At 37.7% G+C, this 114444-nt stretch overlaps 7 protein-coding genes across 10 annotated transcripts; 6 read left to right on the top strand and 1 right to left on the bottom strand.

Moving 5' to 3' along the window:
* The first annotated feature begins 901 nt into the window (after positions 1–901).
* sp2 (sp2 transcription factor) lies at positions 902–11294 on the top strand. 3 transcript variants are annotated; one of them, XM_026220992.1, is made up of 8 exons: positions 902–956; positions 2100–2176; positions 2366–3118; positions 7276–7494; positions 7614–7899; positions 8039–8225; positions 9163–9356; positions 9450–11294. In XM_026220992.1, exons 1-8 carry the CDS (start codon positions 950–952, stop codon positions 9548–9550), a joined length of 1824 nt encoding a protein of 607 aa, XP_026076777.1. In that variant the 5' UTR covers positions 902–949; the 3' UTR covers positions 9551–11294. The 3 variants fall into 3 exon arrangements, with proteins under 3 accessions (XP_026076777.1, XP_026076778.1, XP_026076779.1); XM_026220993.1 differs by having other exon boundaries at positions 944–974; XM_026220994.1 differs by lacking the exon at positions 902–956 and adding an exon at positions 983–1300.
* Positions 11295–12645: 1351 nt separating this feature from the next.
* On the top strand, positions 12646–26148 carry abcc10 (ATP-binding cassette, sub-family C (CFTR/MRP), member 10). The gene is made up of 21 exons (XM_026220991.1): positions 12646–12730; positions 12994–13197; positions 14132–15503; positions 15847–16074; positions 16220–16376; positions 17271–17434; positions 17615–17694; positions 18348–18519; positions 18610–18708; positions 18807–19071; positions 19158–19337; positions 19441–19570; positions 19817–20009; positions 20159–20502; positions 22032–22201; positions 22398–22558; positions 23895–24148; positions 25076–25221; positions 25351–25448; positions 25540–25652; positions 25848–26148. Exons 2-21 carry the CDS (start codon positions 13010–13012, stop codon positions 25987–25989), a joined length of 4656 nt encoding a protein of 1551 aa, XP_026076776.1. The 5' UTR covers positions 12646–12730; positions 12994–13009; the 3' UTR covers positions 25990–26148.
* Positions 26149–26902: 754 nt separating this feature from the next.
* LOC113055626 (neuroblast differentiation-associated protein AHNAK-like) lies at positions 26903–37852 on the top strand. The gene is made up of 6 exons (XM_026222043.1): positions 26903–27311; positions 29441–29655; positions 30635–30684; positions 30865–30961; positions 31147–31316; positions 31409–37852. Exons 3-6 carry the CDS (start codon positions 30682–30684, stop codon positions 37850–37852), a joined length of 6714 nt encoding a protein of 2237 aa, XP_026077828.1. The 5' UTR covers positions 26903–27311; positions 29441–29655; positions 30635–30681.
* A 4359-nt stretch (positions 37853–42211) lies between these two features.
* LOC113055046 (WAS/WASL-interacting protein family member 2-like) lies at positions 42212–53334 on the top strand. Of its 2 annotated transcripts, XM_026220990.1 has the most exons (9): positions 42212–42431; positions 42514–42599; positions 44143–44273; positions 44917–45049; positions 45140–45238; positions 46654–47244; positions 50351–50557; positions 52034–52135; positions 52244–53334. In XM_026220990.1, the coding sequence occupies exons 3-9, from the start codon at positions 44214–44216 to the stop codon at positions 52288–52290; spliced, it is 1239 nt and encodes a 412-aa protein (XP_026076775.1). In that variant the 5' UTR covers positions 42212–42431; positions 42514–42599; positions 44143–44213; the 3' UTR covers positions 52291–53334. The 2 variants fall into 2 exon arrangements, with proteins under 2 accessions (XP_026076775.1, XP_026076774.1); XM_026220989.1 differs by having other exon boundaries at positions 42212–42599.
* Positions 53335–55712: 2378 nt separating this feature from the next.
* cdc6 (cell division cycle 6 homolog (S. cerevisiae)) lies at positions 55713–60642 on the top strand. Its single transcript, XM_026220988.1, has 12 exons — positions 55713–55868; positions 56410–56676; positions 56759–57028; positions 57139–57338; positions 58340–58494; positions 58609–58715; positions 58809–58948; positions 59034–59134; positions 59220–59290; positions 59426–59598; positions 59719–59859; positions 60219–60642. The coding sequence occupies exons 1-12, from the start codon at positions 55841–55843 to the stop codon at positions 60306–60308; spliced, it is 1743 nt and encodes a 580-aa protein (XP_026076773.1). The 5' UTR covers positions 55713–55840; the 3' UTR covers positions 60309–60642.
* A 574-nt stretch (positions 60643–61216) lies between these two features.
* LOC113055044 (junction plakoglobin-like) lies at positions 61217–81458 on the bottom strand. The gene is made up of 16 exons (XM_026220987.1): positions 81305–81458; positions 69842–69896; positions 68024–68191; positions 67333–67586; positions 67000–67238; positions 66652–66853; positions 66404–66548; positions 66154–66257; positions 65065–65403; positions 64413–64565; positions 64171–64290; positions 63891–64041; positions 63560–63681; positions 62505–62541; positions 62197–62345; positions 61217–62093 (listed from the first exon to the last, which is right to left on the bottom strand). The coding sequence occupies exons 2-15, from the start codon at positions 69852–69854 to the stop codon at positions 62200–62202; spliced, it is 2193 nt and encodes a 730-aa protein (XP_026076772.1). The 5' UTR covers positions 69855–69896; positions 81305–81458; the 3' UTR covers positions 61217–62093; positions 62197–62199.
* Positions 81459–86728: 5270 nt separating this feature from the next.
* Positions 86729–113991, top strand: LOC113055624 (trafficking kinesin-binding protein 1-like; the record flags this gene model as incomplete). Its single annotated transcript, XM_026222042.1, has 16 exons — positions 86729–86805; positions 95559–95857; positions 97077–97271; positions 105045–105121; positions 105245–105361; positions 106802–106893; positions 106989–107097; positions 107946–108024; positions 108121–108251; positions 108357–108431; positions 108539–108750; positions 109122–109337; positions 109426–109745; positions 110623–110817; positions 111024–111126; positions 112250–113991. Coding segments are annotated over 16 exons (2664 nt in total), but the record flags the coding sequence as incomplete, so codon positions are not given.
* Between the last annotated feature and the right edge of the window lie 453 nt (positions 113992–114444).

The following is a 114444-nucleotide window of genomic DNA, read 5'->3' as shown; positions in this document are numbered from 1 at the left end:
TAAGCATCTCTCGGGGAACTCCTTCAAGACTGTTGGAAGACCATTACAGATGACTACCTCTTGAAGCTCATCAAGACAATGCCAAGAGTGTGCAAAGCAGTAATCAAAGCAAAAGGTGGCTACTTTGAAGAACCTAGACTATGACATGTTTTCAGTTGTTTCACACTTTTGTGTTATGTATATAATTCCACGTGTTAATTCATAGTTTTGATGCCTTCAGTGTGAATCTACAATTTTCATAGTCATGAAAATAAAGAAAACTCTGAATGAGAAGGTGTGTCCAAACTTTTGGTCTGTACTGTATGTATGTGTGTGTGTGTGTGTGTGTGTGTGTGTGTGTGTGTATATATATATATATATATTGGGGTTACTCAAGAACTGCACAATGTCACGTTGCAGAATCCAAGTATTTTGGTGTTGAGAAAGCAGTTGGTTGCATTAATGAGATGCACCCCAGGCATCTCAGAAAACAGTTTCAGTTTTTTCAGTTTCAGATTTTCAGAAGACAGTCGTGTATTCTGATGCAGCACCTGCTTTCATACTGCAATAGAGAAATAACAAAGTGCAAGCAGATTGATCCATGTCAATTACTTTTGATTGATATGCAGCATTACCCATTTCTAACTGGGCGAGCTCAACGTCAGTGAAATTCAAGCCTGCGTAGTATTGGCTCGGGTTATTATTTTGACTGGGTCACAGACTTACAGTAACGCCCGCCTTCCTCCTGAAAACTCGACAATCTATGGCCAAAAATACATCCTTCAACTGTCAAAGAAATACTGCATTACTTCATTAGCCGGAGTAAACGTCCATCAGACAAATGCTATACTGTGATTGGTCAGGACTGCGAGCTTGCGCTGATTGACAGGTCACCGGATTGGCCAGAGGGCGCTGTAGGGGCGGTCTCTCGTGTGGGCATCTCGAGGCTTCACGGATAGTGAATGTCGTCATGAGCGGTGGGTAGGAATTATAACGTTGGTGTTTATATTATTATGTTACTTTCTTAAACATTTTCTCGAGCGAATTAACCGATATATATTTCATATCCTAGCTAGCACGCACGGGTTTTAAAAATTACGCGTAGCACGGCTGTTCTACCAAATGCACACTTCCGGAATCGCGGTTCTTTTCCGCAGCGAAGAGTTTATCTGGCTAGTTAGCACTTTAGCATAGCTAAGCCAGCAGTTTCCTCCTCCATCAGCGCACTCGACTGTGTCTGCCTGCGGACAGAACAACCCTTTAGCCACGCTCGTAGAAAGACATGTAAACATGTAGGCGGCTGATTAAAACATCATATAAAGTGAGGTTAAATCGATATTTTAATGAATTTCATTTGTATAGCTCAACCACTTGCAGCTATCTGACGTTTAGCCTGTTAACGTTAGCCGCTGGTTTCAGGCTGCAGCTTTAACCAAACTGCATTCTTTTGGCATAAAAACATGATTTCTCCCCTTCAAGCACGAATGTCTCCATAAACACACAAGGCTTGGTTATCAGTGCTTGTGTCCTGATTTTCAGTCTGATTAGCTTGTAATGAGAGCAAATCCTTTACGTAGCAAAGTTGGGAATCCGTTAAATATAATGGCAATAAGATCACTGTGGTGTCATTTCTTGAGACTTACTATGATTTTGATCCCATTCCAGTAAATGTGGATAAACCGTTAACTTTGTTAGTTTTGACAGCCAAATATCAGCCATCACAACATCAAGTGTTTATTTGGGTTGGGATCTGAGTATATGAGCACAGAGCTGAGTGTTTACCATATAGATGTATACACACTAGAGTGGTTTATTACAGCTGTCGCATCCTTAGCTACACTGTCATAAGTGGGAGTGCATGCCATTCATGTTATTGTTTATTTATTATTATCAGTTCATTTGATTTCTTCAGTATTATCAGTTTCTATGCAGACATTAATCACAATGCTGTGGTGCTTTGGAAAATAAGGACACGTATGCGTGTGCAGTCGAAGCACTGAATTAATTTGCCGTCAGTAGTGCAAAGAACTCCTGCAGCATTTTTTCATTCCCCAATGGAAATCACATTTGGAGAGTTCTGGTGTTTCCTTTGCATAAAAAGATTCACCTTCTTCTCGCAGATCAAAAGGACAGTATGGCCACCACTGTCGCAGTCAGCCCCAGTGAATATCTTCAGCCCTCCACCAACACTTCTCAAGTAAGGCCCCTTCAGTCTGTATTTTTAAACTATGTTTTATGTGTGCACTGTAATGAAAATGTTAACCAATAAACCAATAATTATTTCCAGTTATTGTCAAAATGACCATTACTGCTTATTCTCAAATTATATGTTTTTATATTATGAAATATTGTAATAGTAATTGTGTATCAACACTCTTTCATGTAGGATTCCCAGCCCTCCCCGCTGGCACTTCTGGCAGCTACCTGCAGTAAGATCGGGCCTCCGGCTGCCCAGGCCCCAGTCAGCACTCCACCGTCTCAGCCAACCACACGCCGTCTGCACCCCATCAAGCCCGCCCCTATTGCCCCAGCTCCACCCAAAAACTTTGGGTTCCTCTCAGCCAAAGGAAATGTTATCCAGCTGCCCGCGGGACTCGGTTCGTCAGGGGCCAGCCCTATTGTCTTCACTATTCAGAGCCCTTCACGTCCAGCAGGCACATCCACTGCCAACATCCAGTACCAAGTGATTCCTCAATTCCAGGGGTCTCAGACCATTCAAATGATGCCTCAGGGAGGACAGATCCAGATCATCCCTGGAACCAACCAAGCCATCATCACCTCACCTGTCACAGTTCAGACTGCCCCGCCCCCTCTGGCCCCGGCACCGACCCCCCAGCAGAAGAGAGTGATGATCAAGCCATCCTCTCAAAAGCGGCGGCAGAATAATGCCAGTGTAAATACTAACGTTGTACGGCTCCCTAGTGGACTTACGCTCCCACTAAATGTTATTACTAGTGAGGTGGGAGGAGCACAGGTTTTAACAGAGACTGCTGCTGCTCCGGTGAAGAGCAAGAGGGGGAGGAAGAGACAGGTGGCTATAGCCCCGCCCACCCCGGCCCTTCAGCCGGCCTCACCGCCACATGTAGCTGAACAGGTTGAAACCTTACTAATAGAGACCACAGCTGACAACATTATTCAGGTATGTGCGTTTTTGTAATTCTGCTTTGGCTTCCTAAAAACCTCAAGTGCTTTAACTTAAAATTGTGAATTTTTTGTCTCATCGGACTGATTTCAAAATGACCTTTATTATGTTTAAACTGTTCTATGTTGGCATGTGTCTCAAGGGAAAATCAAGAGTGTTTTTGTTGCACAAGTTTGCACAAAGCCGTTCTTATTCAACTCAAAATTAAATCATATTAAGAAATTATATTTTGCTGAAAAATATGCTATATTTATGATTTTTTGGATCGTGACATTATTATACTTGATAGCTAGGTACATTTCATCCTTAGTGCAAGACAATTCATTCTCAGCATTAATGAGATGCAAAAAGAAAAAAAAAGAATTACAAAGTATATATACACCATATTTGTTTTTATGTTGGGTTTAAATTATTTTTTTTATTAAATAATTTAAAAACTTTTATTAAATCTTAATAATCATTAATATTTGATGATAATTAAAATAATATTGCATTATATTCATTGCTCATTTAGTATTATTTATTTACTATTATAGTTTTTATTAAAACAATCTTTAGAAGAAAAAAACTTATTTAGTATATTTGTGTGTTTTTGATGATTTGTCAATTTAAGTAATTTGTTTTCATTTCAGTTTTAGTTCACTTTTAGTTTGTGTGTTTTTTTTTTTAATGCTTCAACTTTAAAATTCCAGCTCCAAGGCAAAATTTATATTTTGCTTCAAAAGTAATTTCAAGTAATACCAGTGTTTTAATGGTATTAGGTTTAGTAAATTATAAATTAGTGGTCGACCGATATGGGATTTTTAAAGGGGTGGTACAATGGTGTTTCGTGTATTCACATTGTTAAATAGATGGATTCTCATGCTAAACATGGCCAGAGTAAAAAAAAATAAATAATAATAATTTGGACGAATGACAGAGAATTTCTGTGTTGAAAATCTTACTTCCGGTTTGTTACAAGTTTCGGATGCTAATGACGTAGACGATGGTGGAACTCCTTGTGTGAGCATTTCTCTCGGAAAAGTGCGCCGTGCACACGTTGACCAGAGGAGAGCGAGACCGCACACATCAATGCGCTTCAAAATCGTCGCCAGCACTGCATAGGATTTGTGGATGTGAGGGAAAGTTTACCGTGTTTTCCCAAGAAACCAGCGTTACATGAACAGTGGATGCAGTTTGTTTTTCTGGGACAGCAAAATTTTTAACAATTGTCTTAACAAAAGTCTTAGTTCATGTTAGCTCATTAAATAATAAAAATTGCAACTTTGACAACCAACAAAATATTGGAATACTTAAGGTTAAAGAAGGTTCAGAAGAATTTTTCATTGGCAGTTTATGTTAACTAATGAGGCACTAATGTGAAGGGAACAATAAATAATCAAAATGCTTTCAAACAATATCTAGGGCATGTTGTAGTACAGATTAAATAAATGTAAACAAAAGTTTGAAAATAAATAGCCTATTAAGTCTAAATATTTAAGTATTTGGTGCTGTAATGAACATCATAGCAAATCCACAAAATCTGAATGGATGTTTAAATCTATTTAAATAAGTTTTAGAAAGTAGCAGCTGCTTTATTTATAGGGTTTCCAGGGTAAGGGCTGCATAATAATATTGTGCATATTCACTACCGTGATAAATCACATTACAAAATACCGGCTCTAGCTGTGATTTCTGTTGCTAGAGGCCGCTCTTGTACTGTATAATAACAGTGCATATTCAGTGGTTAGCAGTATGTCCGCTGTTTAGCAGTATTTCATACTGGACCAACCAGACAGTTAAATGGCGACTAGGGATGCCACAAGTACTGGCACTTCACTACCAAGTCGGTGCTGAAAATTTAAAAATGTGATGATACCAGCGTCTCTGTAGTACCGGTAGTAAGTTACAGGCTCCCGAGTATATTCGGTACACGCAGCTGCGTTCAGTCGCTTCCGTGTTAGTCTAAGCGAAGGGCTCCAGACGATAGCCGAATATATACTAATGTCTGTGAATATTAAACTGCAAAATACTATTTAAATATTACTCCTGCAAATTTTACATCTCTGTGGGTGACGGGTGCAGATGCGCGGGAGCTCGCTGTTTTGTAGTCTCTGCCGTGTGTCACTATATGAGGACACGAGCGCATAAACCTTCACTTCATGAGAATTTACCGTTTCATTTGAGAAAACTGTCATATCATAAACACAGACACTCAAAGATCTTCATGGCAACCCATCAAAAAAAATGTTCGGCTTAATGGAGTAAATTGAAAATATATTAATCTACTGTTGTAGCCTACAGTAGATTTCTATGTCTCTATGTAGTAATAATAATAGGTCTCTATTAATAATATTAATTATGCCTAGACGGTTGCTTGTTTTTTACTTGTTTTGTTGTAAAGAGATATCTGATTAATATATCATTTTTTATATTCCTAGACTTATTTGTTGCAGTTATTTACACAGTTATATTGTAAAACTAAAATACTTTTTTTAGTTTGCGGTGTTAAATTTTTGGCTGGATTTTAAGTTCTTTTTTGCTTAAGAAAATAAATAATATTACTGTCAAATTCATGTCAGATAATAAAAACTGTAATAAATACAGTAGTTCACCATGAATTGTTCATGTTTAATAAGGGATAAGTCTGAAGCACACCATAAAATAATTCTAGCAATTTACACAGGGCTAGTAGTACATACAGCTGTATATAGAGATACACACCCAGGTATCGGATCAGTACTCGGTATCGGCCGATACCCTGAACCCAGGTATAGGAATCGGTATCGGGAAAAGAAAAAGGGTATCGGAACATCTCTATTATAAAGTTGTAATATGTCTCTAGAACAGACATAATAATCGATGATCAATTAATTGTCGATAAGAAATGCAATCAATTAAGGCTATCGATCGATGGTCGGTTAACCGATTTAAAGGTTTAGTTCACCCAAAAATTAAAATTATGTCATTAAAGGGATAGTTCACACAAAAATCTAAATTATGTCATTAATAACTCACCCTCATGTTGTTCCAAACCAGTGAGACCTCCTTTTATCTTCGGAACACAGTTTAAGATATTTTAAATTTAGTCCGAGAGCTCTCAGTCCCTCCATTGAAACTGTGTGTACGGTCTACTGTCCATGTCCAGAAAGGTAAGAAAAACATCATCAAAGTAGTCCATGTGACATCAGAGGGTCAGTTAGTATTTTGGTCCAAAAATAGCAAAAACTACGACTTTATTCAGCATTGTCTTCTCTTCCGTGTCTGTTGTGAGAGAGAGTTCAAAACAAAAACAGTTTGTGATATCCGGTTCGCGAACGAATCATTCGATGTAACTGGATATTTTGAACCAGTTCACCAAATCGAACTGAATTTTTTAAATGGTTCACATCTCCAATACGCATTAATCCACAAATGACTTACACTGTTAACTTTTTTAATGTGGCTGAGTTCAAACAAACCAATATCCCGGAGTAATTAATTTACTCAAACAGTACACTGACTGAACAGCTGTGAAGAGAGAACTGAAGATGAACACCGAGCCGAGCCAGATAATGAACGAAATTGCTCTTTTTCGAGCAATCAACTATTTGTGCAGATTAATTGGCAAAACCGATACATTGTTTGACCTCTAATCAAAGCTGTGTCTCCCATCGGAGATGCTGCTGGGCTGTGGATTTGATATCTCACAATAGATTTGAATAAGACATGCTGTATTTTTGTATGTAACACAACATAGCGTCACGTTAGAAAGTGAATAACGATTGGTCATTTTACTGTATGTCAGTGCTGGCTTAACATCGGAGTGGCTCGTCTTAAAGAGGAAGCATAAGCGCATGAGATGGTGTCATAATTCCATTTTGAATAATATCAGCCACCCGGCCAATGCGGATATTCAAAAAATTCCAATTATCGGCTGTCCTGATATATTGGTCGACCGCTAGTGATCATAATTAAAAGTATTGGGGAAAAAATCTCAGATAAAATGTTCGGAACCTTGTGGAAAATATGTTTGCCAGTAGTCACAATGCAAATACAATGTTTATTAAAAGGGCTTGGGGTTTTATTTTTATTTTTTTGTGAAGAATTATGTTTTTATCAAATTTACCCTGCAAGTATGTGGGCAGCTGTTTTTGTTGATTGTGTATGTTCCTAATAATGTCTTCCTGAACCAGGCAGGAAATAATCTCCTGATAGTGCAGAGTCCAGGAGGGAATCAGCCTGCCGTGTTGCAGCAGGTGCAGTTGGTTCAGCAGAAACCAGATCAGCAGGTCGTTCAGATCCCCCCGCAGGCTCTAAAAGTGGTACAGGCTGCCTCTGCCACACTCCCTCCTGTACCACAGAGACAGACAGTCACACCCAGTGTGCAGGTGTCCCCCTCAGAGCCCACACAGGTACATCAGGAAACAGCATTTTTTTTTATGGTTTAATCATGTTTAATTTTGCTTCATTTAAATAAAAATAAATATCATTAATTATCTAAAGATGTCATGCATGTGCTCTGCTCTCCCAGTTGCTGTTTAAAACGGCCTCAGGTGAATGGCAAGCTGTACAGATACAGGAGACAACTGTTACCACACCAACAACACCCACCAGCACCCCCACACCTGCGGTGGTCACTAAAAAGGCTCAATCAGGGACACGGAAAGAAAGGACTCTCCCTAAAATTGCCCCAGCTGGAGGGGGTCTCATAACACTGAATGCAGCCCAGCTAGCTTCTGCTGCTCAAGCAGTTCAGACCATCAGTATTAATGGTGTCCAGGTGCAGGGTGTTCCTGTAACAATCACCAACGCTGGGGGTGAGTGAGTGAGTGCTTCGTTTTCACAAACAGAAGCGAAAATACAACTTATAATTGATTTGTTACTTAACTCTTTCAAAGAGTTGAATGATGTTAACATGATCTTGGTGGCATTTTGTTCGATGCTCGTGTCTTTTAGGCCAGCAGCATCTCACAGTGCAGACGGTTCCAGGTACAGGTCTGCAGCTGGGCGGTGTGCAGACACAGACACAGACCATGCAGGTGGAACAGACACAGACCCTCGCGCTGGAGCTGCAGAGTCAGCCAGGAGAGAAAAAACGCCGTATGGCCTGCACCTGTCCCAACTGCAAAGACGCAGAGAAGAGGTTGGAAAGTTTGTTTTAAATCTAACGCTTTTTTGATGATGTTGTTTGTTTAGTGTAAAATAGGTCTGGGCGATATGGTCAAAATATTGTCACAATATATTTAACCCCATATCATTTTTTGCAATGTTCATTTCATAACATTTAAAGAATAGTTCTGAAACTGTCAATTTTCTGAAAAGTGCTCACCCTCTGGCCATCCAAGATATAGAAGACTTTTTCTTCTTCAGAACAGCTTTGGGAGAAATGTATCATTACATCACTTGCTCAGCAATGGATGGGTGCCATCAGAATGAGACTCCAAACAGCTGATAAAAACATTAGCATCACAGTAATCCACACGACTCCAGTCCATCAGTTAACATCTCATGAAGTGAAAAAGCTGCACGTTTGTAGAAAGCAAATCAGGCATTTTAACTATAGACCATCACTTCTTGCCAAAACACGAGTCCATAATCTATAATAATTAATAAGGTTTCTTCTGGTGAAAAAGGTAATTCCCTGTTGTCCTCTTGCATCAGAATCCATTGACATATTTTTAGGACTGTTTTCATTTTTAAGCGGTGCTTGATCGGTGCATATTTCTCACTGGAGGGAGTGTTGTTATGGACTTAATATGGTATTTAAGCTGGAAGCAACGGTTTGAGGATATTGATTTTATTTGTTTCAGGCGTGCTTCTTTCAGCTTTTTGCTTAGACTGGAGTCGTGTGGATCGTATAAAAATGTCCTCAGTTGAAAATATAACTATTTGCAACAACACATTGCATTTTTAGTTTTGTCAAATAAGACTGTAGACTAGACGAGACTAGTAGGCTGTTCAAATGTTTTTCTTATTGATATCATGGATTTATTTTTTCTGATAAATATCAATATTGATTCAATTCAAATGGTTAAAGGAAAGAGTGTCAGAAATCACTTTTACATTCTTGCGTGCTGTAGGCCGGGAGAGGTGGGGAAAAGAAAACACATCTGTCACATAGCAGGCTGTGAAAAGACCTTTCGAAAGACTTCGCTGCTGCGGGCACATGTCCGACTGCACACGGGAGAGAGACCCTTCGTGTGCAGCTGGGTCTTCTGCGGGAAACGGTTCACACGCAGTGACGAACTGCAACGACATGCCAGGACACACACAGGTATGCAAGCTCCAGATAGACACATGCACTTAATATAAATGTGATGCATCTCTAATATTCTCTAAATTCACCTCATTTTGGGTCGGTTTTCAGGAGACAAGCGTTTTGAGTGCAGTAAGTGTCAGAAACGTTTCATGCGCAGTGACCACCTCACGAAGCATTACAAAACACACATCAACACAAAGAGCCTGTGAACATCGTTTATCACGGGGTTTCAAGACCTTTGAGAGGAGATGAGAACGAAAACGCTGTTCCCGGGGCTTGAAGGATGGGAGGAAACAGAGGTCAACCTGCCTTCAAATGTACAATGTGGGACGGGAATGTCACCTGTTTTGACCAGCCGTTTCAGGGTAAACTGGCCACATTTTTACTCACCCTCATCAACTGAGGAAGGCTGGCTGGCCGTAAAATGTGGCCCTCAACTGAGATTCATGAAGGACATGGATGCCAGTTGTGTCTTGACTTGATACCTCTGGTATACGGAGTGGAAAAGATGTCTGTCTCAGCAGAAACAGACGCTTCAGCCAAAAAAAGAAGTTAATTTCCCTCATTATTTACATTTTTGTTTATGTACATGTTTTTGGTTGTTTTAGCTAAACCAAGCCCCTTACATGAAGTGTAGCAGCTAATGGACAGTGTTTCCTGGCTTTTTTTTTTGCCTAAATGTTTGTTTTCTTACATACAAACATACATTTGTACATATTATGGCAAAATTGAATACAAAAGTGACGCTTTGGACAAACTCTTTGACCCAGTTAAATTATTTTCAGTTGTTAAATGATTTTTTGGAATTGTAAACTTAAGCTTGAAATTGTGTATGACTTTGGTTGATTGTTTTTAATATTAGTAGAGGTTTTGGAAAATGATATTTTGGCTTTTACGTACATGTCCATATTAGACAATCATGTCTTGTATAGAGGCAAGAAACGAGAGAGTAAATATGTTGGGACTTGCTACCTGTTGAAAGGTTGATCGTCACATAAAATAAGGAATTAATTTATAAAAATAAAAAGCTTAAATTGCATTGAATGTATGCAGGTTGTGTCTTTATTTAAAGACTGCAAATGTGTCCATTCAAAAATGTCGATTAAAAACTCATGTTTATGTTCTCATGTAAAGCAGGAAAAAAATATCTCACAAAATAGGAGACAATGTGATGAAAATGTGATTGTGGTTCCATTATACCATCAGAAATGTTTGATTTCATTTACGGTACGTGTAAAGCGGCTACATGCTGATGGGTTTAATGGTTAGTTCAATTCTGTCATTCCATTTAAGTTGATCTAAGCTTTTGTCCAAGCTCTCTAAAAGAGGCCTTAAGAAGAAAAGAAATCTGTGCTTATGTATGTTTGTATAGTGTCTGAGTTTATACTGTTGTATTTGGGTGTAAAATGTAGGATAATTGTTACACAAATGTGTATTGGCTATTGTTGCCAAACATGAAATCTGTGGACTGTGTACAGTGTAAATGAGAAGGGAAAAAAACAGCATTGTATAGTTTCATTCCTGTAATATGTAATGATAATAGATTACCCTTTTTATTGACTAAAAGTTGCCTTAGTCTGCTGAACTCCATATTTAAAGAGTCTTTTTCCAGGTAAATACATTTGTAGACCTGCTTTATTTTTCCTTTTATTGTTATTTTTTAACTTATAAATTGTAAAGAAATGTCAATTTATGTGCACTGACCAAATTCAGGGTTTTCGCTGAGTGGATCATTTAATTTTCTGGTTCATGTACCTACATCTGATTTTACAAAATAAAAGTTCTTTAGCTCGCCTTGATAAAAACCCCACATTTAAAGAGCCCTGACTTTGAAAATCGGTACGTAACCCTGTGTTTGTATAACTTGTATTGCAGAGCTTAGACCAGAGAACTTGCTATCTTTTTCTACAGTCAGACCACCGCTCACTCACCTAATAAAGCATTACAGACTGAGTGTTTCTCTGTTTTTTAATGAAATGTGTTCTTTCAGCATTCACTCACTCTCATGTTCAAACCCACATGACTTTCTGTCATGTACCAGCCTCAGGAGGTGACCTGACCAAGTTCCCCAAGTTAAACCTTGGGTGTGATAAATTTAAATTAAATCTGCCATCAATAGACTGGTACTTTTGACAAGTGCAGACTAACTCTTGACCATTTTCACAACACATGAAGTTCATAATTCTTTCTTTGATGCTATAGCTTACATTGGGCTAAAGGAAAAGTGTATGGAGATTGTGTATAGAACAAAGATTATTGGAGGGGGGAGTGTTGTATTTTTTTTTAAGAAAATACAATTTAAAACTTAATACTTTCAATTTTATGTTCATTCAATGCATTACTTGGTGGGGGGGGGGGGGGGTTTCTGAGTAAAAATATTTCAACAATTTATTTCTGTGTATACTGAGGAGAAGAAAAAAAAAACCTAGTGTCATGGATATGAATATAAATCAGTTCTTTTGTAAATCCCAGATGACTGCCGTTGGTCAGACACTTATAAAAATGTAGTGATTTAAAAGTATATCTAGATGCAAGTTGGGTCAGATACTTAATAGGCAAAAATCAGATATTGTTTAATAAGATCTATTTAAATGTCAGTATAACTTCAGGTTTTAGCAAACCCAAGGGGGCCTGAAGTAAAAAATAGGACTTTTTCTTTGAAGAACCAGGGGAATATATAAGAAATCTTAATAAAACAAAAAATTGTTTTGTGTACCTGGAAAAGCCATATAAATTACCAAAATCCCTTTGGCATTATGGTGTAATATTTATTTGGCATTATGATATAATAATCTGTATCCAGTAAATCACAAATTACTGGAAAAGCCTTGCACATTTGTTTGTTTAAAAAGAGTGGAAACATGGAAGAGCATTTTGGTTCTTAAAATTAAGTCACAAAATGTAATATACAGAAAATGTTTTTGGTTTCATTCATATTATCATAATTATGTATTTATTTATGTATTATTATGGTATCAGTTATGTACATAGGGAGTATATTTTGTATATATATGTATATATATGTAAATATATACAAAAATTCCTCTAACGTTTATTCCTTTTTTGCATTATTTTAGTGCGATGTGTTTTTCTCTGATATTGTTACACTTAAAATGTTTGTAAGCTTTCTCCTGTGAATGATATTCTGTATTATTATTCGTCCACATTTTCAACCTTTTTTGTGCCTAACAACTTTTACACACATCATTTTTGTATTCTTGGTTTTTCCTGATATTTACAGCTTTACAGTGTGTCGTTTTTACAAAATACGATCCAGACTTTTATTTTGAAGGGGAGTGACGCTCACGCTCTCTCGCAGTGTCACGCTTCACGCTCCGCGCTGACGTGCAAGATGCCTGGAGAATAACAACATTGCCGGTTAATCACAGGTAGGAAGCAGACATTTCAATACTTTACACCAGATATGTTAGCAAAAACTTCCTACTAAGTATAAGGTTGCAAAATAAGCTTTCAATGAAGACTTAAATGCGCTGCTGTCTGCTGAAATAGGAGAATAAGAACATATTCTGACTGACGTGACATTGATTGTGTCTTAAAACCTGCCTTATGCTAAAAAGTGCTGTCTAGGTGGGCTGCTCACTAGGTACACATTCATTGTTTGTTTGACATCCAAACTTTTTTCATCCTTCAGGGCTCTTCAGAAGGCCATGGGGGGAAACACGGGTGTGTTTGGAGCAGCTGAGTTCATATCAGAGCTCTGTCACACTAATGTGGACAGTCCCTTCCCTGTGTGGCAGAATGGCACCATCAGCCCCTGTGCCAACCAGCTTCTGTTGGGATCTCTGTCACATGCTGTCATCGCCATCACTAGTGCATGTTACATTAATGCGCCCAGGTGAGTGTAAAGCTATTAGAAGAAGTCCACTCAGAAACATATGCTGAAATACAATTTCATTCATTTACTTAGGAAGGATGAATTTGATCATAAGTAACCGTCAGTGCATAAATTCATGTAACCCACAAAACATTATAGTACATTATTATTCCAACTACTTCTGAACATTGCATTCATCAAAAGAATTTAAAAAATTGTAAAAATGCATCATGGTTTAGATTAAAATCTTAAGCAGCACAACTGTTTTAAACATTGATGATAATAATCAGAAATGTTTCGTGAACAGCAAACCAGCATATTAGAATGATTTCTGTGGATCGTGTGACTGTATGATCATTCATATATATGCTGATTGACCGTAACAGACTGTAATGATGCTAACAATTCAGCTTTGCATCGAAGGAATACATTTAATTGTCAAATATTTTATTTTAAATTGTAATAATTTTACTGTTTTTACTCTATTTTTGATTAAATAAATGTTGCCATGGTGAGCAAAAGAGACTCATTAAAAAACAAAAATAAATCTGACCCACCTCAAACTTTTGAATGGTAGTGTCTGTGTGAAAATCACAGGTGGAATCAAAATGGACCCGGTTAACATTCATAATACACATTCTTAGTTTATAAATACTGTTTTTGTAGTTCAACGCATTTTAGTTATCTAGCAAAAAGTAGTCATTTCATTAGGAACCCACATAAATGGGAAAGATTCCCCCGAACTGACATCACAATGGGTTCAAGTGGTCACACTGATTCTCCGTGCCAACGAAAGACAATAAACCTTTTTTAAATCACTTTTTGAATTCAGGTTGATAAAATCAAGTGATGCCATTTTTACATCATAGTATGGATTTCAACTGAGTTGCATTTCATGTTGACTTTTATTATGTTTATTATCTTTTATATATAATCCTTGTCTTATTACCCACAGGCTTACCCATATTGTATCCTCCCTTCCCATTGGCTGGAGCTTCAGGGCCACATCGACCTTGCTGATGGCTCTCTTGTTTATTGTAGACTTGGTCCTGGTTTTTGAGCTCCATGCCCCGGACATATATCTGGACATCTTAGCTGATGGATGTGGCGTCCTGGCCTGGTTGGTTCATTTTGGAGCCGTTTTGGCGTTACAAAGATCCATGTACAGAAGAACTCGAGGTCCTGCTTTGCTTCCTGTGCTTCTCATGCTCTCCATCCCTAATCTAGCTTTCATCCTCACTGCTTACATCCAAGAAATCAGTCACCTTGGAGTCTCACGGCCTCTGCAGGTTGTTCGTCTAGCTCTGACGGTAACCAGAGCTGCTCTGGTGCTGGTCTACCTGCTGGGTTATATCTTTCCCTGTTACAGAACTCAAAGAGATCTTCTGTCCTGTAATGCAGACGATGTAGCTCCATTAATCGTCTCCTTTGAGCCCGACGAAGGGGTGACTGTAGCCGAGGATGGGTGCAGCTGGCTGTCCAGACTCCTCTACCTGTGGCTGAACCCTTTGCTCAGACGAGGTAAGCGTGGAGAGCTGGAGAGGCCATGTGACGTCCTCCAGCTGCCACATCGACTGCGTACCAAAGCAGTCACTCTCCGCTTCTCCCAGTGCTGGCAGAAATGCCTCCATCCAAAGGGTTTGGAAAGACCTGAAAGACAGGATCGGCTCCCGAGAGGAAACCTGCAGGACAACTCTTGGAGCGAGGCCGAGCCGGAGAGGATGTGTGAAGGCGGAGCACCGCATGATGTCAAGCTCCTGCAGGTGCTGCACAAGGCCTTTGGTCTACGCTACTACCTTCTAGGCGTGTTGAAGTTAGCAGCCAGCATGCTAGCCTTTGCAGGACCCCTGCTTCTCGGTGCATTAGTGAGTTTCATGGAGACCGATGGTGCACCACTGAGTAAGGGTGTGTGGTGTGCTGTGGGGCTCTTTGCTAGTACCTTCCTTGCCGCCTTGCTGAGGAACGTCTTTGTTTATGAAGTATCAAAGGTTGCGCTGGAGGCTCGGGCTGCTGTGATTTCCACCATCTACAGCAAAGCGCTAAAAGTGAGTGCATCCGCTCTGGCTCGCTTCAACATGGGCGAGGTGGTCAACTTCATGAGCACCGACACGGACCGGGTGGTGAATTTCTTCAACAGCTTCCATGAGGTCTGGAGTCTTCCCTTCCAGTTCGTCCTCGCACTTTACCTGCTTTACCTACAGGTGGGCGTGGCCTTTTTGGGTGGCGTGTGTGTGGCCGTGCTGCTCGTGCCTTTGAACAAAGTCCTGGCCTCCCGAATTCTGGAAAACAATCGACATATGCTGCTACACAAGGACGGAAGAGTGAAGGTGTGACTGTTTTGCATATGTTAATTAAGTGATCTGTAATGTTGTCATTTGCTGTTAATAAATCTTTAAGTAAATGCAATATTGTTTAAAACATTTGGGGTCGGTAAGATTATTATTATTCTTTTAGAAGAGAGACAAATTAATACTTTTATTCAGTAAGGATGCATTATATTGATCAAAAGTGACAGCAAATATGTTTACATGTACAACGTGATTTACAATTTACAACGTAAACATGTTTTTTTTTTTCAAAATCATTAAAAAGTTGTACCAACCCCAAACTTTTGAACGGTAGCGTAGCTTCCAGTTGGTAATTAAACGTCTGATATATTTTTGTCACCAGCTAATGACCGAGATCCTCTTTGGGATCCGTGTCCTGAAGTACTATAATTGGGAGGAGCACTTCACTCAAAAGATTGCGGAGGCCCGTAAAAAAGAGCTGCATCACCTGAAACTCTTGAAGTACCTGGATGCTGTGTGTGTGTACACCTGGGCTGCTCTGCCCGTGGTCATCTCTATCCTCACTTTCATCACATACGTCCTGATGGGAAACAGTCTCACCGCTGCAAAGGTGTGTAGGCCACTTAATATTCCAGGTCTCAAACACTGTTTCTTTAATAGGGAACAGAGATGCGCGGCCTGTAAATATTTCAAATATTATTGAATGGCTACATAATGTTCTACACACCCCCTGCATGTAATATGTTGTTTGGCAGGTGTTTAGTACTCTGGCTCTGGTGGGGATGCTCATCCTGCCACTCAATGCCTTCCCCTGGGTGCTGAATGGAACCCTAGAAGCTAAAGTATCTCTGGACCGTATTCAGCGCTTCCTCACAATACAGGATCAGGACCTAAGCGTCTATTACAGTCAAGGTAGGAATAGTTCATCCAGAAATAAATATTTGCTGAAAATGTTCTTAGCCTCAGGCTGTCCCAAGATGTGGGTGAGTTTGTTTTTTCATCAGAAAAGATTTGGCGAAATGTAGCATTGCATCACTTGCTCACCATTGGATCCTCTGCGGTGAATGGGTGCCGTCAGAATGAGAGCTGATAAAGACATCACAATAATCCACATGACTCCAGTCCATCAGTTAATGTTTTGTGAAGTGTAAAGCTTTGTGTTTGTCTATCATTAAGGTGTTTTAACTTGAACTTTAATCTAAACTCTCATTCTGACGGCACCCATTCACTGGAGAGGATCAAGTGAGCAAGTAATGTAATGCTAAATTTCGCACAAATTTTATTTCTGATAAAGAAACAAACTCCTCTACATCTAGAAAAGCCTGAAGGTAAGTACATTTTCAGCAAATGCGAAATTGTTGCTTTAAAAAAAAAAAAACTTTATAATTAAGAATACTCTTAAAGTTAAGAGTTTCTGTTGATTAAAAGTAATAAATTAAATCATAAAAATGAAAAATCAATTATGAAATAAAACTTAATTTTCACTGAAATCAAAAAAGTGTAACATGCAAACGTTTATTTAAATGTTAGATTTTAAATGACTGAAATAACTGAATTAAAATCAAAATAAAATAACTTGTATAAAAAGGGGTTCAAGGGGTTTGCCTGGAGAGGTTAGTGTTTTTGTGTTCTTATTACTTGTCATTTAAATAGTTATGAAATTAATCTGATGGTAAATGAAACTCCTGTATGACAGATGCCTTTTTATGCATGGCAGATTCTTAAATTAATAGTGTGCAAAAAAAACAAAACACCGATTAGTACATTTAATTAGTGCATTTCATATCTGTCATGCTTTTTGTGCAGTGTGTCCTGAGGACCCTCTGTCTGCAGTAGAGATGAACCGGGCGAGTTTCTCCTGGAAGCAGTCAGAGGAACATGATTCTGACCGTGTACCTGATGACAAGACCGAGGATGGGTCTCCACCACGCAGCTTTTATCTGCATGCACTCAATCTCAGCGTTAAAAGGGTGTGTGTGCTGCAGCGGGAGCAGTTAGCCATTCATCTGTGCTTTAGTTGCTCCAGCACAAGATCAGTTGTTTCACCCTGACTACTATAGATATATCTGTGTCCTTTCAAAACTAGTTTTCACATTTGCCCTCTAATATTCTGTTGCTCTTCTGAATAACGAAAAGCTTTCTGGCTCCAGGGCTCTCTGGTGGCTGTGGTGGGAAAGGTTGGTTGTGGGAAAAGTTCCCTGTTGGCCGCCATAACAGGAGAGCTTAGCAGGTACTGATACAGAATGAAACAAATAATGAAATCTATTCATCATGTTACTCTCAAAATGCAATTTTAATCAGAAATACATACATTAATGTTTAAAACGTTTGGGGTCTGTAAGATTTTTCTACAGTAAAAACAGTTATAATGATCTAAAACAGCTGTTTTTTATTTTAAAATATTAAAAATATATATGTAATTAATCTTTGTAATGACAAAGCTGAATCTCCAGCATCATTACTCCAGGCATCAGTGTCACATGATCCTTCAGAAATCACTGTGATATGCTGATTTGCGAAACATTTCTGAAAACAGTTATGCTGCTTAATTTTTTTTTTTTTTTTTTTTTTTTTTTTTTGTAGAATCCAGAATTAATAATAATTGCTGAATAGAATGTTCAGAAGATAATTTTATTTGAAATATAATTTTTTTGTAGCATTGTAAATGTCCTTACTTACTTTTGATCAAATGAATGCATCCTTGCTGAATAAATCCCAAATATTTGAATTGTGGCATTTATTTTTTATTTAATTTTTTGATGTATAAATATTTATGTATGTTGATATTTAAAACCCTCATTATTTTTCCAGTTTCATTTGGCGCTGTACTGCACCGTTAAATACTTTACTTTCTTCATGATTTTGTGGTTTTGTCTCCTATAGGTGTGGAGGGGAAATATTTGTTCGGGAAAGAGAGCAGGGATTTGGACTAGCCGTCCAGGAGCCGTGGATCCAGCATGCAACAGTGCAGGACAACATTGTTTTTGGCAGAGACTTTGACAGCATGTTCTATCAAGCTGTGATTGAGGCCTGTGCCCTTGCTGATGACCTTAATGTGGGTGCATATCCTTATTATGAGTGCAGATTTGGACATGGATTCCTTGGAAAGCTACAGCTGACACTCATTTGTACTATTTTGATTTAGATCTTGCCTGGTGGCGATCAGACAGAGGTCGGAGAGAACGGTGTCACTCTGAGCGGAGGACAGAAAAGCCGCCTCGCTTTGGCCCGGGCTGTTTATATGGTGCAGTGTTTTTTTTTATTTGATTGCTGCTCTTAAAAGATTTGGGCAGGATTATGATGTGTGGATTTCCTGGTACATTCTCTCTCGTCATATTTTAGGATAAGGAAATCTACTTGCTAGATGATCCTTTAGCAGCTGTGGATGCTGATGTTGCCCATCACCTCATGGAGAAATGCATCTTGGGGATTCTCAAGAGCAAGACCAGAGTTCTTTGCACACATCGGGTAGAGTTTGTGGATAAGGCCGATGTGGTGGTTCTGATGGACAATGGGAGGATCGTAAAAACAGGGACGCCGAAGGAAGTCCTTTCTTTGGTAAAAGCCCCTAAAGACTGCAAGAACAACAGCAATGCTAAGGAGAAAGGTACTGATGCTTTTTAAATGAGCGAGCAAACAATATCTGTTTTTCTTATTGCACTTGAGCTTATGCAAACAAACCTTCTTTCTCAGATGCTATAGGCAAAGAGGAAGACGAGGCCAGTGAGCCGGAGCTGGAGGCAGAGCTGGAGATGTTTGGGGAGGAGCAGAAGCAAATGGGCAAGCTGTCCTGGGCTGTGTACCGTTCCTATTGGAGAGCAGTGGGTGGATGCATGGCTTTGGCTGTTCTGCTCTCTCTTTTCCTAATGCAAGGTAGTAACACCTGTATCACTGTCAGCTCAACTGTATGTATAATGAAATATTACTGTAAGACAATCACTTCACTGCAATATCTACTTTGATTTGCCTTACACAGCCTCCAAAAACGTGTCCGATTGGTGGCTCTCTCATTGGATTTCCCATATGAAGGACAATATGACTCAGCTGGTGTCCTTGTCAGCCGATTCAGTCTTGATGATGACCCTTCTCTCTCCTGAGAGACTTACGTGAGTTAGACATTTAATTCAATAACTTATTTACACTACTGTTCAAAAGTGTGTGTGTGTGTGTTTTTTTAAAGAGCATAAGGCTTTCTAATTTAATAGTTTTTCAAATTTTCCATTACTTCAGTCTTCAGTGTCACATGATCCATCAGAAATCATTCTGATGTGCTGATTGGCTGATTATGACATTGGTGCCACAGTTGACAGTCTTGATTGGATTTTCTCCGTATACTCCTTCGCTCTCAACAGGTTTCACGCGCCCGACAGAGGTTCAGAGACTTCTGGGAATATGAGCTCTGAGCTGAAGTTTTACATGACCGTGTATGGATCTCTGGCAGCAGCAAACACAGTCTTTACAGCCGCTCGAGCCTTTCTCTTTGCTTATGGAGCGATCTGTGCTGCTACAGTCGTTCATAAGAGACTGCTGTCCAGTGTGCTGAAGGTAATCTTCCCTAGCACTGCTTTTCTGTGAGCCAAAGCTAACCATCACCTTCGGCCAAGACGGCTAAAAGTCATTGCTTAAACTGAAATAATAAGATGTAGATTTTGTAAGCACACACGACTTTATTTATATGCTTTTTTCTATTCTAGGCCACTATGACGTTTTTTGACACTACACCCTTGGGTCGCATCCTGAATCGGTTTTCCTCCGATATCTACAGTGTGGACGACTCTCTGCCCTTTGTCTTAAACATTCTCCTGGCCAATGTGTTTGGACTGCTCGGGATGCTGATCGTCATGAGCTACGGGATGCCTTGGGTGCTACTTCCTTTGCTTCCTCTGGGGGTGCTCTACTTCCAAACTCAGGGTTTTTATCGCCACTCGTCCCGTGAGCTGAAACGTCTGTGTAGCCTCACACTCTCTCCAGTTTATTCACACTTCTCAGAAACACTCAGCGGCCTGTCCACCGTGCGGGCCAGCGGACACACCGCCAGGTCTGAAAACTAGCTGTACTTCTGCTCAAATCATGTCATTTACGTTGATTCAGAAGTAATGTTTGGTTTAAATAAATGTCCGGCTCGTGTTTGACAGTAAAGGAAAAACAAAATATTTTGCAAAAAAGAAAATGAGGCTTTTTTTGTTGAATTGTGACGTTATTTTCCTGACTATTATAAATTATTATTTTACTATTTTACAATAAAAATATCTGTTATGTTTAAACGGGACTTTTCTATATTACCAACAAATTAACTGTATTACAAAAATGAGGTTTTCTTTTTGAATTTGGAGGAACTTTTTCTTCTTCTTAAAGGGGGGGTGAAATGCTATTTCATGCATACTGAGTTTTTTACACTGTTGAAGAGTTGGATTCCCATGCTAAACATGGACAAAGTTTCAAAAATTAAGTTGTACGTTTGAAGGAGTATTTTTGTTCCCAAAATACTCCTTCCGGTTTGTCGCAAGTTTCGGAAACGTTTTTTTCGAGTATGGCTCTGTGTGACGTTAGATGGAGCGGAATTTCCTTATAAGGGTCCTGACGCACTTCTGCCGGAAGAGCGCGCGCTCCCGTATAGCAGAGCACTGAGAGCACAACAGACGTTCACTGATCAGTGCGAGAGCGTTGCGAAATGTCACAAAAGAAGTGTGTTTTTGGTTGCCAGGGCAAGACAACCCTGCACAGATTACCAAAGAAAAAAAAGCATTAAGGGACCAGTGGATGGAGTTTATTTTTACAGAGCGTCAACGGAGTTGTGAAAGTGTTTGTGTTTGTTCCCTGCATTTCTAAGATGCTTGTTTTACAAACAAGGCCCAGTTTGACGACGGATTTGCGTATCGTTTATTTCTTAAGGATGATGCAATCCCAACGAAAAAGGGTCACGATCGTGTGTTGGAACCGCAGGTGGTAAAACTGCTTAAAATATCTCTGCCTCCTTGTTAGTGCATCCGCCTCCCATGCCGGAGACCTGGGTTCGAGCCCTGCTCGGAGCGAGTCGTTGCTGCTGCTGCTTTCGTTCAGTTTCAGCCTCGGGATCTGATTCTGGATCATAAATAAACAGCTGAATCTGACTGTTAGCCATGGTTTGTTTTGGATGATGGTTTTTTCCTCACGGTAATGTCACAGCTTCCAAACGTTCTCAACGCAAAAGCCTACTGGCGCTCGTGATTCTTTAGCTCCGCCCACACGTCACGCCTCCAGTCGGTCGTGTTTTTCCGGGAAAAATCGGTACAGACTATCTTTCTCTTATGAATATAATAAAACTAAAGACTTTTTGGAGTTATAAAGGATGCAGTACTACTCTATAGGTTCTCAAGATTAACAGGATATTGAGTGAAAACGAGCATTTCACCCCCCCTTTAATGCAAATTTCTTCTGTAATTTGTCATTTCTTTTCTCATTTGACTTTGAGGTGAAACATGTCCTGGACATTTTACAGACAGTGACTATTGTTCGTTTATTGTTTTTAGGTTTTGCTTATGGCCTGACACTGATTGTAATGCTGAATAAAACTGTTTTTGAGAGCAGGTTTGAGGAGGAGAATGAGAGGCGTCTGGAACAGAATCAGCGCTGTCTCTTCAACAGTAACGCTGCCATGCAGTGGCTGGACGTCCGGCTGCAGATGATTGGTGTCACTGTAGTAACCGGCATCAGTGTGATCGCTGTGATCCAGCATCAGCTCAAATCCGTCGACCCAGGTTAACCTCTTTGTGAGATAAGAGTATACATTCTATTGGAGTATTGGTTTCTGATGGGACGTTTAGGAAACTCAACTCAACAGCACTGTCCGGTTTTAAAAGATCATTGTCTAGTTCAGCCATAAGGCCTTTAAAACAGTTTAAAGTGACTGAAATACCTCTTGAAACAAATCTTTTTTCTTCTCTTTTCTGTCAGGTCTGGTAGGTCTGTCTCTGTCCTATGCGCTCTCCATCACCAACCTGCTTTCAGGCCTGATTTTCAGCTTTGCGCAGACAGAGATGCAGTTGGTGAGCATTGAGCGTACAGAGGAGTACTCCACCAACATCCCGCAGGAGCCTCAACAAGCCAGCACTGAGGTTAGAGGAGCGATGTTTACCCCGAAAACTGAATCGGGATTAAGTGTTATTAAAACAGTTTCACAACCTGTTTGTTAGGTTATTTTAAAGGAATGGTTGGTGAAAATGTACTTACCCTCAGGCTTTTCTAGATGTAGAGGCATTTGTTTCTTCATCAGAACAGATTTGGAGAAATGTAGCATTACATTACTTGCTCACCAATGGATCCTCTGCAGTGAATGGGTGCCGTTAGAATGAGAGTTCAAATATTGCAAGTCTACAAGTAATCCACACCACTCCAGTCCATCAGTTAATAACTTGTGAAGCATAAAGCTGTGTGTTTGTGAAAAACAAATCCATTTAGTTGTTCTTAACTTCAAATTGTTGTCAAAAGTCTGTATTTTTTTCATGGAATTGGGTTTCTTTAACACTGTTGCTTCAGGTTGTTTTTTATGCCGCAGGTTAAAGTGACCCCCCCCCCCCCCACACCTCATATTACTTGTAGATTATTGTGATGTTTTATCAGCTGTTTGGACTCTCATTCTGACAGCACTCATTCACTGCAGAGCAAGTAATATAATGATACATTTCTCTAAATCTTTTCTGATAAGAAAACTCTTCTATTTCTTGGATGGCAAGAGGGTGAAAACATTTTCAGAAAATGAGAAGGATGAAAAACAGGGTGGAAAAGGTCATGAATCACTAATTTTTTTTAAAGTTTTTTCATCCAAAAAAAAAACGTATAATAATAAGTTTCATAACAGAACCAAAAAAAAAGTATGTCATGATCAGTGTTGCCAAGTCCGCGGTTTTCCTACAGAACTGGGCTAGTTTGGAATTGCAAGCGACCCAAATAACATGATATTTAGCTCCTAAAATAGAAATTTTACCAGGGGAACCCCTCCAATAAGATGTATTTTACATCAACCGGAATACAAGTTTTTCCTGGGGATCCCCTCAAAATGTGATTTGACTAGGTTTGGGTTTTGAGTTGCAATGGGGTGGGTTTTGCTGTGAAAACCTGGCAACCCTGGTCATGATTCCTTTAAATACTGTATATTGAAAAAAATAAAATAGAATTGCACAGTTTTGTTTATAGGATCAGACTGAAGTGTTTAAAGTGTTGGAGTGAAGTATATTAACTGTTTTCTTTTCATAAATATTTTTATTAAAATAAAAAACAAAGTGTATTTTTTTTATTTATTTAATTGTCTTTTAAATTCATTGATTCATTTCACAATATCAAAAACTGCCTGTAGTTCTTTAGCAAAGCCCAGGTTGTCAGACCCTTTATGTATCATGCATAGTGTCCTTAATATGCAACACACAACCTTATCCTGAAACTCTCCATCTACAGGTTCCAAATTCCTGGCCTGAAAAGGGCAGAGTTGAGTTTATAGGTGCTGTACTGGCATACCGACCGGGCTTGCCCAATGCTCTTGATGGGGTCCACCTGGAGGTATTACCTGGAGAGAGGGTGGGCATTGTGGGGCGTACAGGCTCCGGGAAATCCTCATTGTTCCTTGCCCTGTTCCGTATGGTGGAGCTGAACCAGGGTCAAATCCTGCTGGATGGAGTTGACATCAGCTCGGTCAGGCTTAGTAACTTGCGGTGAGGGTTAAGTCACTTTTTGATGCTTTGCTATTTTGTTAGAGAGATTACACTTAAATGTAAAGGTTTGGATTATCAGTAAGATTTTTGTATTATTATTTTTCAACAAGGAGGATGCATTCAATTTATCAAAAGGGACAGTAAAGGTGTTTATAAAATTACAGAACATATCTATTTCAAATAAACGCTGTCTTTTTTTTTGAGCAACAAATCAGCATATTACGGTAATATGATTTCTGGATCATGTGACACTGAAGACTGGAGTAATGATGCTGAAAATTCAGCTTTACCATCAAAGCAATAAATTACATTTAAAAAAATTAATTAGAATATAAAACTGCTCTTCTTAAATTGTAATTGTAATTAAATTGTATTACTGTTTTATTGTATTTTTAATCAATTAAATGCGGCTTTGGTGAGACTTAAGAAAATTGACGGACCAGAAACCTTATAAACACTATAAACATTGCTAGGCTATATGCTATATTATATTGAACAGTTTTTTCGTCATTGTGTTAATTTATTAATTATGTAAGTAAACATAAATTTCGCTTATAGGCCTATTTATTCCTTATATATGTATATAGCCTTATGTTTTCATCGTTTACAGAAGCGCTGCAGGTGGATGATGTGACCACCTGAATTCTCAAGTTCTGTTTATGCTGCTTTTTGTGCATGTAAAATTTAAGTAACAAATGTAATCATTTTTTTATTTAATTCTAATTTAACATAATTTTTTCGGTTGGCGGTAAGTTAGCGTTTTATTTTTTGCACTTATGTTGTGAAATGCATATACGTTTCGTATCGTTTTAAATTATTTGAAATCCTGAAACTTCTTCCAGATATAATTTCCAGATGTTTCAGTGTGGTTTCAATGTGTTTAATATGGTCTCTGCATATAATAAGAATTTGTGTGGCCCTCCATAGATCAAAGCTGGCCATCATCCCTCAGGATCCCTTCCTCTTCTCCAGCTCCGTGCGAGAGAACCTTGATCCTCATGGACGTCATCCAGACTTCAGTTTGCTAGATGCTCTTGAGCAATGCCACCTGGGAGATGTAGTACAGAGGATCGGTAAGAGTCCATCACTTTTGATTGTGTTCGGCTTGTTCAATTCAAATTAATCTTACTTAAAATGATTTATCTAGGACATGAAAAAATACTTTGTTTTTATATTAATTGAATTTTTTCCTCCTATTACAGGTGGCCTGGATTCAGAGGTTGGAGAGAGAGGAAAGTCTCTGTCTGTGGGCCAGAGGCAGCTGCTGTGTCTTGCCCGTGCTCTGCTCACAGAAGCTAATGTATAACACTAAAGTAGAACATAAACAGCGTCAAACAAGTATCTGTTATTCTTATCTTAACAATGTATTTTGTTCATTTTTGCATTAATAGATTTTATGCATTGACGAGGCCACTGCAAGCGTGGATCATCAGACTGACATGCTTCTACAGAAAACGATCAGAGAAAAATTCAAGGATAAAACTGTGCTTACCATCGCCCACAGGTATATCCCTTTAATTTAGTTTGTGGGTGTCTAGCTGTTTGATTGACACCACACCACTCAAAGAAACAAAACCTAGAAGAGACCATATTTTTTCTTCTACATCTACTTTTTAGCATAGCATGTTGTTTAGTTTTAATGCCTGTCAAGAACATCTGTGTTCCCATGCAAACCCAATGAGTCTTCCTTATCCCACAGACTGAATACGATCATGGACTCTGACAGAGTGCTGGTGATGCATGCTGGGAAGGTGGTGGAGTTTGACAGCCCTGCTGCTCTGTGCCAAAGAGAAGACTCTGTTTTCCAGAAACTCTTGCGTGGAGGGGAAGAAAGAGTTTAAAATAATGTACTTTTAGCTAAGAATGTAGTTGGAGTCCTATGCTTGGCCACTGCATATGTGCAAATGCCTGCAGTTTGTATCATGAAGAACAATGAAAAACTTGTTAAATGTTTTTATAAACGGTCACATTTGTATGGATAAAAATGTTTTTTAGAAGTACATTTTTTTGTATTTGTTTGTTTGCAATTATTGGTCTGTTTCCAGATTTCAAATTTTTTTTACTGATTAAAGGGGTCATATGATGCGATTCGGGATCTTTGGGGTGATACAAGCTCTTGGTGCATGAAGAAGATCTGTAAAGTTGCAAAGACTAAAGGCTCAAATCCAAAGAGATATTCTTTATAAAAGTTAACAGTCAAACACGGCCTCACATGTCTACGTCATGATGTGGGAAGATTTGCTTAACGCCACCCAAATGTTCACGCAAAGAAAGAAGTCGTAACGTTTATTCTCGCAGTTGCCGCCGCAGGCGCCATGTTGTGGAGAAGCTGTGTGTTTTGTTGTGAAAGCGAAACTACTTTGTCTGGTCTTCCAAAAGAAAACATAACTAGAAATCAGTGGTTAAGTTGTAATATTGTAATAATATTTCAGAAAGTGGGACAGTTTCAACTTTGCAAGGACAGTTGCACTTCTGACTCACAGTCTGTAAGTACATTTCCATATGTAAAGAATTTGCCACTGATAATTCAAACGTGAGTTTTGAGCAGTGTAGTGTAGCATTTGTTGTTTCTCCGATCACAAATGCAGACATGGTTTTATATTTATGCAGCGCGATATGCAATGTAATGCATAAAAACACAGTATAAGTCATTATGATCTGTAACTATGTCCCCACTGGATGCAACGAATGCATAATTTGTAATGGGTTTTATTGGTTTTGTCTCTTCACCCTGGGACACACGGATCACAGTATGTTAAGGTGCGTAACATTTCCGTCACATGCTTGTGGTATTCGGCCAATCACAATGCACTGGATCGCTGGCCAATCAGAGCACACCTCGCTTTTCAGACTGATGAGCTTTGTGAAAATGGATGTGTTTCAGAAAGCCGGGGCATTGAGGAGAAACAATAATGTACAGTATATGGAAAATAATGTGTTTTTTTAAATAGATACATTTTTTGTAATGTCAGGACCCATTTTTTATATATATATATTTTTTTATTCTCTCATTCCTGCAAACTAAGGTGCGAGAGTCAAACTGTTCTAATATTTATTCATGTTGTTTGAATGCTTTCTCTCTTTCCCGAGAATTCACAGTGCATGACTGGTTTCAGTGAGCGCTCTGGAACAACCTGGGGGAGAATGACTACGCCTTGTACAGGTGCCCGTTTCTCAACTCGAGTCATGTGGAAGTACATGTGTGCATACTTTAATCTTTTTTTTTTTTTTTTTTTTTTAAACATTCCTTTCGATATCCTCCCATAAATCTAGAATTAGGGAGAGGTTTGTTATTGTTATGTCACTCTGCTATGGAGCCAGAAGAGTCTCAATAAAGATAAATGCACACACTACAGTCACATATGCACACACAGGATTCATAGATGCACACACATGATTCATAAATACACACACAGGATACACAAATGCACAAAAAATTCACAGATGCACACACAAAATTTAAAAAGCACAGAAGATTCACAAATGCATACAAAATTCAGAAATGCACACAAAAATCAGAAATACACACACAATTCAGAAATGCAAACAACCTTTACAAATGCACTCAAGATTCACAAATGCACAGAACAAGATTCACAAATGCACAGGACAAGATTCAGAAATGTATTTCTGATGCACACACACATATATCTTGATTTAAAAACTGCTTGCGGTCTGTGAACTTCACTGCATTTGTGTGTGAATTTTGAGACTCCCCTGACTTGGCTCGACACACAAATGCTTTTTTTTTTAAACAGGGAATGATCAGCAACCAATCAGATATCTGCCTTCTTTTAGCCAATCACAAGAATGCACCCCATGTGGGGGGATTGTTTACTTATAAGCCAATCACATGAACGTGTTCACACAGCAATTGTATTAAATTGTATGAAAATACAGATGTTTAGATTACAATTCAGGTTTATTTTTTATTATTTTTTACAAAATATAAATTAAAAAATGTCTCAATACATATAGCCCAGTGACTGCAGAAAAAAAAGTTAACCATGGATTCATAAATTTGCAATAGGCAATTATTTCATTTTATTGAAATATTTTAATGAAAGTAAAAAAAAAAAAATGTTTAAACCTTTTTGAATATTTAAATATATCTAAATATTCTTTTGGATGCAATATAGAAGTCACTTTAATTATAATATTCAGTCCCTACATGAAGAGAGAGTCAGTGCGAGAGGAAAGTGGCTCTCTGGCTGCGAAAAGTGGGTCTGCGGCTGTCGTTCGCTTAGGAAAGTGAGTTGATCGCTGCGTGAGGAAAGTGAATCGTTCGCTCAACTTCGTTGCTTGAGGAATCATTCGCTGAGGAAAGTGAGTCGCTCGCTGGGTGAGGAAAGTGAGTCGTTCGCTGCGTGACTCCTGAGGAAAGTGAATCGTTCGCTGAGGAAAGTGAGTCGCTCGCTGGGTGAGGAAAGTGAGTCGTTCGCTGCATGACTCGTGAGGAAAGTGAGTCGCTCGCTGGGTGAGGAAAGTGAGTCGTTCGCTGCGTGACTCGTGAGGAAAGTGAGTCGCTCGCTGGGTGAGGAAAGTGAGTCGTTCGCTGCATGACTCGTGAGGAAAGTGAGTCGCTCGCTGGGTGAGGAAAGTGAGTCGTTCGCTGCGTAACTCGTGAGGAAAGTGAGTCGTTCGCTGCGCAAAGTGGGTCGCTGGCTGCGCAAAGTGAGTCGCCGGCTGTGTGAGGTAAGTGAGTCGTTCGCTGTGGAAAGTGAGTCGTTCGCTGCGTGAGGAAAGTGAGTTGTTCGCTGATTGGCTTATAAGTAAACTATTCCCCACGTGGGGTGCATTCTTGTGATTGGCTAAAACAAGGGAGATATCTGATTGGTTGCAGATCATTCCCTGTTTAAAAAAAGGCATTTGTGTGTCCAGCCAAGTCAAGGGAGTCTCAAAATTCACACACAAATGCAGTGAAGTTCACAGACCGCAAGCAGTTTGTAAATCAAGATATATGTGTGTGTGCATCAGAAATACATTTCTGAATCTTGTCCTGTGCATTTGTGAATCTTGAGTGCATTTGTAAATGTTGTTTGCATTTCTGAATTGTGTGTGTATTTCTGAATTTTGTGTGCATTTCTGAATTTTGAATGCATTTGTGAATCTTCTGTGCTTTTTACATTTTGTGTGTGCATTTGTGAATTTTGTGTGCATTTGTGTATCCTGTGTGTGTATTTATGAATTATGTGTGTGCATGTATGGATCCTGTGTGTGCATATGTGAATGTAGTGTGTGCATTTATCTTTATTGAGATTCTTCTGGCTCCATACTCTGCCTCCAGTGCAGATCATGCAGTGATGCTAAAGCTATATGAGGTATCTGTTTGGCCTGGTTAAACCAGTCGATCCACTCTTCAAGTGTATCACCTGCCGCAGTGAGAATTCCACAAACAGTGAGAAGAGAACCGAGTTAAACACAGTCACATAAAGTGAAAACTCTTCAGCATGGCATGTTATCACTGCTGATATTGAACAAGGATTTAAAAGCTCATAGGATACAAGGTAAGTCGTTTCATTCTTGTGCAAATTTACAACAGTACTTTGAACTGTGCTATGTTGCGTGAAACAGCCCGTATGGTATTGAAAGTAAAGTCTGGTGTCTAGCAAGCGCAGGTGTTCAGCTGTATTTGTTATGAATGACTATATGCAGCACTCACATGGGTTATGCTGATTTCATTGTATTTTTAATATAATTCAAGAGTGGTTGAATGTATTCATATTACAAATTGCACTTAAGTTGTAAATATTTAAGTACAAGACATTTAAAATTGTAAATGAGTACATTAACATTATTGTTTTTTTTGTTTTTTTTGGGGGGGGGGCATGTTTTCTAAATCAAAAAATTCTGAAGCATGTTTCAGGTCCTGTACCTTTCATTTGTTTTTATTGTAAATATACAGGTTAATAAAATGATTTTGTGCATGTTAAATAGATCATATACTGTAGATAATACTTACTGATACTAATTTTAATATATTTAGTATTAATACTAATACTTACTTAATGTTTTTTAAATCCGTTTCAATGAAATGAAACAGATCATTTTAATTAAACAGATGAACAGATTATCAAAATATGTGCCCTTACAGATGATTGTGGGCGGACCTACGCATGTTTAATGAGGAGGATGTTGTTAAAAGGCAATGTCTGTTCATAGTTTCCTTCGTCTGGCCTAACCTGTTCCTAACTCCTTCTTGTTACACTATGCCTGAACAATTCCTTGAATACCTCACAGTTTCGTCTGTGTGCCATTAGCAGAAATGCAGAATTTGAATTAAGTTAGTGCTGTCTGCTCAGTCTTGCTTCACTCTGAGGCAATTACATTTTTTATTCAATGATTGACCCATATGTTCATAGTTCACAGATTCAGGTCTGTCATTGCATTTTAACCAACCATTAACAATTACATATATGTCAAGAATAACTAACACTGAATTTTGGGTGTCTTGCTGCTGCTGAATAATTTCATTTGCATTAACAGGTTTGAGTTTTGGATGCTTTTCTTCACTGTAAATACATACTAGTGAAATGGTATGTTGTCCTTTTTTATATTCAATCTATATCTGAATTATATGTGTTTGTGTGATCTATCAGATATTTTTTATGTGTATGTCATTATTTGGAATAAATATTATTTTATTCTATGCATCCATTTAATTTCATGAAATATGACAATAATAATAATAGACCATGATATTATCTAATTTGCAGGCTCTTCTTCGTAGAAGCCTGTCTGACAGCCTGCTGCTTGAAGATGACAATGACTCTGTAGATGGTTTGGAATACACAGACATGCTCTTTCAAGAAGGTGCACTTTCATGAAATTTGAATAAGAATATTTTTATGCATATCATTGTATATTAACTGATTTGGTTCTGTTAAAGAAACTTTTACTTTGGAGAAAATGGCTTTTGCCATGAACCTTGATATGGTGAAAATTATAAGGAAAATTGTTTATAATAGACTACAATGCACATTATATTTTAATTTCAGATGAAGAAATTGTGGGTGCTAGTGGTCTGTTTGACCTGAAGAGGAACGAACAAAAGAAGGATGAAGCTGTGGACATTTTGAAGTTAATTGATAATGACAAGCAGTTAATGAAGCATGGTTTGAAATCCAGCAAGAGCTTGGAAAGTCTGGATATCAAAGCTCCTAATGAGGTCTGTGTACATCACATTTACAGTTATTTTTCAACCCTGAATCATAAAACTCCCAAACAAATTAATTTGTAAGGATACAAATGTTTCAACAGGTGTGGAAAGATTCATATGACAAGCTCTTCAATGATAAAGTCAAGAAACACATGAAAGGAAATAAAGCTGTAGAGGAAAACAGACATGGCATACATAATGGGGCAGTGATTCCACCAGATTCAAGTCTTACACTGCTAGACAACCAAGGATCTCCGGGGATGCACCTCACAAAAGGACATTTTAAAGGTCCAAAAGCAGTGCTTAATTCTTCTGATATGGACATGGAAGTACCATCGGTTAATGTGAAAAAGCCAAAATTTAAAATGCCAAGGTTTAGCCTCTCTAGAAACAAGAATACTGACATCAGTTACGGTGGAAGCATGAAGGGGTCAAAATTGGCATCGTCATCCTCTGAAGTAGCTGCAGGGCTCAATTGTTCTAATATACAAACTGATGGACCAAAGGCTGACTTCAAAGGTCTAAAAACAGACCTTCCAGACATGGACATGTCATCTGGAAAACTGAAATCACCCACTTTCAGCTCCCCTGATTTTGGCCTGTCAGGACCGAAAATAAAAACACCTGACTATAATTCAAAATCCCCTGAAATTAATCTGTCTGCTCCTAAGTTTAAGGCAGGCTTTGTTTCACCAGACATCAACATCAGAGGTCATAAGCCAGATATTACAGCACCTGACATTGATGTGAATATCCCTGAAGGGACATTTAAAGGACCAAATTTCAAGGAACCCAGTCTTGACTTGGATGCACCTGACCTAAAAATCAAATCTCCAGACCTGAATTTCAGCAGCCCCAAAATAAAGGGAGGAATCGATACCCCAGATATGGATCTGAGACTGCCCCAAACTAATTTAAAAGGCCCAAACCTAAATATCAAATCACCTGATATTGATGTTAATGGCCCTTCAGGTAAACTGAATATGCCAAAGCTAAAGATGCCCAGTTTTGGTCAGTCAGGTTTGAAAGGACCAAATATGAATGTGGATGCAGACATTGATCAGCCCGACCTTAATCTGAGAGCATCAGCTCCCAAACTAAATGCAGATATAAATAATCCTGATTTTGATGTACATGGACCTAATGTTGATATTAAAGGTCCAAAGACAGACCTTACTCTTCCAGACATGGACAGGCCTTCTGGAAAAATTAAAATGTCCAATTTAAAGATGCCTAAATTTGGTGTTTCGGGACCAAAAATAAAGACACCTGATTATGATCTGAAGACTCCTGAAATGGATCTGTCAGCTCCAAAGTTTAAGGCAGACTTTGATTCCCCAGGCATCAACATCAGAGGTCACAATCCAGATATCACAGCACCTGACTTGAATGTTGATTTCCCAAAAGGAAAAATGAAAGGACCAAGTTTCAAGAAACCTGATTTTGATGTGAATACACCTGATCTCAACATAAATTCCCCTTCAGCTAAATTGAAAATGCCAAAATTTGGTCTCTCAAGTAGCAAGCCAAAAGGACCTGATCTTAAAATCAAATCTCCAAAGCTGAATCTCAAAAACCCCAAGGTTAAGGGAGGAATCGATACCCCAGACATGGATCTGACTCTGCCTCAAACAGATTCAAAAGGCCCACACTTAGATATTAAGTCACCTGATGTTGATATCAATGTCCCTTCGGGTAAATTTAATATGCCAAAATTAAAGATGCCCAGTTTTGGCCTGTCAGGTTTGAAAGGACCACATATGAACATGGATGCTGACATTGATCAGCCGGATCTTAATCTGAGTGCATCAACTCCCAAACTGGATGCAGGGATAAATAGTCCTGATATTGATGTACATGGACCTAATGTTGATCTTAAAGGTCCAAGAACAGACCTTAAACTTCCAGACATTGACAAGCCTTCTGGAAAATTTAAAATGCCCAATTTAAAGATGCCCAAGTTTGGTGTCTCAGGACCAAAACTAAAGACACCTGACTATGATTTAAAGACCCCTGAAATGGATCTGTCTGCTCCCAAGTTTAAGGCAGAATTTGATTCCCCGGACTTGAATCTCGAAAGCGCCAAAATAAAGGGAGGAATTAATACCCCAGATATGGATCTGACTCTGCCTCAAACTGACTTAAAAGGCCCAAAACTGCATATAAAATCACCTGATATTGATGTCAAAGGCCCCTCTGGCAAATTTAATATGCCAAAGTTTAAGATGCCTGGTTTTGGCATGTCAGGTTTGAAAGGACCAGATATGAATGTGGATGCAGACATTGATCAGCCTGACCTTAATCTGAGTGCATCAACTCCTAAACTAAATTCAGGGATAAATAGTCATGATATCGATTTGCATGGACCTAATGTTGATCTTAAAGGCCCAAGAACAGACCTTAAACTTCCAGACATTGACAAACCCTCTAGAAAATTTAAAATGCCCACTTTAAAGATGCCTAAGTTTGGTGCCTCAGGACCAAAACTAAAGACGCCTGACTATGATTTAAAGACCCCTGAACTGGACTTGTCAGCTCCAAAGTTTAAGGGTGCTTTTAATTCCCCGGACCTGAGTCTCAAAAGCCCCAAAATAAAGGGAGGAATCGATACCCCAGATATGGATCTGACTCTGCCTCAAACTGATGTAAAAGGCCCAAACCTAGATATCAAAACACCTGATGTTGATGTTAATGGCCCTTCAGGTAAACTGAATATGCCAAAGCTAAAGATGCCCAGTTTTGGGCTGTCAGGTTTGAAAGGACCACATATGAATGTGGACGCAGACATTGATCAGCCTGACCTTAATCTGAGATCATCAGCTCCCAAACTGAATGCAGGGATAAATAATCCTGATTTTGATGTACATGGACCTAATGTTGATATTAAAGGTCCAAAGACAGACCTTACTCTTCCAGACATGGACAAGCCTACTGGAAAATTCAAAAAGCCCAATTTCAAGATGCCTAAATTTGGTGTCTCGGGACCAAAAATAAAGACACCTGATTATGATTTGAGGGCACCTGAAATGGATCTGTCAGCTCCAAAATTTAAGGCAGACTATGATTCCCCGGACCTTAATATTAAAGGACATAAGCCAGATATCACAGGCCCAGACATGAATCTTAAATTCCCTAAAAGTACATTTAAAGGACCAAACTTAAAGACACCCAATACTGACATGAATGCCCCTGACCTCGACATCAATTCCCCTTCAGGTAAACTGAAGCTGCCAAAATTTGGCTTCTCAGGTAGCAGGCCAAAAGCTCCAGATCTTAAAATCAAATCTCAAGACCTGAATCTCAAAGGCCCCAAAATAAAGGGAGGAATCGATACCCCAGATATGGATCTGACTCTGCCTCAAACTGATTTGAAAGGCCAGAATCTAAATATCAAATCACCTGATATTGATGTGGATGGCCCTTCAGGTAAATTTAATATGCCAAAGTTAAAGATGCCCAGTTTTGGTCCATCAGGTTTGAAAGGGCCCAGAATGAATGTGGATGCTGACATTGATCAGCCTGACCTTAATCTGAGAGCATCAGCTCCAAAACTAAATGCAGGGATAAATAGTCCTGATTTTGATGTACATGGACCTAATGTTGATCTTAAAGGTCCAAGGACAGACCTTAAACTTCCAGACATGGACAGGCCCCATGGAAAATTTAAAATGCCCAATTTAAAGATGCCCAAGTTTGGTGTCTCAGGACCAAAATTTAAGACGCCTGACTATGATTTGAAGACCCCTGAAATGGATCTGTCAGCTCCAAAGTTTAAGGCAGACTTTGATTCCCCGGACCTGAATCTCAAAAGCCCCAAAATAAAGGGAGGAATCGATACCCCAGATATGGATCTGACTCTGCCTCAAACTGATGTAAAAGGCCCAAACCTAGATATCAAAACACCTGATATTGATGTTAATGGCCCTTCAGGTAAACTGAATATGCCAAAGCTAAAGATGCCCAGTTTTGGTCAGTCAGGTTTGAAAGGACCACATATGAATGTGGACCCAGACATTGATCAGCCCGACCTTAATCTGAGAGCATCAGCTCCAAAACTGAATGCAGGGATAAATAATCCTGATTTTGATGTACATGGACCTAATGTTGATATTAAAGGTCCAAAGACAGACCTTACTCTTCCAGACATGGACAAGCCTTCTGGAAAATTCAAAATGCCCAATTTCAAGATGCCTAAATTTGGTGTCTCGGGACCAAAAATAAAGACACCTGATTATGATTTGAGGACACCTGAACTGGATCTGTCAGCTCCAAAATTTAAGGCAGACTATGATTCCCCGGACCTTAATATTAAAGGACCTAAGCCAGATATCACAGGCCCAGACATGAATCTTAAATTCCCTAAAAGTACATTTAAAGGACCAAACTTAAAGACACCCAATACTGACATGAATGCCCCTTACCTTGACATCAATTCCCCTTCAGGTAAACTGAAGCTGCCAAAATTTGGCTTCTCAGGTAGCAGGCCAAAAGCTCCAGATCTTAAAATCAAATCTCAAGACCTGAATCTCAAAAGCCCCAAAATAAAGGGAGGAATAGATACCCCAGATATGGATCTTACTTTGCCTCAAACTGATTTTAAAGGCCAGAATCTAAATATCAAATCACCTGATATTGATGTTAATGGCCCTTCAGGTAAATTTAATATGCCAAAGCTAAAGATGCCCAGTTTTGGTCCATCAGGTTCGAAAGGACCACATATGAATGTGGACGCAGACATTGATCAGCCTGACCTTAATCTGAGAGCATCAGCTCCCAAACTAAATGCAGATATAAATAGTCCTGATTTTGATGTACATGGACCTAATGTTGATATTAAAGGTCCAAAGACAGACCTTACTCTTCCAGACATGGACAAGCCTTCTGGAAAATTTAAAATGCCCAATTTAAAGATGCCTAAGTTTGGTGTCTCGGGACCAAAACTAAAGACACCTGACTATGATCTGAAGACCCCTGAAATGGATCTGTCAGCTCCAAAGTTTAAGGCAGACTTTAATTCCCCCGACCTGAATCTCAAAAGCCCGAAAATAAAGGTAGGGATTAATACCCCAGATATGGATATGACCCTGCCTCAAACTGATTTAAAAGGCTCAAACCTAGATTTCAAATCACTTGATGATGATGTTAATGGCCCTTCGGGTAAATTGAATATGCCAAAGCTAAAGATGCCCAGTTTTGGCCTGTCAGGTTTGAAAGGGCCACATATGAACATGGATGCTGACATTGATCAGCCTGACCTTAATCTGAGTGCATCAACTCCCAGGCTAAATGCAGGGCTTGATAGTCCTGATATTGATTTACATGGACCTAGTGCTGATTTCAAAGGTCCAAAAACAGACCTTACTCTTCCAGACATTGAAAAGCCTTCTGGAAAAAATAAAATGCCCAATTTAAAGATGCCTAAGTTTGATGTCTCAGGGCCAAAAATAAAGACGCCTGATTATGATCTAAAGACCCCTGAAATGGATCTGTCAGCTCCCCAGTTTAAGGCAGACTTTGATTCACAAGACATAAACATCAGAGGTCATAAGCCAGATGTCACAGGCCCAGACATGAATGTCGATATTCCTAGAGGTACCTTTAAAGGACCAAATTTCAAGAAACCCAGTCTTGACTTGGATGCACCTGACCTCCACATAAATGCACCTTCAAGTAAATTTAAGCTGCCAAATACTGGCTTCTCAGGTAGCAAAGCAGAAGGACCTGATCTTAAAGTCAAATCTCCAAAGCTGAATCTTAAAAGCCCGAAAATAAAGAAAGGAATTGATACCCCAGATATGGATCTGACTCTGCCTCAAACTGATGTAAAAGGCCCAAACCTAGATATCAAATCACCTGATATTGATGTTAAGGCCCCATCAGGTAAATTGAATATGCCAAAGCTAAAGATGCCCAGTTTTGGTGCGTCAGGTTTGAAAGGACCACATATGAACATGGATGCTGACATTGATCAGCCAGACCTCAATCTAAATGCATCAACTCCCAAACTAAATGCAGGGATGAATAGTCCTGATATTGACACTCATGGACCTAATGCTGATTTCAAGGGTGCAAAAACCAGCCTTGCATTTCCAGACATGGATATACCATCTGGAAAACAGAAAATGCCCACCCTCAAGGTGCCTGATGTTGGTTTCTCAGGATCCAAAATCAAGACACCGGACTTTGATCTGAAAACCCCTAGCATGGATCTGTCAGCTCCAGAATTTAAGGCAGACTTTGATTCACCAGACATCAACATCAGAGGTCATAATCCAGATATTACAGTCCCAGACATGAATGTTGATTTCCCAAAAGGTCAAATTACAGGACCAAATTTAAAAAAAAACAATCTTGATTTTAACACTCCAAATATTGACACTGACGCACCTTCAAGTAAATTTAAACTTCCGAAGCTGGGCCCCTCAGAGAGATCTGATCTTAAAACCAGAAAGACCATGAGGCATCTGCAAATACATGCAATGGATCTGGAGGTTCCAGAAAGCACTTTGAAAGGGTCGAAATTTAACGTTCTTAAACTAATATAGTAGGATAATTTAAAGAAAGGGATGTGGAAGACAAGAATGAACTTGTCCTAGGCAATCATGTTTACAGGGCTGATGAGAACTAATAGCATATTAATAACCTGAAGATATTGTAAATGAGCATGAGCAAACTTTTTTCTACACTATGTCTTAAAACTGATGAACAAACCTTTCCATAAATGAGAGATGTTAAACTTGCACTTACAGTATTATAGATCATTATGCTCATATAAATAATGTTTTTATATATAACTTTATGATAAAATATGTTATAATATTATGTGGATCTTAAATAATTAAATATAGTAAATCATATATATTTTGTACATTATGTAAAATGCTACAGTAATGTATAAATGCAATGTGGATCAGAAATACACATGTGAAAAGTTTTGTCTGAAAAGCTGTTTGTCTTGAGAATGAATCTTGTTTCTTTAATTTCTAATTTTTTAAGTAACTTATCTGATAAAGTGAGGTACACTGGGTGGGTGGGGAGGGGCGGTATATGGAAGATTTTGTTATGGAAAATGTAGATTTTGTTATGGAAGATGTATCTAAATATTTTTTTTTTTTATATTCCTAGTAACGTTGTTTCAACATACAAAATCAATGGTTGTTGTAGAATATAATTTTTTTCTGTAATTCATAATGGTTGAATTTGAAATTGAATACTTCAAATGTTATGTAATTTAAATAAACATATACCTTTTCTGAAGAGGCTATTGTGAAAAAAAAAAAGTATTTACTTGAATGTTACTTTAAAAATGTCTTATTTGAAAATTATAACAAAATCTGAATATACAGTCGTGTGAAAAAGTTAGGAACACTAGATTGAATGGCAGCTGTGGTCTAATGGTTAGAGACTTGGACTAGTTACCCGAAGGTCGCACGTTTGAGTCTTGGTGCTGGCAGGAGTTGTAGGTGGGAGGGAGTGAATGAACAGTGCTCTCTTCCACCCTCAACACCCATGACTGAAGTGCTCTTGAGCAAGGCACTGAACCCCCAGTTGCTCCTCGGGCGCTGGATCTATAGCTGCCCACTGCTCCGGGTGTGTGTTCACTTCTCACTGCCGTGTGTGTGTGTGTGTGTGTGTGCACTGGGATGGGTTAAATGCAGAGCACCAATTTCAAGTATGGATTACCATAATTGCCAAATGTCACGACTTTCACTTTTCCCTTGAATTGAATGGTTTTCTGTATCAGGACATAAGAAAAAAGTAATTAAATATATATAGGAAAATAAAACCTTATGAACAACAATACATGATATTTCACACTATGTCATAATTTATTTAACAGAAATAAAGCCATTGATTTACAATGATTTGTATAGTAAAAAGCGTTATACAAATAAACTTGAAAAGCCATGTGTGACAGTTAAGACACCTTCACTGTTAACAAGAGTAAGTTTTAAGGGATAGGTATTGCTAATCAATTGCATTTGATTAACTCATCATCAACAATTGTGAGTGTTAACACAATGCCAAAGAGAAAATACATCAGCTATGATCTTACAAAAGCAATTGCTGTTGCCATTAATCTGGGAAACGTAATACAGCCATTCCCAAACAATTTGAAGTCCATCATTCCACAGTGAGGAAGATTATTCACAAGTGGAAGACATTCAAAACAGACACCAATCCTCCCAGAAGTGGATGTCTCAGCAAATTCACCCCAAGATCAAAACCGTGTAATGCTCAGAGAAATGGAGGACAACCCAAGAACTTCACCGCAGACTCTACAGGCTTCAGTTAACTTGTTAAATGATAAAGTTCATGACAGTTAAACTAGAAAAATATGGGTCATGTACAGCATGCATAGAAGGCTTGCCAGAAAAAAAGCCTCTTTTCTCTAAAGAAACATGGCAGCACGGTTTAGGTTTGCAAAGGTGCTTCTGAACAAACCATAAGACTTATAGAACAATGTCCTTTGAACAGACAAGACCAAAATTGAGATGTTTGGCCATAATGTACAGTGCCACATTTGTCGAAAACTTAAAGAGTGTATCAGCACAAACACCTCATACCAATAGCATGCTCGTAGTAGCCACAGGACCTGGGCACATCACAGTCATTGAGTCAACCGTGAACCAAAGTATTCCAAAGTATTCTAGAACCAAACTGAGGCTGTCTGTCCAGCAGTTCAAGTTTGGCCAAAATTGGGTCATGCAACTGGACAATGATCCCAAGCACACCAGCCAATCTACAACAGAACGGCTGAAAAGAAAAGAATCATGGTGTTGCCCAGTCAAAGTCCAGACGTCATCCTGACTGAAATGTTGTGGTGCATAAACAAATGCCCACATACCTCAATAAACTGGTTACACTGTAAAGAAGAGTGAGCCAAAATTCCTCCAGAACGATATGACAGACTGATAAAGCCATTCTGAAAAGTATTACTTCAAGCTATTGATGCTAAAAGTGGACATACAGGCAAGTTAATCATAGGGTCCTAACTTTGTCACTCATGGCTTTTCAATCTTGAGTTTTTTTTTATATATATATATAATGACGGTGTGATACATCATGTGTTGTTGTTCATCTGAGGTCTTTTACATAATATTTTCCCAATTTTAAGACCTGCTAAGGACCAGATATTGTTTTTATTATTATTATTATTGTTATTATTATTATTATGTCCTAATATGGAAATCCATGAAGCTCAGTGTCTTCTAACTTTTTCCCATGACTGTAAATAAGAGTCTATTGTAGTCAGTCATGATAATTTAAAGGCCAACATGGAAAGCTGTTTTGCATACAGCACATGGACAGCAGTGTTTTTATAATTTAGAAACATTCCGGCCCATATAATAATTGACCAAAAAGCATGTGTGAGGTAAAAATCCCAAAAGATTAACATTCAAGAGAGAGCAAATTAGAGCTAAGTAATATATGATTAAAAGTTTGAACATTTCCCATGGACTTATTTGCATACTAAATTGTGATTGGTCTTCTGTCGGTCATCTATTTGCATGTCCTACTGACTGGGATTTTGTCAAGCACATTTTGTACTGTACTGTGTAGATTGGTGTGTGCTGCTGCTGACGCTGATGTTTTGGAGCTGTGGCCTGGAGGATGGGTGTGCTCTTTGTCAGGTGCTGTTGTGATCGTGGCCATGTGTTTGAACCCTGTTCTCATCTTATACATCTCTTACCTGAGATACCAGTTTACATTCTAACTATAATTTACATAAGTGATGTTAAAAATACTTGTAGGCTAAAGTCATGGAAATTCATTGATCAAAAAGTGTGAAATCTCAGAATCAAGAATATTATGTTATATATTAGCCTATATTGGGTCTAAATGAACAAAATGGTTTTAAAATAAAAAAATAGCAAAGTGACTTATAATTTTGTTGTTCAAAATTACTTGAAACCATAAACCATGGTTATTGACAAGTTAATAACCATGTTATTACAAGCAGTGTTGGGCATTAAGTACTAAAAACAAGTTACAGTAACAGTATAACCTTTTTGCAGTAACTATAGTGTAACTAATAAGATTTCAGTAATAATATTACATTTACCATCTATAAAACAGTTTTTTAGTTACTTTTGAATTTGATGCCTCAACCCCTACTGATTTGAAATCCAACAATTCAATAATTCCTTGATTTATTTTCATCATTATCACAACTCACACAGGCACATGAAGTCAGTGCATCAGGAAAGATTGGAGTATTGAAACATTTACATTAAGGAGATGGAAATATTGCCAGTACAGTATTTTTGTCAGGAGAAAATGTGAAAGGGCTTGCCTTCCCACATCCATCGCATCCCAACATAAATTATATTACTAAAATTACAAATCTTATTAACTTGGGTGATTTCTTTTGAAAACTATCTTAATGAAATATAATCATATATGAATAACAGAGAATTTGTAGCTACAATTAGCTTCAAGCTACACATGAAAATTAATACAACAGTTTTACTTAAAAGCCACTATCAATCACCATTGAGTGTTTGCAATAACTTCTGAATGCGATCAAATGTTGATTTTGATCAAATCATGAGGTGGAGACTTCTTTGGGGCGAGAAAGATAAGTAATGTAGCTCAGTAGTGAAACTAGCCTAATTAGCCTACTGTTGCCAGACAGTAAGTAAAGTAATAATATTATTTTTGAAAGGAATTGTAACGAGTAATAAATATTTTTTGGGGGTAATGAGGCTACTGAAAATGGAAACATGTAGTTCCTTTAGTCATCATTGTCATCAAATAAATAAATAAAATAAAATGACAATGTGTTTAACGTTTTTTTTTTAATGGCTTTATAGCATGAACAATAATCTACTGTTGCGTTTTGGCAGATGCTACAATGATCACCGCTGCAGCGTGACGCAAGGGGAAAAGGTTAGCTCCTGCTTATCGGATGCAATCGGATTTTTTCGGCCTCCTGCTTCGTGATTTCCGGGATTTCGTAGAAGTGGGTTCACAGAAGCCCATGGTCCACGGCTGAAACAGTATCGCCCTCAAACATTGGGCAGCGATGTTAAGAGCAGCAAGACATCCGGTTTCGTGAATCTTTGCCTTCTGTGCTTTCGGTTGACGCTGTGAACTGGTCGGAATGAGTTTACAGAGTTGGTCAGTATGACAGCAGACCACAGTAAGCTCTCGTCCCAATAGTTACTTTAGTCACCACTTGTTGTTTTTTTCCGTCGGCCAGTCAAACAGCGGATCATCGGCGAGAGTGCAGCCGGTTACTTTTGAACATTAATGCTGTTTGGGACAAGACCGCACATTGACAGACAGGTAAGATTTACCAACGTCTTTTACAGTCGTTAGAGTAACACGATACCTAATTGAACTGTTTGTTATGTAGCCTAACGTTACCTTTTAATGAACACACTTACACTTTTTCACTTGGGTTGTTTATTAATCAACGAGTCGTTTCGACCGGTTTCGTGAAACGATTCATTTGAAAGATCCGACTCAAAATGAATGAATCACGATAATTTGTAGTGTTCACGACATCGGTAGTATTTCAAGGTTTTGGTTTTAGCTCGAAACTGTATCACATTTCAAGATTGTTCAGGATAATAAGTAGCCTATGGTCGGTTCAGTCACTGACTGTTTAAGTGCTTGTTGACTCAGTGATGCATAATAATGTTAACAAACATACACAGCATCAATTTCACAAGCTGGTTTGACTTCTTCCAGTATCCATTTCCTTCTTTTTGCTCTAAAATGACATGGATTTTAAGTGTAAAAACACATTGGTCTGATGTGACGGCAGTTTATAATATTAATCTTTAATATTAAATGCTCCAAGTATGGTATTTGAGTGTCTGTTATGTCTTTTAGAGGCTAAATATTTTAGATGGCCAAACTACCAACTGAAGGACATTTTTAGAATTACTCTAAAAGGCCTTCTACTTAAAAAAAAATATCAGTCAGACAACAGAACGCATGTGCAACACAATTTTCCTCAAAGTTTTGATCACGTGGATAATTTCGATTCTTAGTCGTTGAGTCATTTACATATCAAATATGATACTGCAGGCTTAGATAAGGTTCTGTCACCTCTGGTCACAAGACATTTACATTTACAACCAGCAAACAAAAATGTGCATACGACATCAATCTGCACTTTCTTTGCAGTTGACAGCTGTGTAAAGGACATCAATTGCTTATTGGATTAAATGATAGACTTATTTGACCCCAGACATTGTTTTTGTGGTCTTGATGTGAACTTTGTGTTACAGATCAAATGTAGTCTGCTGTCAGTTAAAGTGCAGAAACTTTAAAGATTAAACTCCTACTTCCTAACAGTTTTTCACATGTGCTTTTATGTGTGCCACAAACAGATTCTTTCTACAGTTTGGTGTTATAAACAAGGCCCTTGTCTGATTTGGTAAGGCTGATTAGAGCTTCGGCAGTTGTTTTTATTCAAGTTTGGCGCAGTGCTTGTGCTTCACCCATTTTTTCACATCCATTAGTCGTTGTGTGCCAGAAGATCCTGCTCCGCAACATTCTGGTTAGTCGGCTGTGGACATGTGAGTAGGCACTTCTGCCTGAACTGGTAGGGAAGGAAAATCAAACTGTCAGTGGAAATATTTTAGAAATGTTGTATAGTTACTATGTCCTGTCTGCCGCTGAGTAGTTCCTGGAACAGTCAGGTGGTTTGGGAGGTACTGTGACGCTACACTGATGACGTTAACCACTGATGAATAGGTCACTGTGATGAGTCGCTAATACCTTTTAAAGCATTTCATTTAATTACCATACAACCATCTCTTGATTTCCCTGAAGCTTTGCATGGAAGTCTGATGGCTGTTGTTCTTTCACCTTGCAGAGTTTTTGTGAGAACCTCATACGAACTGCTGAAGATTGAGGTGACTGTCGACATCTTCCAAATTTGCCAGGATGCCTATTCCTCCTCCCCCCCCTCCGCCTGGACCTCCACCAGCCCCCACCTTTAACCAGGTCAGTGTACAGCAAGGAGCAGCTAACATGGGTCTCGTCTCACTTCAGTGATTTATCCTCCTTGTTGTTTCCTTGACTCATATTACCTTTTTCCAACTCATATTACCTTTTTTATATAACCCCCACCCCCCCAAAAAAAACATGACCAAAACCAACAATTATTAATTTAGAACTATAATAATTAAATTTACTTCCTAAAGTATCATTTATATATTTTACATAAAAAAGCTAATAATCTTATAGTTTAAGACACTGACTTTTGCACAGAGGCATGAGGATCTGCAGAGGTCCTCTCTTTTATATAAGTGTGTGATATATATACATATGTATATTTTTTTTGCATGTTGATTTCACTACATGACTTTCATTTTCTGGACCTTTTTAATATTATTAATAAGCAGTAAAGCATTTTTTCCTTTTTTCAATACATAATAATAAAAGATTATGCATTCTTGAAAAAAAAAAATAAGATTAGGATTTTAAAAAAATGTATTCATTCTTTATGCCCCGCAAAAAAATATCATAATGAATTTTAATTCAGAAATTACCAACAAATCTTATCTTGGAAGAGAAATTCAATGAATTGCATTTTTTAATAAATGAAGAGAGCACTTTTTCAACATACTAATGTATTTATTTTCAGGCAAACACTGCAGCTCCGAAACTTCATCGAGATGAAGCGAAAGGAAGAGGAGCTCTGCTCTCAGACATCTGCAAAGGCACCAAACTGAAGAAGACCACTGTGGTCAATGACAGAAGTGCACCTAAAATTGAAAGTAAGTCATCTGTAGTGCACTACAGCTGAAAATACCATTAATGTTTGAGTGACCCAGTTAACCATTCAGTGTTTTTGTTTTGGCCTGAAGCTCGAGGTGGCAGCAGTGGTGGAGGTGGAGGTGGAGTTGGTGCTGGGCCAATGGGAGGGCTGTTCAGTGGAGGAGTGCCCAAACTACGACCAGTCGGAGGTATGTTCCCCTTTCACAGTAGTGTAGTGAATGTTTTTTTTTAGGGCTGCTCAATATGTAAAAAAAAACAAAAAACAGTGTCTATATATATATATATATATATATATATATATATATATATATATATATCCTTTAGCATTTTTGGAGTGAAGTTCTATATACACACGTGCAGTTCATTAACTTCTTGGTTCATTTACTGTGAATCGAACCGTTCTGAAATGCAGATATCATGGGCTTCAGAAGTGTAAATGAACACACAGAGACAAGCTTCAGGCAGAAACCAATTGCTGTCAGCCCTGTAAAATAAAATATTGATGGTTTACCTTTTGAAAATAATGACAAAAATATTTGTAGTGTAATTTTATAGTTAAATGAAATTATTATTTAAATTACTCGATTTTTATTTTTCAGTTTTTATTTTACAGTATTTTTACAATATATTTTTTTATTTTTAGTATTTTAAATTCAGAATAATCACAATAAAAATAAAAATGTTATGGTCATATTTAATAAATCAAATGCAGTGGAAATGTGGCCTGGGAAACATCCAAGTTTTCTCAAATCGTTGATTGCTAAAAGGATTTCAAAGTCAAAACAAATCTGAGTTTGAAAAAATTTACATTTATTTTAATTTTCCATGCAGATGCACTAACCAACAAAAGCACCCTGCTAACTCTAGAATGATTAAGGCTACGTCCACACGAAACCAGAGCTTTCCCTGTCCTGTCTTTATCTTTTCCCCTCATCTCAAGAAATATCTGCATCCACACAAAACCAGGAAACCGACACAAAATGATGTAGTATACATGCCAGACCAGTATGTGGCGCTGTAATTCTGCTACAGATATACGCTTAAAATAGAGAAGAATACTTGGACTATGCTCATAAATTTTGCGCGTGCTATACAAACGAACATGGAACAATACATTTATTAATCTGTGTTAATGTTAGTTAATAAAAAACAATCGTTCAGTGTTTGTTCATGTTTTGATGCTGTTACGTGATGTAGCGGTGTCTGACTAGGGCCGAGACGTGGGCTGATGATGTCATCGCTTCAGGAATTATAGGTATTCTCTGTCCAGACGAAAACGCAAGGGCGCCGTTTTCAGGTTTATCCACTCTGGGACCCGGTTTAAAAAAAAAAATATCGGTTTCGGTCTCCCAAAACGGCGGATCCGTGTTCATGAAATGCCTATACGATAAAAAATGTATGTGTATACAGCTAAACCATTCTCCATGTGAATGGGTCCTAATTCTTTCCAAATTAAATAATCTGGTGAAAATCCATGCATTTCATAATTTGTTTCCATATCGCAATATATATTGCTGGAAAGAAAAATCACAGTGTTATTTTTTTCCAATTTTGTTCAGCCCTAATTATTATCTGAAGGTGTTTTATGAATGTGTCCACACAGACAGCTCCGTAGGAAGGTCAGCGGTGCGGCCGCCTGCCTCTAGACCTTCAGTACCTCGAGCTCCAGGTAATTCTGAACCAGCCAGCTCCAGTCGCTCCACACCTCCAGAACAGGCACGAAATCAACGTCCCTCTCTGCCAGACTTCTCCAAAACATCTGCTACCAGCAGCTCCTCAAAACCCACTACCTCTGCTCCACCTCCACCACTACCATTCAATCGTGGTGGCAATCGCGGACCCTCCCCAGGCCAACAGGGTTCTGGGGCACACAGTCGTGAGAAACCCTTTCCAGAACCACCTGCAAGCAAGGGGCCTACACTGCCACCATCTTCTCCTCTGGATGGGCCTTCAAGACATCCCCCCGTTTCATCTCGCTTCTCTTCATCCTCCTCCCCTTCCTCAAATGCACCTCCTCCTTATCGTCAGCCGACTAATGCTGCAAATGGCAACTCGGCCCCTGAGTTGCCACAGAGACGAAACTCGCTGAACAAGAGAAGCCATGCCAATGCTCAGGCTCCCCCTCCTCCACCCCCTGCCCACCAGAACAGACGACCTGCACCACCATCACGCGATCCAGTGGGGCGTAGCACAGGTAAAATCCAAGCTGAAAATTCTCTCACTTTAGAGAATATTTTATTTCTGATGGGAATGAAAACAAGGCTGTGAGGATAAAGCTTTGGTGTGTTCAATGCATTATACTGTTGTTTACCATCATACTGACTGTTCAGCTGATTAAATGTCTTTCAGGGGAGGAAAAAAAAATTCAGTCGAAAAAAACCCACGAATAATATTTAAAAAAGTTGTGAGAATTAAGTGATCTAGGACAATTATATAGCGAATGCCATTGTAAAGACTGTAAATCTATCCAATACAGCCTCATTTTCATCCATGTTAAAGGAACACCCCACTATTTTTGAAAATATGCTCATTTTCCAACTCCTTCAGTTAAACAGTTGAGTTTTACCATTTTCGAATCCATTCAGCCGATCTCTGGGTCTGGCGGTATGGGTTCGAAAACGGTAAGACTAGAGCTGAAACAACGAATCGATTTAATCGATTAAAATCGATTATTAAAATAGTTGTCAACTAATTTAGTAATCGATTCGTCGCTAAATAAATTTTATTTGCCATAAGCGGCTCATTTCGTGCATATTACAAATCTGCGGTGACCAAAGTGTGGCAGTAATGAGCCACCGGAGGTTTTACTCAGCCAGTACAGCAGGTGAAGTAGCGAATAGCCAATAGCTGGCCTCGTTTTATGTCACGTGCTTCCCGAACAGCGTCTCTGCAGCATTCAGCGGGAAGTGGGAGTACTTTACTTTGAGCCTTTAAAATGAAGAGTAACCTGTAAACTCTGCACTACTGAACTGTTTAAGGGGTCGTTCACATATCGTGTCTTTTGCGTGCTCAAGTTCGTTATTTCCTATGTAGGCGCGCAGTATGCACTCTCATAATGGAAGCGACGCGGTCGCGACACGCACGCGGTGCGATGCGCCCGTTTTTCCAGGCGCGTCCACACCGCATCCATTTATCCTTTGCTGAAATTTCCGGGTCTTCATGGAGAGGGCACGTCATGGAGAGAGCACGTCATGGTTGCTTAGCAAAGGCAGACGCCTCAGGGGCGCTTCTGCCCGAGCGCTTTGGAAAGGAGGAGAAAGCGGCGCGACTAGCGTTTTCCACGCGTTTTTAGGTGCGATATGTGAACGGCACCTAACAATTTTATTTGTGCAGATTCTCCAGTACAAGGTTGTTTGCAAATGTTTAGTCGTAAAAGCTGATAACATTGCTTTTTAACAGTTAACATTTAAAGCTTTACAAACATGTTATGTGATCAGTTTGTCGTTTACCAGTTCAAAATTCAGTTGTGCAGACTAATTATGACTGAATGAGAGGTAAATGTTTTTAAGTATATTTAAAATGCACTTCTTTTCTAAGTATTCACTGCTCTTTTTCACACAGCAGGTTTTTTTGTGTGTGTCCCAATTTTTTTTTTTTTCTGGACAACCTTCTGATGGATTTTACTTTAAATTGTGAGTTCCATTCAGGTTTCATGCCATTGGCACTTTTTTTCGAAGGATTGTTTACAATTTCACAGCATAAGCTATAAAGCTTTTTCCCAGTAAATAATAAAATACAATGCACTGCAATTTTATTCTGTTTTATCCTTATACTTCGTGAAAATATGTTCTCAAAGATTCCTTAAGCTTTGTTTGGGATGTTAAACTACTTTAGGAGCTCTAAGGACTGCCATGGTGAAAACAATATTTGAAATCTCCTTGTGAATTTTGCTAGAGTATGGGTCAGTGTTTTGATTGCAGAAGAGTTCGACAAAGTATTACTAACATAATAAAACAACTCCAGGTATATTTTTGATGAGGATATGACAATGCAAAATGGTTAAAATCTCTTAAAAATCTATGCTGAATGATAAAGACCCTTTATTAATAATTTACTTGGGGAAAAAATGGAAAAAACTAAAATATAAGTACATAAACCGATTAATCGATTAATCGTAAAAATAATCGACAGATTAATCGATTATCAAAATAATCGTTAGTTGCAGCCCTAGGTAAGACTCAACTGTTTAATTCTAGGGGAGTTGGAAAATGAGCATATTTTCAAAAATAGTGGAGTGTTCCTTTAAATTCAATATGGCATCTAACTTTACTAAAGCCTATAGAGTGCATTAGTGCCTGGCCACTTCTTCGGCGGCCTTGGTTCCTGAAACATTCTTTTTCGCATAAGGATTTTAAAATCTTCGTGAATGAAACAAAGTCTCAGCTTTCAAATTTTGTCATTTTTTTTAAAAGAAATTCAAACATAAAATGCTGTTTTGTGGCCCTTTAATGTGTCATGATAGAACGCTGTAGCGCCTCAGCTCAAGCGGCACATGAACCGATCATCTCTTCCTCTTCAGTTATAGCACGAAATGAAGATGAATGAACGTCAGAAGATTTCTTGTTTCAACTACGGAAAGACATCAATACATTTTACAATCATTTTTTGTTTTCAAGTTCAAGTCCACGATGTTAATCTACTCTCCTGCCTGGTTTGTTTGTCTGTCAGACAAAATGGCAGATTCTGCGTAATGATTTATCAGATCACCTGTCAGTCAAACTCGCGGTGAATGATAAATTGCTCTAAAACCAAATGAACAAGTTTTCAAGTTTGCAGAAATGTAAGCTCTGCAATGAATGAAAAGGCACCATAAAATCTGCAAAAATATTTTAACATTGGTCTTGTACACTGTAGCTTTATGATAGATTTGTGTAAGAAACAGAATTAAATTTCGGTCACACAAAGCTGTCGCAAGGCTTCTGAAAATTTGAAATTTAGCTAACAAGTAATAAATAACATATTTGTAGTGATTTTATGATGCTGCTTTTTTTAATGCTTGACAAAAGTGACAAACCAACATTTTGACAACTGAAAATATTATGCTGAAAAAAATGTTTTTTGGTTTTGGAAAAAATAGTATCGGAGGACCAAAATTATTGACTGAAAATTTTAAAGACATTTTATTAGCTCTTCTCTGATGTGTTTTGATTTTCATCATCTATTTAATGCACACAACATGGATAATCAAGACGTTAAAAATAGCAATACGTAAAATTTGTTGGGCTGAAATATAGAGAGGAGGTTTGTTAAGGAATAATATAGTAAATGTAGACCTCTTTTAAAATGAAGTGTTCATTCAGCTCCTCAGGTTATTCCTCATACATCTCATAACGGGGTTCGGCAAATGCCACCCCCTTACCGCGGGCCACAAACATCTTCTGAACCTCCTAGTCGAGGGAAGCCCCCTCCTCTCTCCTCTACTGGACGCCAGTCTTCAGGACATGCACCTCCTCCTCCTCCACCTCTCCGCAATGGACATGCGTCATCTGCCCCCAAGTCTTTTTCTGGTGAGTTCCATCAGTTCATTCTATTAGTTCCTGATTTGTTTGCATGTGGGAAGCACTCTTAGATCAGAACTTTGATTTTGGTTGTGGATCTGTAGTCTACTGTGCATCAGCACATGAAAATAACCCAGAAGTCAAATGAGCTCTCAGTAATTCAAATGCGGCCCACTTATTTCCTCGTTACACCTGTCAACAAAGCCTTCTTAGAACACGGAGATGTTATACCAGATAAGTAGTTCTGAAAAATAAGGTCGTAATTTTACCCAGTGGCCTGATCATTACTTTACAAAACAGAGTTTTAATGTAAATCAAACAGGTGGGGATTCATGATGGAATTCAGGCACGTGCAAAGGGGGGTGCGATGTGTGCCTGAGCACCTGCCCCTTCCCCTCGATGCCCAAAGTGCCCTTTTGCCAAAGCAAATGTTTTAGGTTTTTTTAGTAATTAAACACTTTTGTGAAGGGCTTTCCAATCTTAAATATTAGTAAAACGAATGAATAACAATTTAGCTGTAAATAAAATGATTCACTTGATGACCTGACGATCTCATCCGGGACGATTCCACACATTAGTCATTTAGCACACTACACATCCGCGAGTAGTGTGCTGCTTGTATATTTATAGTATTAAACGATTAGTATTTTACAAGAACGACGTGAAGAGAGTATGCACAGCTGTTGGTTATATTGCTGTTTTTTGATTGGTTTATAAAGGCTACTACGAACATTCTTCCCAATTTTAATCACAGAATGAAGCAGGAAATATATTTTATAGTTTCTATACTAAATTATATGTCAATCGGTACTGCATTATTCATGTAGTTTATTTATTTATTACCTGGAGATAACTTGGAAAAACACTCATAAACCATACATTTTCGCAACGTCTTCACGTTTCATCAGTAAAAACGTTTCTGCTTTTTATTCCGCTCAGCTACAGTGATTTTGTCCATATTAGGGATTTCCTGCATGGCATAAGTTATTACTTCTATGAGTTTTTTTTGGACTTTCTGCGCAATAGTGCCCTCTGTCTTCGTGTATGAATGAAACATGCACTGCATTGAGAGAGTTCAGCACTCCTGATATTCACATCTCCTATTGATACTGTCTCTTTAAATTTAAATCTAGATTTAAATCTAAAAACCTTGTGAACATAACTGTCTGAATTAAGTCTGGGGGACTTAATAACATTTTATTAAAATGCATTATTTTTTATGTTATTTGACAAACTATTCATACTTTGAACTATTATTATTATTACAGTATTTTTTCAGATTATAACGTTTCATATCATCGCAAAAACATTTGTGGAAAAAATGCTTCTAATAGCCACATTAAAAATTAAATGAATGTGCTAATCTTGACATGGTAGTTAAACATCTTCATATGCAAAGCTACTTGTCCACTAGATAGCGCATAAAATAGTTCTGTCATTGATTGATAAAGGTTTTATATTCATTAAATGTCTTTCTCTTCTCAGATGATTTTGAGTCCAAGTATTCCTTCCACCCAATAGCAGACCTTCCCCCGCCTGAAGAATACAGACCCTTCCAGAAGATCTATCCCAGCCAAAACATCAAGAGTAAAGACCTTACTTTTAACTTTGACCTATAATATATCCATAAAGATAAACCTTTACAGATTGTGTTGTACACATTTCCTCACGTCCTCTGTATCTTTATTTCTCCAGCTTTAGTGAGAGGTGTTCCTCCACTGCCTCCAGTTGGAGGAAGATGAACACTGTTCGGAGAAGTGAAGGACCACGAAAAGCTGACGTATAAACACATACACAAATACGTACATGCGTACACAGTATGTATTTATGTGTGTCTGCCACACAAACATTAATTACACTTTCAGATACATCTCAAAATGTGACATCTTTCATAGGGCAGCACTATGAACACCTACATGATCTCTGATTCAGACCACTCCAGAATGCTGTACCTCTAGACCTAAAAACACTGTGCAATATTCCTGTGCTGCCTAGAAATGCACCTTTCAATATTTTCTCAGATGACAGCAGCACAGCAATGTGAAAGCATACAACTGCGGTTAACATGAAGCTTGATGTGTACATTACAAAACAAATATTTTTTATTCAATGACAAAATGTGTAGCACTTGTAAATTATTGATGGCTATGGATATCAGACAGTCATGTCGTTTTATATATTTTTATTCTTCTTATTTTCCTTTTATTTCCAAATCAGTCAGGAATGAGTTCAATTCTGAAAGTGTTTGCTTACACTGCAAAGGCCATGAAACAGCCTTGTACCTTGTTCATTCCACAGCTGTGTTTTCCTCCTCACACTACAGAGTAAGAAAATATAACGGCCAGTATGGTCGCGTAGGTTTTAAGAGAAGCTGATTTTAAAATAAATAATAATAATAATATTCTTTTTGAATCTAAACGACAAAGTGCCTTTGGATCTGTTGGAGACTTGGTCTTGTTGGAGATCTGTGTTTTTGAAACCGTACACAAGTAGTGCAATCTTCTGGCTCTTCTGCACACTTCCACCTGCTGGAGACCAATGTTTCTGGGTCATTTATAGACTGCATTTTCATTTCAGGAAATCAATTTAAGTAGATTTTGAATAAAACACTACATGTTTTTTTAATGAAGAGACCAAGTACTTTAATAATGTTATATAGGATTTTAATAATGTTATATAGGAGTATAGAACTGTATAATTGGGATTTGGTGAACAATAATTCAGACTTTTTGAATGTCTTAAAATATGTGTCATTGTTATTCTGAAATAAAAGGTGGGAATGGGTATTAAATCGTGCTTCTTTAAAATAATGACGATTCGGCGATGTATGTTAATACATTTTGCTTTATAATTGGTCTTTCACATTTACACAAATGATTAAGAATCGGAGTCAAGTATTTCAGAGAGTCCTAGAATTTTTCAAGTCTGGGAATGGTTGAGGGCTTGGGGTTTTCATATGACAATGAACAGGGATGAGGAGGCTCAGACAGGAACCTCTGGGCCATGAGAGGATCTTCTGGGATCACAGTGACCATGACATGGAGCTCTTCCATTAAATCAGTTGTGACCGGGCATTTTGGGAATGTCCATAATAACATTGAATACTAATATACCACTTAAACCCAAGGTGCTAGACACTACATATGGCACTAAGTGAACTAAGTGAATTTTAACTGTTTCTTTTTTCTTATTAGGTGACCTGAAATAAAAAAAGAAAATGAAATGAGGGTTATTTTTTTTTACATATATCACACTTAAAAGAGACTTTATTTGACAACATTTGTGACCCTGGAGCACAAAACCAGTCTTAAGTCTCTGGGGTATATTTGTAGCAATAGCAAAAAAAAAAAATATATTTTATAGGTCAATATAATTGATTTTTCTTTCATGCCAAAAATCATTAGGATATTAAGTAAAGATCATGTTCCATGAGGATATTTTATCAAAACTTAATTTATGTTTAGTAATAAGAATTTCATTTGGACATCTTTAAAGGCGATTTACTCAATATTTAGATTTTTTTTGTTTTTGTTTTTTGCACCCTCAGATTCCAGATTTTCAAATAGTTGTGTCTCTGCCAAATATTGTCCCATCATACATTTACATTTTTTCGTACACTTTTTTTTTTATCCAAAGCGACTTACAATTGCTATATATGTCAGAGGTCACACACCTCTGGAGCAACTAAGGGTTAATTGTCTTGCTCAGGGACACATTGGTGTCTCACAGTGGATTCAAACCCGGGTCTTTCACACCAAGGACATGTGTCGGATTCACTGCGCCAACACCACCCCATCATAACAAACCATACATCAAAGGAAAGATGTAAAAATCAAAGTTGACCCTTATGACTGGTTTTGTGGTCCAGGGTAACATATAAAAACAAATACACAAAACAACAGGGAGTGTTGAAGATGATCTTAGGCTCACACAGTAAACCATGAATGGTAAAGGATTTGCTCCAAAGCAATCTTCTGGCAGCATTCGGTAGAACGATGAGAGAGAGAGAAAAACACAAGAGACGGATTAAAAACTTGAACTTTACAAATTGCACACCAGCTCAAAAGAAGACCATGATCCACTACATTTTGATCTAAAGCAGGAAATATCAACCAGACACATGATTCAGCCAAATAATAATTAAATATTATATATGGATATAACGATTATTCTTCAGTTTTGATAAGGTTTAGGGTAAATTATATCTCCATGAATGGACAGTCATCTACTGAAAGAAAGATAACAATTTTTTTTTTCTTCTGGTGGTGCACATAGTTTCATCTGTTTAAAGATAGGACAAATGTCTTGGAATTGCTTGTACTGCTAACTCTGTGGCATAATTCATGTCCATAAATGTAAAATTACTGACTGTATGCCCAATTTTAGGATTTTTATTTTTTGTATTGATCTAAAACTGTTGCTCATCAATTAAGAAGAAAGCTGCTAAAGTAGCTGTACTGATGAAAAAAAGATAGATTTCACAGCATGTCTGTTAGGTTCTTATTTGTTTTTCTGTTCATTTATTTTCTTTATTTGTTTAGGCCTAATAATTTTATTAGACTACCTAACACTGTTTTGTATTCTGGTTTTATATATACTTTATTGCTCTGCATCAGTTCAAGTCATGTTGTTTTTTTAAATACTATTTCTGTATGTATCCCCTGTGAGTGTTATATGTTAAATTAAATAAAAAGAAAGAAATATGCATAACATCCAAGCCAGTTTTTTAGATGAGTAAATACAAAATGGGCATAAAAGACGAAAAACTTTCAATGAATAGGAGCTAATACTAATAGTATGACACAGATCAGGAACGAGAGAAACCATTGTATAATCGAATATTTCAACATTTGTTTTTTTGAGTGCGTGCGTTTATGAAACAGAAATGAGCCGGTCACTGTGAAAATCTGGTCTATACACCTGGATGATTAAAATAAATTTGTCGAGAGTGGATAGTGATGGTAGAATACCTGTCTTCTATATATACACACATAAAAACTTTCTTAATAACTCCCGGGAAATTCTTTGCGCCAAAATACCAACAAAGAAATACCCGCCATTACAGTCAAGTCAATGGGGGAAGGAACTAAGAATCCTATTGGCTCCTTAAAACCAAAAGGAACCCCAACAACCAATGAAATGCGCTGTCATGAGAGCCACGTCACACGCCAGCGCGTCAGCTGTTCAGAGAGGAGGTCAAGGCAGCAGATTTGGCGCTAGTTTGACGTCGGGTGAGAGTGTGCGGTGAGGAGCTTGTTCCCAGAGATCTACAACTTGTGATCATCGTAGCGAATGTCAACACAAATTCAGGTTTATTCAGGTAAGACATTAAATATATTCGTTCTATAGTTCTTAAAAGATTATTGTGCAGTATTTTAAAATAGGATTTTTCAGTCTTGTTGTGCGCGTGAACAAACAGCTTGGCGCCAAATACCCCCCGCAACAGGCATGGCTCGCTTAACTTATAATTTAAACCGAATTTAAATCTAAAACATTTATTTGTTAATGTACTTATTTTTGTACCGTGAAGCATTTAACAAAATAAATAACTTAATCACAATTTGCCTGTTGGTTCAGTCAATAAATTGATGGTTATCGTTTGATCTGTGTGATTCTGCACAAAATGGGTTAACGTTAAGTCTTTGTTTTTTTGTCTAACTTGATACGACTACAAACAACCCCCAACAGCTTTTAGGTTAGTATGGCTATGTTAATGACTATGGCACCTCAAGTGTCTCAGTGGAAAAACTACTATACTTGCTAAATTCTTGATGGGTTATCTCGGTTTCCTCCTCAAGCCATTGTGCATTAGAGGTTATTCGTCGCTGATTTAAAATAAGTCACTGTGCTTTTTCTTTCAGATCTGCTTTCTGGTTTAAACCTAAAAATGCCCAGCACTCGCTCCCAGAATCAGCCCACCATTCAGTTCCCCCGAAGGAAGTCTTCCAGATTGGGTTCTCGCCCTAAAAACTCCTCTGAGAATGCAGTGGATGTCCAGGCCATCCCTCTGTCCCCTAGAAAGTCAAATGTGGGCGATTCACTCACTGTCTGTCGGTCTCCCAGGAATTCGGTGTTGAAAAACACCTCTTCGTCGGAGAGGCTGCCCTTGAGCCCCCGCAAACGTACAGGTGTGTAACTCGTCACCTTTAAGCAACCTTTATGATTGTTGTTCTTACAGTAACGTGTTATGCCTTGAATCTTGGTTTTCAGGTGACGAGAACGGCTGTAACCTCCCGGCGTCTATGCTTGGCTCTCCTCCGAAGCAGCGCTGTGCTCCTCTGTGCTCCCCTCGCAAACTGTCCTTTAATGAGAACACACCGGTCCTCTCCTCACCTCCACGTCCCACACCGTCGTCACTCAAAATTCCCCTGTCTCCTGTTTCACGTCGATCGCCAAACCGGCTGCAAGAAACCCCCTGCACAAACCCGATCCCCCGAACAGAGGGAAAGCTCCCTGTTACCCGACTCTTTCCTGTAAAAAGTATGTTCTACGTGTTTTTTGGCTAATTTGCTTAAATATATCAAAATCTGTGTCCAGTTGTTGATATTTGATAGGTAAACTGTGTCTCTGTTGTGGTCTCTTTCCTGCAGAGTCGGGCTATCAGAGTATAAAGCAGGCTCTTCACACTGCAGTCCCTGAACGTCTTCTCTCTCGTGAGGCAGAGAGAGCTGCCATTGTCTCCTTCCTGGAGAACCATGTGGTGGCGGAGAAACCGTCCAGCCTCTATATCTCAGGCGCTCCTGGCACAGGCAAGACCGCCTGTCTGAACTGTGTCCTCCAAGAACAAAAGGTGAGCTCAAGAGAAAATATGCTGGTTTGTAACTCTAAAATCACTTAAGAATACACTAGTGATTTAAAAGTTTGGGGTCAGCAAAGCCCCTTTCATACACCGATTCCGGAAAATACACGGGTAATGTGTCCCGTCAATTGTTCCTGGGTCGCTAGATTTTGGACATTCACACTGCCAGTGATCACCTGGAATATGTGCGTGCGTTCTCACACAACCCGTAAAGGTCCCGTAAAGACACGTGACATTAGGGCGTGACGTGTAATGTACGAGTCGAAACCGCTGGGCGTGTTAACTTTCACTGAAGCTGGCGAACGATCTCAGCATCAGCGTGGAAAGTGAGGAACTAACTGATCTCTGCTTCATTACAGTTGGCACATATTTTTTCGTCGCGAATGTTGATCTGCCTTCAAAACACCTGGTAAAAAAGTTGTGCGATAACGTGCGTCATTACTACGACACGGCCTTTACTGCATTAGTTCTGGGTTTTGTTCACATGGCGTTCATTCCGGGACTGAACCTGGCAGTGTTGCTGGGTCCCTGACCCGGGATCAATCCCAGGACGTGTTTGCTTTCACACAGATGGCGGCCCCGCAATTTTCCGGGTCCGACGTGGGGCTCAAGACAAGCAAGAAGCATTAAACTGATGTTTAAAATGGTTACGGTTTTAATGACATGCGGTTCTTGTGAAATTTCTAATTTAAAATGTATTCGTTTCCACAAAAATATTAAGCAGCACAACCGTTTTCAACACTCAATGATAAGTGTTTCTTGAGTAGCAATGCCAGTTGATTTATTATTTTAAAGATTTCATCATTTCACAGTAGGAAATATTTACTGCATGTCTTATTATCAGCATAGGAGATTTAAAAAAAAAAAAAAAAACATTTCCAAAGGAATCTTCCCAACCCTTAAGTTTTGAATGGTACTGTAACATGAGCTTACAATTAAAGTACACACAAAAATCCTGGTGCTAATGATCCACTGTCTTCTCTTGTTTGAAGGCTCTGTTAAAAGGGGTTCAGACTGTGCTCATCAACTGTATGAACCTGAGGAGCTCACACGCCATCTTTCCACTGCTGGGAGAGCGATTGGGCGTTCCAAAGGGCAACAGCGAGGCTCGGCTGGAGAAACTCCTGACCAGCTCTGGGCCCACTGTGTAAGTTGGCTTCGGCTCCTCTTCCGCTAAATTGCATGAAGATCAGTTTTGTAGTCTGATTCGAACCGATCTTATTCTTTCGAGTAATTCCTGTGGTGTTTTTGTGTGGAACAGCCTGTTGGTTCTGGATGAGATGGACCAGTTGGACAGCAAGTCTCAGGAGGTTCTCTACACCATCTTTGAGTGGCCTTACCTGCCCAACTCTCGTGTTTGTCTCATTGGTACGACTGTCATGCGTTTATCTTCCCAACTTAACAATCTTGGAACGCGGACTGTTCTGAATGTCTGCTTACTGGTGAACTTTGACCCCTTAGGTATTGCTAATGCATTGGACCTGACGGACCGTATTCTGCCCAGGCTTCAGGCCAAGCCACACTGCCGTCCCAAACTGCTCAACTTTCCCCCCTACAGTCGTGAGGAGCTTAATGCCATTGTCCAAGACCGGCTCACACAAGTATGCCTAGTTGCATATTTCCCTGTTATGCGTACTTCTCCAAACTCACATTCTCAGATAATAATACATAGCTGTGTGTGTTCAGGTATCAGGTGAAGGTGTTCTGGATTCAGCCGCAGTTCAGTTCTGTGCCAGAAAAGTGTCAGCTGTGTCAGGAGATGCCCGCAAAGCTCTCGACATATGCAGGTGAGAGAACCGGGTTTAAACGGCTGAAACGAGAGTGTGACCCTTAGTTTTGAGAGGTCCTCACACATTTGTGTCTGTCCATCAGGAGGGCCGTGGAGATCGTGGAAGCAGCTGACCGGTCCAAAATGGCATCTGATCCCGCAGCCGGCCCTAAAGGTAGGAATCGCTGCATATTTTCCAGAAAATAAGATTGCATCAATACATCGGCGTGTAGGTCCTTATGTTATCACCAGGATAGATTGTCTATAGAGAAAAAGAAATGAGGGATTTGTCTCTCTTTTCTTGTTGCAGTGTCACGGGTGAGCGTTCCTCAGGTGGCGCGGGTTTTGACTGAGGTGTATGGTGACCGCATGGCATCCAGCAGCGGGGATGGCGAGAGCTTCCCTTTGCAGCAGAAGCTTCTGGTCTGCTGTATGCTTCTAATCGTCCGTAGCGGCAAGAGCAAAGAGGTCCAGTTGGGCAAGGTGAGTCAAACTTTGATCGTCTCTGTATTTTAAAATGAAAATCGTTTCCAAGCACTGTCACTTCAGTGTTCAAAATCCAGAGAATTATCCTGTGGCTGATAACCTTGTGTGTTTGTCCAGCTGTGTGAGGTGTACAGTAAGCTGTGTAAGCAGAGGCAGGTGGGAGGAGTCGGACAGACCGAGTGTCTGTCTCTCTGCAGTCTGCTGGAGAGCAGAGGAATCTTCACACTCAAAAAGGCCAAGGAGGCACGATTGACTAAAGTAAGAGCAGTTCTGAATCCTGAATAGTATGGCCTTTGTGAAATCTTGATTTAAGCTCAGTTATGCTTTAGCTGTTCACGTTCTGTGAGGATCTGTGCACTGTCCATGTGCAGACGTCAGTGCACAGCCCTGTTTTGTGTCCACGTACATCAGCACATGCACGAGACGAGTGTTGAGACAGATTGAGTCCACTAGGTGGTACTGTGCATGTGTCAAACTCTAGTATACTTCTGAAAGCTGTGCACGAGACCGAGCAGAATGTGGATAAAGTATGCCTTAAGGTTTTCAGTGAATCAGTATCTTGGTTCATTTCAACTTAATGATGGATTTTAATTTCAGTATGGCTTTCTCTTTTCTAGATCTCCCTGAAGATTGAAGAGCGAGACGTGGAGAATGCTTTGAAGGATCGAACTCTCCTTGGAAGCATATTAGCGGCTGGTCTGCCATAAGTTCCCTGATTTTAACTTTTTTAATTCATTTTACTTTTTTCACCTCATTTGTCTATTTTATATTTCTTAGATGTGAAAGTCTTGTTTAAAATGAAATGTGCTGTTTTATAGTGATTATTTGATCCAAAAGGGTTGATTTCTCCATTATGTTTGTGTCAAACATTTGCCTGCCTTTTTAAGTGTATGGATGTTTTTTAATATATGCATTCATAGATTGGCATAAACTCTTCCGATTCAAAACAGAAGATATTGCCTTCTATTTTAATTTGTACATCAGCTTTGTAATGATTTTTTAGGGGGATGTGCAGTTTTAATAAACCAGAATGTACACACACGTTTGTTCCTGAGTCAATTGTTTTTTTTTTGTCTTTATCTAAAATCGAAAAAAAAAAAACTAAAAATTTTTAAATGACATTTAAAACAAGCCAGTCCGAGAAGTTCAGTATGTAAATGTTATGATTTGCCTACCTTTGCATGATTGTGTAGTTTGTGTGTATTATACTTTTTAAAATCAGTGTTTGTAATAAACAAAATCTTTATTTTGATGCTTTGAACTTTTAGCCATTACTTCTGGTCAATTTACAAGTCAATCCATCAACATATTCAAGAACTGGTTTCACTTTCTCTGTGCATATTTCTCTCCTGACTGGAGTCCTGAGGATTACTTGTGAATTTTGATTTGTATCAGCTGTTTGGACTCTTACTGACGGCACCCATTCACTGCAGAGGATCCACTGGTGAGTAAGTGATGTAATGCTATCTTTTTTTCCAGAAAAACAAACTTGGTGAGTGAATATCCAGCAAAGTTGAGCCTTTTTTATTTTTAAACCATTTGAAATGACTCGTAAACCCTTTGAATACTCTATATCAACACTCTAGTACTTGTCAAAATGAAGTGCATCACAAAGCAGTAGATAACATGATTTTATTTCATTTTTTTGGACAAAGTGAAGTAAAAATGCTACAAAGAATCCCTTTGTTCAGCTTGCCTGTTAATACCTGAACAAATGTGAAGCTAGTTTTAAAACTTTTAAAGTTTGTTTGGTTAAACATTAGTCCCTTTCAATCAGCACAGCATTTATCACGCAAATAATAATAAAAAAAATATCCATACACATAGCAATTCAAAAATAAAATCAGTATATCCTTGGCTACACATTAAGACAATTTCAGCAAAACAAATATATGCAGTGAAAAAAAAAAAAAACAAGTGGGGAAAGGTTACATGTAACACCAGTATTTGACTTGACTCTGTAAGGGAAGAAACATAGAAATGCACTGTATTGAGTTATAAGAGCTGTAGGAACTATAACAATGATTACAGATCAGCTCTGACCACCCATCTGACTAAAACCACCGTGAACGAAGCTATTAAACTGACTTCGGGTCAGTAATTGTGAGATCACAAACCTAAAACAATTGTATTTTCCAAAATCTTAAGTATAAAAAGCAATGTGATTATCATTATAAAATATTATAATAAAATCTCTTTGGCATAGTTAACCAGTCCTCTTACCAACAATGTATTAATGCACCCATAAGAAACGATAAAATATAATATTTCCTACAAAAAGAACATGCTGTCTTCCTTGTATGAAGGCAGCTTATAATTGTGCTTGATTCTGCGTCTCCCAGAACAGTGAGAAGAGAATTGCATATATTACAGCAGTGACCGTGTGTTTACTGAGAAATGGACCACAGGCACCCAGTGATGAAAAAAAAAAAAAACTCCGCTAAGAGCTTCTGTCTCTTGTATTTTTCATTGGAGCTCAGTTCATCATCGGGCTGTAAGACAAACAAAAACACTCAGTTAAACGCAATTTCAGCACATTAGACCAATCCTATTTGAGTCTTTCAATGACAGCTAGTGTATCTGAGTAGTACTAACCTGTTAAAAATCATTGTAGTGTCTGGGCATTTGGTTGTAACCCATGCCTGGCCCAAAATCTTCTACCATTTCTTGATCTAGGGTCATACCATCCACGTGCATGCCATCACTGTATCCTTGAAATCCTGCGTGGCCGTAACCATCCATCTCTGTATGAGACAAGACAACACTGCAAAAAGTTAGCCATCTGCATAATTTTACAGTCTCTGCAGAACCAACAGTGTTTCATATAGTCACTAGACACAGATCTAGCAATAATGGAGATAATTAGCTGCCAAATCATTGTGAGAGAGAGACGCTATACTAACCGTCCTCTGGAAGGCCAGGTTCCACCATGTTGCGTGCCTAAAATGTAACAAGGAAACTGTCAAAACCTGTGCTCTATGTTCATATTTCTATGACAAATGTATAACAGACATCTAACATACTGAGCCTAAATGAGTTTAACCAAACAAAATGATCCTGAAAGGCCAAATAATAAGCCTAATAAATAAATAAGGCCAAATAATAAAAGGCAAAATAAAAAAATAAGGCAAAAAAAAAAAAAAGCCCAATAAAAAAAATAAGGCAAAATAATTAACCCAATGAATAAATAAGGCAAAAGAATAAAAGTCATAAATAAGGCAAAATAATAAGCCCCTATAAATAAATAAGGTAAAATAATAAGCCCAGTAAATAAATAAGGCAAAATAATAAAAGCCATATTTATTAAGTCAATAAATAAATAAGGTAAAATAATAAGCCCAATAAATAAGGTAAAATAATACACCCAATAAATAAATAAGGCAAAATAACATAAGCCATATTTATTAACCCAATAAATAAATAAGGAAAAATAATAAATGCAAATAATTTCTGAAGGGTCATGTGACACTGAAACTTCTCTTTGTTAACAACAACAGATTTATAAATGAATCTAACGACATTTCTTGCATTCCCAAATTCAAATTAAAGCAATTTTAATCCAGCTAACATTTACAATGAATCGAAACTGAAAACACAGTACCGTTACAGCATCAGACTATATTTATATAAATACATCGCAGCTATTGCGAATTTTATGAAAGTACTAAGCTTTAAACAGACACCATTTTTTTCTGTAGAATTCCTAGAACAGTTTTCAGTTATATCTGATCTCAGAACTAAGAAAAAAAATTGGGTCACCTTACTATAAAGACCACTTTTAAAGACCAAATATGGAAAAATAATGTCTAAATTTGGTTTTATTGTAAAATATACTCCGAAATGTCACATTACTGAGGTAAATTCGTTTGCAAATGCCATTTCATGTGCAAGGTGTCCAAAATAACACACGAAAATAACCTTGCTATGAAACCTCCACACCACCAGGGGCCGAACTTACCATTTCCCAAGAAGCAGGGTCGTGTTTGAAGAGTGAGTGTGTGAGCTCCACTGAAACTCGTTTCTTATAGTCGGGGTTTTTGTCCTCGGAAATTCGGAAGAGAACTGCAGCAGCATAGGTGGCTGAAAGAACAACAGAAACCCTTTGTTACACACTTAAGCTTTAATTATACTTCAGTACTGATGTGAATGCACAGAATTTCAAAATGCAATACATTTGATAGTGTGCTAGAGAGTTTCATTCTTCTCCAGTGTCTGTGCCTAGAAAAATTTGGCTATGCATGTATACTATTTGTATACTCCGCTGCTGATCGTTTTTCGCTCTCACTCACCGGTCCCTTCGTTGCTGGAGTGGAGGAGCTCCATGAGAGGAGCAGAGGCTCCTTCTGAATCAATGATCTCTGCGGACTGTTTATCAAGAGCCAGTTCACACAGAACACCAGCTGCCACACGCTTGACGTTATCCAATGGAGAATACAACAGCTGCAGGGACAGAAAACAGGTGTCTATTATACACGGACCATGTCACATAGAGGGCAAAGACTGTACAAACCCGCTCCCAAAACACCCATAACACAGTATTATCTGTGGAGAGGATATAATTAGAGTCACCTGAACAAAGAGAGGAATGGTGTCCATGTTGGAAATGGTGGTTTTGTTAATATGATCTCTGGCCAAGATATGCAGAGCACCAGTGCAGCCCTCCACGATCTCCTCCATTCTCACCCCATCCTGAGAGAGAGGGAGAGGAAAAAGGACATTTTAGTAATTCGGTGACAAAATAGTAGTCTGTACATTGTATGGTGTCCATAAAAATGTGACTTTAACAATGCTGGTTTTGATATCTCTCGTACCTGGTATGTTTGTTGAGCAGCTGAACCAGGTTTCTGTGCATCCTGATGAGCTTTCGAAAGCAAAGTGACCAGTTTGGGAATGGCATCAGCGTCTCTCAAAGGAGCCTGATTGGCTTGACACAGCGCCAGGTTACGGATCAGACCAACCACAGCCTGCGATGAAGAGAAATGTGGGGTCAGCTTAACATGGTTATACTGCACAACAGGAGGCCCAATAATGCCCTCTATGAGACAGAGACCACTCTTAAAATATAGCTCTGGGCCCCGTAAATTTAATCAACGGCGTGGTTACAAAGTTACTAAACCTAAAAAATGACAAGTTTTACAATCTGTGGCTTAATAAAAGTCGTTTTCCTCTACATATGGACCTCGCAATTGTTTACAAAAAAATAAAACAAAATTGAAATACCAAAACTTGAATTTTACTTCCTTACTCTCTATAACCCGCCTATTTTTGGACACTTTCATTTGTGTAATGCTTCATCCACACCAATAGGTATCAGTGTACAAATCAATATAGAGTAAAATAAAAGTAAAATAAAACAAAATCAAATATGATTAGTGTAAATTTTTTTTAGAAATGAATAAAAGGTTAAACTATTTTTCTCACTAAGGTATTAACTTGTCAGTTTTCTGTTTTTCTTTCACTTACCTTAATGACTGGCCAGTAGTAGGGCTGATTGAGTAATTTGACAATAGCGGGGATGCCGTAATACATTCGTACAGCATTCTGTGCAGACTCTGCCTCCGGGTGCCGGCTGGTGAGGTGGCGCAGGGCACAGACAGCTGGCTCGATCACGTCCTGTTTTGAATCGGCCCTCACGATGGTGTGAATCAGAGCCTCCACGCCATTACTCTGGGTCACCTGTGTTTTGTTGCGTGTGTTGTTGCAGGTGAGGTTGGACAGGATGCCCGTGGCACAGGTCAGCATGTTGATGTCATCAGAGGACAGCTGGCCCACCAGCACTTGGAGTAGATTTTCCAGTCCGTCCTGCAGGGGGCGAGAGAGTTAGCATGTGTCGGCACCAAAACATATTACACATAGAAACAGTTTCCAGTGTTTCTGTTGTAATCATGAAAATATGGGTTGTTTTTGTATATTTTTAAAATATTTCAAAGGGACATCGGGTGCAAAACGTACTTTTTTCATGGTGTTTTTTAATCCCCCTAAAACCTAAATGGTCTCAATTATCAAGCCGTTTAGTTTTTCTTAGCAGTATTATGTAATATTGCACAGGCCCCGCCCACGACCGCTGATGGACCATCCCGTATTAGCATATTTTCTTTGTAAACAATGCAGGTGTTTTGTATCTGGATGTTAAAGTGAACATAAGAGTCTTCATTTTTTCCCGACATCAGAGCCTCTGAGGAGGCAGTTTTTGCTTTTGATGGTGATGTGTCACTGAATACACCAAAAACAGAAGAGGGGGCGGGGTGAGCAGTAGCTCATTATCATTTAAAGAGACATGCACCGAAACGAGCCGCTGTGAAAAGAGCTGTAATAAGGTAAGAAGGATGTTTTTTACACGACCAATGAGGAAGTATTTTGCAGACATTTCAAGAAGACCCTAAAGAATCATACAAGCTTGTGGAAAGTGGGCATACGACGTCCCCTTTAACACAAACATAATTTAGTGAAGGACAAAGGGGCCAAAATTCAGTCTAGCTTTATTTTTTTGCCTTATTTTTTTTCCTTGGGTGTGTGGAAGACCGTGAGATGGTGTTAGATGCATAAATTAACCTGTTTGGTTGCAGCGTCTGACAAGTTTCTCAAGGTCCACAGGCAGTTTTGATTCAGACGTTGAGTAGAGCCATTTAGATGCTTACCAAGAGCTTGCATTCCACCTGAGAGAGAAAACATAGATACATTTTTGAGAGGCAGTGTTATTTTAGTTAACTAAAACTATATAGACTTACTTAAAAAAAAAAGTCATAACCCCCAAAAAATCTGCCTTAGTAATATTTAGAAAAGGGGTTCTAATTTGCCTTACCAGCATCCACAATAGCAGGTTTGTTACTAGGACAGACAGAGAGCACTTTGAGCACACGGCTAGTGGTCCAGAGCAGCTTCTCATAGGTGTTAGTCCTCATGATGTGCACTAGACCTTCAGGGCCACCGTTAGCCAGGATAATCAGCTGAGAGACAATCAGACAGACGTTAACATGACACACCATCAAACACGAGAAACAGAACTTCTGCGACTATTTGTATTATTTTATTTATTAACGGAATAAACACCTTGCTCTCCTGGTTGCCATAGGAAAGCAGCTGTAGGCAGTCCGTGGTGATGGCCAGGAACTTGGGGTTGCTTTTCTTCAGCAAGGGAACCATCCTCTGCAGACCATCAGCCAGACGCACTGCCATCTTGGCTCCCTCCTGATGCAGAAGCAGGTTGTGCAGGGTGGTGATCGCATAGAAAAGAACTGAGTCCATCGGAGAACTGCAAAAGAAATGGGTTGGAGGGTTCATTCAAGTAATAGTTTAACCCAAAAATGAACATTTGATATAATTATGCTGTTAAAATGACATGAGGGTGAATAAATGACAACAATGATCTAGTGCTTTTCTTCAGTAGCACTCTCTCACCTCAGCAAGCGCACCAGAGCGGGAATGCCTCCTGATTTAAAGATGGCGAGCAGCCCCTCGCGCTGGTGCGAAAGGTTGTGCAGGATGCTGGCTGTGGCGCGGGTCGTCTCCATGTCGGATGTGTTCTGCATGGCTCTCACCACAGCGGCCGCCATTTGTGGGGACTGCATCATAGCCCGACGGGACGCCTCCTTGCGGGTCAGCTGGTTCACGATCATAGCTGCCTTATTCACCACGACCTAAAGTCAAGAAAAAGGTTCAAAGGTCAGGACATGACGCTACTGTGCGTTTGTAAAGCAGAGACTGAATGTTTAATACGAGCATTCAAGGTACCTGGTCTTCATCGTTGAGGAGTTTGATGAGCTCTGGAATGGCGCGTGTGGCGAGTTCGGCGTCGTCCTGATAGTTGATGAGATGAATGATGGCGGCTTTGAGCTGCTGAGACGGTTCGGCCAGCTTCTGTACATTGGTTTGCTGGGACGAATCCATCTGAGTGGAAAGGACGGACGTTCCCTCCATCATGGTCTCAGGAAACATGGCCGCCCTCACACGCTGGGAACGAGTCACATTATACTGAGACTCCACATCTATAGGAGAGAGTGACACATAGAGAATTATAAATTGAAACTTTCAAACAAGCTTTAAATGGTCGCAGTTGCCATATTTCAAGAGTTCTAATCCCCCAATCAGAGCTTTTTTCTTAAATCGATACATTTTTGGTTTACTGAATCTTCCCAAACTGGCAACCATGTGCACATGTTCTCTCTACATTACAGACAATGTGTTGATGAGCTGAGAACACCGGCAAACATTTAAGTCAGAGTTTAGAAATAGAAATGCGCTGTTTACGGTGACTACATCTTGATCTCTTGCTTCTGTGAAAGTGCAATGATTCTGATAAAATGCCAAAATGTTAAATGATAACAATTTTGCTTAATGATCGTGATCATATTTTGGAGATGAATAAACATGATGAACCGTTAAACCGTTATCATGTAGCCCTAGTTTAAGATATGTTCTTCACCTGCAGGGTTCTCTGTGAATGTGGCGGAGTAGGTGAAATTCTTGTTGCTGTACTCTCTTCCATCTTGATCTGAGCGAACCGTAGTGGCTCCTGACTGGATGCCTGAATCTGTCCCGTAATACGACTGCTGCCATTCTGTGACCTTCACTGAGCCTGGGGCCTCTGCAACTGATGCACAAATACACGACAAGAGTTTGAGTTGATCGATTGCCTCGGGTTCCATCAAAACTATATAAAACACCAATTGAAGTTACTCTTACAATCACACAAAGCATCATGGAACATGGAAATCAGTAGAGACACAGGGTCGAAGCTAATAAACATGAATTTAAAAAAGCAGAAAACTCCTTTCCTTTAATTTGAAAGAACTATTAAACTGATTGGTAATTTTATTAGGGATGTACAATGTATTTCCACTATATAAATTATCAGAAGATATGAGAGATTTATGAGTATTGGCCGATACTGGATATAACAATTAAAAATTAATCTTAAAATCATTTACATAAAGAAATTTAAAGAAATTAAATAATACAATTTAAATCAACTTCAAATGTCAAAATGAATATCCATTATAATGTTGTGATATCTAATTCACTTTTAGAATTATTTATTTTAATTTCCAATCTTACATAAAATAGTAAATATAAATATCTTTACTCCTTGCCATTAAGCGGTTATCATTCACAATATGAAAATGTTATTTGGATTATGGGCTCAACACTTTTTTCTACTAGCCCAGTAGGACGAATGGTTCACATTTTTACTTGCCCTACCAATATTTTCACTGATACTGCCATCAAAAAATAAATACAATAAAATAAAATAAATCGTTGCAGTTATCATTGTTTTTGACCCATGTTATCTTTTATTCTAATAAATAAACTTATATGAGACCAAAAGTTTAGATACCAATTAAATTATTCAATTCCCAGTTCCAATTTCGATACCAGAGCAAAAATTACTAGCCTAACAAATATAAAGTTAAAAAATTATTAAAGTCAAGTGAACAGTCAGTAAATAAGAACAAAAAAGAACAAATTAAAAGCAATAGCAGAACTGAATATACAGAACAAAGACACAAATGAAATGACGCTTTATGAATAATGGGCTGAATGAGATGCAGATCCACTCTCTGACAGCAGGTGGCGCTTATGGAACAGCAGTGATACAGCGTTCCCTTGTTACTGCTTATTACATTAAATGCATTATAGAGAGGCAAATGAAAAAAAAAAAACTATGTAAACTTTTCTGAAGACAGTCAGTTCCCCTCAGAAACACATTCACATAAACACCCAATTTAATATTTAGGATTTTCTTCCAATATTTTGTGCATCATGAACAGTCTCTTCTACAGTATTTTCTTCTCTCTGCGCTCATTTGCAGTATCTCTGGCCTCTTACACATTGCATTTACACACTTTGTAATATTTTCTACACATTTGTAATTTTGGAAAATTACTGAATTGTATGCAAGGTGGGAACAGAGATCAGCTGAAATAAAATAAAAAATGCCCCGTCGACGGGTGCACATGTGCTCCACTGTAGAATTTATATATAGATTAATCATTTATAAAGCTAAAAAGTTACTTGCCTAGACAGGTATTTTGACATACTTTTGTATGTATTTGTATGTTCAAGTGCAAGAATACACTGTACACTGGAGTTTTCTTTCGCGTCTTGCTAAAATGTTTTAAAATCTTTTCTTTTTTATTATTATTATTATTATTTGAAATAATAATTTTATTTTATTATTCACTCTGCCCCCAGGACCTCAGACAATGTTGAGCCCTGTTGTAACAATTGCATGTATACTTACAGTGCATTTCCATTTTGGCCTCCTGGACTCAAACCAAACAGTCCAAAAGTAAAACCTGCAAAACAAAATGATCATATTAATCAGAAATATTCAAACGTATTTGTGCCAAACAGAAGCCAAAGCTTGTTAAAAATATTTTTTTAAGTCTTGCTGCAATCTGTTCTTGATCAACAAGAAAGAAAAAAAAACAGAAAAACAACGGGTGCAGAGGATCATGGGAGAACTGGGGCGGCAGCGATGGGGGAATGTCAGCGGTACTTTTTGACACTTGGCGTCTCAAAACAAGGCGTTTGATGAAATGGCTTGATTGAAAGCACAATAAACTCACAAAACCGGCTCTGTACATTTACACACCCCTACACAACAAACCCCTCCCCTTTCTCCAGCTCTCACACATTTAAAGACACAACCACACTTTACTTTCAGACAACAGCTCAATATTGGAGCAGTATTGTTTCTTAAAATCCATTCATAACTTAAAGCAAAGCAATAAGAAAACCTTGTTCTCAAAATAAGCAAGAACGGACCAAATTTATCTGGCTGCCATAACTTTCTACTTTCAAATTTATCTGTTTCAAATTTAGTGTCGATTTACTTTCTCCCTCTTGGTTTTTCTTGAACTCCTCCTCATACGTTATGAAAATATCAGTATGGGGGAGTTAAAAAACCCCCAGATGCATTTACTCTTGATCGAGTCAGGTCTTGAACGCACCTCAAATAACCTACTGAGGTAATTTGATCTGATCTAGAAAATGTCTTGAAGGGCATTTGCACATGGTCTTTTCATAAATTAATTGCTCTAAATGCATAAAATGACCAAGTGTAAATAATCAACTTATAATGATTTTGATTTTTTTACCAATAAATAAATGTATTATCTATGTAATTAAGTTTATTATCTTTCAATTAAGTTGATAAAAAAGCCTAACTTTATGTTCAGCATTAAAAATATATGTAGGCCTAATTATATATTATTATACTGTTATATACGTATTTATTTATCTATGATAAAGTCTAATATCTGATTAAATGAATAAAAATGCTTAAACATATGCTTAACATACAAAAACAAAATAAAATTTTATATATATTGTTATTTATATCTATAACAAATGTTTATTTTCTGTTTAAGTGAATAAAAAGCCAACTTTGTTCGTCATAAAAAAAAAAAATGTATATACACAAAGTAACAGTAATAACTGTAAACAAAAGCACAAACACACTATATTTTGTGGATGTTAACAATAATAACCAAAAATCTTAGCATCCCAGCACTCAAGACATTTGTTCTATTCTGGTTATATTCCTAAAAGAGGTGGGAATGATCAAGAACAGGAACGGGACATGACATAACCTGATTAGTTGATCAGAGCAGCCAAAGACCACCAGTGAAGACTTAATGCCACAATTGAATTATAAAAAATTAGTATGAATTACCCAAGCACCTAAATGCACAGTGGTTTAATGAAATTCATTCTAAAAATGCACACGATCAGAGAGTAGACATTAACCAACCAGCAGGAATGCCTGACCACAGCCTGACAAACAATCGCGTTCTGAAACGAAAGCTACATTTTAGACATGCTGTACTTTACAGAACATCACGAGAACAGACTGAACATATTTTGGATGCCTTGCATGTTGACACTCGAAGAGAGGCTGAAAACACGCACACACGTGGTGTGTGTGGCTGCGAGTTTTTCAGCAAACTAAACTGCTCAACAGCAACACGAAGCAGATTCTGTCGGTTTGCAAAACTTGTGGTTGTTTATTCGTGCTGAAATATTACTCATGCTGACACAAAGTCTTTCTATGTGTTAATATACACATTACTGAAATGGTTCCTAAGAACTTAGAATTACTTATAAAGCTAGTTTTTGGCGTCAGTGTCAATGGAGTCAGGAGGACACACCTAGCTGGGTGTATCCAAGTCAAAAACCTGTCTAAACGCATAAAATGCAACACTCTGCGACTCTTGCAAGCCCTGCAGGTGAACGATAGCAAGTGTCTTTGTGAACACTGGGTGTGTGTATTTTCTCAAGCTCCCATTCTAGTGAGCTAAAGAATCAGATTTACACACCCACTTTGGTACGTCCGTACACTGTACTGCAGTTTAAAACAAAAAAAGCAATAAAACAGCAGATTATAACAGATCAGGAGATAGATCACTGAAGATCATCTTTACACCTTACTGATTTTGGTCACAGTCCAAAATATTGCAGTAAGTGAGTTTTACTAGTGCATACTTGCATGAAGACACAAGTTGTTTTTTAAAGGGCGAGGTCAATCACACAAATACAATGACACACCCATTTAACACTACATGAAAAATCACCAGAAACATTTTACGCCTAAAAGAACCTGAGGCATACATTTAAGATTAAAGGTGGGCTCTTCACTCATGGCAGTACGCATAAACCCAGTAGAAATGGGGTACTTGGAATGCAATTATGTATGAACCTGGACTTGGGTGGACTCATTTTTCAAAAGTATGGACAAATCCATATCAGGGAAGATCTTAAAATGAGTGGATCATTCGTAAATTCATTAGACCTTTACCTTACACAAACAGAAGACTATAAAAGGGCAGAGCTACATAAAGTCCATAGCTAAGAAAAACGATATCTACCACTGTGCAGTAGGGGTGCGCGATAAATATTGTGCAATAATTAATGCGCATCTCGTCAGTAAAGCCGGTTCTCGAATCAGCTGTAAATTCCATCAGGTGTGTGATTTCACATAGAGCAACTGTTACTACACAGAGTCGTTGTTAACTGACTAGCTGCGCAAATAAACGCTGAAAATGAACGTGGATTTGCGCAGCTAGTCAGTTAACAACGGCTCCGTGAAGTAACAGCTGCTCTATGTGAAATCACACACCTGATGGAATGCCAGGTTTTCACAACAAATCCTGCCCTGTTGCTTCTCAAAACTAGTCCAAAACTAATCGCGATTGCAAGAGGTTCCCAGATTTAAAAAAAATTGCTTCCCGGGGTTAAAATATACGGGGTTTTTTTTCTTGGCATGGTTGTCTTGGTAAAATTATCATTTTAGGGCTAAATATCACGTTATTGGTATGGGGTTGCTTCGAACCGCGGACATGAAAAACAACCGCAGACTTGGCAACACTGGTTCAGGTGGAGTGGCAGTTATTACACAGCCGTAGTCTACCGACAACTAACACAAAATCGCTTTCAAAATCGACAAAGAATCGCCACCGATCTCAAAATCGATTTTGTGTAGATTGTCAGTGAATTACGGCTCTGTGTAGTAAATGCCAACCAATGTTGCCAAGTCTGTGGTTGTTTTTCATGTCCGGGTCGAAAGCAACAATACCAATAACGTGATATTTATCCCCTACAATGCGAATTTTACCAAGGCAACCATGCCATAAAACATAAAACTTTAACCCCGGAAAGCAATTTTTTATCGGGGAACCTCCTGGGAACGCGATTGGGCTAGTTTGGACTAGTTTTGAGAAGCAACTGGGCAGGATTTGTTGTGAAAACCTGGCAACCCTGATCTGAACGCACGTGCTGGAGATATACTTCTAATTACAGGGGCGTCTTTACTGATGAGATGTGCATGAAAATCACATTCGATTTTTTGCACAGCCCTACGCACACCCCTACTGTGCAGTATGAGGAGAAATGACTGATGAACCACTGATTAACTGCTGATCTGAATTGTGTACTGTTGTCTCTACTTTGGATTTCACATACAGTTGGGATGAATATTAGTTAATGAGTAAAAGTGTATTACTTGCATTACTGTGCAATGTGTGCATTAGAATTCACACTGAGAAAACGAGCAATGAATGTCACACGCCCTTCAGAATTATCACCCACCCGCTCCACCTACAGTCCCTGCCTAACGGACCAAGCACCTCTGTCAGCTTTGATTGGATTGTGGATAATGACACATCCCAGAGCTGATTCCCAAAACTTTAATCCAGGCGTGACATTCCACAGAAGTCCACGGAGTGCTTACTGTGCTACAGCAGTCTAGTCTCCCACCCACTTATTCTTATACACACCCTCTCGATGACTTTCTGTCATGTACTGACATATATTTACAAAATCCAGCCCAACAGTGACTACGTGAACAATGGATCTGGTGTATTCTGCCCATTATGAATTATGAATCACAATTTCAAACTCTGCTTCAAAAATCCAAATACTAAATAAATTGAAGCATTACACAGAGTAAAAACTGAAACAAATAACTTTAAATGCTACAAGTAAATTAGGCATCACAACATTCTGCAATACAGTAAGGTAAAGAACCATGCTATTTTGCCATTTGTTAAAGATTATAAATAATATTTTCATGTCAAACATATGTCAATCTTTATTTACAACTTTAAAAAAATACTTATTTTTCAGTGTATGTGACACACAAATCTTGATACTCTTGCTTCTTTTGGAATAATATATATATATATATTATTCCAATACACATACATATATACATATATATGCACACCTGGCCAATTTCAGAATCATCAGAATCAGACACGTTACTCAATATTAACTTCTTATTTGCAGAACCCCTACACCACAAAATCACTCACATTTCCGTGTGTCTCTCACACTCTCTGACCTGACAGCTAAAGAATGTCAGAATCAGATGTGCTGACAGTGCTTATTCATTAAACAATACTGAGAACAGTACAGTCGCCATAATCTCTCTCTCAATCTACCCTGCCCTCAGCACAGACAGGGAGCGCCACTGATATGACTCAGGTGTGTGCGGTCTTCTACTCCGAGACATGATATGTGAAGCTTTTCAGTAGTGTTGCAGAATTGATCATGTGTGTCAATGCCATGACATTAATTTATATTAATGCATTCAAAAATTCAATAAAATGCAATTCAAACATGCAATGCATTTTATGCATATCGATTTAATCTTCTTTTATTGTCATTATAAAGTGGATTTCACCTGTAATCTTTTATTAACTAAAGTATTTTTATGTGAAGAGGTGCTTATTGTATTTTCTATAGTTTACTTTAAAACATCTTGGGTGTGATATAAAGGTCTTAATATCATCATAAACAAAAAACAAAAAAGTTTCAGTATTCATATATACATATTTTTTACATTTCTAAATTATGAAAGAATTAACACGATATTTTGACACTATTTTAGGGCAAAAAAGGAAAATACATCACAGAGTGATCAATAAGTCTCCACAATGAGCCATTACCATTTACATTTGAATTACTGCCAGAAAGCAGCCATATTGGTTTAGGAGTCAGTCTCCAGAGATTATACAGCTGCTATGCCTCATAGCTTTAATTCAGAACAGTAGTATGAATGAAATCCAAAGCCACCCACACAGTAGAAGACACACACACACACGTTAATGACTTTGTGACCTGTCAGCTACCAGCTTAGCCCATACTGTTAAAAGCCTGCAGTGTTTGAGATCTCCCCAGACGCTCAGATTGCTTCCGATAGAGTCAGCAAGTGGGCGAGCAGGTGGTCTGCACTGACTAGGGCCCGCGAGTTTCTTTAAGCCCAAACAAAATACATGCACAGGCCTCTCAAAATGCAGATCCATCAAACAGCACATCCAATTACACAGTTATCATAGGAGCTCAAATGAACCGGGTGAGTTGTAATGTGCATTTCTGACTATGGCTGCACACCCTCAGAATAATGGATAGCTACTAGAGAGGACTGTTTGCATTTTGCAAGGCATATAATGAAAAAAAATAAAAATAAGTGTCATGTTTTGGTTCACAGAAATTTACCACCACAGAACAATATATAGCTTTGCTAATGCAATGTAACAGGAAATACATAAATATATATCTTTTAAATTACCTATCAATAAAACAAACCCCTGCATAACATTTTTCTGACTGCAAATGCATTAAGATTGCATCGATACCCATTTATCTGAATTGAAACTCTTCATAATAACTTTCCATTGCACTAGAACAGTACAATCACGTGCTTCAATACATTTTTCATTTTGTGGCAAATGGACACACACAAAAAAATGCATATTCAACTCATGTTGCACAGCACTGCAGTAGAGCACACATCTCTGAAGTTAATTGATAAACACATAATCATGATTATTTTGCATCTTGAAGCAAAGCTATCCAGGCAAGCTAAACCATTAGCAGCAATAAATGACATGCAGGTCTAGAAAAGAAAATGATTAATGATTACAAATATATGTGATAATTAGGACCAAAAAATTAATTTTTAGGGGGCATGAGGAGAGTAAATTAGCATGCTAATAAAAGTATTGTGGCTAAAATATCTAGACTAACTAAGTGGTTGTTGGGTGTAAATCATTCTTAATGCATAAATGCAACAATGCATGAAGCTTCACTGATACACTGCTGCAGATGCTCCATACTATTCCATTTATATGGTTTAAAAACTAAACGGTGTGCATTTGGTCATGAGTGATACTTGCAATAAGTGCTTAGATTAACACAGACAGGAAGAGAAAGGCCATTAGCAAACGAGCGAGTATAATGCTTGCGCTGCATGCTTGTGTCTATATTCAGCTCGGCATGATAGATTAAGAGATATGCGATAGGAGCAGTGAGTACCTGTACGTCTAATTTCCAGTATCATGTAAATATTCAAGATGTCCGCTATCCCATAATCCCTCTTCTTTTTTAGGCCAGATGAGATGAAAGAGGTCATGAACGTGCACAGCTGTGTGACTGCCTGTGGCTTGATGGACTATCAGAAACAATTCATGTTATTGTCATTAAAGTCATTAGCCAAGGCATAAACGGTAAGTGGGGCATTATCCGAGACAAGAGTTTCCGCCATTTTACCAGCATTTTCAACAAGTTTCAACCCCTCTTGGTTTTTAAAATGCATCATTAGAAATAGACGAAAGCCAATTAATCAAGGTATCTGTGATTCTCGTAAATTTCGTCATTTTAGACCATTGTGCAATTTCTTCCTGAGAAAGGAGGAAAGCTACTTCGTCATAGTTATGCATGAGTTTGTAGAGCACAACTGAGCTATGCAATGTGATAGTTGTTGAATATTTCATTAGTCTGAGATGTCATGGGGCAAACCCTGCTGGGTGTGCATAAATCTGAAAAGATTTGGAGGAATACTACAGTATTCTGGAGCAAGTTTGACTCAGGAAGACAACCTGGTTAATGTTTGATGGGAGAAGAAGGCTACTGCTTTATGAAGAGTCAGAGTACAAATAGGCTTGAACTAGAAACGAAACAGAAACAATATATAGACAGATGCACAATTTAACTAACATACTTGTTCCTGGCTAATATTTGTTTTTGAAGAATTATCCACATGCAAAAAATGCATAATTAAAGACATCAAATTTCAGCTATATGAATTATACATATACAATGTGTGTGCAATATATATATATATATATATATATATATATATATATATATATATATATATATATATATATATATATATATATATATATATATATTAAAGTACATTATGTTGTGATGCAAGTTCCCTTGCAGCCAAAAATTTACTTAATCAGCCAGAAGATATTGTTGACTCGCTGGTATAATACTAAACTCTAGAGACTTTGGCTTGAAAAGGTTGTTGCATCTTTTATACAGGTTATTTCAACTTCTAGGGGTCAACTGAGATCAAATCAACCATTACAAAGGACTATGGGAAGTTTCTTCATTACCAAATAGAATTAAATGGAGGGCATTTTAGAACGATTATTTATTAGCCTGAGATTGTCTCTCTGGCTTGCGAAAATTCCCTTCCAGTTACACTACACCTCCCGAGCCCTGATTTAAGGAGTGGAGATGTTCTGTCTTGATGATACATGTCCAGAACCTCCCACAACTTTTACTCATGTTGAGCAAAGCTGCTCCCTCCTTTACAGGAACAGTGGACAGGATTGTGTTTTTTATATATATATTTTTTGCCCAGAACATCACCCAAAAGCTTTTAAACGGATCAAATCACACTTAATTAATACATTTTGAACTTCCCTTCTAGGGTTTGCAACTTCCCTCTTCTAGCTACCAGCACAGGGACATTCAATTATTCATGTTATGCAGTGTTAAACTCACTTTTCTCACTCCGTCTGTCAGGATATGAGGTTAGTTGAGGTTAGTTTTATATTGAGTGGAATTTTACTCCTCAAATTCCACTCGATATAAAAACGAAGGGGAGGGGATAGAGGGCCTACTACACTCCTTTGTGACTCCTCTGTGTTAATTCAGTAGGTCCGTGCTGGTGTCGAGTTTTAACTGACATCTAAGGAGAGCTTTGTTAAAATTTCATGAGAGCTCAGCTGACCGCCCACCGAGTTTTGGAAAAGATACCAGTGTGCAAAGAGGTCTTGGAGAGAGACCATACGACCATATAATTAAGTGAGAATCATACTTGAGTTATTCCATTGCTACTCAATATATCAGGCAGAGTATTAAGGCAGATTCACACCAAGAAATATGAGAATAAAGATAACTCTGTTAGTGTCTCTACCAATGCAAAAAAATATATTTAGTTAATTAGAAGCGCAGTAGGCATGCAGTTTTGTTGTAAATGCTCCAGCTCTTTAAATTCGGACAGATTCTGATTGGCTGTCAATGTTTTTATTGTTTGTCAGCTGAAAAACCACTTGTTCAAACGTTATTGTTCCTCTGTGTCATCGTATAGTTGTGTCCCAGTTTTAATTCGATTAAATTATTATTATTACTTTATAGATTCTTGCAGGGGCAGGATATATATTTTTGTTGGCCAAAACATGGAAACAAGTTCGCATTTTTTCACTTCCGGTTCTATTGTCCTGAAATCAGCAGGTTTTTTGAATGGGTTTTTGGTTAAATACCTGAATTGAAGTCTATGGTGGTAACACAAGATCAAGATATTTTCACGTTTTATTCTACGATATAAAATACAGCAATAATACCCCATGCACAATTTTATAAAAATTGCAATTGCTAACAAGTGGCTAAAAGGGACTACAGAGGTTGTCCATGATATTAATTGTCACCACACCAAACACATAAACTTACCTACTAACTAGTGCACTTTTACAGCCTTCTTGTCTTTATAATCTCACTCTTGCAAAACAAACCTTCAGTGAAAATGTTTTTTTTTTTTATCATCACTGCAGCACTCTATAGTTATCTTTATCGTTATCGACCTTGGTGTGAATGGCCCTCTACAGCGAGATTCAGGTCTATAACACAACTAACCTAAAAAATTCCTCAAGAGCTATTAGCTTGACCCAGTACAGATTGTGAAACAACCAGCCCATCTTATCCATCTCAGCCAGCTGGTCATCCACCTCAGATGTCATATAGCTACAGATCTCACTCCACATTCATTAAAGATATGTTTTATACAGAAAGGCAGAGCGGTATAAATTGAGTAATTAAGCTAATTGATCTCAAATAAATAAATAAATAAAACCTGTGAAATATAAGCAAACAGACATCCTGAGCAAACTGTGCTTATGGGTAATCTCCTTAGCCCCCTCTGAAGTTTATTTATGAAGAGGGGATCAAGCTGCCCCTTGCTTTCCTAATGTAGGACAATATCAGGGATTTGTGCCTGTAGGGAGATTAATGGCTATGTGTGAGCCCAAATGCTGTAAATCTCATCTTAAACCAACTCCAGTCAGTCGGTAAAGCAACCAGCTGGCCTCTGACTGCACTGCTAATGTGCACAACTCAGGAATTCCCAACAAAGAGCAAATGCCACATCCTGTCTGTGTTAATATCTACTGCACCTGAGCCATACAAATATATAAATAGACTATTTGGTCCTTCGTCTGTCTGTATTTATTTCAGATTCTGTAAGTGAGAAAACACACATCACACTCATCCTCTTACTGAGAGCCAGCAGTGCATGTCGATGCCGTTCAGAAACCAAATGAAATTCAGCTGGCCCAAAACGGCTTGCTAAATCCATGTCATTAAACTCTGTGGAATTTAGTTGCTTCTTTAAGTGATAAACCACTCGCAGAGAACATGGCTTTTTGCTTCCTTGCTAAACAGACAAACAGGAAAAGGACGTATGATAAAGGAACATCATTTCCTCTGAGGCAGTTTTAACATTTGACACTTTGTATACACTCAAAATTAGCGGTAACTTAAATATGAGAAAAATCTGATTGTATCTTATCTCTCAGAATGAAACTAGTGAAGATAAGTCAGCTTTTCAATAAAGCATGACACAGCCCTACTTAGACACAAGCATTCATGCAATACCCTGACTAACAATGTAACAGACAGAGGCATGAATAACTTATGATTTAGATGTGTTAGATTAACTAGGTTTTCTTTAGTAGTGTATGTGCATTAGACTTTACCAGGCTCTTTAACACTTCATTTGAACAACCTGTGTCACAGGTGTGGCACCACCAGCATTTAAAACATGCTTTTGTTTTTGTTTTGTTTTTCAAAACCAGTGTTTATATGTCAACAGAACACATCAATATGAACTGTTTGAGGTTATACTTTGTATAATGTAACAAAATAATTAAAAATACAAAATCACATTAGAGAAAATATGAATTTCTCTGATAGTTCTGCCAATATCTGTCATTATTTCTGTCATTTAAAGTGTCAAATAAAAAGTGTTGGACAATATGTATACTTAGTACACATAAAGTTTAATAATATGCTCACAATCTGTTTCAGTAAACACAAAAGTTAGTCTATAAGGCTAAATGCTAAACGCACATAAACAAAAATCATCTTTGCATGAGGAAAATGTATGTAGGATACTGTCATTATTTATCAAGTTATCACATATTTACACCTAAAAAGTATTTTGTTTAAAATTTATTTAGCTGACAGGCGCATGAAAGACGAAGCGATTGAGAAAAGAAATTTATTTGGAGAAATTATTTTAGAAAGACGACTCTTTTTTTAATACAGTGAGGACGACCAGTAACTGAGACCGTAATCTCCCTTTTGCATTTATTGCACATAAGAAAAGGTTTTGAATATGAGGTTGAGTAAAGAACAGAATTTTGACCACTGTATGAATTATTCCTCCAAGTCTATCGTATGTACTTTAATGTTTAATATATAATTTATATGTCAGATTGCGAGCAGGCGTGTTATTAACCTTATGTTTAATGCCAATAGTTGACTTTTGCGAATGTGGGGCGTTTGCTTGTGTTTCTTTGTTGTGTAATAATAAACGCACCCGAGTAGTTTATATACAGCTGAATGTTTATATCAACTATGATGTGTACGATGAAATAGCGAGCATTTAACGAAATAAAAGGCGGATCAGCAGTAACCGGACACACGGAAGTGAGAGCGAGTATCGGACAGGTTAAGTAAACCAACACCGACAAAACAGCTCACTTTCCCAAGAGACCCAACTACGAATCAATGGCTGCTTTATACGGTCGATCGGATAGACTGGATAAAAACAGATGAGGTTTTACTAACTACGAAGGCACAAAAACAAAAGCGTCTTCTTGAATAAACTTAGATTTGCGTTTACCTCTAAACCCTCGTCTCCAAACAGCGATCCGAGAGTCTTTTAGTTTTCCACCGCGGTAACAGAGTTCCTGGGAGTGTGACACTTCTCTCGCTTTCAGATGAGGGTGAACTGTGGGCGATGGGGAGAGGGCAAAGTCTCCTCCAGAGCTCCGCCCCGATACTATAGAGTCCCGCACCACACCCAAACCCACACCCCCGCACTCTCACTGCGCTTCAGGACACTTAAACACTCCAAAAACACTTCAAATCGACACCTGATTGCTTTAGTTGAGCATCATGGCGTAATATGCAACACACACACACGTTTCAAAACATGCATAAGATAGCCTATTACTTTTATTGTACAATAAAATAATAATAAATAATAAAAGTTGAATCCTGTATATAGGCTAGCCTATATTATTTATAAAACGATTAGTTCCATATATATATATATAAGTGCAAAGTATTTGTATCAGCGCTAATTATTTTTGCATACAATACTGTCAAACATCAATACACTCAGTAAAAACATTTGCTGGGAATTGGTGTCAGAAATTAAAAAAAAAAATACTGAATTCAACATTCATATACATGTAGCCCTATATACAATTTTTCTTCTGTATGCCATGTGTCTTTTCTTGTCTGTGAACATTTATAAGGATTCGTCTCCTTTTTTTTATCTCTTATGATTTATAGAGATACTTTTCCAAATCATTTTCTGTCATATGCTTCTCAAATGTGCTTCTTCATGTGGATCCCAAAACTAGTGAGATATGGAGTCAAAACTGGGCCACATATACTTGCAAAAGAAAATAAAGTTTTGTAAAGGAAAATTAACCCTTTAGGCACCAGAGGTTTTTTCCTAAAACGTTCGATTTTGACATCTTAATTTCAAAAGGCTATATCTTAAAATGTATTAAAGATAGAGACTTTGTGTCAATTATAAAAATATTAAGGATGACCCAATGTTTATGTAGGGATTTTATTTTCCCATCTAATTTGCATATTATGACGTCATATGGGGGTGGTCATCTTGAATTATAGAATTTTCATGAAAAGTCACGTTTAAATAATAAAACGCAGCACTTCTTTCCCCCAAAAAATGTCCCTCACCTTCTGTGTGCTATATTGCACAATACTGAATGCTCAGGTAAATAGTAAGTAGTAAACAAACTGTGTAAATCATTACTAATAAATGGTAGAAACAAACCGAATGCATGTAGCGGTTGGGATTTTCAATTTACTACATGCAGCAGGCACTCTGATTCCATGTATGGGGCACATATATATTATTCACATGACACACAAACACAAGTAGACAAGACCTGTTTAGTTCAAAATCTATGCCCCGTGTCACATCGCCTCTGCTTCTGCTGTGAACAGCAAAGCCAGATCTGCCTCGCGCATGCGCAGAGTGTGCACATCTCGGACTACTGTCAGTGTCATTGCGACTCCCACCTTGCCTCCTAACTGTCTTATGAATACTTCGACCTCGTCTAAAATACCCAGTGGCATTAGACAAAGTCTCCACTACAATACTCTCCCCGCGATTGCGGAGAGGTGCGGTCAGAAGACAAATATACATGTCTAGCGCTGTAAAAATCTCCCGCCTCATCCCCGCAACAATAACACGCCTGCTAATTTCGCAAATAAACACTCCGACCCCTGCAAACATTGTTCACACCTCTGAGATTTGGCAAAGGACCATTTACATTGGGCAAAGGATTCACCGTTTGTGCTTGGTGTAGGGCTATACTTTCACTTTCAGTATCACCGTCATCTTCTGAATGCAGATTCTCTTCAGAATTAGTGTCCGCGAATAGAAGTCCCAACACCTCATTGTGGCTTTATTGAAGCTTTATTGATGCCATAAGATAATAATGATAATAATAATCTAATGCCAATACTCGCTGACGTTGACAATATTGGTCAGATAAAATGGCTTACTCTCACACTAGCTCCGTTTTTTTCGCACTGATTCAATGCGCTCTATCTCTAAGATTTTGTATAGGAGCATGACTTTTTCTTGAGTCAGAGATGAAGTATTATATGTCTGCTATCGGGTGCAAGGGAGGTTGCATAAAATTTTACACCCTATTTGACAAAATTGGCTGTTTTATTCAGTCTTGTCGAGTAAACTCGACCGTGGCGCCAAGAGGGTTAAAGTATTGAGAAATAATAAATGTGCTTTTTGCAAACAAAAACAAAGAATTGCAAAATATAGTCTAAATGAAACAATGATTTTGCAATATATGTTTTCCATGGCCATATCTATTAATTTATTTGCTTCGCTGCCTTTATTTTGTATTGCAGTCAAGTTTGAGTGTACAATACTTTTTCGCTTCGCATTTCTGTGCATCTCAATCTCTGAATTTTTGGCACTGTTTTAACATAGGGTGGAGTCAAGGGAAGGGGCGTGTACAACAGGCCTGGGCACACCTCCCTGGAAGTGATGTCAACGGCTAAACCAAAATAAGAAAAAAAAAAAATTCTTGCAATGCTTCATTTTCTTTTGCAATTATTTTTGTTTAGCAAAACTCTTTTTCCTCTCGCGATCCTTAATTTTCTTTTCCAATTCTTATTTTTATTTGAAAAAAATCGCATTTATTTTTTCTCAATACTTTAATTTTAGTTTGCAAAACTTTATTTTCTTTTGCAATACTTCAATTCTTTTGGAAGTATATGTGGTCCTGTTTTGACTCCATAGTGAGATCTTCTACCTTAAGGGCATATTCATGTCAGTGGCCACACCTAGGCAGGCATTACGACATACAAGGCGCTACTTCGTGACTCATGTAATTCTCAGACAACGCAATATGATAAACTCTGTCTAATCACCTTTGAAACTATACACTCACCCAATTCATTTAAAGAACTTTTAATTTAAAATTACACTTCTAGGATTCAACAAATTCCACATTCAAAACACAATCCCCAAAAGTGAAACTATCATTTTTAATATTATAATTATTATAATTATTTTTAATTTCAAGTGTGTTTGTTAACTATCTAATTGTAAGAGTGTTAAGAATCAATAATATTGTATATAAGCAAATATCCCTATACATCTTAAAGATCTTCTGCAAGACTAAATGATACTGATTTACCGGTATAGATCATATAAGATATTTGTATACTGAAACACTCGCTCAGTTGTAGTTCTGTTACATCTGAGAAGGTTCTCAGAAAATGTTACATTTGAAAATTGTGACGCATTTGGAAACGTCTTAATAGCTGTGGAGTGAGTGATCCTTAATTACAATAAATTACTGTTTACAAATGTGCAAAACATAGTTCAGAGGAAAAGGAGGGAGAGTGAAAAACGAGAAAGGGGTGGAGGAGGGCGAGGGTGTGGCTGGGCCACTCCTTTATGCTCAAAGAATGACGGCAGTAACAATAAGTCAAAATAAATTTGGAAGTTTAGCATAAGATAAGATTAAAAGTTCATGTTGGATCAGTGTAAATTACTTTAGATTAAAAACAGCTTCTGCTTTTTGACATATGTAGGTTTCATTCCTAAATCAATACAGATGCTGGGATCTATTCATGATGATTCAGAACTGGACAGTGCCACACAGATATATATAAAAGCAGTTAGATCTTTGTTGTGCATTAACAATGTGTATATTTGCACAAATAAAGTATATATTAAAAACCCAAAATACAACAAATACAAAATCTCTGGTTTGTGGTCAATATTTCAGAAAAGCCTTATAGTCTGAATGGGGATCAGAGGTCAGCATTCCCAAGCTGCCTTTCATGCTTAGCTCATGAAGCCAAAATAGCTCAACATGTGCAGCAGACATGGACATGCATTTCCGCGTCTATTCAGCTAAGCACTCTTTATAGAGGATCACTGACATGCCTCAGTGAGGACAATGGCATCATTGTTTTATAAGAGACAAGTGACATATGGACATGCTTGGAGGAAAGTGCTCTTTCAAACCCGTGTAATTAATGTGAATGAAAGCAAGCATTATTAATATTGCAGTCTTTGTTGATTGATTAAGCGGTAAAGGATTGTTTTGCAGGAGACTCGTAAAGCTGTGTGGAGCAAAATGCATGGGTAACAAATAAATGAGTGGACAAAAGTACACCCTTTTTGAAAGCAAACCTTATTATAAATACCCTTGCCACTTTTATTAAAAATAAAACAAATACTAGGATGGTAGAAAGAGCATAACTTTTTTCTTCAAACACCACAGGATCTGAAATAGAGACTATAACTTTTCTTAGTTAAAATGTCTCTGTTTGCAAACAATGTAGTACGTCAAGTAATGTGTTATTTCTGGTGTTATTTCTACAACATACATTTTCTGCATACTAGTTTGATTCAGCCATTAATAATTTTTTAGACATGACTTGTAGTGTAGATGCTACCGCATATTTCAATGGAATATGACTATGTATATTGTTCGTGTTGGTTTAATAAATAAATGTACTATTTATTTGTAACTATAAAAGGAATAAAAAAATATAAGATTTAAACACAACTTTTCAATATACATTACCATTTGGGATCTGCAATATTTTTTAAATGTTTTTGAGAAGTCTACCTGTAGGGCATAATTTAAATACAGTAAAAATATTAATATTGGGAAATATAATTACAACTATTAAATCATTTTTTTTAATACATTTTAAAATGTAATTTATTCCTGTGATGCAAAGTTGAAATTTCAGCAGCCAGCCCTCCAGTCTTCAGTGTCACGTGATGCTTTAGAAATCATTCCAATATGCTGCTGCTGCTCAAGAATCAAGAATGATTTCTTAATGTTGAAAACACTTTTAGTGTTGCTTAATATTTTTGCTGAATAAAAGTATTAATTTCCTTTCAATAAAAGTAATACAATCACACTGACCCAAACTTCTAAATGTAGGCCAATTAGAATAATAATAATAATAATAATAATAATAATAATAATAATAATAATAATAATAATAATAATAATAATAATAATAATAATAATAATAATAATAAAAGCATAATGAAAAAAATAAACGACAAAATAAAACTGAACATCCATAACAATCAATAGGCTACAGGGTTGTAGGTTTCTTATGCAGTATTGCAATGACCTGAAAGACAGTTTTAATTAAGAAAATAAAAAATGCTCATGCAACACAGACAGTAAAACATAGGAAGTATGTTAAATGATAAAATGCACCTTCACAGTTAGTAGGTTAACTTTGGATAAAAAATTTACATCAAGGTTAGGGAAAATTCGGGTAATACCATTGAGATAAATGGTAAAAATAGACCAATTTAACTGCATTTTCTTGTACTCTGTAACAAAGGAACTTCAGTCCACTCACATGGATCTGGTGACCTGACAGCAGCTCTTCTGATGCACTGTCTTTAGAGGAACAGCTGAACATTCCTCAGTGATGGAGCGACCTCTGATGGAGCTCCCGAGTCAAAGCGCGTTCACGGCGGACCTGACCCGAGGCTCTGACAGCTCGAGGCGCTTCACTCCAAGTCCGAGCGATACATGGACAAAGGAGGACAAACAAGACAAAGTAAGTTTCACGCATTTACAAATAAACTGTCAATAAAATAAACTGTTTGGCTGCTGGTTCGTAAAGCGAATAAGTTGGACAGAGAGGCGACTGTTCCGTTGTTTGGCAGGGTGGGACTTTTCATCTCTACTCATGCATTTATCTACTGTTCACTTGCTTGTGTTGTTTATATAGGCTTAGAAACGTTCATTAGAAATATTCACGTGCATTTGATGTTTAATACAGACTAAATACGTGATTTTTTTTTTCATCTGCTGCACTTTCTCAGTACCAAATACGGTTCAGTTATAACGCATGGAAGGTTTTGCCATAGAGAAGTGTCACGTGTCCGCTGTGAGTTTTTTTAAATTAGCTAAGTAAACTTGTTTTGAATGACACATAGAGTAGGGGCAGTTGTGTCTGGCACCTTGTCCACGTTTCCTGCAGTCCCGTGCTGAGCCCTTACAAAAATAACATGGACCCGGACTTCCCCTGTATGGGGTTAGAAATGCTGCTTGCAGTGACGTCATTATGAGGTTTAAGATAATAAACTATTGCACTTTTAGTAGTTATGTATTATTTAGAGAGAATATAGACTATGACAGCCCTGCTGACAGAAATATATTCTTAGACGTTTGGCTTATGTTCTCATATTTCTGAATGTTCTCTGACGGTTCTAAATACGTTTTTAAACCTTTTCTTTAAAATGCAAACGTTAATAGAATGTTAGTTTTGAAACAAGTGACATTCAGCTAAAACATATAAACACTCCATGAATGATGCAAAAAAAAAAAAAAAAAAAAAAATTAACATGTAACATGCACGCAGTTATTTAAGGGATTGTTAACCCAAAAATGGCAATTCTGTTATCATTTAAAAAGTTAGGCTATAACTTTCTTTGGTTAACAATGCCTTTAAAGTCCAGATTACTTTGAAAGGACTTTCTATTTGATTAAAACTGCCAGAAGATTCTAAGAAAGTTCTAGCCAAAGCTCTAAGAGCATTCCCTATTAGCAGGGAAGATGTTAAAGTACATGTCATTTGCTCGATGATGCTCCTTACTCATCAACTGGAGTAAAACAAGTTGGAAATGATAAACATGAATGTGGGCAAAATGTCTTCATCTCCCATGTATTTGTAGGCTAATGGAGATTTAATCCCTTTATTTAGAGTGTTTTGTTTGCGATGGACTTTACCCTGAGTTTAGGACAGGCCACTGTAGATTTTCCCACTGAAAGAAAAACAGTGACAGACAGGTGCAGACACACCCGAACAGATTCATTGAATGTTTGCATGCGCAAGAATATTCTACTATTAATCAAAGTGTGGTCATATTACAATTATTTTTGAGTCATGTAAAATACCTTATTGCCATAAACCAGTATTCCAGTTATCTGCAAATTCAACACCATATATAAATATATGTACATAATATATAATTGTTTTTGTCTATAAGTATCTGTGCATGAACAAATGATGGTGACCTACATTTCATTGATGACCTACATTTTTTGATTTTGAGTGTGAATGAAGTTAATTTAGTGTGCATGATTATTTTTTTTCTTCAGATTGTTATTGTTGCATACTTGTTTGGAATAAAGGGTTAATTAGAATATGGATTTCAATTGGAAAACATGCTTTGTAAACATGGCCATTATTCCCTGAATGGCCCCTGAATGGATTCATTTAAATACAGCATGAGATTTGGCTCTCCAAGCCTGTCCGCACCTGTTCTCTGATTTGCTGTCAGTCGTGTTCTCCTCAATAAAGCCTTCGCCATCAATGCAAAACCGGGAACTCTGCGGTTTGTGCATTTGCTTCTATTGTTGTGGAAGAGAAGGAACAGGCACATAGACCAGGTTTCCAGGATGTTGTTAAAATAAGCACTGGTGACTCAGAGGACAGCGTCTGATCCTGGACTCGTCAGGAAAACGTTATGAGGAGAAATAAGAAATGTGTTCCTGTTTGAAGTTGTTATTTGGAAAAACAAAACACTGATATTGAATTATGTGAGCCACCGTGATATCACATAAACGTTCCAGGCAGCTGTTGTTATGAAACACTGGGTTTGGGAGTAAACCTTTATAGGTTTGGTTCTGAACTAAACATTTGTAAATGCTATTTGTAACTGAGCTTTCAGTATTCATCAATATCCCATTAAAATGTTGTGTTAGAAGTGACATTTTAAACATTTTATATATATATATATATATATATATATATATATATATATATATATTATATATATATATATATTCTGAATGCACACAATAAAATATTCTGATATTTACCCTATATTTAATATGTTATGCAAGTGCCTCGTATAGCCGTATCATGATCTGTCATGCCTGGAAGTCATTGACGTTTAAATGCACGATTCAGTCATCACTGAGTACTATTATAAAACTAATAAGGCATTGCAATTTAATTATGGATTAAAGTATTAAAGTGTCCAGAAACCATTTATGAGTGTAAAATAAATGGTTAGGTTCAATTAATCAGCAAATCTGATTGATTCCATAAAGTAATCAGAGCCATTTGATTAAATCGACATGGCAGTGGTGAAACTGCTCTTAGCTGTATTAGCTGCAAAATGCTGACTCACAGATTGTCTCTCTTTATTCTCTCTCTCTCTCTTTTCTCTTGCTCCCACCCATTCCTCTTACTAACTCCACCCTCTCTATCTCTCCGTTCACAAAGTCGTCTCAGTGCACAAGACAGTTGATAGAGTAAGCAGAACAAGGCAGGGCAACCTTAAGCAGGTGTAAAGGACAGTTTGAAAAAGGACACGGGCTCCTGTGTGTGACCTATCGTCTGTCGGCCCGGGACAGCGGCTCTGCTTTCACTCAATGCAGACATCATCTATCCGTTGCTGTAAGTAGCTCTAAACTTTTCATGTTTTTGATTCTCAGTTGTAGCTCTCATCTGTTCTTATGTCCTGTTACGGGACCCTCAGTTGAGCGTCAGCCTGCTGCTGTGATACTATTGATGTTTATTGAATACAACACAAATGGGCATCTTTGGTGCAGTCTGCCTGGTGTCCAACTATTGTTAGAGAGACTGCAGAAAGCCTTAACAGAAAGAAGACAGGAAGTAAGTGTGCTGTCTTCTGCTGTTGAACTGATATCAGTACACACGGAAATGTGATACATCATTGTTTGTTTACAGGCCGTTTAGTTTTTGTGATTCAGTTACACAAGATCATGATTGTTCTATTAATAACACTACAAAAAGATATTTCAATTCATAGTGTGAGACTAAATAAAATTAATAACTACGGTATGTAAATGACTATTTAAGGACTTCCACAAATGCTATGTATCATAATGTATAGCTGTAGCTCTTCAGAGATTTGCACGCTGTTATTAAGACGTATATCACAGCATTGTGTAATGAAGGAGGATTAATAGTCAGAGGACTCAGCTCTAAAGATACTTTTAAAAAGGGGCGTAGAAGTCTTTTTCTTAATGGCATAGTTCACCCAATATTTTTTATTCTGCAAAACACCAAAAAAAAAGATATTTTGAGCAATATTGGTAACCAAACATTTGGAGCCAAGTGATTTCTTTAAAAATATAATTCTTTTCATTTCAAATGATCTTGTTTTATGTTGCACAAAAAAAAAGTTTTTTAGAATTAACTTTAAGTCTTGTTTAGTTTGATAAATAAGTCATGTTTAGTCATATTTTTGAAAAGTAGTCATCTACTGCTGTGTGGCCAAAACGACATTTGTTGCTATCAGTGCGGTCTGCATTAGTGTTTGTTTTCTCTGTGTAGAGTTTTGCATTTTATTTGTGTCTTATAGGAAATGTACAAAATGTGGGGTACTCAAATAAGTAAAGAACATTTTGGTCATTGCTAAATTTGACAAGTGGTATCCTGTGATTATAGTAAACATACTTAAACGTTTGGGGTCAGTATTGAAATGGATACTTATATTCATCAAAGATGCATTCAATTGATCAAAAGTGGAAGTAAAGACTTTTGCATTCTTTCAAAAGGTTTCTATTGCAGGCAAATGCTGTTCTTTGAGTCAAATAATCCTGTATTATGGTTTCCACAAAAATATTAGGCAGCACATCTGTTTTCAACATTGATATGAGAAGTATTTCTTAAGCTCTTAATCAGCATGTTAGAATGGTTTCTGAAGGAAAACAGTTATTTGTAGAAGTTAGTTATAGTTACCTTATCAACTATGGCATTGTTTATCCAACTGTACTGGAAGCAGAAGTTTTCTGGAATAATATTTATTTCCTTTTTGCTTTTAGGCAAGAGTGAAAGCGAAGCAGATCAGCTAATCACGTTTATAACATAACTTTGACCTCTTAAAGTGCCCAGCTTACCAGCACCAACCATCATGTGTTTGCTTTCTTGCTACTGCATGATTGTTGATATCTTATCTCATATTTCAGATCTCATATAACTACATCATCTTTGGGAAACCGCATTTAGAAGAAGAACTTTAATGAGCCACCACTTTTTATTTGCAGTTCAGAAAGAGTGCATCAGTTCAGCACGCAGGACATTTTATTATTCATGTCCTCGGGTTAATGTGTAACATGCACACAGTCAGCTCTTTGTGAGGTATGATTTACATTGAGGTGAAAAGCTGAATAAACCACAAGAGAAAGAGAAAGGGAAGGGTTGGAGGTGATGTCATATTCACGACTCTATAGCTGTGTGAAAAGTCAGTGTTTGGTTTCAAGCAAATAAAACTTATTGTGATCATGATATCTCATTTTTGCATTCACATTGTTCCATGTACATTCAATTGACTACATTCATCATTGTCCTAAAGTCTCATGTGGCTCGGTAAAGGCAGTTTACTCATTATCTTTCCAAACCTGTATTCTGTAAGCAAAGATTTTTTTAAATAAGCTTTACAGATTATAAGAGACATGGTCGATGTGCTGCCATTGGAAGGAAAAAGTGACATAAAGATTCTTCATGTGCAGTTCTTAAAAAGGCCTTGAAAAGTCTTAATTCACCCTTCCACAAATTAAGGCCTTAAAAAGGTCTTAAATTATAGCCATGTTGCATACACTGCAAAAAATAAATGTCTTCCTCATTATTTTATTTTCTAATACAAATATCTTAACTTCCTTTAATAAAGTTACATTTACGTTCTTGAGATGCAAAATGAAGATGTGAAGTCACAAAATAATGTGAGTTCATGTTCAAAACAAGAGCAAATATCTCTAAATTGGGAATGAAGTCCATAATGAGCCCATTAGCAGATATTTATACTTGGTTTAATCGTAAAATCTTTTCAAGTAAATGCATCTTCTTGATTCAAGAATCGTAGACATTTGCACAAAATATCATGGAAGAATATCTTTTTTTTTTGTCAATTCTTTGTTATCAGAAGGTAAATGTTATTTTCATATTCTATTGGAATCATATCATAGGTTGTTTTTCCCCAACATGATTTTAAAAAGCAGTTGAGATCTGTTAGATGTTGTATTTTGTTTTTACTAATACAACTAATTGAAAAAAAGACTTATTATGTTGGTGCGTTGTGTTCATTTCAATTGTTTCCTTAACATTTCTTTGTTTGGCCTTTAAAATGTCTTAAATTTACATTTATAACTTTGGAACAAAATTCTTCCACAACAAGTGCTTTTTTTCAGTGGCATATTACATCATCAATGTTTTATTAACTGTATATTGAGCTCATAATTTTGATAATTAAGCTGCAGTGGGGCTTGTTTGTATAAATGGGCACACATGATTAGACTAGGCAGTGACAGGAGAAACTTCTCTATCACCTGAGGGCCAGAGACAGGGGTTCTCCTTTAGACCTCTTTTAGAAACACCTGAGAGTCAACATCATTGCATGACTTTAATGAAATTAACTGTTCTCTTTTAGAGGTTGAGGAATATCAAGCAGAAAGTATTTTAACTTTCTGCCTCTCTGCATGATGAAAGAGAGCTAAAGTGTAAGTCTAGAAGAACTTATCTTTCAAAACCATAATTTAATCTGATTTTGATTGTGCAGACTGCCTTAATGTTCTCATTATATCTGTATCCAACCACACCTTGATTGATCTTTCATGGTTTATTGGCAGTAATCAACCTGATCTGGCTGACGCAAATTAGAGGAAAATATTCTTGTGACTGCCAGAAATTAACAGAAAATGAGCTTATTTTCCTTGATGTGTTTTCCTTCCACTGATTGATGACTTTTTTTGTAGAGATGTGATTCTTTCTGTTTTTGACCATTTAGGTATTGATCGATTTACTGATTGATATATCAGCCAAATGGTTTAATTTGTTTATAATTTACTATTTTAAAATGTTTGGAAATAGCCTTTAGCATATTGCCAAAAGCATTAGTTCTTCCATATGCCTGTCCCAAAATGAATCAATAACCTTGTCAATGCATAATACGCATGCAGTTTTCAAATAGACCTATTTTTCTTCCATTGCATATCTGCATAATTTTAAAGAATGTTTTTGACCAATAAGGCCTATATAGAAATACGGCAAAACGTATTTGTCAGCGCACTTTTTCAGCGCATTTTATTGTTACTGATTTTGAGTTAATATTATATATATATCTGTATATAACTTTACATTGCGTTATTGAAATACTAGCTTGATATTACTGTGAGTGCTTGCCACCTGGAGATATTGGCATTAACACTGGCCTTGAAAAAACTCATATCAGTCAACAAGTGTATTTACTCGGAAGGTGAGAGAGTAAAGGACAAATGCATTAACCTTGGATTATCCGGGAAAACCGTGCCTATGATAAATGTCCTATTTAGCTGTTTATACAGTTTATTCTTCAAACGGCTGATTCTCATTGATCAGTTTGGAGGAAAGTGGTTTGATTTTAGCACTTATTTTGATTGAAAAAAATGTTATGTGGCTTGTAGTTAAAGTGTTGTCTGTAGAGTGAAGAAGAAAGAACCAGAAAAAGTTGATTATGCTCAATTTCAAGTAGAAATCCTTCTAATAATAGTTTATCTCTGGATTAATTCTTTGTGATTTAGGGAATTAGTGATAATGTTTTCTTTGTTGTTGTTGTTTTTTTACAATGTGATTTATAGTTTCTGGTTTAAGAAGAGTGAGCATTCAACACTGTTGAATATTTCAACTTTATAGACTTTTAAAAACAAGTTATTGGAGTTGAGTGGAACAGTGTATAGATGTATACATACGTCCGTGTCTATGTGTTTGCATGAGCCCATGCCCATAAAAGCCCGCTGACGATGCATCATGTGACCAAGCCTCACGTTCATAGTCCTCAGGTCTCCTAGGAGACGGCCGGTTCAGAGTGCATGTTTCAGTCAAACACATGCTTTCTGAACATTGAACTTGCCCCTCCCCCTGACCTAAGCCGTAATTTAAGTGTGTCTGCTGTGATAGGCTGAAAAAGAGACTTTCTTTGTTCCTTCTGTCTCTCACTCCCACTTTCTCTTGTTTTATCACTCTCTTTCTCTCTCTCTATTGGCCTCTCTCTTTCCCTGGGATGGGGAGAGCCCTAGAGACTATGTGAAAGGACACACGTAGGCACCTCTAGCAGGAGTTTGGTTGGCAGCGAGTCCGGTTTTGTGTACGGTCACCTTGAGCTAGTCCACAATCTCTGGCTGAAAGTAAGAGTGACTTACGACCTGGGTCAATATTTAAAAACTAATAACAAATATAGTGCTCAAAAGAATGATGCAGTGCTTTTTTTTGGAATGCAAAGTTTGTATTGAGTTCTGCAGTGATGTATTTTTTAGGGCGGCCCAGGAAGTTTAGCATCACCCTGGTTCCCTCGAACAAAAACCCAACAGGATTATTCCATTGGCTTTTGGATTATTGCAGAAAAAAAAAATCAACAAACAACAAATGTTTATGTTTCTTACAAGCTTTGTAATAATGAATACAAATGCCAGAAGTAAAAAGCTAAAGCTCCTATATGAAAATGATTATTAAATTATCTTTCATATCTCTAATACACCCCTTTCAGCTTTAAACATCTTAAAATGAGGCTTATCTGTTTTCAGTGACTGAAAATGTGTTAGTTTGAAGAAATGTATTTCTTTTTAGAACAATCTTTATCATGTATTTGTGTTGTTTAACAATTTCTTCAAAAAAAATAAAATAAAATTACGGCAGATAAAAATGCTTGGTAATTTTTACAAACAATTAATTCTAAATTATTATCTATGTAAAAAAATTTATAATTATATATATATATATATATATATATATATATATATATATGTGTGTGTGTGTGTGTGTGTGTGTGTTATAATAATAATAATGTTTATTTATTATTATTATTATTTACTTTACAATTCTAGATGGATGTTAAAACTATGACAAGAGAGCTGGGCTTTGGCAAAGTATTGTTATGGTTGAGGGATTGTTATTGGTTTAATCATATTTTATCATACAATTACCTTCTGTTGTCATAACACATCCTGTATCCAAATATCTTCTGAAACGTGTGATATATTCTCACCGCAGGGTCTTTGCTTCAGAACAGCTCATGAATGATTTTATAGGCCAAAAACTGAATTATTAAAATCGTGTATCAATTGATACTGGATCTGATAGACATTTTCACTGGGAGACATGAAGCTGAAAGTAACACTGCTGTAGTGACCTGAGGGTGTATCTAGTTTCACATCAGTGACACAATACAATCAATGGCCTGCTTTCAGTGAACACAGTCTGTGCATTATTGTTTTCATACGTTTTATTTTCATTTAACTAGATAATGATATGGGAGTTTCTGTAATACACTGAGAATCAGTCTTTCTCTCTGTCCTCACTAGGTCACATGAGGACGTGTGTCTGCCTGTTCTACACCCATCCTCTGATCCAGTAGGGTGCAGCTCCTCCATCACCCTGAACCCCAGCAGGCCTGTCACACTGTCTCACTCCCCTGAATCTGCCTCTTCTCCTCCTGCACGCACCCCTCAGCCCTCCCTGGAGACCCCAGGGCCCTTCATCCTCAATGGAGCGCAGGGAGAGGGATGCGGGACCCTCGCCCAGGAGATCTGCCTCACTCCTGGGAACCTGAGGGACGACCCTCCTCCGGCACAGGGCTTCCATGATGTCTCCACTCTCACAGGTACAGGAAAGGGATTTGTTGGTGTGCGACTGTTCCCAGGATACATCAATATCTGTTAGCTGTACACTCCTGTTCAAAAGTTTGAGATCAGTAAGACTTTTTTTATGGTTTTATTTCCCAAGAATGCATTAAAAATCAATCAAAAGTGACAGCAAAGGCATTTTTTTCTAAATAAATGCTGTTATTCTGACCTTTCTGTTTGTCACAGATAAAGCTGAAAATTAGGCCACACACTGTTTTTAACACTGATGATAATAAATATTTATTGAGCAGCAAATCAGCATTTAAGAATGATTTCTGATAGACATTGAAGTCTGGAGTAATGATGATAATTTCTTTTTGATAAATAAATAATTATGATGATTAAAAATAATAAATTTATATTTTAAATAAAGTGCAATACAAAACAGTTATTTTAAATTGTAATAATTTTTCAATTAATAATAATTATTTAAGTATTTCTTGTCAAATAAATTCAGCCTTGGGGATCATTAGATCATTCTTTAAAAAATATTTAGAAACATCATACTAACCCTGAATTTAAGTGCTGGCGTGACTCAAAATGTACTGGTAACTGCTCACTCATCTTGCATTGAATGATGTTGTCCATTTAAATGCTCTCTATATTCTATTCTAACCTAAATAGTACATTATTCTCTTTCTCAAACAACAGTTGGCAGCTATTTTTGTATTTTAATTTTGATAAGTGAGGTTAGTACTACAAAGTACATTGTTCACATCTAGCCTTTTTACACTTGTTCTTTAGGGCCTGTAGTTCACTGATATGAGTTTGTTGTGTTACCTTCATAACAGAACAGAAAGCAGACAAAGGCAGGAAAGGTGGAACAAACCTAATTATTTAAGGAAGTACCTATATGTGTTGCTTTCTAATTATACTGCATCCTTGAAGCTCAGAGTGGGCGCTGTAGTAGCTATTATGTTTTTTCAATCATTATTTTGCAACCTTCAGTAATTTAGACATAACAGTTTTTAACTTGAAAAGACATCTTGGATAAGATATTATAGCAGAGATGTTTAAATGTTCACACAATGTGATTTTCATTCTCAGTTAGGCCACATGATCTTTATATGTGTGTTTTGTTTTTACATTAATTAATTAATGGGAGCTTTGTTAGATTAGATATTTTCAGGTCATATATTCAAATGAACATTAAGAGCAGTGACAGTGAATGTTTGTCTTAATGTTTATCACACTCAGACCTGTGCTCCAGTGTGGATCTGCCAGAGGTGGAGATCGTCAGCTTGCTGACAGAAAAGTTGCCCAAATACACCCTGCGGGCGGACCATGTGTTCGGGTACGAGCATGACGACTGGCTGCACACACCTCTGCTGCCACCAGAGGCTCCTCTTGGACTTACACAGGAGCAGATCGACCAGACTCTCAAGTACTTCTGTGAGTCTGCACTGTTTGAGTTTGCTTTACTGCTTTGCCATTTCTGTTAAATCCAACCACTTTTCAAACTTTGAAAAAGAACTGTTCGGCAATAAAAAAAAACAAAACCAAAAAATATTTGACTTACTTCATGTATGGCACAACAATGGATTATTCCAGGCATTCATTTTGGCTTCATTACAATGACAAATAAAGTGCTAGAGTGATTATGTATTTTTGTAAACCAACCCAGAAGTTCACATCACCCTGGTTCTAAAGCAAATAGTTCGAGTTTTCTATTGGCTTTTGGATTATTGCAGAAAATAGTTTATGATTCTTACATGTATTGAACATATTTACAACACGGTAATTAGATTTAAAACATAACATTTTTTACTTATTTTATTTCAGCTAGTTTCCAAAGTCACATTCCTAATTTTCATTTAGTTACCTTGATGTATTTAAATATCTAAAACTATATATATAAAATATATATATACAAATAAGTAAATAAATAAAAGTATAGATACTGGCAATAACACTGCTTAACAAAAATTAACTTTTATGCATTCTGAACCTTTAATAACAATCACCAGAAGTAAAATGCTAGATGTAATCCGGGTTATAAACAAACTATACTATCCTTGTTATAAAGACACTGAGGCTATAGAAGGGGACTAGTGAGTATGGAAATGCTAAAATGCTAACTTGTTTCTAAGTTTTGGTCTACAAAAATATGTAATGCCTGCATCACTCGGTTAAAGCTGGTTATTTCATTTAGGAAGCAACAAGTATTATATCAAATAAAATGATATGTGAAAAGGTATGGCAGTCCGTTGCCTCACTGTCTCACAGGCTGGAGTGCCACTGTTGACCCTGCAGGAGAGCAGTACTGTAATCCCAGCCACTTCCCGTCCTCTTAGAGCACAGATGCAAATGCCATCAAGAGGATTATCTCCCTGCTGCTTAAGGATAATGAGACATTCTGCTGTTCTCAGTGGCTTCTCTCTGTGGCCTGGCAGACAGTCAGCCGCTCTGATGTAGTATCTGTCTGCTGCTCACACTGACCAAACCGAGGCCACTGCAGTTTTGGGAGTGTGTTTATGGACCAAAGTAATTAATGTTTGTTTCATGGATGTGATCTTGTGGCATCACTGATTGACCACAAAAAAAAAAAAAAATGCATGACTAAATAAAGATCATACTTCAACACTAACACTAACTAACTAACGTTTTTTTAGAGCTTTAGATAAGATTTTCTTTCATTTATGGAATTGATACTTTATATAGAAATCAATACTTTTATTCAGCAAGGATGCATTAAATTGATCAAAAGTGTCACAGAAATGTTTCATGAGCAGCAAATTGTCATATTAGAATGATCTCTGAAGGATCATGACACTGTAAACCCAAGTTGACAAACAAGCTAATTCAAACATTTAACTTAAAAGTGTCGTGTCATCTCAATTTAAGTATTTTATTTGTAGAAATGTAGTTAGCTTTAACTGTATAATGCTGTAAAAGTAACCTTACTAATTTGTGCATGTGGTATTATTACCAAAGCATTGCAATTATTGAATAAGTAGAGCAATATAAAATATTTAATGTAGCGGTTCTCAAAGCCACATGCTCCACTTGTCACCGTGATTATAAAATTATAAAACTCACATGACAGAAACACATTTCTAAATCAACAAAACAATAAACACTACTAGATCTCCCACTTAACATTAATCTTACACAAAAAAAAACCCCAAACCATTATATAACACTTAGCAGTTACTCTCAATTTCGAGTGTCATGGCAAAGCATGCTGGGAAATAGAAATTCCAGCCCAGTTTCTGTTAAATTTGAGTTGTTTTTTTGCATTTTTATGAAAGTTCAGATTTCTTAAAATGTGTCAGTTTAGTGAACTCAAAAACAGGAAAGTTCTAAAATACTTATAAAAGCTAATTTGACTGAACTAATTTATTACATTTAAGTTCACCCTACTCATGTATACAATTTATTTTGAGGATTAGGGATTACAGTTTATTGTAATAATATTTCACAGTATTACTGTTTTTACCATATCAAATAAATGCAGTCTTGGTGAGCATAAGAGAACTCTTTCAAAAACAAGACGGTAGTGGTGACAGCCAGTGTTTATTTTGCAGCTTTGAAATGATGGAAAAAGGAAACAGATCGCTCTGTGACTGCTCTGATGGATTTACGGTGGTGCTAATTTAGTTCTAATCCACTTGGCATGGAAACATGTTCTCGTACCTGGGCTTCACGTGGGCTGTAGACCAAACACAGCTGTTATTTCTAGCCTAAATATCTAAACATACGTTTCTAGTCTGTGTTCGATCTGAGATAAAAATTTTGTTCTTGATTCACTGCATTTGCCATTTTGCTATGGTCATCATTTCATTCTCAAAACAGATTGTGGTAAATGATTGGATTGGCATATGTGTGTAACCTAACTGTGTAGCACTCTGTGGCAGAAAGTCATCTAGCATCAGACGACTGTTTTATTAGATTAGATATTATATTATGTTAAGTGTGGATCACTAACACCTGATCAGATTTAGTGACATTAGATTGGATTCAGTCATCTGTCAGTTATTTATTTAATTTATAAGCAAAACAAACAATATATTGACTAAATGTCTGTTTACTCATAAAATAGGTATTTTTAAATTATCTTCATTTAAGGGGCAAATGTTGATTTATCCAGTTAATATAACATCATATCAAGTTATAATTCAAACAAAAGTTTAAATGATTTACAGCTCTATTTAAAATAAAATGTGTTTTAAACATTTCAAACCTAAATGCTAGGTTTTCATTTCACACACAAACTAGATAAAATACTTTCTCTCTTTTTATTGCTTATGGAAATCAGACAAAACATTAACATGTTAACATCATCTTAAATTCAGAAAAATGTCCCCAAAACCATGTTTTACCAAACACGATTATTCAAAAATAGACAAAAAAAATGTGTCATTAAGGTTCAGATAAGCTGTAGTTTTGGCACACACTCCTGAATATGCAGTTATACTTTAGCATTATTTATTAACTATTATAGAATTTATTAATGTTGTGACATTCTATTTTTCAAAATGTTTGTTTCTATGTTATAGAAAACTTTATAGAGAGAGGCAGATTTTTTTTATTTTTTATTTTTTTACATTTTAGCTTGTGAAGTCATTTTTGTAATTTTTTCTTTTCTTTTTTTTTTTTACAAAATATTTCTAGATATATTTATTTTATTTTTAATTTAAGTTTTAGTATTTTAAGTGCTGACTGTGGGAGTGTCTCTCTGTTGTGCTGCAGCAGTATTATGACATTAATCTGGAAGGTACCATATTGTGTTTGAACAGGGGTGTTCCATCACACAATAACACAAGCTGTTTCAAAGTAATTTAGCAAAATGTGTTCATAAATAAACATGATCTAAAACTCAAATTGACTAGAATAATACACACAGATGCCCTGGCCTATCATCTATCCTCCTAAATCTCCTTCAGCCACCGCCCCCTCTCCTCCTCTCAGAGTTGATCTCCTCCTGTGGCTCAGAGCAGCCAGGTGAGTCTGAGCTGCAGTGACACACACTCAGAAGATTCAATAACAACGTCAGCATGTGCAGTCTGGGAGCTTAAAGATGCATTAGTGAGCAGAAAGCCTAGAGGACAGCAGTGGTGACAGGCAGCAGACAGACAGATCGTGTCATAAATCAGTCTGGCACACACTGTGGAGAGAGAGAAAAACTTGAGACAGACGTAGCAGAGCATGAGTGCAGGAATGGAGGTGTGGAGCAGTACAGGAATGGACGAGAGTGAGAGAGACAGCAGCACCAGCCGTGATGAAGATGATGAAGAAGCAGAGGACGAAGAGGAAACAGACACTGAGGGACTGTGCAGGGAGCTGGTGCAAGGTAACAGAGAAAGATAAGGAGACAGACAATGTGTGAGAGAGGAGAACTAGAAGAAAGAGCTGCATGCTGCGAGGCAGGAGGGTATATAGTGTGACGTGGATCATGAAGGACATTATTTGCTGAAGAGGGTTTTGAAAGTGCACAGCATGTCAATAAATCCACTTTATCACCTGCAGAAGAATTGATTAGCTCTTTTCTGAGGTTGTAATTGCTGTTTCACCACAAACATGTGGTTACAGTCTCTTCGTATTTGCATGATTTGTTAGTTTTGTCATCATGATGGAATCACATGGTATCGTGGAGTGAACGTGTGAGGGGTTTTGACCTTGGTGAAATTTATGTCCAAAAGATGGAGTGCGGATGGATAAATTGCAGATAAGTTGTGATTAACCAACATCTAATATATATATATATATATATATATATATATATATATATATATATATATATATATATATATATATATATAATATATATATATATATATATATATTAGTCTGTGTTTTAATAAAAAATAAATCAATAAAACTCCTGCAGTTTCCTGCTTGGTCTACTGATGGATATAGAATTAATTGCCTGCATTTAAATCACTTTAATCTGTCCAGTCACAGAAGCTCGTTCCAGTTTCACATAGTACTAAGTCTTACTGTCCTTAATGTCTTTAATTCTCTCAGTGACGTAAATCCCAGCAGAACTGAACTCTTCTCAGGCCAGGTGAGCAGATTTAGCAGCGGCTCTGAGACTGAATGAAAGGACACATGCTGACACTAATCGTTATCTGCTATTTAGTGCCACTCTGGTTTTGCGTCAGGATTCAGATTTGATGTAAACAAAAATGTCAGTTTCTGTCTCAAAAGGTCTTGAATTTCAGTGGTGTCATGTTCTCGGCAGCCAAAACACAATCATGATTGTCTTCATTCCAATCGAACTGTATGATTGTTTCATATTTCCTTTTTGCAATGTTCTTGATGGTTTTCAGTTTCACTGGATGCACAGTCTCAAAATCTTGATAGGCCTGCTTGATTTGCTATCCACACTGTGACAGTGAGATGGTCAGATGCATTTAATTATTTGTGTGGAACTTCATTTCCCCTGCTGTCTGCAACCCTGTCAGCTGCAGCTTAGCATTTCGAGCAACTGTTTTGTGAGGGACCTCGGAGAAGAATTTTGATATTGCCATTTTTGCAGTGCATTTGAGTGTCTCTAGTGTTAAAGGTTAAGAATTTATTGATGGGGTCTTTGCTGAGCTAAGCCATCATTTGCAGATCTGGGAAACATGGCCAAGCTTTTACTTTAGCAAAGTCAAACATGTCTCATTCCAGATGAAATTTGATTATGCCTCAGGGAAAGGCAAGAACCAAACAAGTGATAATACGTGTCCTGAAAACAGCAGAGAAATATAATGTACTTATGTAGAGGGTAGTGCTTTGTACTTAAAAAAAGTAAATAATAGAAAGCAGTGTCGATATTGGACAGCAGCACCCTAAAACCTCCTTTGTGTTCCTTAACAATGAATATAATTTATTAAATGTTTACATTTTGGAAGCTTTCTAACCCTCTTTCTTTTAAATAGAACTGAACTTAATTTTATTTTAATATTATATTTATATTATATTGTATTTTAATAAGTTATATTTATGTATTTATTAATAGTTTATAATATTACATTCTATTTTAATATTTCCTCAAATAAAAATGCACCCTCTGGATCCTGCCATGAAAAAGCTGTTCATAAATACTGCAAATATTTTTGGATCACCAATCAATTATTATATATATATATATATATATATATATATATATATATATATATATATATATATATATATATATATATATATATATATATATATATATATATTAGTGCTGTCAAAATTAGCGCGTTAACGCATTCGATTAATTTGAAATATTTAACGCGTTAAAAAAAAATAACGCAATTAACGCGGTTGCAGTTTTTTTTTTATTTCCAGTTGTGGCCTATGTGTGTTCAACGTGCAAAGAAATATGGATAAGACCAAGGAAGGACTTTTAGACGGAAAGTTTCAGTATAAAACTCTGCCGGATTACTCTTCAGTCTGCCACAAGAAACAGCAACATTAAAATCATGAACTCAAATGTCATTGTTTAAAAAAAAAAAACAATGACTGTAACAGTGCGTAAATCAGACCTTTCTGTAACGCTAACGTTAATAAGCTTAAACGAAATAACGAAATAATTGTGTAGTGGAGTATTTTTTGTACACAGTGCCGCGAACTGTCAATCACTCCTGTGCGCGTGCATCACTGTCCTCCTCAGCTGCAGCAACTTGCGCTCTCTCTCTTCATCAAGCTTTAAAACACAAAGGGGACAAAAAGATCATATTGTCTTTGTGCATAGGCTATAGATTAATTAGATAAATGAATATCTAAATTTGTGCCTTGCCGTCTACGGTATTTTTTTAGAACTTAGAAAAAAGATGCTGCAGCCAATGAACAGCCAGCGGGGGCTGCAGGACGACTCAACCTCCGCAGACAGTTTTTAATGTTTATCAGACAATAAATACTCAAGATTTTGCTTTAGTATAACTCACAACGAGTTTCACACACCTTCTCCGGCCACGTTGAGTTGTTGACACTTACAGTGGGAAAAGCGACACATGCGATATTCACTTGTATAACTTAAGCGTGAATGGGTAATGTAGTTTCTGCTCTGGGTGGGATGAATTAGGAAGCTTGCATTGTGAAGGGCGCTCTGAAAATCGGCAGTGCAGGTAAAAGATTAAAACCTCTATTAAAACAGATGTCCAAATGAGCGTACCGGTACGCTACAAGCACGTTCTGGATGCACGGAGAGGTGGCGGTACGCTCAAGATCTATATTTGGAAGTGGCGGTACTGAGTACTGGTGCGTACTGGCCCACTTAAAGCACTGGCAATGACTATACTTTGGAATTTTTTTGCAGTCCACTTAGAATTCAACATGGAAATCATTTTTGTTTTTTATTGGCATTGATTGTTTTGAAATTCAAATGGCACTTACATGCCTGTGTTTTTATTTCTGTAATAAACATGGCTTTCAAGCCAACAGTTAATTTGGAGAATATTGATGGTTTATTGCAGGTATGTTGTTTACATGAGAAAATCTGTGTTACAAGTTAAACAAAAATTCCAATAAACAATCATATTTTGAATTTAAATAGTTTCTTTGTCTTGAGTTTACATTAATTATTTACATTTTACATTTACATATCCAAAAAGTTTCAGTCTTTTAATTGCGATTAATCGCGATTAATCGCGATTAATTTTAAAAAATTGTGCGATTAATTAGTTAATTTTTTTTAATCGATTGACAGCACTAATATATATATATAAAATCTCTATAAAGATTTGTCAAACAAGACAGTTACTAAAAAAATATTTTAATAAAAGGATAATCATAAGATATATGTGTAAAATATTGTAATTTATATATTTGTTACTATTTTAATATTTATATATTTAATATTTCCATTTAATTTCATTTGAATTAATTTAAAATTAAAGTACATTTAAAATCAATTATATATATATATATATATATATATATATATATATATATATATATATATATATGTATGCAACCTGCTGGAAAAGCATATCTGTCTGTGAATCACTGGTCTAGAAGACGTTTGTTCTGTAAATGCAGGCCTGATCATTTTGAGCAGAATTAACCCTTAATGAGGATCAGGCTAAGAGGCTCTTGTTCTTGACTGCATAGATGTCTGTTTACCTGTCTCGTCGCGGTTGGGTCACATTGACTCTACTTATTAGATTTTGTTTCATGAGCCCATAAGCCAACTTTTAACAGCCTCTTTCTCACGTTCCTCCTTTCAATGTCTGTTTTTTTCCTCTGCAGTGCTGTGTTCAGAGAGAGTTGGTCAGATCACAAAGACATATCATGACATCGAGGCAGTTACACATCTGCTTGAGGAGGTGAGAGACACTTGTCTTGTTTCACAGTCTCAAACATATCATACATGATACCACTGCACTGTCCTTCCATTGATGCCGTCATGACATCATAAAGGTCCTGCACATGCTTGTCTTTCTCCGCAGAAAGAGCGGGATCTGGAATTGGCAGCCCGGATTGGCCAGTCGCTTCTCAAGCAGAATAAAGCCCTGACTGAACGCAACAAACTACTGGATGAACAGCTGGAAATCACCAGGGAAGAGGTGATTAATTGGACAAGAAAATACTTTTGCTTGTTTTTAAATGAATAGGAATATTTATCCATCTATTCACTCATTAAATTATTTACTCATGTCATATTATCTATCTGTCAGTCAGTCTGTCTATTTATTTGTCCTTCTGTCATTCTATCTATTTAATTTACTGATAAGCACTTTTTAATAACTTTTTTATGGTGTTTTATCCTTTTTGGACCTTAACATAGAAAGTAACTGTTTTATATGGCAGGGGTGTCAAATTGTTCAAGGTCCAGTAATGAACGTTCCTCACCAGCCGAAGTCTGTACAATTATATACCTAAAAACATGAACTGATTGGTTTTGCCAGACCAGGCTGACTGGAGGATGTTTAATTTAAAGGTGACCTCATATGCAAAAATCACTTTTATAAAGGTGTTTGAAAACAGTTGTGTGTTAACACTGCCCTGAGTGAGAAGCAGCGGTTCGCCAAATGGTAATGTTACTGTTTTCTTGTTGTAGCTGCTAGAGGTACAATGTCAGCGCCAAAGAGCGATTATAAGTGTGTTGGGATGCACCAACGAACATAGGAGTCTCCATGGACTTCTGAGGACATGTTGGTTACATTTCATTTTCGAAGGAAATGTCATAAAATAAAGGAGAAGTCCTATATGTTTGTGCTAATCATTTTACACCGGACTCCCTCACAAATGTATAGTGTTGGAGTTGTGCAGAGGTTGATTCTGAAAGATGGATCGATACAAATGCTTCATGCACGAACATCCAGACTCCAGATACAGTAGGCATCATGCCTGATATTTTGCAAAAAAGATTCTTGGCTCTCTGTAAGGGTAAAGTTGCTAAAGCTACCATTGTCTCTTCATTCATGCTCTACCAGAATCATCGTAAGGAATGTGGCAGTTAAAAATTACATTTAAAAGCATTGTGAAGTTGAGCTCATAATGTAATAGCACGCGAAGGCACCATAAGACCAGCTATGTCATAATTTTTATTGCGCCGCCTGTGTAATTCATAAATGCGTAATTACAATGCACAGTACAGTCAGATTGCGTAATATTTTCCTATTTTATTGTTGGCAGTATGCTGGAGCATGAGCTCTTGAAGGTCCACCCTCTTCATAAAAGGGAGGCAGGAGCCTCAGCCCATTTGCATTTAAAGGGACAAACACAAAAACGGGCACACAACCGATCTTAAGTATCCAGACAGACATTTGTTACCCATCCTCAATGAGAAATTACCCTAGCAACATTTAGCAAAAAAATCTGCCCAGCAAAACTGCTCAAAATGTTACCCCATGCATTATCAGCCTAAGACTTTTTAAGGGCCCATCAACTTTCATAATTTTTGAGAATGCCATTGTTTTTCACTCACTGAAAGTTTCATCTGTCTGCGCACCGCTCTCTTCGTTATATGGATGCAAACGCTGACTCTGGGTCTGTTCTTACAGATTGCCCAGCTGCGTCATGAGCTCTCCATGAGAGATGATCTCCTGCACTTTTATGCCAGCACTGAAGATATAGAGCATGCCTCAGAAACACTGTGAGTTTACATCTCTCTCTCTCACACACACAAAGTGTTCAACAACTTAATTCTGCATTACTGATAAATTACTGACAAGTCTCATCCTCATTCAGGCTTATACAGAAGGATTCGTCCTCATCTCTCATCAACTGTGTCAATTATGACTTCCTGCAACAGAAACTGAAGGGTTTAGAAGAGGAGAACTTTAAATTGCGCACCGAGGTATGCTTAAATGCAAAACATATCAACATACCTGCTGAAAAAAAACAGCCTATGCTTGTTTGGTATGTTTTGATGCTAAGATGCTGGTCCTTTGCTGGTTTATGCTGGTCCTTTTGCTGGTTTATGCTGGTCGGAGGCAAGGGGGTGAGAGACACTTGTCAAGTGACAAGCATAAACCAGCAAAAGGACCAGCATAAACCAGCAAAAGGACCAGCATAAACCAGCAAAATGACAAGCATAAACCAGCAAAAGGACCAGCATAAACCAGCAAAAGGACCATCATAAACCAGCAAAAGGACCAGCATAAACCAGAAAAATGACAAGCATAAACCAGCAAAAGGACAAGCATAAACCAGCAAAAGGACCAGCATAAACCAGCAAAAGGACCAGCATAAACCAACAAAGGACCAGCATAAACCAGCAAAAGGACCAGCATAAACCAGCAAAAGGACCAGCATAAACCAGCAAAGGACCAGCATAAACCAGCAAAAGGACCAGCATAAACCAGCAAAAGGACCAGCATAAACCAGCAAAAGGAACAGCATAAACCAGCAAAAGGACCAGCATAAACCAGCAAAGGACCAGCATAAACCAGCAAAAGGACCAGCATAAACCAGCAAAAGGACCAGCATAAACCAGCAAAAGGCCAAGCATAAACCAGCAAAAGGACCGGCATAAACCAGCAAAAGGACCAGCATAAACCAGCAAAGGACCAGCATAAACCAGCATCCCAGCATTAAAACATACCTAACCAGCATATGCTGTTTTTTTCAACAGGGATATCAAAAAACATATCAAAAAGTTGCTGTACAGCTAGGTATGTTTTCACACCCATCACTGTTTTTTAGGCTAATGAGTTGACATTTGAGACCAACAGTTATGAGGAACAAGAGCAACGGCTTATGATGGTGTGTGTGGACGAACTCTGTGAGTAAATAAACCATGATGCCCAGCTCTTCTTTGAGTATCTCAGATTAGTTTTCATGATAACAGACTGAAGTGTCTTCTTATTTCTCTCAACAGCAACAGCGAATAAGCAGGTTGTGTCTCTGTCAGAGGAATTGGCCCGGAAGATGGAAGATTCGCTAAGACAACAAGAAGAGATTAGTGCCCTCCTGGGACAGATTGTGGACCTAGAGCAGCGCTGCAAAGGGGTCAGACACACAAACACACACACACATACTCGCTGTGTTTTGCTTATGCACCACTTAGAGAATTCTTTTTATAAACAAATAAGTCAAATTTCCTTCCAAATTCAGCTCACCGCTGAGAACGAGGAGTTAACGCAACATCTGAATGTTTCCCGGGAATGCCAGTCGCAGCTTAAAACAGAGGTACTTTCCTCGCAATATCAATACCACAATAAGCCTCCTAGTTTTTGATAAATGGCTTTTGTGAATCGAGTGCCAGTTGATGATGTTCTGTCTCTCTCTGGTGGCAGCTGAAGGAGCTGCAGGAGAGGTACTCCGAATGTAAAGACATGCTCCATGAAGCCAGAGAGGACATTAAAAACCTGCAAAACAAGAGCCTGCCCAACAGCACCGTGCAGCGTTATAGCACCCTGGCAGCGGTCGTCCCAATGGATTCACTTGCTGCTGAGATTGAAGGAACCTTCCGGAAAGGCCTAGACAGCCCAGCGCCCACTGAATACAAGTTAGTCATTCATATACTACAAAAATGTATTTCACTGTTTCATGATAAATATCGAAATATCTGTAAAACAAAATAAAAAAATCATGAGCACTCATGATCAGGATATTAGAATGATTTCTGAAGGAATTCAGCTTTGCCAACACAAGAATAAAAAATAAATTTTAAAATAGAAGTGGACCATAGAGAACACTGCAAATAATAAAAAGGCAGTACTCTGCAGCACCTCTTTATATTGCCGGAAACATAATAAAAAGACTGAATTCTTTTTTGCAGTTTATTCAAATCCCAGTTAACATGTGTTATATATAATTAATTAAAATGTTGATGTATTGAAAATGGATTTGACGTGATTTTCTTAATGTTCTGCACAGGAATCATCCGCTGCGGGTGTTTGAGACCGTGAAGGTGGCCAATCAAGCAGCTCGGCTACGTTCTCAGATTCAGTCTCCGCAAGTTCCGGGTTCGAGCCCTGCATCCTTACGCTCTAGTCGGATCAGTACGCCACGGACCAGTTATTATGAATCAGACAATATTAGTGTCAACATGGAGGATAAGCACTCCCCTCCGACGCACACACAGGATCATGGGTCGGTGTCTATTCATTTTCACATTTTCTCAAAAATGACTTTAACTATTAAGAATGAATCAGTTAATAATGCCATATTTCCTGCCTAGGTTACTGGAGTCGAAGCGTTTGGGCCAGCCAGGTACGCCAGGAGGGCAGGATTTAGAGGAAGCACTCCGGTCTCTTTCAGAGCGCCAGGAGAGCCACACATCAGAGCGGCCCTTCTTCGAGGTGGAGAGAGAAAGGAAACTGCGCGCCTTGCAGAGTGGAAGCAGCGGCAGCGGCGGAGGCTCCAGCGGTTTCCTGACGCCCAACGGCAGCGTCGCATCCACAGGAACGAACTACTCCGGCACCTCCACGCACTCCTCGGGCACAGGCTCCTCCCGCTCGTACCTGCCTGAGCGCCTGCAGATAGTCAAGCCTCTGGAGGGTCAGTAGATACACACACGATAAAATAATGAACAAATAATTAAATCAAGATAAAATAACAGATATAAAAATTACACAATTTTACAACCTAAATTGCCATGTAATATAAAGATCAAATTATGGGATATTTTTAAAACATTCATTTACTTTGACAAGGTCACACAGGGATCCTCTCTATCATATCATTTCCTAGTTTATGGTTTTTCCTATCGTGTTACTGCATATTTCCCTATCATGTTTCTGCATTTTTGGTGGATGAAAATAAACCTGTAAAGCCAGATTTATCAAATAAGGATCATAATCAATTAAAAATGGAAGTTTATTGAACATTTAGACCAAAAAAAAAACAAACAAAAAAACAAAGGGAAATCAATTCTGATAGCCTGGTATGTAAATGAATGTGATCTTTATAACATTATAGCAGACTGCTTACACAATGCATATAAACATCTCTTAAGAATATGTCTTAGAAAGATGATATTTAACTACTTAATTTTCTGATCAGGGCAATCTGATCTGGGGGCAAAACATAATTCAATGCAATACAGTTGTGAGATGAGAGATACATGTTCATCAAAAGCCTAATGTATCATATTTGATACTTATATTTTAAAATGTTTTTTCTAAAACATGATGAATGAATAATGAAGTAAATTTCAATTAAGTAAATTTTACCTTAAAATATTATTAATAAAAACAAATTCTAAACCTTGTAATAAGGTTTTCTTTTAAAAATTTAATTTTTATAAAGGGCCTTTTGATATCAGGACAGTTGTACCACTCTGAAACTCATGGCCCCGTAAAAATATCAAAATGAATATTAATAGATCAGAAACCATTTAACTGAGCAGTCTACTTCCTCTTGCCCCTGTCCACAGGCTCAGTGACTCTGCACCAATGGCAGCAGCTGGCCAAGCCCAATCTGGGGGGCATCCTGCACCCTCGGCCGGGTGTCCTCACCAAAGACTTCAGAGAGCTGGATGTAGATTTTCAACATGTCTACAGCCTCAACGACCTCGAGGAAGATGAGCCTGATCCGTCCAAATTCCCCAACCTCCTGAAAGGCACTGTGGGTAAGAGCCTGTTCACCTACAGCAACACATTTTCTTCTTAATTCTTTGGTTTGTTTGATTCTTGATGTACTATTTTTATAATCTTTCCCATGCTTCCTAGCTATTATTGTGGTTTTATACCACTTTGACTTCAGTGTAGTGCTGTAGGTAGTTGTCATGCATAGCTGAGGTTTAGCATGTGTTTGTGTTTCCTCACATAAACGCAGTCTCTTCATCCAGACCTAACATCCCTCAGACCTCAAACACCCCCCCGTCCACTAGCGGTCAGATCCTCCATCCCTCTGCCCTCCTCTCCTCCTTCTCCACCAGGTAAGACATGATCACACTGATGCCCACACAGAGCTTGTTGTAGGACTGGCAATCATCCATCAAAATTCATTCAATTTTTTTCTATTTAATTGGTTATATGTATAACACAAGTATTTCTTACTAGAGTTGGCAGTTATTTAAATTAGGCTAGATTGCGCAGTTCAGTTGTCGTTTTGTGTAATGTTAAAGCATTAAATTGACAGCCCTAATTCTTACATGTAAAAAGGCACTTGGGGAATATCAGAAATGTCTGTCTGTTCACAACCAAACATCATTTTAATAGTTTTTCCTTACTTATTTTCCCTCCTTCAATCTGTAACAGGAAGCGCTGGAACCGGCTCTTTGTACAGTTATAAAACCGTCCTTCATAAAGTAAGCCGTGTCAGGCATGGTCTCTTTGAACCCTTTACTAGGATCATCCGAAATCCATCTACTAACTTTGTTTCTCTCTAACCTTAGGTTTCATAACGCTAGCATAACAGATCAGGACATTTTATTACTAATTCTGTCTTCTCTCCTACAGATCAACAGATTTAGGTTTAGGTACTGGAAAAACTGGAAAAACATGTTTTAATTTAACAGTCTCTGAACTTTTACCTTGAATTTTTCCTTTAAAAAAAAAAAAAAAAAAAAAAAAATATATATATATATATATATATATATATATATATATATATATATATATATATATATATATATATATATATATATATACACACAGAGTATTAGTTTATAACATTGACAATACCATTGATATAAAATAATTGGACAAAAAATATTTATTTTAATTATTTACATTATTTGATTGGCTTTGCCTTTTTTATGTGTAAAGTGTACATAAAGTATATAGATTCAGAACAATTTTATATTAACATTAACATTAAAATGTTAAAGGATATATATATAATAAACTTCTTATATGGGGTTTCCTGAATAATCTTTTATCATGACTAAAATGTGATATTTTGAGAATATACATTCAAGTCTTTCTATGAATGCTGTTGAAGTCTCATCTTTCCATTCTTTTATGTATTAGCATGATCATGCATGTTATGCATTAACACTTGTGTCCTGCCCTGTTTATTTCTGGGGTGGTTTGGCTGACTCCTTGTTCTTTCCCCAGCCTTCGGCCCCACAGTGCATCTGCTTGTGGGAGCTGTGAGCACGTGAGGACGTCACCAGGCCTCCAGTGCGTCTCTGGGTCCACATCACACCTCCACCCGACCTCCTCCCTCGGTCTGCTACAACTTGTGTCAGAGCGCGGCATCTCAGCTGCAGTTCATCCCAACTCCCCGCTCGCTCACAGAGTCACCGCGTCCTCAGAGGAAACACAACGGGACTCTGCGGGAAGTCAACCGAACAAAAGAGAAAAGGAATGGCAGGGAAACATTTTCAGCGTCAATCTTGTGGAAAAACTCAGAAGCCTGGGCCTGTACAAAGTGGTTGCCAGAGGCTTTGTGGATTCAAGGAGAAAAGCCAGCCCCCAGTGAAACACAAAACGCCGTTCACCATTGAAGGGTCCAATTCTGCATCACCCCTCATTGTAGCATGCAGCTAAACTTTTCCCATTCGTAATGGGGCATTACAAAGCCATATCAAGTTTTCATTTCCGTAGTGACTTCTTTCGGCACTGGGAATTTTAGGTATGGACTGCACCAAAAAAAGATTTCATTATGAAGTCAAACACACCTTTTTTGTATCATTGGTGTCATGGGGTGCTTTAAACACTCTTAAGAAGGGAACATTTGTTTTTCAACAAAATAATGTCCTCCTTTGTTGAGACCTTGTCTTGTCCCAATCAGTCTTGAAATCACTACTTTATTGTTATGAAATTGTTCCATGTAGCAGCACTACAGAAGAAATGCACTACGTGGCCTCAGTTGCTTGCTGCCAATCAAGCATCAGTGTCAATAGTGCGTTTTGCTTCCTGAAAGACAAGTTTGTTCATAATAGCACTTTTCAGAGAATTCAGATCCCTTTTCCTAGGGAATGCAGGGTACATTATGTGAGGTTATGTACTGTACCTGCAGTCTACACACTGTAAAAATGAGAAGCTGTATTTATGATGAATGTTGGTGGTCAATTTAGGGAATATTATACGATCTTGTTGAGCGAATAGAAGTGATCTTGTGCTTTATTTTCACAGTGCTTTAATGCAAGTACACCCATGCACACACATACACACACACGTATGTCATGCAACTTAAATGTCACAGTCACGTTTTCACCTGTAAAGTTTGTAGTGCATATGATTGTGTCTTACCAGAATCAGGGATGCACTAGTAAAGTTGACACAGTTTCTGCTGCAGTTAAGTAATTAAGTAAATCGAGTCATCAAGGGCTGAATTTATATCACTGGATTATTCATTGAACACAGGTTTTGCTTTCTTCTTCTCTCGATCAAGATCTTCTGTTGTGTCCGCTTGTGTCTGTCAACCAGGTGAACACAAATATATCTGTATATGGAGAAAGCTTTGTACTGTGTGTGTTTGAAATGTTCAAAGGGGCAGGACGAGGGTAGTATTTACTGATCTAAAGTGTCAGACGTCTCAGTGGTTATTTAAAAAGTAATATATTTAAATAAAAATGTCTACCTTTAATACCACTCTGTGTAAAACAAAATCCTCGGCTGGTCACTATTTTTGTAGAATATGTAAAGAGTTGTTTAGAAATAAATAAATAAAATTATGTAAAGAATCGTCAGTTTAGTCAAGGATCAGAGGTTAAAGGTTGAGTAATATTTTTACATTAGAACAATGTTTAGCCTCATGATGAATTAAAAGCCCAGAGTTTCAGGCACTGATACTGTGTTAAATGGCAATAAAGATTTCAGTGTATTTTTGACCCGTATGCTTATCTTTGTGTGTTTATGTGGTTATTTGTGACCAATCTATTTTTGTTTTCTTAAAAAAAAAACTACATGGTAACAGTAAAGAGAGTATAAAAATGGTATGAAAACACTAAAAGGGTGAATATATATATATATATACACACACACACACACAAACTGACCCCTTTAATACATGATCAATTGCTTGGTAACTCAAATTGCTAATCAGCCAATCACATGGCAGCAATTTAAGCATCTAGATGTGTTGAAGATAACTTGCTGAAGTCCAAACCAAGCATCAGAATGGGGAAGAAAGGGGATTTAAGTGACTTTGAATGTGGAAAGGTTGTTGGTGACGGGCTGGTCTGAGTGTTTCAAAAACTGCTGATCTACTGGGATCTTTACGCACAATCATCTCTAGGGTTTACGGAAGAATGGTCAGAAAAGGAGAAAATATCCAGTGAGCGGCAGTTGTGTGGACGAAAATG

This window comes from Carassius auratus, chromosome 36 (assembly GCF_003368295.1).
Source record: "Carassius auratus strain Wakin chromosome 36, ASM336829v1, whole genome shotgun sequence".
In the NCBI taxonomy this organism is placed as follows: domain Eukaryota; kingdom Metazoa; phylum Chordata; class Actinopteri; order Cypriniformes; family Cyprinidae; genus Carassius; species Carassius auratus.
This window is presented reverse-complemented; position numbering and strand designations above follow the sequence as displayed.

Excerpts from the sequence above, each read along its gene's own strand:
- sp2 (XM_026220992.1), top strand. Across the intron at positions 7,495-7,613 it reads CCCCCTCAGAGCCCACACAG|TTGCTGTTTAAAACGGCCTC; the intron begins GTACATCAGGAA and ends CTGCTCTCCCAG. Across the intron at positions 8,226-9,162 it reads TGCAAAGACGCAGAGAAGAG|GCCGGGAGAGGTGGGGAAAA; the intron begins GTTGGAAAGTTT and ends TGCGTGCTGTAG.
- abcc10 (XM_026220991.1), top strand. The coding sequence starts at position 13,010 with ATGGGGGGAAACACGGGTGTGTTTGGAGCAGCTGAGTTCATATCAGAG. Across the intron at positions 16,075-16,219 it reads ACAGTCTCACCGCTGCAAAG|GTGTTTAGTACTCTGGCTCT; the intron begins GTGTGTAGGCCA and ends GTTGTTTGGCAG. Across the intron at positions 25,449-25,539 it reads CTCTGCTCACAGAAGCTAAT|ATTTTATGCATTGACGAGGC; the intron begins GTATAACACTAA and ends TTGCATTAATAG.
- LOC113055626 (XM_026222043.1), top strand. Across the intron at positions 30,962-31,146 it reads AGACATGCTCTTTCAAGAAG|ATGAAGAAATTGTGGGTGCT; the intron begins GTGCACTTTCAT and ends TTTTAATTTCAG. Across the intron at positions 31,317-31,408 it reads ATATCAAAGCTCCTAATGAG|GTGTGGAAAGATTCATATGA; the intron begins GTCTGTGTACAT and ends ATGTTTCAACAG.
- LOC113055046 (XM_026220990.1), top strand. The coding sequence starts at position 44,214 with ATGCCTATTCCTCCTCCCCCCCCTCCGCCTGGACCTCCACCAGCCCCC. Across the intron at positions 45,050-45,139 it reads AAGTGCACCTAAAATTGAAA|CTCGAGGTGGCAGCAGTGGT; the intron begins GTAAGTCATCTG and ends TTTGGCCTGAAG. Across the intron at positions 45,239-46,653 it reads CAAACTACGACCAGTCGGAG|ACAGCTCCGTAGGAAGGTCA; the intron begins GTATGTTCCCCT and ends GTGTCCACACAG.
- cdc6 (XM_026220988.1), top strand. The coding sequence starts at position 55,841 with ATGTCAACACAAATTCAGGTTTATTCAG. Across the intron at positions 57,029-57,138 it reads CCGACTCTTTCCTGTAAAAA|AGTCGGGCTATCAGAGTATA; the intron begins GTATGTTCTACG and ends TCTTTCCTGCAG. Across the intron at positions 59,291-59,425 it reads TCCCGCAGCCGGCCCTAAAG|TGTCACGGGTGAGCGTTCCT; the intron begins GTAGGAATCGCT and ends TTCTTGTTGCAG.
- LOC113055044 (XM_026220987.1), bottom strand. Across the intron at positions 65,404-66,153 it reads CAGACGCTGCAACCAAACAG|GACGGACTGGAAAATCTACT; the intron begins GTTAATTTATGC and ends CGCCCCCTGCAG. Across the intron at positions 63,682-63,890 it reads CTCCAGCAACGAAGGGACCG|CCACCTATGCTGCTGCAGTT; the intron begins GTGAGTGAGAGC and ends TTGTTCTTTCAG.